The sequence below is a fragment of the Microtus oregoni genome, unplaced genomic scaffold (assembly GCF_018167655.1).
Source record: "Microtus oregoni isolate MIOR12 unplaced genomic scaffold, Mior012 000022F_ref0000154, whole genome shotgun sequence".
Taxonomy (NCBI): Eukaryota; Metazoa; Chordata; class Mammalia; order Rodentia; family Cricetidae; genus Microtus; species Microtus oregoni.
Genome location: NW_024543081.1, coordinates 458,395 through 602,573, shown reverse-complemented (window position 1 = coordinate 602,573; position 144,179 = coordinate 458,395). Strand labels below are relative to the sequence as shown.

General features: G+C 41.8%; 2 protein-coding genes across 4 annotated transcripts; both read right to left on the bottom strand.

The window, feature by feature from the left end:
- Positions 1-33,117: 33,117 nt before the first annotated feature.
- Gxylt1 (glucoside xylosyltransferase 1) lies at positions 33,118-72,801 on the bottom strand. 3 transcript variants are annotated; one of them, XM_041672175.1, is made up of 8 exons: positions 72,530-72,801; positions 61,146-61,238; positions 55,525-55,696; positions 52,295-52,420; positions 48,858-49,109; positions 41,867-41,990; positions 41,355-41,527; positions 33,118-38,429 (listed from the first exon to the last, which is right to left on the bottom strand). In XM_041672175.1, the coding sequence occupies exons 1-8, from the start codon at positions 72,736-72,738 to the stop codon at positions 38,268-38,270; spliced, it is 1,311 nt and encodes a 436-aa protein (XP_041528109.1). In that variant the 5' UTR covers positions 72,739-72,801; the 3' UTR covers positions 33,118-38,267. The 3 variants fall into 3 exon arrangements, with proteins under 3 accessions (XP_041528109.1, XP_041528110.1, XP_041528112.1); XM_041672176.1 differs by having other exon boundaries at positions 48,858-49,019; XM_041672178.1 differs by lacking the exon at positions 61,146-61,238.
- A 6,743-nt stretch (positions 72,802-79,544) lies between these two features.
- Positions 79,545-143,974, bottom strand: Yaf2 (YY1 associated factor 2). Its single transcript, XM_041672047.1, is given in 6 exon segments — positions 79,545-81,527; positions 82,529-82,681; positions 120,873-120,887; positions 120,889-120,942; positions 143,086-143,211; positions 143,489-143,974. Coding segments are annotated over 6 exon segments (612 nt in total). The 5' UTR covers positions 143,515-143,974; the 3' UTR covers positions 79,545-81,289.
- Between the last annotated feature and the right edge of the window lie 205 nt (positions 143,975-144,179).

Below are 144,179 nucleotides of genomic sequence, written 5' to 3'. Positions count from 1 at the left end.
TGAAAATACTACCTGGAACAAGGCTGCTTTGAAGGCAAGTCACCAGCAGGAATAGGCTGAATCTCTCTAGAAAACATTCCATGAAGGTCTCAGGCCTCAAACAACTCCTCCTGGGGATACAAGGGTATAGCCTGGAGCCTGAAACAAATGCTGGTCACCAAAACATAGACTCCTATTTGGATATCTCATACTATGGAACAAGACATCTCAAGAGTTAGAGACATACAGCAAATTAACTTTCTCCTAATTCGGTGGGCTGGTAGCAATCCCACAGGCTGGAATTCTCTGGATTTGGTTGAGCTGGAATATACAAGACACTGCTTTCGCATGACTGCCTGCTCTTGGCCCTTTGCAGGGAAGTTTACCTGAGTGAGACTTTGTCTCCATGCAAAGTCTTTGTGTAGACGGGGCTTTACACAGCAGCTGAACTGCAAAAGTTAGTCCCCAGAAATGAAGCATTTGAAGGGTCAAAGAATCAAGACGTCTTCTCAGGGCCTCCACTTTGAGACCATACAGTGTTATCCTATGGTACAGACCCCTCAAGAGGTCAGCCTGGGCCTCAAGGAGAAGGATGCAGACTCTGTGACTACTCCACGGGCGTGTTGCTGTTATGCCTGCGTTTCCCCTGTGTAACGGATAGAATGCAAACATACGGAAAGGCTAGGCGAACTTTAGCACATTTCACTCACTGTTTTTCCAATTATGTCATGAGAACACAGAAACCGGCTCACAAAATGATTCAGAGCTCAAGTTATGCTGCCAGACAAGTCTCCATCAGCATCCCTACACTGGCGGCATAAGCAAAAGAAAAGTCACTCATGCAAGGCTCCACCTTGAGACCCAACAGATGCAGACTGTCCATGTTCCTGAAAGGCTGAGCTGAGCTCCCAGCTCACACCTGGACTGGGACGGCAAAAGCTGTGTGCCAACACTGGACGCCCAGAAAGAGGCTGAGCTTGTCAGTGCTGTGGTGTCTGGAGGTATCTCTTCCCAAACAACCCTCTTTCCTCTTTCTCAACCCCTGAACCAATGATTCTCAACCCTTCTAATACTGGAACCCTTTATTTATTTATTTATTTATTTAACACAATTTCTTTACTGGATCTTTGGGAATTCCACATCATGAGCCCTACCTAATCCCACTCACCTCCCAGGGGAGGCATATCCTCCCCTCACCCCTGCAGTGCCCCCCAAAAGAAAATTTTCTAAAAAATCAAAACAAGCAAGAAAACAAACAATAATAAAAGAAAAAAGAACCTCTTTGCTCCTCCATTTTTTCCCCCGCCTCTCCAACACCTCTGCATTTGTCCTGGTGACACTGGAAGCCTCAGTGTGTCACACAGTATACCTTTTTGTCCCCTCAGCTTTATTTGCAAATGTTCATTGCAGTGAGCCACCGGTCTGGTTCAAGCCCTCTGACACACCATCAGTACCGGATCCTCACCTAAACTCGTCTCAGACATCCCGAAACCATCTGAGTCATGGAATCCTGCAGGTACTGTTCCTCAGGACTAGTCCCTTCACAAGCTCCAGCAGGTCCTAGATGGGGTACCTGCTAAGGTGGGCCAGTCCTAGCCTGGCTGTGGGCCTGAGTGGTAGCTGAATTGGTCAATCCAGGCCACTGGGGCTGCCCGTCTCAGGCAAAGGAAGGAGCCATCTCCCTTACATCCAAGCCATCAGTCAGTTCTCCTTCACCCATGGTGAGGAGCGGGACCATCAGTCCTGAGTGCATGGGGGGAAGAGGACAACACACACACACACACACATGCGCACACACACGCACACACGCACACACACACACACGCACGCGCACACACACGCACACACACACGCACACACACACGCACGCGCACACACACGCACACACGCACACACACACGCACGCGCACACACACGCACACACACGCACACACGCGCACACACGCGCATACACGCGCACACGTGCGCACACACGCACACACGCACGCACACACACGCTCACACACGCTCACACACGCGCGCACACACACATGCACACACACGTACAAACATGCACGCACACACATGCACACACACGTACAAACATGCACGCACACACATGTACACACACATCAGCTCTCTTGCTGCAGCGCCCAGGGAAGGCAGGGCCAAATATCCCAGGGTCAGCGAAGGACAGGGCAAGCTCAGCATGGCCCTCTGGTCTCATCATGCATACATAGTTCCTATGGCCGCCTGAGGTGACTCAGGTCACAGACATCAACACAAACACACCTGCAGCAGGACCACAGGCCCAGACATGGCCCTCAGCAGCAGTTTGGGCCCAAGTGACACCATGGCTCTGGGTGGAAGCACAGGCCACTCAGATCAAGATGTCTCTGATGGCACCAAGAAGGCCACAGGTTGCAGCCCTGACCCCAGGTTTCCATGTAACTTTTGGTGGCAACACGAGCCTCAGACTTCAACACATTTCCCAACAGCTGCAGTAGGGCCACGGACCCTGACATGGTCCTCAGCAAACACTGTGACCTTTTCATACAGTTCCTCATGTTGTGGTAACCCCGATCATAAAATTAGTTTTGTTGCTACTCTATAACTGTAATTTTGCTACTGTTAAGAATCATAACATAAATATCTGATATGCAACCCCTGGGAAAGAGTGTTTCGACCCCCAAAGGGCTCATGTCCCACAGGTTGATAGGCACTGCACTAAACCCTTTCCTTTCTTCAACTGATGTTCATTTAAAAGAGGTGGGATTACTTCAAAGCCCAGTACTGTTTTCTGGCTGGGAAGTGTTCATACCAAGAAACTCTCTGGAACAATAATGTTGCCACTTGTTTGTGAAAAAAAAATACAGCAAACCTAATTTAGAGGCTATGACACTGTCTTTCTTTGCTTTCTATTGCTGTGATAAAACACTGACCAAAACCAACTTGGAGAGGAAAGCGTTTATTTGGCTTACACTTCCCCATCACAGTGCATCACTGAAGGAGACAGGGCAGGAACCTGGAGGCAGGAACTGAAGCAGAAACCATGAAGCCAGGAACTGAAGCACAGATCATGGATGAATATTGCTTACTGGCTTTCTCCCAGACTCATGTTCAGCTAGTTTTCTTAAACCTCCCAGGACCAGCTGCAATGTGGTGGTGCACCCCTTTAATCCCAGCACTCAGGAGGCAGAGGCAGGAGGATCTCTGAGTTTGAGGCCAGCCTGGTCTACAGAATGATTTCCAGGATAACCAGGTCCGTATGGAGAAACCCTGTCTCAAACAAACAACAACAAAACAAAACCTCCCAGGACCACCAGCTTAGGGGGTGGCACCACCCACTGTGGGCTTGGCCCTCCCACTTCTATCAATAATCAAGAAACAGACATGCCTGCAAGCCAATCAAATAGAGACAATTCCTCAGCTGAGGTTCCCTCCTACCAGGTGATTGACAGAATGCAGCAGCTGCACAGATATTGATGAAAGAAGACAGAAAGCTGGAGAGAGTAGTTCCAACCCAAGCATCTTTTTTAGAGATTCTGAATACCCTATCACCTGGCACGGATATCAGATCCTGGCCTTGACATACTGACCACATCTGATGATGTCTTTCTGGCCCACCTATCGTATTTATTTGAACAAAACTGGCCCAGAAACAGAATTGGAAATCCCTGGAGCACTGGGGTTAGAAGTGGTGTCCCGGTGCACAGTGGGTAGATTAGGACACAGAAAAAGCAGATTTAAGGAACTGCAGCATAACACAAGAAATCAAAAGACCATAGCAGCCTGGGTGGTCAGGGAAGCCAGGGCAGGTGAAAGGAGTGGAGACAGGAGATCAAAGGGGTCATGAGGTCAAGTCTCAGGAGCAATAGAAGCTCACAAAGGGAACACAACAGGCCCTGGAACTATTCCTTCCATTGTTCCTAAACACCCCTTCCCATCTAGAGAGAAAAATGGTACCATGTGGTCTCTGGCCTCAACTTAGTCCCAAGTTTAACATCAAGAATATTATGATAAACTAAGAATCCAAAGAAAATTTTACATGGAAATTCACCAAGCTCAAATATTTATTTTATGAGAGAAATGACGACCTCTGACTCTGGATTACGTAAGTGGCTATCATGTAAGGTAGACTGTAAGTGATTTGTATGTAGGGTGAACTACAAAAGTGGCTACCCTAGAGGGCCAGCTGCAGGCGGCCGTCTTGTAGAGTGAACTAGCCCGAATGTGTCTAATACGTGAGGTTGAGGTTTCCCCTCCATCCTCCAGCGTCAACAAGAACCGTGCCTCTCACTTCAGAGAGCTCTTCCCCACTGGAGACAAGGGCATGTGTCGTGAGTGTAGTAAAATCATAACGAAGGTCACCTGTTGTTTTTTAAAATACAGCCGAGAGTCTCTGCCTGTCTCTGCGTGACTGTGGAAGGCCTTGCTACACATCGGACCCAGTGCACGGACACTCTCCGTCGCTGCATTTCTCTCCATCCTTGGCTTAAATTTGGAGATTTGCTGAGCTGCCTGCACTCCACTCTCTTACATTTGAGCTATGTGTTAATAACACTGAACAACGGATGTGTCCACACTGCATTAGACTCTGAGTCTGGACTCTCAAAGACTATGGTATCCTAGCATGGTGTATCTTATGCCATTAAGACCAACATTTAGATTCTAAGTTTTCCCTCACTAGTAAGCAGAGGGGAGACCTGGTGTTTCACATTCCTGGAGGGAAACTGATTGCAAGGACTTCCAGGTCCCTCTGGGAGTTTCTCCAGGGTGCTAATATAGAAAGCCCTCTAGCCTGATTCTAATGAATACTGTGTTTGTGGTTTTGCTGAAACCCAAGAGATTGTAGTTGATAACTTGGTTCTGCTAAATTGCATTCCTTGGGACCTCTCTTCCCTCCAGAGAGATGATTTTTCAAAAGTCCCCACTGGCTAGACTCCATTTCATTGCAAAGAAGGACCTCCCTGCTACAGGCCTGCGGAGATCCTCTAATGAAACTCAAAAGCTATCCCGCATGCTTAGGGGGCCATTTACTGCTTAAAAGCATCGTACCACAGGAAACATGGGTTCCACCCTCCAAACTACCTTCTGCTGGTTCTATCCTACCAACTACTTTCGTTTAAATGTGCACTTAATTGTGTAGGAGTTTAACTGGGCAAAGGTGGTAGACCTGTGGCCAGGGACCATATGGAACCAACTGAGACTCGTTAACGTTATCCTTAAGATAAAGACTTAAGTCTTCTCCATCTCTCTGCACACTAAAGTAAATAGGACTAAGATAGGGGAACTGAAGGAGATTTCCCAGCCAAGAACATTGACAGCTGAAATATAATCATACCATAAGATTTATAACGCTATTGACTTTTCTTTTGCGTCATAAATTTCACCGCTGAGTGTCTGCCTGGATTTTATTATAATATCATATTAGGGAGGGCAGCTTTGCTGGTGACAAATGAAAAATCACTGATATGAGAAAACTTCCCATTATCAGCTCATCACCTACCCGTATTAGCATCTCTGTACCCTATTATCAACTTTTTACATAAGATAACATTTCTTAAAGGCAGGCAATTCTCTAATGCTGTATGAGCGAGCCGTGCTGGCATCATTTGTAGACCCCATCATGCAGAGCCTACTTGAAAGCAGAATGTTTTTCTTTTCTAGGTAGACTTTGAAAACTGCGAACATCTTCTAGCAGTTCAGGCAAGAACACTGTTTGATGCCAAAAGCATTGGCTTGATGAGCGTCGAAGACCCCCTTTAAAGTTGCTCCCCACCTTCAGATCATCTCACAGTAACTATAAAATTTTGAAGACAGTTAAAGCAGAGAGGAAAGAAACAAACTGCTGACCCACCAAATGCAAAGCCGCGAATACATTTTTCCATGTCTTTTGTTATTGTTGCTGTAATTCTCAGAGTCAAAGCAGGTTAAGTTCAGTCAAGTTGTCTGTTACCTAAAACCGGGGTATAGCACACACCCCTCAGTGCCATTGATAAGAACTTCTGTCTTTAGCACTCCCCAACATTCTTCACATAGCAGGGAGTCGGCAGGGTAACACAAACTTAGTTTCTTAAATCTAATTTTTTTTTTTAGGATGTGATCGAGTCATTGGAGTTTGTGGTCATATCTGCAAGGAGCTGAGCCGGCCTATCGGCTCTGCAACTTCTGCAACTTCGTGTGACAAGCAGTCAATGCAGTGAGAAAATCCATTTTATCAGCTCAATGAGCTGAACGGTGGCCGCCTGTGAACGCAATGCAAATCACAGCCCTCTGTGGTTTGCACCACAGCAGGGCAGCCCTGTGTTCTTCCACTCTGAAGAATCTCCACAGCCTGGCCCTTTCCTGGACTTTTGAGTTCATCTTGGTATCTGATACCCAACAAGGATGCACCAACCTCAGCCTAGGACCAGGTAGTACATCCCTATGGCTCTTGATGAGCTCCTCGCTTACCCAGTTCAATCACTCCCGAATTTAGGGCTCATATCAATCTGTTCTAGAAGCACACTCCTCCCGCCTCAGAACTCACAGAACTCCTCCCCAAGACTGCTCTCAGGGAGTTTATTGTATGGCCTCCTGGTAGAACCGCAGACCTTCAGGGTCAATCGGGAGACTTCAGAATTCCTGGAGTGCAGCTGGGCTTCTCTGGCTTTTCCTATGTACCACAGCACAAATGCATGTCCTTCAAATGGAGGGACTGTCTTTGTATATGTGGCACTGGCAGCCCACAGGGCTTATTCCTCTCCTGGGTTGCACTTACTAATAAGGCAGTGGTACTCAAACTTCAGTTAGCATTTTAAAAAACCAAAAAGCTGAGGTACTTTTCGAGAATAAATTCTTGGGCTCAATGCCCTAATTTTCTGATTTAAGTCAGTCCTGCACTGAGGACAGGTAAATCTTTCAACGAGTCCAGCTGGCTGACAGTCGGCTTTCATTTAAATAGCAGTTGTCTTCGACCAATCTGACTCATCTCTTATTTGGAAAAAAAAAAAACAAAAAAAACAAAAAGCAAGAATGTAAATGTTTGATACAAACAAAATCTTGCTAGTTGACAAAATTCTGCCTAAGTGTTCATTTTCTGCCGCTACTCTGATGCATTGTTTATGTAAGCCTACCTAGGAAAGTGGCCAAATCAAACCCTACTCCAGAATGAGTTTCAGTGAAGATCGGGCAGAAGGAAGTTCCAGAGAAATCCGTGAAAACATTTACACACAGGATGCCTGGAACTTGAAATCTGTCTTCCTACACTTGACTTTCTCAGCTCCCGCATACTTCCTGCTGTTCACCTGCAGAGAATACAGCCCAGTTCCCCGCAGCTCCCAACATTAGTGAGAGGAGAGGGAGCTCAGAGAACCTATCGACACTGCCAGGCTAGACAACAGACAAAGGAGAAGCTGAGGTGTAGGCTTCCTGCCAACCGCTGGGCACCAGGGCAGTGAGGAGATTGAAGGTACCCTCCTCACTCAGCCCTGTACCCCACGGCGCTCCTGGTTCTGTGTGTGCCTGCATTACAGCGGTTTGCCCAGCAGAGGGTGCCCTGCAGCCTCTATCGGGCATCCAGTTCTTTTAAGGATAGAGCCAGTGACAGACGCTGCGAATCTGCTATGCACTGGCTGTGTAGGCAGGGCGACTACCTACACCTCCTCTTTCTCATCTACAAAGTGGGTTAACCACTTCTACTGAAGGATGGCTGTAGCGATTAAGTGAGATGATACTTATAAACCGCGGAGCCAAGTTGTGTCATCCGTGTTCAATTCTCTAGGTTCTCGCACGTCGCTTTTCAGTCCCGGTGTCTAGGTCAGCTTGTGATGAATGAAGTGGAAATATCTCGAGATAGCCATCTTGCCGCAGCTAGTCTCTTGCTTCAGCCAGTCAGCCAGCCCCCAGAGGAAGAGAGGTGACAGGAACAGTTGCTTTCCTACTGAGTACTCTAAGTGTCTGCAATCAGCTCTGCTAAGTCATGCACCAGTACCTAAATCTGGAGCTGGTGGCCCTTCCCGGGGGTCCACCGTCTTGTCTTCTCAGCTCTTATGATTCCATCGATCTCTGGAAAGACTATGTAAATAAAAGAACCGTCAGGTGGTGGTGGTGAGTGTCTTTAATCCCAGAACACAAGAGGCAGAGGCAGGTGGATCTCTGTGAGTTCAAGGCAGAGAGTTAGTTCTATGACAGGCAGGGCTACACAGAAACCTTGTGTCAGGGAGAGGGAGAGAGACAAGGCGGGGGAGGAGAGAGAGAGAGAGAGAGAGAGAGAGAGAGAGCGCAAGCAGGAGAAAGCCACCAAGGGCAAAACCTTCCCTAAGCCATACTCAGGGGCAGTGTGACCCCTGGCATAGTTGGCATGGGACACTGCTGTAGTATTTTTATTAACAGATCTTGCTCACTCTTGTCTCAGTTCAGGGGATAAGTTCTGAGGCACTGAAGGGCATGAATTCTTCCAGTTGGACCATACTGGCTGTAGCCACATCCTGTTGAATGACACAAACCTCAAAGACTAACAGCGAAGAAAAGCAGCCAGGGAGGGGGGGCGGGACCCCCGGAAACTGAGCAACTGCCCCAGCATCTAAAAGCTCTGTCCTGGAGCCCAGCTGTCCCTCGGAACTCCTTTGACGCAGGACCCCATCTAACTCTCTTTACCTCAAAATGGAAGGGTTCAGCGGAGGTGGTGAAGGGTCTCGGCCCAGCTCCAGATTGGGAACCCTGTCAGACAAGAGACTCAAAATAACTTCTCCTTTAGAGGAAGTCTTGCCATGGGCTTAAAAGCTAACTTGGTTTCCATGGTCACAGCGTTCTTGGATAAAGAACAGGAAACTAACAAGCACAATGGGATACAGCTCCTGTCAATCAACTGACACAGGCCTTTCTGTGCATATGACAACGCATCTAACTGTGACAGGGCACTGCAAACTTAGGATCTACACAGAAAGATCACGTGTTTGGTCAAATTCACGTAACGTATAAGTAGCGGCCGTGGATCCTGGATGCACGATGCATTTCCAATTCTCTGATTCTCTCTGACACAAAGAGTCCCATTATATTCAAGTTCATTTTAAGCCCAAGTTAGGAGGAAGAGGGAAAAATCAAAAGGGAAGAGATGAGGGTAAGGGGCCACTAAATAGTACAGGCAACAGCTCGGAGCCATGCTTTAGTGCAAACATGCCCTGGAACAGATAGTACATTCAGCTGAACCCTGTTCTCAGAACGGTGGCGTCTCACCCATCCAAATGTGCGTCTAAGACTTAAAGGAATGCATTTCAGGGTAACACACCCTAGAAATACAAATGAGAACAACTTGTTCAGTTAATTCTCAGTGCAAGGAAATGAGCGTATTGTAGCACAAATTCTAATTGATCTTAATAATAAAAACCCGGAGTCAGATATTAGATCAGAGAAGCAAAGAAGCAGAGAAGCCAGTCACTCTAGTTCTTACCTCTATGAAATCCTCAGACCGAATGAGCTATCCTGTCTCTGTAAGTCCTCAGACTGAATGTCATCTCTACGAAACCTCAGACTGAATGCCTTGAGCTTCTGTCTCCTCCCACCTTATATTCCTCTCTCTGCCCAGTCATATCCCTTTCTGTCTCCACCTGTCTAGTGCTGGGATTAAAGATGTGTGACTCCCGAGTACTGGGACTAAAGGTGTGACCCACCACCACCTGGCCTGGTTCTGTTTCTCTTTTAGGATCAATTTCACATAGCCCAGGATAGCCTTGAACTCCCAGGGATCCTTCTGCCTCTGTCTCCTAAGTGCTGTAATTAAAGGTGTGTGCCACCATCGCCTGGCCGCTATGGCTAACTAGTGGCTTAGCTCTGCACTCGGATCTTCAGGCAAGCTTTATTTGTTAGCTCACAGAGTAAGTACCACCACAGTGTATAATGCATCAGGAAGAAATTTCAGTGAACGACAATGTCCAGTGCCCACAGGGCACTTCACACAGAGCTTGACGTGCAGATCTCCCGCCCCGCGGCCTGTGTGTGGTGAAGCACTTCCACACACCTGGCTCACCCGACCATGACTGACCACATCCACCTGGGAGAGATGGAGAAGAGGCCGCTGTCCCCACCTGCATGTGGAACAGACTGGCTTTGTCTCTGTCTCTCTCTTGCTCACTCCTGCTCTCACTCTCTTGTGCTCCACTTAGGCCAACAGGGAAGGTAAGCATCAAGGCAGCAAAGACTCCATCATTGTCATATCAGGTCCATGAGTGCTGGACTTGCAGGGATGGGCAATGTCTGGACCTGACCCGAAGTCACAGGACTGCCTGCCTCGCAGATACCGACTTAGACAATGCACTGGTCAGCTGAGATTACACTGGACTGACAGAGGCTGGACCACCCTCAGCTGCGATCAACAGAGGCTGGACCACCCTCAGCTGCGATCAACAGAGGCTGGACCACCCTCAGCTGCGATCAACAGAGGCTGGACTACCCCCCCTATAAAGCAAATCCGACCCCTACACCCCAAGTTCTTGTACAACCCTTGTACAGCAAGGGAGACTGTCAGTGCATCTCTGGCTCCCTTGGAAACACCAGGGCTCATAGCCACATTTCTCTCGGCTTTACTCAAAATGAAGAAATACAAAATCTCCAGCAGATTTATTTTCTGACTGCCAACTTCTTCCCACTCTGTGTATGAGGAAACCTGAAACTGCCAGACACCCAGAAAACAATTTGAGATATAGGAAGTACACTTATTTGAAATGAGACATTAGGTACGTTGATGCTTATCTGTGGTCCGTCTTTTGTCCTCTATAAAAACCACGGTTGTCGAAAGGGAATTTGGGGAACCGCTCCCTTCACCAGGGGTAGCATGAGTTCTGTCCTAAGAATATAATGTCAAAACAGTTTATGTGGCACCTTAGAAGCCCCAAAAGTATGGATTGCCAGGGCAATGGTCTGCAAGCAGCTTTTTGTGTCGTGATGCCTGGACCATCCATCTAAATATAAGTTGTGGCTCAGTTGTATGAATGGGCTTCCTCCATACATGGCTCTCTGAATGGACGCATCCTTCTCGTTCGCACAGTTTAAAGGGTGTTCCTCTCTGCTGACACAGTCCCTCCTTTGATTGTCTTTGATGCAGCACATCTGTGGGCTCAGAGCCCAAGGACAGCCTTCCATGACACACAGCCTTGCTAGGTTCAGGGCTGTCTCCATGGGAAGCTCATCCATCCAGCCAGCCAACACATGCATTCATCTGCTCAGGAGATGTTGGCCACTACGAAGACGCAGAGAACATGGGCGTGAGTGAAGCAAACTGCTTCCTCCCGGTCACTTTAGTCTAGAGAAGAGACGAACTCGGGCACATTGGGACCACTGTCAAAGGTAGAATGAAGCAAACGGAAGGAGGGACAAACAGAACAGCGCCAGTGACTCTGGCAGGAAACCAGAGGGCTACTTGTATGGCTATGTAATGACAGCCAGCAGCCAAAATCCATAATCAGCAGGCCAGTGGAACAAACTAATCTTGACATTTATGACCAGGGTCTGTTTTAGAATAAACAGAGCATGGCGCCAAGTGTATTCTTATATTCAACACCTAGAAGCAGGGGGCAGAGCCTCCTCTGCATATGTGTGAGCCCAAGATCCCATCTAGCTGAAAACCCAGTCATTGTGCTTAACGTCGTTGCCCCCACTACAGAAGCATGTCTAGTGAATTTCTTTTAAAAGCTAACTATATCCGCTTGCCAAAGCCAATCCGTGCAAATTTAGCTAGAAGGGCAGACTCAGAATGAAAAAGTAAAGCAGAGAGATTGCAGTGCGCGTAGACACAGTCAACACCGTCTCGACAAGGCAAAAACAAAAGATTCGGTTGCATAGAGCCAGTGTGTGGAAAGTCATTCTGATTGAATACAGCCTGTTACCTTTGACCCCAGACTTCGAATTTTGTACAAAGTTTGACTCCTGGGTCATCAGAGCCCATGACAGAGCGCAAAGAAACTTTAATAAACGTGGGCATTTGAGGAGGAGAGAGGTTTTCATTTCTTGGTGTTTTCGCCCTTCCGGGGGTCCATTCTCCTGAGAGGCTGTCCAGGGCCTTTACGGAGATGAGCGACTTAACCAGGCAAAGTTCACGATTAAGGGCACCAACACCTGTTGAGATGAGGTAAAGAGTCTAAAGGTGCAGAATCTTCTTCCTTCCGTTGCTTACAAAGTTCTACAGTGGTCTTCCTCATCTTCAGCTCAGATCTGAGGAAGTTGTTTGTACCGCCCCTTACCAAGGCCTGAAAAAGGGAGGACACAGTGCCACCTGCTGTCCGCATGCGGGAAGAGTCATCCCTTAACGGAGCACCACTGGGTTCTAGGGAGTAACTGCATTTTCCTAAGCAAGTTTCTATGTTATTAAAGAATACGCAAGACTGATTTGTCACTGGAAGAATTTTAGGACATATTTTATTTTATTATTCCTGATTGTTCACACAAATGTCGTCTAATTTCAGGCAAAAGCAAATTTGAAATGTAAGTACCTGTTTATGAGGTTTTGATTTATTCATTTCATAGAGCCATAGCACTCATTTTGTGATAAAGTCTCTCACCCTAATTAGAATTCTCTCCTCTGTACTGCATTGAAGTTCCATGAAATTAACACCAACACAGATGTTGAGATAGTTACAAATACAAAGCGTACTGTTGAACAGGGAAACATACTCAAAGAATGTTCCAGAAGAAACAATACCTTTGAACTATTCTGGCAAAAAAAAAAAAAAAATGGAATAGATTTTTTCATATGGTACATCTGATTATGGTTTCCCCCAATCCTCCCAGATCCCCTACTTCCCCACACACTCAAATTCACAACCATTTTCTCCCATTAGAATATAAGAAGATATCAATAATAATAATAATAAATAAGGTAAACTAAAAACAAATAGAAAATCAAAAGAAACAAATTCAGACACACATGTTTGCATCCACAGAAATTCCATAAAAACAAAAAACCAGACAATGAGATACCATCATACATAAGCAAAGTACCTGACAGATAGAAAAACTGACAAAGCATTCTGAGACAAAGAACCTCCAAAAATGCCGCTGAGCTCATTTTGCATTGGTTACCTCCTGCTGGGCATTAAGCCTGCCCATGGTGTGGTTTGCTTGCCCCGTGCGACTCCTTTGGAGAAAACTGAGTTATCAGTTGGGGGATAGTTTCTGGGTTAGGGCGTCCACTTCCCCCTCAGTGCTGGAAGCCCATCCGGCTCAGACCTGTGCAGGCCCTGTGAATGCTGCTTCATTCAGCCTCTATGAGCTCATATGTGTGTTAGTCCTACTGTATTCAGGCCTTGTTTCCATGGTGTTCTCCATTCCCCTGGCTCTTACACTCTTTCTACCTCCTCTTCTGCAGGGTTCCCTGAGCCCCGAGGGGAGGGATTTGGAGATGTCCCATTTAGGTCACTTACTTTCACTCTCTGAACATCACCTGGCTGTGGGAACTAAAAGCAAGTGATGTGAGTGTACCCTTGCTTTCCTAAAACGGTTTGCACTGTCTGCTGATTTTCCTTCCTAGCTAAACTCAGTGTATAACCCTATTTTACTCATAGCAAACAGTGAGACACAAGTACTCTTCCAACTATGAATAAGAAGTGTTCTTTGTGTCTATACCCTGGCTTCCTAACCTGGCTGGTGCAGACATTGTACATTATGACCAGAGGAAAAAAAAAAAGCTCTTGACCATTGGTCAAGGTTTGCCCTAGCATGTCTCAGAATGTCTAGGTAACGTCAACCCTCAGATTTTGGATCACTTCTATGACAGGGACCTGTGCAGCAGTGCCCAGGGGTGCCTTCCTGGGGCCCCTTCCTCCCACCATCAGTTCCAGTTGGCATTTTATTAAGTTTCACTCTTGTCATTGAAGATGGAAGTGACAGCAAATGGTAACTGTGCCTTTTAAATTCCAAAATTTTCCCAAATATTCCAGCCCTTGGGGAACTAAAAAGTGCATACACGGGTGGGGTGCAGCCAGGGAGGACTGTGCCTTGTGAAAACCACTTTTAACTGCACAGAAGTGTGTTCATGACCGAGAAACTATGTTCAGGAGTGTCTTGTTTCATTTTTTTTTTATTGCTGGAAAACACCATGACCAGGGTAATTTATAAAAGAAAGCACTTAATTTGGGCATCACCATTCAGAGGGTTAGAGTCCAGGTCCATCCTGGTGGGGGGGGAAGGCTGCAGGCAGACATGGTGCTGGGGCAGTAGCTGAGGCTTTACATCTTGATTCACATCACAAGGCACAGAGAACTAACTGTCAATGATGTGGGTTTTTGAAACCTCAAAGCCCACCCCCAGTGGCACACCTCCTCCAACAAGGCCACACCTCCTAATCCTTCCCAAACAGTTCCACCAACTGGGAACCAAACATTCAAAGAAATGTAAACTATGGGGACATTCCTTTTTTTTTATGGACTATTTATTTATTAAATATAGTGTTCTGCCTGAATGTGTCCTTGCAGACCAGAAGAGGGCACTAAATCTCACTATGGATGGTTACAAGCCACCATGGGGTTGCTCAGAATTGAACTCAGGACCCCTAGAAAAAGCAGTCAGTACTCTTAACCTCTGAGCCATCTCTCCAGCCCCCTAAGTGTGGGTAGGGGGAGGATATTTTCAGTCAAACAAGCTGCATTTGTGAGAAGTTGGTTCAGACCAGTGTCTTAGCAACATGTAACAGACTGCGCCGGCCAGAACGAGCTTCCAGTAGAGGCTGTCAGTTCAGTTACCTTGCTGCTCAGCTCCCATCCCTGTAGCAAACACCTGAGAGGATCAACTTAAAAGGAGGAGAGCCTAATTTGACTTATGGTTTCAGAGGCTTCTGTCTAAAGCCATAGGGCCCAACCTCTGTGGGGCCATGATAGGCAGGACATCACAGCAGGAGAACATGGTACAGGGTGTCTGTTCACTTCACGGTGACCGGGAAGCAGAGGAAATGGGGACAGAATCAGGAAGATAGCCATCAAGAACACACACCCCCCCAAATGACCTCTCCTCCTTCTACCTTAACTCTTAACCCCCCAGAAGCCATCAACTGCCCATAACTCCTCAGTTAGGGATGGGGGCTTTGAACTGTATAGCACAACTCTTCATTCACTGCAGCCCATAACAGAATGCCAAGCAATCTCAATAAACCCAGAAATTATGAGGAGGAAGAGAGTTCATCTCTTGGTAGTGGTAATAGGTTTACCCCTGGGGCCTGTGAGCTCCCCAACCATTGGTTCTTAGCCAAATTTGCTGCATCAGGCAAGTGTTTTCTTCTGTGTGTAACTTAAATCAGACCAGAAAGCAGTTGTTTGTCTAGATAACATTCATGCCACCATTGCACCTACGGGTACTATCTTGTCATTAGCACAGCTCCTGGGGTTCACAGTTGTTTAAGAATGTTTGTGCTTCCTCCTTGAGCCAGCAGTCTGCATACTGTCTTACAGTACTATGAGAGCCAGCAAGGTAAGTACTGGCTTGATTTGTGTCTGCATACTGTCTTACAGTACTATGAGAGCCAGCAAGGTAAGTACCGGCTTGATTTGTTTTGTAGGGGCATAGTGAAGGCGTAAGTCACAAACAATCCCACACCAGTTTGGAATTATGATTAATAGAATGGTTATTTATTTAAGGGGGAAAAACTTATAGATCACCGTCCCAGACAGCAGACCTCTGCTCAACCAGGAAGGGAGCCTAGTCGCTGAAAGAGCCGGAAGCCAGAGAGCCAGCCGAGGGCAATGGCTGCTTTTTTAAAGAGAGAGATAGACCACGCCCCAATGGGCTGGTATCTCAGCGACTATTGGCTGAAGGAGCAGAAGGAGCTCCCGCAACAGCATAGGATCGTATCTTTACAATAAGCAGCCATGTCTGCAGCTGCAAAGACTGAAAGCTAAGCTTCAGTGTCGACATTGAAAAAGGACAACAAGAAGTCAGGCATGCTTTGTTCAGAACAGTAGAACAGCTTACCGTCATAAAAAAAGATCAACTGTGAATGAGACACTCGCAGAGTAGCCCCACAGAAATGGCATTATCTGACGATGAAGGAAGCAAAAGAAAAAGTCTAGAGCTTGCAGCACACACCCTAGCATCTCTTGGCCAGAGTTAGAGAACACAGTGTCAGCAGCTGCGGGGAACGACACATGGAAATACGTGTTGAACTTGTTCCTGCTGAGGTTCCACGCTCAACTCCCGGCACCCACATGTTGGTTCACAACCACCCATAACAGTTCTAGGGAATCTGATGACCTCTTCTGACTTCTGCAGGCACCAGGAATATGTGTGGTACACATATGCATGTGCATGCAAAACACATAAAGGAATAAAATAAAAATCTTTTCAAAGAAAATATGTGTGCCATTGTTAAAGATCCCACTGTTCCTGTTGTTGAAGTTGATACTTTTTAAATTTTTTATTTGTACATACATATTCATGGGATGCAGTGTGATACCCAACGCACAGTGATCAAATCAAGGTCCTCAATGTTTTGTCTCCTGAAGCAGGGCTGCTTCTTTGTGTTGGAAAACACTGAGCTTTTCTGTTCTGATTCTTTATTAATATATATATATATATTATATATTATATATATATATATTATATATATATATTATATATTATATATATATGGCCGTCGTAAGCTACAGCCACTCAACTGTCATAAGAAAAATCACATTCAGTCCTTCCTCTGACTCTACAACAGCACCTGTGAGCCAGCCCCCTCTACACCACTACCTGACCATTCCTAACCACTGATGTCCACTATTCCACTCTTTAAAAAAAAATATTTATTATGTATACTACAATATTCTGTCTGTGTGTATGCCTGCAAGCCAGAAGAGGGCACCAGACCCCATTACAGATAGTTGTGAGCCACCATGTGGTTGCCGGGAATTGAACTCAGGACCTTTGGAAGAGCAGGCAATGCTCTTAACCTCTGAGCCATCTCTCCAGCCCCACTATTCCACTCTTTATGTGCACAAAACCAGCTGCTCTAGCTTCCCCATACGAGTGAGGGCATGTGGTACTAGTCTCTGTGAGTGCTTAACACTGGACACTCCAGTTCCACCTACACTGCACCAATGACAATACATTGTTCTTTTCACGGATAAATAGTCTACTAGATAGATAGACAGACAGACAAGATAGATAGAGATGGTAGATAAATAGCCTTTTCTTTAACTATTCATCTGCCAAAGAACAGCTGGGCTGATTCCATACCTTGGCTACTAAAGATGCGTCTTCTTTGCTTTTTTATGTGTGTTGCCTGTATGTACGTCTGTGCAGCACATGCATGCAGCGCCCAAAGAGGCAGAAGAAAGCAGGGAATCCCGTGATGGCTAGTCTTGGCTGTCAACTTGACCCTATCTGGAATGAACTACAATTCAGAAGTGAAGGGCACCCCTGGGACAGATTTTATTCTTGGTTTGAATCTGCTTCTACTCTGAATACTACTTCACGTGGTAGGCAGGAAGGCACACCTTTCATCTGGGCCACACCCTCTGCTCGAAGCCTATATAAGGGCACGGAAGAAGGAAGGCTTTGCTTTTTGTCTGCTTGCCCTCGCCTTGCCTACACATCCATGCCTTTTCTGGCATTGGAGCCTGCTTCTTTGGGATGCCAGCACAGACAGAAGACCAGCTGAGACACTCAGCTTGTGGGGCTGACAAACCACTGGATTCTTGGACTTTCTGTTCACAGCCAGCCATTGTCGGATTGGTTGAATGGCAACCTGTATGTCATTCCAATAATATATATATATGTGTGTGTGTGTTATTATGTATATATTTATATAATAATTATATTATTTATATATTTATATGATATATTATATAAAGAGAGAGAGCCAAGCGATTACAACATGAGATTACCAGAAATTCCCCGCACAAAGCAGCCCTGCTCCCAGGCTTGTTTTAGCTCTCCACCATGTACGGGATTAGCTAAAATGAGGCCATGAGTGCAGCCTCCCATGATGGCGTCAGAGCTCCTCAAAGAAGAAACAGTGGTGATCACAGTGTCCAGACAGGGCAAGCAGGAAGCCAGGGAAGTGCTCCACCACCAAGGAATTGGTCTACACTGTGATCCAGGACTCCCCAGCCTCCACACCTGAAAGAAAAAGCGTTTCTGTCTGTGAATCTCCCAGGTGGCATTTCGTTATAGCCACCCAAACTGTCTTGGACAGAGCGAGGATAATTCCACCCCCTAACTGCATCATAAAATCTTCAAGGGACCACATTTTTGTCACTATAGTCTCAAATTTTAGCTACCATCGGACAAGCACGTGTTTATACAATGAACGAATGAATGAATGAATGAATGAATGATTTCCCCAGTCCTCGCCTAGAATGTGGATAGTCTGAGCTAGCTCTGACGCTACCTGAAAAGTACACAGAAAGGTAGGGATACATTGAACTCTAACCTTGCTTTTAGGATTAAATAGCTGCATGAATTTTATCTGCAAACGGCAATGTAAGCGCTACGTCTTCAATAATCATCTGTAACAGTCACAAAATATAAATATGAAGCCCACCTCTCAGCTGTCTCACCCACAAGGGCAGATGCCACTCCCACCCCACCCCCACAGCCCTCCCACAGCCTTCACTGCTGATCCACAGACCAACAGGGACTAAGGAGCCCTGCTAACCTCCTGTGGACGCCTGACTTCCCTCAGCAGGGCACCTCAATTCCCAGGACTGGTGCATGCTGGCTTTGGTAATGATTCAGCTGGTTCCACTGAGAGAGCTCCAGCCCATTCCTTGAGAATGGTGAAAATCAGGTTTTTCCTAAGCTGTAACTGTAACCGTTGCTGACAATGGAGGCCAAATGGGCCGGAGAAGCAGTTTGTAGATCTGAGGCTGGACTCACCAGAGCCAGTTTTTCCAACAGAGACCACCTCGGGTCTCTGAGAGAGCCTGCTTACTGCCAAGTAAACACATCGACAGCCCTCCTGTAATTGAGGAGAAGTCTCCTGGATCACAAATCCATCTCGTAATTAGCCTAGGATTCCACTGAGAAAGTGTCGACATAATTTCCTTTGTGTGTGATTTCCAAAAGGACATGTGTCCTACCCAGTGTTCTCTAAACGCTCCCCATTGATTGTCTCCATCTACAGTGTGTTGATTTTCCAGCCCAGAGTGTATAAGGTGAAGGAAACAATAACCGAATATAGAAAATATCGATCTGCAACCATTGATTCAAGGCCCTGTGGTGTGAAAAGATTAGTTACTTTTAAGAGAAATACTGAAGGTGACTTTCAACTACTTTTTATTGACTAACAGAGACCAGATAGACCTTTCTGTTCAAAGCCATGCACTCTTCAGAAACCACGGCGAACAACCCTTCTGTTTCCTTGGCTAACAGCAACACAGCACTCGGCTTAAAAATGAAAAACCCTGGAGTGTGTGTGATAGCAGGGCTCCAATCCGCAGCCTTGAAGACACCAGGGAAGTATCCTCTCGCTGAGCTACACACAGTCACCCCACTTTGCCAAAATATATAGCCTATACAATATATCTAATGACCTGTGGTATTTTGATTTAATGATACATCTAGTGTTTAAGTCTTTATTATGTCCTGGCAAGAGGCGTGCATGCGTGTGTGTGTATGTGTGTGTACAGATGGGTGTGCAGATATACGTCTCTATATGTGTGTGCACAGATATATATGTACACGTGTATATGTATGACCTTGGTTGACCCTCATTCATTCCCTGACTCCTGAACATCTTTTAAATCTATACACAATAAAGATATCCCGCCTTCCTGCGTGCCGAGAGTGCCGCCCTGTGCCCCTCTGCAACCTCCCTGTGATCTTAGTTAGGTCTCTCAGCAATCAATTAACGATAGTAAATTCAAACCCTATCAAAATCTTATATACGGTGCTAGTAAAAACCAGGGAGCTTCAGTTCTGCCCGGAGAAGGCCACCCTATGCTCTGGGTCTGTCTCTATTAATGCCTCTCTTCCACTCCACTGTCATACTTAAGTCTATATTAAAATGTCTTCATTCAACCTTAACTCTACTTCATAAGGATTGTTCCTGAAATGCTTTTCGTCACTGAAATAGTGAGTCTTGGTTTAGCTTTAGTTGAAGGCCCTAAACGCTAGGACTACTTCTCAGGTGACGGCTGGTAGCCTAGGGGCTAAGCCTCCTGCCTCTACCACATGCAACACTGACAGCTGGATTCCCTCATCCGTTCTCTAGAGAGGCAGCTTCCTCCTCGTCCCTGGGTTTTCTACTTTCTCAGCCCAGATGAGAGAAGCAGAACCAATATTGTCTCCCAACCCAGCCAGAGGCTGAGGGAAAGTGCCGCAGTATTATGACTCTCCTCTGCACATTCACCCCACAAACAGGAATTATTGCCTCACTACAGGTAAATCCAAAGGCTTAACAAAGTAGTTAGGAAGAATGTCTGTAACTCTCCAAAGATTGTTTTTGTACTCAGCAATCAATTACCTGTTTCTACTACGTACTGAGTAGACATTCAGTAAAATCTTGAGGGTGATTGAGGGGTCTAGGAGGACTTAGTGGGAGGAGTGGGATTGAATACGGTCAAACTACGCTGCATTTATGTATGAAATTCTCAAATTATTAATAAAAATGCTATGTCGGAAAAAAAACTCACAAGCTTGTTGAATGAAAAACAAATGGTTCCTAATTCCCTAATAATTACTGCTGTTTTTCCCAGGGCAATGCAGCTACTAGCAATAAGAAATGACTTCCGCCTTCTCACCCGTCACTTAGCCGAGTCTGGACAAGCTGAGCGTCTGGTTTGAGAGAAACCTAACCATAAAAAGGAGAACCCAGGGGCTGGAGAGAGGTCCTGAATTCAATTCCCAGCAACCACGGGGTGGCTCACAACCATCTGTAATGAGATCTGGAGCCCTATTCTGGCATGCGGGCATACATGGAGGCAGAATCTTGTATATATAAGAAATAAATTAATTAATTAATTTTTTAAAAAAAGAAAGAAAGAAAGAAAGAAAGAAAGAAAGAAAGAAAGAAAGGAGAGCCGGGGTCAGACCGAGCCTTGAACAGGAGCTAGAGCGTGGCTCCAGCTTCTTTGCCTCAAGGTCAGCCTGCACCGTTGACTGCAGCGGTGCTGTAACTCCGCAGCTTAGCCCACCTTCGCTTGATGCAGCAGCATGGTGCAGAGGTGGGAGCCAAACCCCGCTGCAGCCCAGCTAATTGGCGGCACCTGCAGCGAGGCACGATTAGCATCGTGCTATTAGGTTACTGTTTGCATTGCTGGGTAGCTGATTAGACCTGTCAGATTATGACAGGATGGGCTTCGCTTTTTAGTTTACATACAAATTTAAATGTCACCGTTTTAAAAGCCACAAAAAAAAAAAATCTTCAGACATGACAGTGGCTATTTTTGAAGTTTAGTTACAGATCCCATTTGGCAGTGACAGGATTACAGGTCAATCCCTAAGAAACTAGGCAGTGTATTCCTATGAACAGATACACCTTTTTCGTATTCACAACAGAGGTCCCCCTCTGCTTGGCCTCGAGGCTCCAATGACAAGTTCTAAAGCTGTTCACACATGATGGTTGGTCCTCATGCTTTATAATATCCACATACCCAGGTGCCCAAGACAGATATGCTGATTTCACAAAGCTCACCTTCTGCTCCCATGGAGATGACCCCAAGTCTCCAAGTTGTAGGTTTCCTCCATTAACTACCGGGGCCCTTCACTGTTCCAGACACGGGACACCTCACTGCAATCAGCCTTACGTGATAGTCCAACTTTTGGGCATGTACCTGCCGACCACGGCTAATATTTTGTACTATTATATTTGCCTTCAGATGTCTAAAGGGCACAAAGGATTATGTCTGGGAAGCCTTCAGAGAACAGACCTGGCATGAGGAAGTGTCTGTGTCTTTGTGAGTGTGTGTGTGTGTGTGTGTTTCTGCGAGTGTGTCTGTGTGTGTATCTGTGTCTGTGTGTTCATGTTTGTGTGACTCTGTGAGTGCATATGTGTCTGTGTCTCAGTGTCTGTGTGTTATGTGTTGTGTGTCTCTGTGAGTGTGTGTTTGTATCTGTATATATGTGTACGTTTATGTAACTGTGTGTGAGTGTGTGTGTGTGTGTGTGTGGCTGTGTATATGTGGAGAGCAGAAGACAACACAAAGAGCTGCTTCTCTTCTTCCACTATGTAGATTCCAGGGATCAGACTCGGGTTGTGACGGGTGGCAGCAAGTGCCTTTACCCACTGAGCCATCTTGTCCCCCTGAGAAGGGGACAACTTTTAACAGTCTTTGCAACTAGAATGGGAACTTCCCAAGATAAATGAATTCTCAGGAATATGACAAAACGTGGCACAAAGTATAACCTATAGGGCTTGGACACATTCTCATGTCATGCTGACTCTACAAAATTCTTAATTCTATGTAGCCATCTAATAGTATTAAAAGTAAACGCAATTGGAAGTTAATGATGTGAACATTATTATCACTTAATCAAACCACTTTTACAGTGCATTTATTCACCTTGGCTTCTCAGAAACTAATGAAAGAAACTGTGCCCCAATAATAAGGGACGGACGCTGACTGCCGACCTGGTCCTTTCTCACACGTCACTGGTGCCTCCATAACCCTGGATGAGTAATTTCCCTTCTCTGTTCCTGGATGTTCAGATGAAGATGGACACAATTTTACATACGCTGTGTTCATCAATATGGAAAAAAAAAGTGTATGGAGAGCTTGCTGGAGGTACAAGCAGTCCTGATTAAAATCTATGTCTCTCTCTCTCTCTGTGTCTCTCTCTCTCTCTCTCTCTCTCTCTCTCTCTCTCTCACACACACACACACACACACACACACACACACGAGGAGAGAACTAGTTTGGATGAAAAGGGGCCAATAAGAATGAAAAAGAAAGAAAGAGAAGGTGACAGGTTGGTGGTGAGCAAACACACTGTATACATGTGTGAAATTATGAAAGATAACAGGTTGGTGATGATCAAACATGCTACATACATGTGTAAAATTATGAAAGATAACAGGTTGGTGATGATTAAACACAATATACACATGTGTGAAATTATGAAAGGTGGCAGGTTGGTGATGAGCAAACACACTGTATACATGTGTGAAATTATGAAAAAACAAGTTAAATTTTCAATTAAGAACAAGATAGTCACAATCCCTGTTCATGAAGTCTGTGATATAGAAGAGCATGAAAACAAAGCAGAAAATGGATATTTGCACTATGCTGTCTGATTCACAGAAGATCCATGAGGGAAACGGCACACGGGTCCTGTGCACAGAGGGATCAGCACTGTAAGAGCGAAGACAACACAATGAGAACACAGACGAGAAGTATTTGACACAGAACAGTCAGTCAACAAAGCACCCAGTTCATTATCTCATTGCTCAGAATAAAACACAGAGAAAACTGTGTGGGAAAACTAGGTAAGAAAAGAAAAACAAATGTTTTCCAAATTTTTCTATAGATATGTAGATAAAATGAGGGGGAAATGCATGGTTAAAAGGAGGAAGAGGAGGAAGAAGGAAAATGAAGAAGGAGAAGAAGAAGAAGGAAGGAAAGAAGGAGGAAGGAAGGGAGGGAGGGAGGAAGGGAAAGATAAAAAGAAGGAAAAGAATAGTAAACCATGCAAGGATTTTCCCAGAGCCCTGGCTAAAACCTTCTCTGTGGTCTCAGTTTTACACACTGTCATAGTTAGGGATTTTATTGCTTCGAAGAGACACAATGACCACAGCAACTCTTTTTTTTTTTTTTAAGATTTATTTATTTATTATGTATACAGTGTTCTGTCTGCATGTCTGTCTGCAGACCAGAAGAGGGCGCCAGATTTCATTATGGATGATTGTGAGCAGCCATGTGTTTGCTGGGAGTTGAACTCAGGACCTCTAGAAAAGCAGACAGTGCTCTTAACTGCTGAGCCATCTCTCCAGCCCAACCACGGCAGCTCTTATAAAGGACAACATTTAATTGAAGTGGAGGCTTCCAGTTCAGAGATTCGGTCCATTGTCATCATGGTAGGGAGCATGGCAGCATGCAGGCAGACACGGTGCTGGCTACTTCTTGATCAGAAGGCAACAGGAAGTAGACTCGGGCACTGGGCCGTATCTCAAGTATAGGAAACCTCAGAATCCACCTTTACAGTGACATACAACCGCCAACAAGGCTGTAGCTGCTCCAACAAAGCCACACTTCCTGATAGTGCCACACCCTATGAGCTCATGGGGGCCAATTACATTCAAACTACAACAGGCACAAAAAAACGCAGTTGGCCTCAGCTCTCTGACTCCTTTATCTAAAGTCTTGGGAGTCAATGGGTCCTTGGGGATAATAAATAAGTCTGTGACCTTGTGTAAGGAAGGGACTCTGAATCTTAAAAGTTCTCACATTCAGTCCAGCAGAAGGTTGGAAAGGGACCGTCTCCTCGGCAACCAAGAGAGAGCAAGCGCATAAGCCCATACCTGTCCCAGGTGTGCTGTGCATCGAAATATAAAAGTATCTCATCTGGGTCTGTAGGCACCAGCAAGAAAGACACATTGAGCCTGGCCTGGGCTTTTGAAAACCTCAAAGCCCACCTCCACTGACACCCTTCTCCAATAAGGACAACATCTCCTATGCTTTTCAAATAATGTCACTCCCTGGAAACCACACCTGGTAATCTAGGAGGCTCTGGGGACACTCCCATTCAAACCCTGCATATGTTATTGTGATTAACACTTCCTCTCCAACATTCTAGAGCAAAGTGTTGACAGATAAATATCAAGCAAACAAGATCTCACAACCCCAGCCTGTAAAATATGATGGTCAACAGAACTGGGAGCAAAAGTCAGCAGAAATAAAAGCAGACCCTCAAGGACTTCACCTACTGGAAATGTCTGCTTAAAGAAGAAAAAGAATGCATAAAAGAAACACACACCATGAATTAGAAAGAACACAGAAGGGTATATAAGGAAGGTTTGGAGAGAGCAATGGGAAGAGGAAGATGACGCAATTATATTATAACTTCAAAAGTAATTAGGGTTAGGGTTAGGGTTTAGGGTTAGGGTTAGGGTAAAGAAAAAAAAGTAAAAAAGTATAAATTTATATTTATAAAGAGGAAATAGACAGTGGCTCCAAAGTCAAACATTTGGAAATGATAATGATTATACTGGTAATGGAGTAGAACACATATACACATGCATGCACACACATGCACGCACACTCATACATGCATACACACACATGCACGCACACTCATACATGCATACACACACGTACATACACACATACATACACACACGCAAGCACGTGCACACACACATCACTCTCACGCACGCACGCTCATACACACACACACACACACACACACACACGTACACCACTGAAAATAAAATTGAAACTGAAGTCACGAGCAAAGACAATGGACTTCTGAAATTAGTCATTTCCAAACTGGATCTTCCAGATCGAAATTTAGATGCTAAAAATTTTAGGAAAATTAAGGATTGGAAAGCAAACTGTTAGACTAGTCCTCCTCTAAATGAACTAAAGAATCTTTGCCCTTTAATACAACAGGCTAAGGTGTCCAAAATCTTGGGCCTTTTTGAGAAATACTTCATTAGCAATGAAACAGCTGCCGTTTTACAGCTGTCAATAAGATCACCTAGGTAGACACAAGGCCCTAAGAGCTGTTTATGCTTAGACAACATGGCACCAACTTAGGCATATCCTGTGGGAGTCAGATGAAACCTGACTGACTCTGGGGACCAGGGGGCTATGAATCAGCATGAAATTGCTGACACTGGGTGTCCAGGGATCCCCCAAGGTAAACAGTGATATAACTGTCCCTAGCAGAATGTCAGGTTTATGTGGGTTCTGTATAAATACGGCCTTGGGGCCAGAGACCTGAACCTTTGCCATCAGCAGTCTGCTTGTATGTCTATCTTTAGGGCTGTGTGCTTCTTCCTCCAGGCAGTCAGTGTGCCAGTTTGCTTATGTGCCTACACTTGCCTGTGTTTGGTTTTGTATCCCTGAGTGCCTGCCTGTGCCTGCCTGTCTTAGCTGCTATTGCCTGGAGTAAATAAGGAATGTCCCAGCCTCTGGTGACCCTCCCCCTTTCCCGACACTGGAGCAAGGACTTCACATACGTTCTGTAAAGAGTTTCTGTTATAGGAAAATTAGAGTGGCAGTCTAATTTCTGTCCTTAATGACATTGTACCACAGACGAGGTAAGTTGTCAAGAAAGACTAATTGGGCTCACAGTTGATTCAGCCTCAGGGAGCCCCATCTGGTAATGGGTATCTGTTGGCAGAGTCCCCGGCAGTGCCGGGGGTTCCCATGGCAAGTGGCAGGGAGTGTAGGAATGTGTAGAGCTGTCTGGTCTCTCTCCTGTCACAGGCCTTCTACGATTCAACCACAGGAGCCTGACAGTGACAATGTCACCCGACCACAGTCACTTCCCCCAAATTCCCTCTGAGAGTTATCTTTGGATAACTGGGTCAGCAGAGACTGGATCGTAACTTGAGTGTCACACAGGAGGGTATCCCTGAGGGGTTCTGTGCTGGCACATTTGGGTCTGTGTAACATGACTCGCTTGCATTCAGTGGAGTCACAGAAAGTGCCCCGCTTGCATCTTGACAGCTGCAGCCAGCGAGGATCTGGGTCAGGAAAAAAAACGGTCCTGCAACAAAACCCAGGCAGGGACTTCTGTGCTGAGGGCTGCAGAGCCAGGCAGCATGCGCCCTCTGGTGGAAGACTGTGTCAGCTTCACCCGAGAAAGCCAAGGGAAACTACAGTCTGGTCCAGAGAGGGCCTGAGGGCTCCTCTTTTTTTCTCATCCCTTTCCTGTGTTTGAGGAAGAAAATAGAACAGCAAACCTTACAAGCACTGAGGAAGAACTTTCATTAGGCATTAAAATGAAGTTTTTAACTGTTCTAGAGTGATTAATAATAATAGTAATAATAATAGAAAATGATGAAAGTTGCTCAGGGTATTGTTTGGAGGGCAGAAAATGGAATTTAAAATAGAATTATTAAACACCAGCTTATGCCTTCCACTTATTCTTCATCTCTATAGTGCAGTTACATGTTTGTGCAAACCAGAACTACACCATACTCTGGCATTAGCTACTAGGTGATCAACAGGCTTGCCCTGAAAAACCAACTCTATTTACAGACTGAAGTGTACAATCTAAGTCGGGAGTTGAGAAATTCCAGCTGACAATGGTCATGCAAAAACGCACCACATAGCAAAAGAGAGAATGCTGCGTGCACAGCACAGACTCCCACAGGAGCTGGGAAATGCTGGAGGCTGCCACACAGAGACTTTTCACTGTGCCTGGACAGACAGACACAGGAGCAGAGAGACAGCACAGAGTGAACCTCAAAGATGGAACGGATCGTGTAAGGAGGGTATAGGGGGTGACACCCACAGTGTTAAGGTCTACCTGACACTGAGGTATTCACGTATAGTAGCAAAAGGCATCTGCTTGGAAGAGTCAAAGGTCAGGGGTCAGAGGCTGTCACCTAGCAGCCAAAGAAACTTGGCTGAGCTCCCAAGGTCCAAATGAGGAGTAGAAGGAGGGAGAACATGAGCAAGGAAGTCAGGACCGCGAGGGGTGTGTCCACCCACGGAGACGGTGGAACTGATCTAATGGGAGCTCACCAAGGCCAGCTGGACTGGAACTGATGGAGCATGTGATCAAACCGGACTCTCTGAATGTGGCTGACGTGGAGGCTGACAGAGATGCCAAGGACAATGGCGCTGGGTTTTGATTCTACTGCATGAACGGGCTTTGTGGGAGCCTAGTCTGTTTGGATGCTCACCTTCCTGGACCTGGGGGGAGCGGGGAGGACCTTGGACTTCCCATAGGGTAGGGAACTCTGGCTGCTCCTTGGACTGAAGAGGGAGGGGGAGGGAGATTGGGGGGAGGGGGGAAGTGAGAGGAGGGGAGGAGGTGGAAATTTTCAATAAAAAAAATTTGAAAACCATGATAGAAAGAAAGAAACTTGGGCCACATTACAAAGATGGTAAGAAAACTAGGGTTTTCCAGTCGCTTTTGAGATGATTGTCAAAGGAAGGCTCAGAGAAAGACTCATTTAGAAAAGAAAAAAAAAAATCTTTTTCAAGAGAACAAGAGTATCATAGTTCAGAAGAACCAGCTAACCAAACACATAAAAAGGGCTTAAATCAAAAACCAACACACTTACCCACCCACATTACCAAGCTGGTGTCCGTCTGTCCAAAAGGGGAAGCAATCGCTTCCTTACACGGCTGAGATATTCAAGGGCTGAGGTACGCCTCCACAGTATGGCAGCTAGAAGGTGGGAGATGGTTCACAGAAAACAGTTTGGGTTCGCTAGAAGGGCCACCCCGGTCGGAGTGACCTGTTGTGTTTGTTTTCCTCTTGTCATATGTGATGTTCTGGGGCATACGAGGGCAAGCTAGGATGTCACTTCTGCTTCTCCATGATCAAAGCAGGATTGAGGCCAATACATCAGACACTGGCGGGGGGGGGGGGGGGGGGGGTCAGTGTGGGTCAACCAGCTGATCAAAGGCACGTCACACAGCCGCAAGGGTGTCGCACAGAGATGGTATCTGTCTTGCCAGCCCTTCTCAAGCTGATATTCCTCTTCTGATAACCGCCAGTTAATTAACTGTGGGTGTGCTCTGGAGTTACTATCAACAAGACAAATGATACAAGCTTCACGAGGAGGGTCTATAATTCAATTATTATTAATTAGGTAGTACTTATCTAGGGAAGGGTCCTCCTGCAAGATCCTTCACACACACACACACACACACACACACACACACACACACACAGGCACACACACACACGCACACACAGAGGCAATCTATGTCATGGTCAGTGCATCTGGCTTCTTTATTACAAATTCCAAAACACAGTTTATTCTTTATTTACTACATGTGGGGTTCCATCATGAACTCAGAATGCACAACTGGTACCCCATTATCATGTCCTTTACCTGGACCCAGAAAGAGAAAAGTGAAGCTGGAAATCTGTAAGTGGGTGTCACAGCGCCTCAGCCATCCAAGGCTTCCTGTTATTTCTGCCGTCTGGCTGCTCCTGCTCCACACTGATGGGAGGGAACGCTTTTAAAACTAGGGTCGTGTTTGGCCTTTACCCATTTTCCACACTACCTCAGATTTTCACCTAAGCTGATTGGATGCTAATTTATTTTTAAAGAGTCACATGGTGACATTGGGGCTGAAGGGAATCCCTCCTCCAACTGGATTCTGGAGTGGAGAGCTCAGAGTCAAGTACACGTAACAGAAGCTTTGTCTTCGCACCCTCTGTTTGCTCTTGGCGTTCTGGAGACAGGATCCTTAATACAGAGACCTGAGAGGTGGTTTCAGTGGTTGAGAGTGTTCACTTATGGGACTGGAGAGATGGCTCAGAGGTTAAGAGCACTGCCTGATCTTCCAAAGGTCCTGAGTTCAATTCCCAGCAACCACATGGTGGCTCACAACCATCTGTAATAGGGTCTGGTGCCCTCTTCTGGCCTTCAGGCATACACACAGACAGCATATTGTATACATAATAAATAAATATTTTTTAAAAAAAAGAGTGCTCACTTATTTACGCCTTTAATCACAGCACTCGGGAGACAGAGGCAGGTGGATCTCTGAGGCCAGTCTGGCCTACAGAGGGAGTCTCTCTCTCTCTCTCTCTCTCTCTCTCTCTCTCTCTCTCTCTCACACACACACACACACACACACACACACACACACACACACTGTGCATAATTCCAGGTAAGTATGATTCCTTTTCTCAAACAACCTTGGAGTTACTTTTGTCTCCTGTACTGACATCCTTCCCTCGTCCCATTATTGCTTCTTACTTCCTATCACTTCCAGCCTGCTAGTCCTCTCCCCGTGTTTGACCTCCTCTCCCCACCCTATATCTCTTATTTCCCTGGCCTCTGCAGTCACTCCACATTGTATACTCACATTCGAAAATGTGAAGATGGAAACCTCAGACGAGAGACACTTCTCTTCATCTCACTCAGTATGACTTTTTGTAGTTCCAGCCACTTAACCCCAAATTTCAAGCATTCCATTGTGTACCTGTACCACATTTTCTTCATCTGTTTATCTGTTGACATTTAGGCTTGCACTTCCTGGTTATTGTGAATAGGGCAGCAGATAAACACGGCTGAGTATGCATCCTGATGTTAAGTCTTTGGACTTAGGGGTGGTCTAGCCGGGTCACAGGGTAGAGGACTGAGTCTCTGCACAGATGTGCCCTCTGACCAACACTCTTCCTTCACAAGCTCACCACCATTTCTGGTCAGTTGTTTGGGTGGTCTTAGACATTTTGACTGGGGGAGATGAACTCTCGAAGTTGTTCTAACTTGCATTTCCCTAATTGCTAAGGATGATGAACACCTTTTGAGGTATTTCTAGGCCATTGTTATCTCTTCTGTTGAGAACTGTTTTATATCCCTAGCCCATTTTTTAATTGGGCCATTTGTTTTCTTGACTATTTTTTGAGTCATTTGTATGTTCTGGATACTAATCCTCTGTCATATACAAAACTGGCAAAAATTCTCTCCCATTCTGTGGATGCCTACTGCTTCTTTCTTCTCCTCCTCCTCCTTCCACTTTTCCTCTTTCTCCTCCTCCTCCTCTCCCTCCTCTTCTCAGAAGGAGGAGGAAGCAGTGGTAGTGGTGTGTGTGTGTGTGTGTGTGTGTGGTGTGTGTGTGTGGTGTGGGTGTGTGGGTGTGGTGTGTGGTGTGTGTGTGTGTTGTGTGTGTGTGGTGTGTGGTGTGTGTGTGTGTGTGGTGTGTGTGTGTGTGTGTGGTGTGTGTGTGGTGTGTGTGTGTGTGGTGTGTGTGTGTGGTGTGTGTGTGTATGTATGTGTGTGTGTGTGTTGTGTGGTGTGTGTGTGTATGTATGTGTGTGTGTGTGGTGTGTGTATGTGTATGTGTGTGTATGTGTGTGTGTGTGGTTTGTGTGTGTGGTGTGTGTGTGTGGTGTGTATGTGTGGTGTGTGTGTATGTGTGTGTGTGTGTAAGTGTAAAAAATGTTAAGAGAAAAAAGAAGGGTAAAAGAATATTGGAAGTAGCAGACAGGGTACTTTTACAAAATATGGTTACAGCAACTTATTAATACTTACCAAGTAAATTTCCCTTTAATTTAGAACAATATACCATTTACTCATGCACATGAAGCACACAATAGCTCTACTCACAAATCAATGTTCGCTAAACTAAACGAGCTCTCACTAGACGAGAAAACTGCATAGTTACTCCTTCCTCTACTAAGCTAAATCATTACCTAACACTGGTAGCCCACCAGTTCCTATACTTGTATTAAAGACACTATCTAGAAATAACAGAAAGCTATAAAAATGAGGAAAACCGAATGCCATGCAACATGTGAAAGACAATGTATGATGCACGGGGGTTGTCATGACCATGTCTACATTTCACATGTGAAAGACAATGTATGAATGCACGGGGGTTGTCATGACCATGTCTGCATTTCACATGTGAAAGACAAGGTATGAACGCACGGGGGTTATCATGACCATGTCTGCATTTCACATGTGAAAGACAAGGTATGAATGCACGGGGGTTGTCATGACCATGTCTACATTTCACATGTGAAAGACAAGGTATGAATGCACGGGGGTTGTCATGACCATGTCTACATCACACATGTACATAGCACAACCAAGAAACAAAGAAAAACAAACACACCTAGGAGGGTACACACCTAATGCTCTGGGTGTACATGAATAAAAGAGGGCTTTCAATTTTTTATATGAATTTACACCAATTTATTTTTCAATGTTTTTAGATTTTATGCTTGTTTGACTGCATGCATTGTTTGTGCACCATATGTATGCAATAACCATGGGGAACAGAAGAGGGTGTCAGATCTCCTGCGGCTGTTGTCACAAATGGTGAGCCACCATGTAGGTGCTGGAAATCAAAACCAGGTACTCTGGAAGAGCAATCATCTCTCCAGTCCCTTCTTCACCAATCTTAAGGAATGTTTCAAGTCTTCTCAGAACCCCTTACATCATGATACTCCAGGTAACAGCCAACTGACCTGTGCCGTATAAGAAATAAAATACAGAAAACTGGACGCTTGGCTCTTAACATTACAGACTTACTAAAACAAAACCAGTCCCTGGCACAGTCAGGGCACTCTGCCAGAGATCTAGCTTTTAGTCCTTAGAATTATAGCAAGTCCTCACCAGTAAAATAAAATATGGTGTGCGCCTGCTCAGTAGCTACACCCCAAACCCTAGCCTCCTTCGCTAGCAACTTCACTCAGAACCCATGTGCTGGTTGCTCTCAGCGGCCATTCCTTTTCAGAGGGAAGTCATTTTTAAATCCAGGGGCAAACCTTCGTCTGGTGATGGAGATGAGGTACGAGCTTCTTGATGGTTTGCATTTGCTGAATTAGCCCATCAAAAACTGATCCTTCAGAGATTACTTCATTACACAGCCCAACTAGATTCTAACTGCTGTTCTCATTTATCTTTTTTTTTAAAACTTTAAGATTTATTTTAAGTGAGTGTTCTCTGCATGTATGACTTTATGCCAGAAGAGGGCATCAGATCTCACTATAGATAGATAGTTGCAAGCCACCACATACATGGTTGCTGGGAATTGAACTCAGGACCTCTGGAAGAGCAGCCAGTGCTCTTAACCACTGAGCCATTTCTCCAGCCCCCTTCTTTCCTTTTGGTGCAGGGAATTGAATATCACATTTTCTTGATACTGTGTGTGTATTTGTGGGATATGTTTGGCACATCTGCAGACCAAAAGGTTCATGTTGAGTGCCTTCCTCTGTCATGGGGCACTGTTTGTTTTGAGACCAGGTCTCATTGTGTAGCTCTAGCTGGCCTGGAATTATAGACAGGTTGGCATCCAACTCACAGAGACCCACCTCCATCTCCCGTGTCCTGGAATTTTAAAGTTGTGTGCCACCATATCCAGGTTTTTAAGACAGGGTCCCCCTGAGCCAGAGTTCACTGGCTGGACTAGCTGGCCAGCAAGCTCCAGGATCTAGCTGTAACCCTCAGCAGCACTGGGGTTATAGGTGTGCATCAGCATGCCTGGCTCTTAGGTGCTGGGGATCCTAATTCAGGTCCTCTGCAAGAGCACTAAGTGCTCTTAACTGCTGAGTCATCTGCTCAGTCTGTAAAATGGTTTTGCGTGGCAAAATAATTAAGACAAGTGAGAAAATCCAGTATTTATTGAGTACATATTTAGTAACAGCAATACAGTTTTTCAAGAAAAACCTGAGCTGAATCCCTCCCAAAACAGAATAAGGCATCTTCCAATATTGGTAAGCTAGCCCCCAAATCTATAATTTTATACTCTTTTTTAAGAATTTTCAAGATATAAAAGTCAGATATTTCAAGATATTCACATTATTATAAAACCAAAATAGTTTAAGGTAAAAGCGGTTTCGAGACAGTAATGTCTACGCAGCACGGTTCATCATGATGCTGTCTACACAGCACGGTTCATCCCAGTGCCTTCCTGTAGTTTCAGACAACTCTACACAGCACACTAATAGACTCATGCAAAACACCTGGCGGAAGCAAACACCAGTTCTGAATTCCAGCTCACAGACTGATCCAGCACTACAAACATCTCCGATGCAGCTCTCAAACGTCAATGGTAATTACTTAATATGACGGCATATTCTGCTCAGTTCTGAACAGATAGCAGTCTACAGCAATGCTACAAGCTATGGATTATTTTGTAACATCTCAGTATTCCCTGAAGAGATTTTATATAAAAATTGAAAACAGCTATTATAGTTTTTTAAAAAAAGTCCATTTATAACAGTTCAAATAGAAGTCCCCTACTGAACTATCATAGTAAAAATCAACTGAGTTTTTAAATGGTGTACGGGTATCACATTCTCTTAACTTTTAGGAGCTGTCACGGTGTGCTGTGCGTGTGAATATGCTCTCATAGCTCAACGGCACACATAACCTACACAAGACGGAGGCTCCAATCAGTCCTCAAGTTTGGTAGTAAAATATCTGGTATTCACAGTATTATTGAGAGAAATTCCCTACAAAGCTCCCAATTGTTTGAAATAACAATTTATAGAAAAATCTAAGGAAATCCCAATAGATACTTGCAATTATTAGTTAGTATGAGGTGACAAGTTTTCAAAAGTAAACCTGTCACTGATATGTATCAGCTGTAGACTGCCCAGGCCAATATGCTATGATACGATTTCCCATAGGTCCTTAATTACTATAGAATTAAAAAAGCACATTTTTAGCTTTTTTTGTTTGTTTTTTTGTTTATGGTTTTTTTTTGTTTTTGTTTTTTTCTTTTTTTTTGCTTTTTGAGACAAAATCTCAGGAAAGGCCACATTGGCCTTGAATGTACCTCACTGTCCCAAGTACTGGGTCGTGTGCTACCATGCCCAGTTTTAATCCTTATAGCAGCTCTTAGACAGCTGTCTTAAATCTATGTATCTTAGTTTTAAAAATCTAGCTTTAAAGAACAACAAACTTCAGAGCAAGTCAGCCAGGCTTTAGAAGACAATAAGAGTTGCTTTGGCAACGTAGAAAAGATGATTCCTGCGGTACTGGTCATCTCTGTCCACCTCCATTAATATCAAAATGTAGTAAGGCAATCATTAGTTAAGACACTTGAAATCACACATAACAAATGGATAACTGGCCCCGTACTTGGCATTATTGCACTCTATTTTTCTTCTCTATTTATTCAAAGAAACCAAAAACATTTTTTGGAAAAAGACAGCTCAACCATCTTTCTAAAACATCTCAGAAGCTCTGACTGTACCTGTATTATTTGTTACAATGTAAGCAACTGAAAAGGAAAATGAGTATCTTGAATTGTTTAGATTATTTTATGTGTGTGTTGCCTGTGTGTATGTGTGCTCCACATGTGTGTGGTGTCCACAGAGGTCAGGAGAGGATGTTGGATGCCTTGGAGTCGGAGTTATAGACAGCTGTGGACCATGTGGATGCTGGGAACACATGCTCATAACCATCGGGCCAACTCTGTCCTGACAATGAATATTGTTCAAGGTTTTGCTCTTACTGCTGCTACCATAGTCTGTCCTCCTGAATCCTCTCACAACAGTTCAACTGAGAACAACCTCACTGAGAAGTGAACAGACTGACCACTGGTCCGGCCCCTCAAGGCTTACTATTACCAGGGGCTAGGGAAAACCGCCACACCACATTAGACACAATGAAGCAGTTCCCTTCACAGCCTTCCTCCTCTGGGAGATGCTGAAGGACACCAAACAGAGAGCATGTGTGTTTCCACAGGTCCTGGCTCACAAATGGGGGCCCTGGGAGAGAACAAAGAATGCTGGGAACTGCTACTAAAGGACCAGTGAATAAAGTGATCAAGAAACCTGTCTGGTATCAATAAATCAAACCAGGCTGGCTCTGCTGTCCCCACCCAGAGACTCTAGGCAAGCACCGACCTAGGCAGGGGACTCCATGTTTCCCGTTTCCTCCACTTCTACTTCTCCATTTCCACTGTCGCTCCATCTTTCTGCTCGCTCAGCCTTCCGTCATTCTTCTACCCTTCTTTCCTTTCCTTTTTCTTCATTATTCATTTGCAACATCCTTCTCGTCTCTACTTTCTCTTCCTTAAAACACGAACCTTCCACATACCATCAGCAAGTCTACACTGGAGGATAAGTCAAAAGGCATTCAGCCTCGGGAGTCAGCCCTTGGTAAGCCAGCCTCCACCAACACCGGTGTGGCTACAGAGCTACCAAATTTCCTGCCATCACCTTCCCAAGCCTCCCTTCTTAGGCACTGTGTACAACAGCATGCACCTCAAGCCCAAGAAAAGGGAATGCAGGCCAGTTCCCAACCTGTTCTCGTCACTATACTGGTATTTGACAGGAGGCAAGTAGGAGCCAGGAGCAAGCAGTGTCAAAGACAAACAGGAGAGCTCACGAGCTCTCTTCTTCATAAGCAAACTGCATTTTCTTACAATATATTTTCTAGAGGTTTTCCAAATTCTTTTTATACAAGTGAAGTTTGACTACATTTTAGGGTCCTTTATACCACCTCAACCAACCACACTGAAGCCCATGGGGTGAGATTGCCAGCTACTGAAAAAAAATAAAATCTTAAGGAACTTATTCATATAAATCCCTATCTTGCCAATAACCCCAACTGCTTCCTCTATCCAAAAATGACACAACTTAGCAATTGTACCAATAACTGTGACCCCAACTTCAACCTTAAAGATGGAGACTACTTTGCAGTAGTTCCTAACCTCCTGGGATCAGACCCTTCTGAGGACTCGTTAAAAACAGAATCATCATCTCATGTGCACATCTGAAACAAGGATTGACTATGAGATGAAACCAAAGGCCAGCTGCCACTTTTGCTAGCTATGATGTAGTTACTGTAGTTACTTGTAATTATTGAAACATTCACTGCAGGGACAAAAAATGATGCCTGAGACATTAATGTAAGAAAAAGGAATATATGAAGTAAACATGGTAAGATACTGATCGGTAACAGATTTGAACAGTGAGTACCACTGTATGAGACTCTCAATTCCTTGTCATTTACTTTTTTGTAGTGCTGGCCCTTGAGCACACTAAGCAAGCACTCTCACTACTGAGCTATAATAGCCCTAGTCCACCTTCACACAATTTTTAATTTCTTCATCTAAAAAATTTTACCTCTTTATCTTCATTTAAAATTAATCTCTTCAAATTAAAAAATTCTTGAGACTCCTAGTTACAGTATATGTAGGCCATTTGTGTTTAGCAAGCACCCTCAGAGTATAGCCAAACTTCAGAGGATAGGTTCTCATTTCCCTAAGAAGCTAAACGTTAACACAGCTCACAGGTTCTTACTTTACCACGGCATTCCGCCAAGGACTCATGGCTGCTGCCCTCTGAGTCCATCTGTTCTAGAGGACTGAGCTGGCTCACAATCCCTCTTCTGGGCACAAAGCCACAAATACCTTTACTGTGTTTTAAACCTTCTCTCAGTATGTCTCTGGTTGAACTGCAGAAGTTAGGAAAGCTATAATGATCACTGCTTTTGAATATTCCACTGCAAAGGATACAGGATCTTCATAAATGATATGTTTCCTTCATAATTTTCCATTCTCCATGTAAGTATTAAAACCCAAGAGAAAAAGACAATAATCCAGGAGCACTGGGTAAGATGAGTTATGTACCCCTACACGAAACATGCTACCCATTCAGAATCAACAGTTACATTAGGGGTCAAGACAAGAAGGACAAGGGTAATGGTCCCCATTTTAAAAGGCAACTGTCTTCAATGGTATTCAAAACAGGAAATAGGCACATTAACCAAATCAAAACGATTTTTTTCTATAGCTAGATATAAAAATCCTCTTCCTCAGAACTGTCTTCCGCAGTTGTCTAATCTAAAGTAAGGCTCTGCATTTGCCTCGTGGAAAGGATCCTGGATGCACTTGAGGTAGAAGGAAAGTCTAAATGGACCACTTAATCTTACAGGCTTATAGACTTGGTCCGTTGCATTTCCCGCTAGCGCTACAATTAAGGTTCTCACTTTATTATCAGCATAATACATATTTGCTTCCAGAATGCCCAGTAAAGCTGCAATTTTTCACTTAAAGTGATTTCAAAAATGTCCCCAAATATCTTAGAGCTTAGGTTTGGCAAGACAGTTTAAAACATACAAAATAAAAAAAACTTTTCTCAACAGGCCCACACGTGTGCGCACACACAAACACACACACACACACACACACACACACACCTCCCCAAGTTTTCACTATTTCTCCCTCCTCATACAGCTAATTTCTAAATGTGCAGCTTACATAAAAACCTACAGATAATTTCAAACATGATTGTCACAAGACATTGTAGAAGAGAGATGAAATGTATGCGGGCACATAGATTGTCAATGGTTACATTGGTTACATCACATTTCTTAAGAAACAGAACTCTTCTGCCCCTGTAAACTTTGTCTCACACTTTAAAGTGAGGTTAGTGCTGACATAAAGTTACTGCTACACTCACAGCTTGAATGTCTCCACTGTGCTCGAGGTACATCTTCTCCCCCCACCCCCACCACTGTTTTTATTTACTTGATTCAAGAGCCAACACAGCTCGACGGGCCACACTGTTCAGTTTTCCTTAACACTGGAATGACACCAAGTAATGTTACAAAATATCAGAGACCAAAACTCTCTTCTCACTGGAGCCCAAGAGTTTAACTTATTCTTCATGGTATTGAATATAATGCTCTTCTAACTTCTTCAAAAGACGGTTATTCTGGAGACAGAAATGCCTTCCAAATCCTCCTCCCATGATTCCTTCACTTCAGATGCTCTACTACTTCGCCCATGTCGGTCAGCAGTCATGAAGAGTCACCTTTCCTTTGGTGGTGTGTCATAACGGCTTCTTATGCTTTTTGTCAGCTGCTTGATAAATATTTTGTATGTTTTCCCACAATATGTGTGAACTGTCTTCTGTAATTCCAGTTCTAAAGGTTTTAATAAGGAACGGACGGCATCATCTTCAAAAGAACACTAGAAAAGAAATACAACAGCAACAAAATAAATAAAAGGTTAATTTTTTTCAAGTTAAGTTCTTCAATCAGTTAAGTATTAACTATTAACAACTTCTATTATTTTCACATGAAGTCCACGCTCAATCAATATTTTCAATGAATTAAACAAAACTATTAGAGAAAGAAAGAGTCTGTGATGATGAATCTCTGAAGACAGAGGCATCTGAATACTTCAGAAAGGGGCAATGGAAAGGCATCCCAAGCCAAGGGAAGAACACATTCAAGAGCAGAAAAGATGCAGAGAAACTGGTAGAAAATGGCTAAGCTTTGTTATGGCACCTGGAGAAACTAATAAAAGCTAGGCTCATTGAAAGAATGGGGCAGGCTTTCCGTGCACGCCGTTCCCGTTCCTGAAAGGAACTCAGTGACAGTGCCGACAGTGGCCTAGAGCCTGGACATGAACACGATGGCCACAGAGCAGCAAGAGTGAAACTGTCCGCCTCCCAAAGAAGTTCAGCACTTACTGTTGTTTGGCATGACTCCAGAAGATCCACATGTTGGATTGGACCTTAGATCATGGTGATACTGGGAGGTGGTGGTATATTTAGGAGGTATCTAGTGGCAGGAAGTTAAATCACTGGGGACATTCCTTAGAAGGGGACACAGGACTGTAAGCACTTAATTCCTTTTCTTGCTTCCTCTGCTCAGCTCCCACCGTGATGTAACATTTTACCACAGGTAATGGGATCAGAGGACTATGAACTGAACTTTCTGGAACAGTGAGGAAAATCTTGATGGAGGAAGGTCATTGGTTAAATAAAAAGAAACTGCTTGGCCCTCATTGGTTAGAAGATAGGTGGGAGGAGTAAACAGAACAGAACACTGGGAGGAAGAGGAAGTGAGCTCAGACTCCACAGCTCTCCTCTCTGGAGCAGATGCCTCAGAGAGACGCCATGCTCCCAGCTCCCAGGCAGACGCATGCGATGAAGCTCCGACCCAGGATGGACATAGGCTAGAATCTTCCTGGTAAGCGCACCTAGGGGTGCTACACAGATGATTAGAAATGGGCTAAATTAATATGTGAGAATTAGCCTAGAAGAGGCTGGATAGAAATGGGCCAAGCAGTGATTAAATGAATACAGTTTGTGTGTTGTTATTTCGGGCATAAGCTAGCCAGGCAGCCGGGGTGCTGGGGACGCAGCCCCGCCGCTCTTATTACTACAAAATCTAATCTCCCTACACAGACACTGACAAACTTCAGGCATGTCTTTCTATAACGGAAAGTTTGTTAACACACTGCACACAAGGACCCAAGGATAAACACACCTGAGAACTGCTAAATACCACCTATGTTCCCAGGAGCTCTTAATGCACAACACTGTCTATAACTAAACCAGGAAACATCAGCTACATGCTGATAGTCCTAATAATTTTATGACTTTAGGAAGATGACCAGCTTCCATCTATAATGTACAACATATAAATCTTCAAGTGACACAGTGAAACACATTGCAGAACTAAGTGGAAATAATATGCATAGCTATTATTTCTAATAATAGAAATAACTAAACATGATCTAGTGTTTTCAACTATTTTCTATTTAAAAGATGGATGAGTCTTGAAAATAGAACATTTTACATGAAAGTCTGAACTTAGTGAAAACAAAAATCATAAATTTAATTTAAAATCTGAGAGAAATAAACCAAGATTATCCCTGGGGGGTAATTTCACCTAGAGGAAGAAACCAAAGCTACAAATCAAGCTGGTACTGCACTGGAAGCTACTTCCCTGCTGACTCAGCTTCAGCAGTGATAGAAGGTGTTATGTAGACTGATGGAAGAGATGCTGCCAACTACTGACCTGCTAGGCAAGATGTGCTCACTGGGGCAATAGTGACATGACCATTATGGGGTAATCAACTGCTCTCTGAGAGGATCTAAGGTTCACGCCACAGGAGAGTACTAACACCTAGTTGTTTGAGTGGAAGCATCACCCCAGTCCCTGGCATCCATATATCCAAATGGTGTGGGACAATGGTTTTACCCTGTAAAGATTCGTTTCTTGTACTTGTTTAATAAAATGCTGATTGGCCAGTAGCCAGGCAGGAAGTATAGGTGGGGTGACCAGGTGTGAAGCAGAGGCAGGGCAATGAGAAGGGAAGAATTCTGGGAAGAGGAAAGACACAGTCTGCAGTCATCATTCAGACACAGACAAGAATTGTGGGCTAATATAAGTTTTAAGAGTTAATAAGAAGCCTGAGCTAATAGGCCAACCAGTTTATGAGTAATATAGACCTCTGTGTGTTTCTTTGGGACCGAATAGCTGCAGGACCACGCGGGACAGAAATCTCTGTCATCATCCAAAGAGTTTGGAATGCTTGGGTGGAAGTTCCATCCCAAGCCTATAGAGAATGCCTACAGAGCATCAGAGTGCTCCCGCTTTGACGTGGCTTTCCATTTTAAACACTATTTCTCTTGTTGGACAGCCGCTGTTTAACAGATGGGCACCACTGGAAGGGCTGACTGCAGCAGGCACAGCCTGCACCCACAGTTCAGAGACAGCTTGGTCCTCAGTCATGCTGTTTCCAGCAGTCCCTGGTTAGGCTCCTCTCAGAAACTTATATAAATACCCTTATGATTTTATAAAGCTACAACCTTACTGATAAGAAAAGATAAAATGCAAAGCAAGAGCATCTGTATAATGGCTAATAAAAAAATATCCATAGTCTTACTAAAAACATTGCAGATTTTAGGAGTCAAGAGGATATTATATACAATTTGTGTTCAGCAATGTGCAGAGAGAAAGAGAACCTATAACAAAACACAAAGCCAAATTTTGGAAGCTGATGACCTTACAACACAGGAAAAGGAAATCCTTCACATTGTATGTGCAATCTTCATAACACTGTAAATTTAAGTGACAACTTCAGGAGAGCAAACCTTACATTTCTTAGTGCTTCATACATAGCTCTGAATGCTGGCTGCTTGTCGTCATGGTAAACACCTCTGTTTCCATGAAGAATGAAGACTCCTTCCTCTTCTGCTTCTCGGCAGTTGCTTCCATATATACAGTGATCTGGTCGATAATTCCATTGACACGGAAAAACAAAAAGGCTTTCTACAATAAAGAAAAGCCCAATGATAGGAAAGCGATAAAGCACAAAATAATTTACAGAATTAACACTTGCAAACATTTTTGCTTAAAAATTATTCTTGATATTTAGATTTAATATTCAAGTCTAATTCTGCCTCAAATGAAAATACTGACAACTGTTAATAAGTGGAAAACTCAAACAAATTTGTTTCCTGTGGTAGCAAGGATTGACCTGAGGGCACTGTATTTGCTAAGCAAGCATCTCCCAGGGAGCTAGCCCCAGCCCACTGTTTCTTGCTTCCTGATTTTTAATCTGTGATTGTTTTTACAAATACAAAGAATTAAAGGAATTTAGATGATTACCTGGATTATGAAAAAACATGATATTTAACAGATCTTGATCACCCCACGTGATGTTTAGTTTGTACTTTTTAAGCAATGGCATAAGTATGTCGCCCCACTGCAGCCGTGCGGTTGTCATATCATTCTGTTGATAAAAGCATTGAACAGTCTCAGCATTCAGGGTTAAGTGGTAGCATGGCCGCTCCCATTCTTCCCTTAGCAACCATTACAAATCCACAAAGAGAAAGGAAAACTCCTCTGCTACAAAACTATGTGTCATTTATTACCCTAAAATGTGAGGAGGGCTGCCAGTATGAGACGGGAAGGCAGCACAGAAGGAAGAAACAGCAGGGACAGAACTGAGACCGACAAAAGACAGCAAGGAAAGGAAAGGAGGATGACAGCTCAACCACATCTTCATCTTAAGGGAAGGCCTATGAAAAGTGGTTTTTGTTCCGTTTTTTGGAACAAGGTTTTGCTATGTAGCCCAGGGCTAACCTCAAATTCATCATCTTCCTGCCTGTCTCTGGAATGCTAAGATATAAACTGCACCATCACACCACCTTGGAAAGTCCGTAGCTTGGTAAGGCAAGGATGCTGAGGACACACATCACTGGTGCCCTGTCTGGGGTTCATGCCTCCCCAGGGAAAAATTCCATAGCAACCCATCCTTCACTGAGGCATTCTGTGATAGTCTTGTAATGTATTCTCTTCAGATAGTGGGGGACTACTGTACCACAGTACACAAAATTCATTAAGTTTTCTTTCTTTGATCTTTATTTCCCACCCACTTCAATCTAATTTTTGTCAAGTTTATTGCTTTTTTTGAACACACAACCTTATGTGTTCCAGGCTGACCTCAAACTCATAGCCTCAAACCTCTTGCTTCTCTCTGCCTCCTAAATGCTGGGGAAGCAGTTTTTTAGTGTTAAAGCTTTATTTGTATTATTTGATTGATTAATTTTCAATGATTTCTTTAAACTAAATTATAAAAGAAACAGTAGTCCTGGTGCCAAAAAAAAAAAAAAAGTTCCAGCCAGACACTGGTAAGAGCACTTCTTACCACGTTCCATCAGGTTCAACCCCAACTGTAACACAACACATAGATACTACACCTGAGGCCATTTTAAGGACATAGTCTTCACTTCATCACAGAATGTACGCGTGTGTGTGTGTACATGTGCATGAATACACATACATGTGTGCACATACATAATACATGAATGTGTGTACATATAACTAATACATAAATATACAATTAAAGTAGATATTCACAACAGGACACAGAAATGACAATAAACTATATGAAAAGATTTTCAAGGAGCTGGGGAGATGGGTCAGCATCTAAGAGCACTTGCTGCTCAAGAATGAGAACTTTAGTTCAGATCCTCAGTATCAATGTAAAAAAGTTATGCCCAGGGCCCTGGTGGGTCAGGAAATGGGAAGATAACTTAGGTTTGCTGGCCATCACCCAAGCAAGCCAAGGACCAATGAGAGCCTGACTCTGGAGAGTGACAGGGCAGGATGCCTGCTGTCTGATGACTATCCTGTAAGCTTAAGAGCCTTAAGCTTCAGAACAGCTGTGGTCACATGCACAATCAGCCATGTCAACTGTCATATCCATCATAAAAATACATGAGGATAGTACGAGCACTTTAGCCGAGACTTCCTCTGCTCACCTCTGAGCCATTTATATATAATTAATTCTGCACCCAACCTTGAGGTCTCAGGAAGTCTTAGTGTATACAGGAGGTGGCAGGTTAACTAAACGGAATCCCACACGTGTAGCTAAGAGGAAGTTGTCATCTGTGCTGGGTGAGATTTTTCTGGTGGTACAATTGTTAGGAGTAATCCACTCTTTGGTAAAACAAACAAGCTCTATACCATGCTCTATAAGCAAGCCAAATAAAGTGTGGCTCCCCAAGTCTGATCTAGTGACATCATTGTGCTATGGTTTGTCATCAAAGTCATTTTAAGGAAGAGGTGGACATTTATCTTCCCAGGAAAAGTTCCTGAAACAACAAAAGATAAACCTTGCACTCATGAGGTAGAAATAAACAGATCAAAACACTTCCACAAGGCAACACATGGCACGGAACAGAATGCATACAAAGAAAGTATTTTCTGTTTCTCTAATAAATAAGAGATGTTAAGTAACATGCTCATCATTTTCTAAGAAAAAGGAAAGATCTGTGTGTGAGATGGTGCAAACCTGTAACCTCAGTACTTGAAATCTGAGACCACACCTAAACCACATAAGGTCATATAGAGACCCTGTCTCAAAAAAGAAAAAGGCTGGAGAGACAGTTTGGTCATTAAAAGGTCACAACCAAAAAGAGAAAGAACTGGGAAGATGGTTTAATGGGTAACTTGTCACACAAGTATGAAGATCAGATTGCACATCCCCAGGAGGTAGACAAAAGCAGGCACGTGTGGCAGCTACCTGTAATCCCAGTACTTGGGAGGCACAGAGGCTCCCTGGTGCAAGGAAGCCCAGGCATAACTGGTGAGCTCCCAGGGAGACATCAACTTTAGGCCGTTGCATGTACATATGTACGTACATACATACATGTAACATATATGTGTGTATGTATTTAACACACATGCATATACATGTAAAAAACAAAGACTCAACATTGCAAATATGATCAGGACACAAAATCTAAGTATATATTAATAGTTTAACCAATAGGGCATCACTGCTTACCAAGCAGGGATATAAAGAACAAAAATGAATTTTTATTGTTTTAATTTTTAAGTGTTACTATGTAGCAGACTGGAACTGCACAGTCATAATGCCAAGAACAGGTGTCAGCCATACAAACAGACAATTCAAATATGGTTTCCACTATAAACAAGTACTCTTCTGGTTGTATGGGACAATCTGGGAAGTGACTGCAAGTCAAACGGTAAAGAATGATTGATGATCTGTGCCCAAAGTTATTGAACAGGGGGAACCAAGGCAATATTTGCTACAGATAGAGATAGAAAAACTATGTAGAAAAATATCCACATTTAAAAACTTTTAATATATTTAAAATTTTTATTACTTATATGTATGGGTGTTTTGTTTGCATGTTTGTCCATGTACCATGTGTGTGCCTAGTGTCTATGGTGGCCAGAAGAGGGCATTGGATCCCCTAAGACTGGAGTGACAGACAGTTGTGAGCTGCCATGTGGGTGCTGGGAATTGAACCCAGGTCCTCTAGAGGAGTTGACAGTGCTCTTAACCATGGAGCCATCTCTCCAGCACCTTAATATTTTTATTATGTGTGTCTGTGTGTGTGAGTTCAGGTACCCGCATAGGCCAGAGGTGTGAGACCCCCCTGGAGTTAAAGCTGATTGTGGGATGCCTGAAGTGGGTGCTGGGAATTGAACTTGGGTCCTCTGGAAAAGCAATATGTGCTCTTAACTGCTGAGTCATCTCATCAGTCTGGGGATTTTTTTTAAAGGGTCTTGTTATATAGCTGAGGTTAGCCTTGAACTCTAGATCCTCTCATGTTCACTTCTTGAGTACTAAGGCCAGAGTCGTGCAACCACCATGTGCTTGGGTTAAGAAAATACTCAATTATGGTTTGTGGCTGAAGAGATCAAATTAGATGGAAGTATGTTGTTAATATTATTAAAATTTGCTTGCTATGAAAAAAGAAAGAAAAATATGCACGAGAAAATACATTTTAAAATTAAGTAAATTCTATAAGACCATCTGAGCAAGTTCATGCACAATACTGAAGAACAATGGGATTGTGTCCCTAAGTGTAAAGGAGCTGTGTGAACACTCGGACTGTGAATGTAGTCAATTCCATCCACATAGTTACACATGCTCAATCTACTCAGCTCTTTCTCTGTAAAGCCATTAGTGCACACAATAAAACATTTCATCAGGCTGGAGGGATGGCTCAGCAGATAAGAGCACTTGCTGCTCTTGAAAAGGACTGGAGATCAAGTCCCAGAAGCTTACAACTACCTATAACTCTAGCCCAAGGGGATCGGGAAGCCTTCTGGTTTATATAAACATGGTGCACACATAGTCAGAAGCAAACAGAAATAAAGATATAAATAAATCTTCTTAAAAGAAAAAAGATATAAAAGTTTAGAAATTATTTAAATTTCTATATCCTCACCTCTAGCTGGCTTAAGACATGCCAAAAGAAAAGGGGGAAGGGGGAGACAGGATCTACTCAGGTGGTTAAGAGTGAACGTCAAGGAAATAACAGATAAACTGAGAGCAGTCATGAACTTGAGCTACATAGCCCAATTAAAAATCAAAGTGTTAAATTATTTCCACAGTTGTTTTTTTTTAAAAAAATACTAAACTCATAATTCTACAAGGCTCAAATGCAGCTGGTGAGAAGCCCCATAATTCTTAGCAGATAATCTTACAGCACCATCTTCTGGCATGATATTACCAAGCACAGTTTGGCACATGGAATAGCAATCATCTGTTATGTTGGCTCCACAAAAAAAAAAAAAAAAAAAAAAAAAAAAAAAAGCTTTATGCTCCACAAATAGTAAATATTCAAAGCATAAGTGCAAACTAAACAAAATATTAATTACTAAGCAAGAGCAGATGCAACTGTGATGGTTATTCTTCGTGTCAATTTAACTACACCTGGAATTAACTAAAACCCAAGCACCTGTGAGGAATTTTTCTTAATTAAATCATTTGTAGTGGGAAGACCCACCTTTTAACTGGATCTCCTGAGGTAGGAAGATCCACCTTTTATCTGGTTCACACTTTCTGCTAGCAGCCTATAAAAGGACATGGAAGAAGGAAACTCTTGGCCCTCTGCTTGCTTGCCCTCACTCTCGACGGCAAGTCCATTCCTTCACTAGCATGAGAGTCTACTTCTTCAGCATTCCAAGGCACAATGAAGACCAGCTGACACATCCAGCCTTCTGTTGGTAGATAGCCACTGTTGGACTAGCAGGACCACATCCTGTAAGCCATTCCAGTAAGTCCCATATGTATATATATGTGCATACACACACACATGCACACACATATTGAAAATACATGTTTTCCCCCCATTCTATCAGTTCTGTTCCTCTAGAAAACTCGACTAATACATCAACAGAACACTGATTGCATTCATTCAGTTCTGGGAGACAAAGTAAATTTAAAAAAAAAATCCAGATCTTTGTAAAGACCCAGAAAATGGAACGCTAAAAAGAACAGTTTAAGTGATGGATAAGAGAATAGTGTGATACACACTACAGATTCTAAGATGGAAAGGCTGGCATACAGTGGTGACACCAACAAGCGGTACTTTGGCCATACTTAAGAAAAAACTGGCACAGACATGGGGGTACACAACTTTAACCCCAACATTTTGGAGGCAGAAGGAAGTGGGAAGATGCCTGGTCTACATAGCAAGTTGCAGAATAGCCAGGAGTACAGAGACACCCTGGCTCAAAACAAAACAACAAAAGAAAAAACTACATAACATAAAGATTTAAACAGATGTGTAGAAGGGAAAAATAATGCAATTTTGATCTGCCAGAAGCCACAGAAAAATATTTGAAAAAAATAATTGCGAAATATATATGACTCCTAAAACCCCTTAAATTAATTTAATCCTACCTAGATATAACAGAATAGGCACTGGAGGGAAGTCTGTGTTTTCTCAGAAGTTCTTCTTTTTAATTGGTTTCACCTAATATTTAAAAATTTGCCTAATTTTTAAGTTATGTGTATGTGCCCAAGGAATGTATGTGATGTGTTCTTTGTTGATGCAGTTACCTGTGAAGGACAAGGGAGGGCACAGGATCCCCTGGAGTTAGCTCCAAACCACCATTCAGATGACAAATACCCTGAGAGATTTAAAACTCACTCCAGGTCACTGAACTACTATGGTGCCAAAGTTAGAGTCAGATGGACAGGCTGCAGAATCTATGTTGATAACCAAAACTCTGCCTGAATGTCACTTCAGATTCAAGTTCTCTATGCTTACCACTATAAAATGATGACAGCTTCCTGCAATCAAAGTCTGCAAGATGGCAGTACTTGTTGGTACACTATTTTACTTCATCATAAGAAATACCATCTGATATGGCCTACTTGAATTTGCCACTAAATAACATTATGAACACATTTTTATCCAATTATCCTAAACAGCTTAGTATCTGTCCACCTCATACGTGTGTGTATACACGATTATATTGTGTGTGTGTGTGTGTGTGTACACATATATATATTTGGGGTTGACAGAGTGCCTTAACTATGTAGTTCTGGCTGGCAAAGAGATCTGCCTATCTCTTCCTCCTGAGTGCTAGAATTAAAGGTGTGTATCACCACATCTGGAGACACACCACACACACATATGCACGCACACGCAATATACTTATTTTTATTTTATGTGTTTTGCTTACAATCACCCATGTGACTGCCTGGTGCCCTTAGAGACCAGAAAAGGCATCAAATACCCTGGAATTAAGAGTTACAGTTGTGAGCTGCCTGCCACAGATGCTGGGGACAGAATTTGGGTCTCTGCGAGAACAGCAGATATACTTAACAACTGAGCCAACTATGTACGAGCCTTAAATCTATGTATTTTTTAAAACATCTGCTTCAGGCCGGGCGATGGTGGCGCACGCCTTTAATCCCAGCACTCGGGAGGCAGAGGCAGGTGGATCTCTGTGAGTTCGAGACCAGCCTGGTCTACAGAGCTAGTTCCAGGACAGGCTCCAAAGCCACAGAGAAACCCTGTCTCGAAAAATCATAAAAAAAAAAAAAAAAACATCTGCTTCATTTTTACTTATGTGTATGTGTATTTGTATGTGCCTGCAGAAGACAGAAGAGGGCCTCCGATCCCTGGAGCTGGAGTTACAGGCAGGCAATAGTGAGCTGCCTACTGTAGATCCTAAAACCTCATCACTGTCCATGTAGGAGCTCTTAATCACTGAGTATCTGTCTCTCCAGCCCCTACATTAGTTTTGGACTTAAGGAAAACAAATGGTTCCAGGAGAAAGGGAAGCTGTAATCAACCACCCTGCACGTGCACCGAGTTACCTTAAAGTACTTCCTCCGCATCCGTGTCATGTTCATCAGCATCACTCCAGAGTTCACCCCGGTCTTCCCGTAGTACGGGTGCCGAGCAAAGCGATTATACCATCCTATTCGAGGTTCCTCATGCTCGGGGGCCATCGCAGCGATTTGTGTGGAATTAAATTTCTTTAGTAATGACCAAATATCATCAACAGGTCGTAAAAAAAGGATATCAGTGTCAACATAGAGTAGTGAATCAATTTCTTTCAGGATTAGCTATGAGGAAAGATATTTGAATTAGTTATAAATATATCTTTTTAATAAAAGCATAGTAATAGAAATTACACCTAAGAAATAAGTCAGTTTACAATGTTTTAAGATAATTTTTTCTGAAATGTCATTTCTAATTAGTACATTGCTAATTTTTTCACCAATTTTTAGAAAAGCTAGAAAAACAATAAAAACCCTTTTGGGTTTCTGCCTGTTTGCGTTCACTCTTGTTAGCAAGTTTATCTATTCTGCTGTGGAGGCAAAACTCGACTGGTGTTAAAAACCCACTTCTTGAGGATTCCAATGCAGACTGAAGACCAGCTGAGGCATCCAACCTTCCTGACTGAACAGCTACTTGATTCTTGGTATTTCTAACAGTAGACAGCCGTTGTTGGACTTGCCAGATCACAGGCATACGTCACTCTAATAAATCTCTTTTTAATATACACAGATTTACTCTACCAGCTCTGTTCCTCTAGTTAACCCAGACTAATACACCTGGCCTCCAATATATAACCCAGGCTAGACTTGAGCTTCCTGGGCTCTTACTGCCTCAGCCTCCCAAGGAATGCTGAATCATAGACCCTGAACATTACACTAGCCCACGATTTGCTTTTTTATCAGTAGTCTGCTTCTGTGCGGAATGTACATCTGCTTACAGGTTAGCACTCTTAGAAGACTACAAAGACACCACTTAGAACTTCAAGTTCAAAACCAGGCCTGGTGGTATGGGCCCTACAGCCCATACCATGTATTCAAGAGGCTGATATAAGAGGATTCTGAGTTGAAGGCCAGTTTGGGTAATTTGGGAGAGATTCTATCAACATAAGTAAAAAGATTTTGAGTACAGTTCAGTGGTGGGGAGAATCTGTAAGAGAAAAGACTGTACACACTCAAAACAATTCTCCTTGAACTTTTATTTTCAGTAACATATACCTGTCTAATGTTCTCTCTCCAATCAAACAATAAGCTCCATGAAAACATGAAGCCTGTATCTTCACAGTTTATTCCTGTGCACCCAACACTTAAGCTGACTGGGAGAAACTATCCATACTTACATATTAAATAGCTGTGACATGACACTGGGAAAACTCAATGTAAGATTCATATTAAGCCAGGCAGGGTGCATACCTTCAATTCCAGCAATCAGGAGGTAGGGGCAGGTGGGTTCCTGAGTTCAAGACTAACCAGATCTACATATTGAGTTCCAGATCAACCAGGACTAAACATTGAGACCCTATCTAGAATAATAAACAAACAAGTAATGATGATAATAATAAGGTTCATATTAAAAGCTTAAAAAGTCTAAAACATCTTAGGATTTTCCTCATTTGTCTCTTAACAGCAGAAGCAAAAACTGAGAAAGATTCTAGGATCCAAATTTTTTAAGTATAGCCTCAGAGATCTCTGTGAAGCCAATGTGACTATCAGAATTCTAACATGAAAGCTGGCCTTGTGACCCAGCACATGGAAGGCTAAAGAAAGAGGATCACCTACAGTTTGAGACAAGCCTAAAGCAGGAGACATTTCAAAACAAACAAACAAACAAACAAAAAACTCAAACAGCCTGGCTGGAAAGATGACTCAGTAGTTAAGACTGCTTCCTGTTCTCACAGAGGGCTTCAATTCAGTTCCCAGATGTGGCAACTCACAACCACCTGCAACTCCAGCCCCAGAGAAGCTAATGTCCTTTTCTGGCCTCCAAAGGCACCTACATGTACACACACACACACACACACACACACACACACACACACACGCATGCACGCACACACGCACACCAAGAAAACAAAACAAAGCAAAACAATAAACATTAAAAAAATATTCAAATGAAAATAATCACAACTTAAATTTATAATTGATATGCTTGGGCATGATAAACTATAATCATAATTTACTCGGGTGGTTTTTGACCACTTTAACAAGCAACTGAAGATTTTTCCCTATAATTCATATATTTTCCAGGAACTTATGTCTTTTATTTTACTTTTTGGGAAATGAGGTCTATTATGTATCACTGACTGTCTGTATCTCTCTGTGTAAACCAGGCTGGCCTTGAAACCCCAAAGATCCCTCCTGCCCCTAACTCACATGCGGGGATTAAAGGTGTACACCACTCCTCCTGGCAAACTTACACTTTTAACATCAGCATTTGTATTACCATAAGCATTTCTTATTTATTTTTAAACTGAATATACCGTAAGAATTTTAAACATTAAGAGCTGGAAAAACTACTGTAGTTTTTAAATTTTAAGTGAAATCGACTCAAACTCCGGGTAACTTTAGCCTGGGGTTTATTACCAAAATCACCAAAGAAGAGCTCTAGTAAGCAAATGGCTCCCACTGTCTCTGAGCTCTCCTGCCTTATAGCTGGGTAACTGATTCAAGATCACTTAGGAAAGGGAAGCAAACTGGCCTAACACAGAAATGTCATCAGTGACAAGCTGTGGGTTCAGCAGGGGCCTGCAGGTCACATACCCTACCAAGACCTGGTAAGTATTTCTTCTCATGGCTAAAACAGCCCACAGCAACTATGTGTAAGAAACGCTGTTTCAATAGAAATTACCAAAAAAAAAAAAAAACAAACAAAAAACAAAACAAAACAAAAAAACCCTCTGTGTTTCTCGGTGTTGAGAATCAGCTCTACCACTGAGCTAAATCTAAAGCCCCAAACTTTTCACCCTTCTGGTCTTTATTATAGCCCTGACTTGTTCTACGGAAACTTTCTTCTCTTGTTTGACAGGCACCTTTGTTTACTTAAAGAGGTGTAAGTGTAATTATCCAGAAACTCTTCTATGGTAGTGTGAAATGAAATGCCCCTGTAGGCATGGATTTGAATGCTTGGTCACCAGGGAGTGCACTAGTTGGAGGTGTGGCCCTGGAGGAAAAAATGTCTCCTGAGGTGGGCTTTGAGTTCCAAATGTTCCAGTCAGGACCAGTGTCTCTCCTCCTGCTGCCTTCCTCTTCAGCACCAGGTCAGACTGTATGCCAGCGTGCTTTCCTTCATGACAACAAAGGATGAAACCTCTGAACCTGTCAGCTGGCCCCAATCACTGTTTTCCTTCATAAGAGCGGCCATGGACACATGTCTCTTCACAGCCATAGAACACTAACCAAGACATCATTGTATAAAACTAAGCTTCAAGTTTAAAATAGAAAGAAAGTACATACTGGGAGAGAAAACAACTCACCGGCAAGAACAGCCTCTGGGAAGCACAGGGCTTAAAGAGCTTCTTCCACTCCACGGCGCTGTCGCTCGGGAAGGTGATAGGGTACAAAGTATAGTTAAATCTTTGTAGAAATGACCAGCTATCAAGCTAAAAATACAATAAGGAAGTAAAGTTAAAATCATAAACCAATATAGATTTGTTTTACTTTCAACCTTCTCTGTAACATCGTAAACCAACAGCTACAAAACAAAAATGCTAAAACTTACAACCACATTTATGTTACACAGTTAAAAGATTCTTTTCCATTACTTCCTTCATTTCCGATTCAAATCTTAAAGTTCAATGATATGCTACAAACACTTTACTGTCTCATCTAAGGCAGTCTGTGTTCAAGGTCACTGAGATGGATCAGTCATACAGCACAGAGAAGCTGAGTTCAGGCCCCAGCACAATGCTGCAGAGGAGACAGAAGAACAACCAGGGCTTCCTCAGCAGCCAAACTGTCTAAAACAGTGAATTCCAGGCCAAGCAAGAAATCCTATCTCAAAAAGTGACTGAGCACTGCATTTACAGGTTGCTAAGCCTAACAGTCCAAATTTGACTGCCCTTCATTTCACCCATGTGAATTTTCTCAATCTTAAATTAAAATCAGAAAAATGAAACACTCAAATTTATTACTATAGTGTATATGATACAAAAATATTTATATTAGCCGGGCGGTGGTGGCACACGCCTTTAATTCCAGCACTTGGGAGGCAGAGGCAGGCGGATCTCTGTGAGTTCGAGACCAGCCTGGTCTACAAGAGCTAGTTCCAGGACAGGCTCCAATCCAAAACCACAGAGAAACCCTGTCTCGAAAGACCAAAAAAAAAAAAATTATATTAAGTGTCAAACTAATCTATCACCAGTTTAGTCCACTTCTGTAAAGTTTAAATGTGCCCTGGTATTCCTAATAAACTATTCTGGTAAATACTTACCCAGTGCCAATTTAAAAAAACCATTAGAGACCTAATATATATACATATATATATATATATATATAATATTTATTATGTATACAATATTCGGTCTGCATGTATGCCTGCAGGCCAGAAGAGGGCACCAGACCTCATTACGGATGGTTGTGAGCCACCATGTGGTTGCTGGGAATTGAACTCAGGACCTTTGGAAGAGCAGGCAATGCTGTTTAACTTCTGAGCCATCTCTCCAACCCTCAAAATACTTTAAAAAAAAAAAAACTATAACGAGTATTCCTCTTTAATGTCTTAAACTCACTTCAAAGTACTGCCTTGGTCCAGACTCAGTTACAAACTTAATTTACCACTGTTGCTCTAACAGCATATCATCCCGACAGGCTTAGCTATCGTAGCTATAAAACAAGGAGCAGTCACTCTCCAGAAGCAAGTCTCAAATCCCGGGCTCCTGCCTCAATCTCCTGATTAACTGGAATGATGAGCACAGGCCAACAGGCCCAGCTTTAGAATTGTTGGTTCAAATTACCCAAGAGCACACAGAAATGACCAGGAGGAGATGGGGTATAGCTTACACTAAGAGAAATGACTGGGGGGAGATGGGGTAGAGTCTACACCAACAGAAATGACCAGGGGGAGATGGGGTAGAGTCTACACCAACAGAAATGACCAGGGGGAGATGGGGTAGAGTTTATGCCTAACTGAAATCTCCCTTTGACGTACAACTATGTTCAAGTCCTTCAAAAAGCGTAAGTATCTTCCAACAAAGTTAAAGAGCACTTTTGTGACACCCTGCTTTGGTGTCCCTGTTAACTATTTTGAAAGAACAATAATTTCATTTTCCCTTTCAACTTACAGATCACTTAGAGATCTTTTCAACATTTACTTCAAAATGAAGTCTTTGACATTTTTCATTTAATATTGGAATATTTTACAATTTGGTCCATCATATATTCTTTCATCAAAATCAAAACCAAACGTTTAACTAGAAAAGGTTATAGAGCTGGGGCGGTCCTCAGGCCTATGTAATCCCTGAACTCATGAAACTGGGGCAGGGGGATCAACAGGAGTTCAAGGACAGCTTGGATCACACAGTCGAAAACCTGTCTCAAAACAACAAAACATAAACAAAAGCAAATTATACAGAAACAATCTGGATAAAGAGAATAAGATGATGAGTACAAAAGAGATGACTACAAGTACTTTAAAGTATAAGCACACACACTGCTTACACCTCGCAGAATTTAAAGTGTAAGCACACTACTTATACCACATAGAATTTAAAGCTCTTGGCCAAAAACTAAAAAGCTGCAAACAGCATTTTTTCTTCAACATGGAAATGAACTAATTTAACTTGGAAAACAAAGAATCTTTATACATAGTTAGATCAAACACAGACATCCACAGCAGCTTGAAAGCATGACTTAGCAGAGAGGTGAGTGGGGTGGGATGGAATAAGAGACACAAGTATCATCTCCACCCCTGGGAACACAAAGCTAGGAGGTGCAGGTCATCTTTCTTTGCGTACCCCCTAATTCCTCACGGGCAACTGTTGTTAGCAGGTCCAAGGCTGCCCTGAGTGGATAGTCTATTTTCAAATCTAACAGCCAGCTACAATCAAATGACTAAACTCATACCAAACAGAAAAAAGTCTCAACTATTAATGCAAAGTACACCCTTAAAGGAAAACAGCATTTTTCTTTCTTCCTCTTTCTTCTCCTTATACTGGATACAATATGGTTGTGGTGGCTGGAGTTTGAATGGCCATTTTAAACCATGAGGTAGAGTCTTATATTGAAAATGGCTTGACCACAGCCAGAAAAAAAAATAAGAGTCCTCCTTAAAGATGAAGAACTACGAAGCCGGGCGGTGGTGGCGCACGCCTTTAATCCCAGCACTCAGGAGGCAGAGGCAGGCGGATCTCTGTGAGTTCGAGACCAGCCTGGTCTACAAGAGCTAGTTCCAGGACAGGCTCCAAAGCCACAGAGAAACCCTGTCTCGAAAAACAAAAACAAACAAACAAAAAAAAACTAAACAAAAAAAAAAAAAACACATGCCTTCAAAGATGAAGAACTACCACGTAACATAAGCAAATAAAACCTTCAGACTTGTCAGGGGACTTAGGTTGCCTATTCTTGTTCAAAATCCAATCTTCCTCTACACTGTATCTGGACTCGAGAGCTCCCTCCCTAAGAGGGAAGGCTGCCGAGCAGACAGTTCTGGTACAGCAGACTATCTGATAGTAAAATCTCAAGTCCTTACTGTGTGTCAAGTACTTACTCTGTCTTTAAAGCTATCGTGTAGTTGGTCTTCAGCAAAAATATGCACCTGCAGCGGCTTGATGCTGAAAATGAGAGCTGACTTCAACATGGTCACAGTTTCCTCCAGCCTTTCACCACAGGCGACAACAGCAAGGTGCATTTTCTCAGTGGGCTGCGCTTTCAGACTATACCTAATAGCAAAGAGAGCATTTCCAACAGGTTAGCATGTAATTACTACCAAATGGTATTTTTACCATATTTAAAAACAGAAGTTTACAACTTCTTTTAAAAATGCAAAAGAAATATCAAGCTGCAAAATATTACAATATTGACTCCATCATCCAATTGTATGCCTTCCTCTCCACCAGTTTTCCACAAGCAACACACCTCATGAGGCAACTCTCCCAAGAACGTAGAATTGACTTCACTCATCTCCTGCACCAGGTGTCAAGAAAGGAAGCCTAAGTACTCTGAAGGCCCCCATTCAAGTATTTTAAAACTGTAGTTCCTCATTGAAACTTCTTCCAGTTCCCTTTAAAGCCCCTTCACATGCCTTCCACACCCCACAATCAGATCATTATGAAACAAGTCAGTCACAACTCATCCACAAATACTTCCACGTCACATCCCGTCATAAGCCAGGCTCATCACAGGAAATTTGCTCAGGTACTCACCAAGATAGGGAGAGATTTCTGAAAGGAACTCACACACACTGAAGTATCTTTCTGGAAGGAAAGATCTCCTCCGTTCCCCTTTCTGCCTAGGCAGGAACTCCCTTCTAACAGGGCAGTGGTATGCAGGCTGGAGAGCCCTTTCCTCCCTCTGGTGTGGGCATGAGCTCTACTGAAGGAACTGGACGGGAGTGGTGCCTTCTCCCCTATCTGTCCCCTTAATCCCTTCCCTCTTATCTGCCAACATTCCTAATAGGAACTGTATGAGTACCATTACACTCTGACAAGGAAACATGAATTTAGTTTATCTCAAAACAGCGAAGATATTCAAGGCACACAATTCTAGAGAATTCTATCCCATCTTCCTGTTAATTGTATTCAGATCCTATTGCTCACAATGGTTTTTAAAAAAGTCTTCATTAGAACATCAGCCTGTGGATGGGAAGATGGTTCCTGACCCCTCAACACCAAGGACAGAAAGGACAACTGCAGAAGATTAGAAGAAATCTTAAGCAAGCTTCTAGATGGCAGGAATTGGTGACTAAAGTTTCCTAAGCATTCATGTGGAAACAGCTATTCCAGTCATTCTGGCCCAAATGAATGAACGTTAAGATTCTTCATCACTGTTTGCTAAATTGTGCTTTATCTTAACTAAAATCCCTGCAGAGATAAAAAAGAAATCTTACCCCAAAAGAATTTTGAAATCACATCTACTTTCCCACCTGACAACAAGAAATCTTTAGATAATCCAAAGAACACCAGAGTGCTCTTATAATTCACTAAAGCATAACTTAAGTGGGAAGCACAGCGCTATCTGCTGTGAGGAGAGGGAAAGACACCTCTCAGAATGGCGTCAAGTGGGAGCTAGGCACACGGTCCTGATGCCCAGCAGGACCCCTCAGACACCCACAAAGAGAGGCAGCAGCTTAGTCACCCTGGACTTCAAAGGTATCAGACTGTGCTGCAGGCTCCCTCCGGCAGGCTTCCCACCCAGCTTGAGTTTTTATCAACGATCCTTCCAACTTCACCTCAAGTAATTCTAGGGACAGCTAAAATTACTGTGTTGTAAGCTACTGACTAGAAGGTTGTCTGAACTGTAATGGTTGATTTTGACTGTCAACTTGACAGGATATACCATGAAAAGGAAGAAAGTCTCAATGAGGAAAACTGTCTAGGGTAGGCTGCCTGGGGCATGCCCTGTGATAGTTTCTTACCTGGGTTTACTGACCTGGGAAGACCCACCCTAATATGGCAGCATACTAACTGGGCCCCGGGCTCAGTAAGAAGGTGAGAACAAGCCAAGCACTGGCATGAACACATTAATTCACCGCTGTCTATTCTTGACTGGGTGTGGGGCAGGTTCTCACATCCTGACCTCCCACAACAGATCATAACCTGGAATTTGGAAGCCAAATAAGCCCTTTCTCCTTTAAATTGTTTATGCGGGGACATTTTATCACAGCAACAGGAAATGACACTAAGACAGAGGGGAATCTGTAAACTCTGTGGGGAGGTTTAGGCAATTTGCCATCACTGTAGAGGCCTTCCCAAACTCAGTGCACTAGCGCCTCTTAAGGCCCTAAGCAAGGTCATGCCTTTCCTTGCTTGAGCAGTGGCTGAGGGTCTTCCACAGATCCTCTCTCATTTCCAATGCCCTCTTATACTCGAGGAGCCCGAGGCTCACAAAGAAAGGAAGAGCTGGAATGTACCTCAGTGCTAAAGCTCCTGCCCAGCTCACTCTGGTTCAGTCTCCAAAACCACCAACAAAAAATCAAAAACATATGACACTAATGATCAACATAATAAAAATCAAAAATTGAATCCATGAGTAAACCTAAATAAAAGGGGAAGGGGAAAAACTCTTCCAAATCTGCCAACAAATACAGAGTAAGAGAATCACCATGATGATTACTTTGCCAAAACCAGGGTATTTCCCACACCTATTTCAAAGTGGACACAGAGACTACTACAGAGCAGAAATGGAAGTCCAGGGCCTTAACCGTGTGATAAAACTTAGCCAACAATGCTGTTTATGGCACCAGCTGATCCCTTATGACACCATGAGCAAAAGCCAAAAGCGACACCAAATCCTTAATCCATTTATGAGGACCCAGGCAAATCAAACTAAGGATCATTCTGCAAAACCAAACTATCATGTCACAAAAGATGGGGGCCAGTAGAATGGATCAGTGGGTAAACATGCCTGAAGGCAAACCTGCTAAGCTGAGTTCAATCCCTGGAGGCCCTGTGCAAGGAGAGAGTCTTAGCCTCCTCTTGTGGAAGCAGACAGGAGAATCCAAGAATGTCTCCATTGTATACAGTAGAAAACCAGCAGAATCTGCATCAACAAGGCAAAAGATGAGGACCAACACCCGAGACTACTCTTTGACCTCACCATGACACAGCATAACACCCGAGACTACCCTCTGACCTCTACCACGGCAGAACACGTACACCTGCATGCAGAATCACGGAACACACACAAAACTAAAACAGGCATCTGTCACTTCTGCTGTCTGTCTGATAAAGGGTCACTGAAAGAGGGAGATTTAGTTCTACGTAAGAAAGTGAGTTTAAGGGCTGGAGAAATGGCTCAGCAGTTTGAAGCGTCTGCTCATTTTCATCACCCATATTAGATAGCTCATGACCACCCGTAACTCCAGTTCAAAGGGATCTGACACCCTATCATCTGGCCTTTGTGAGCATTAAGCACACTTGTATACATTAAAAAAAAAAAAAGGAAAAGAAAAAAGAAACTGAGTTTAAGATATATTACAGAATGATAATGATACATAATGCAAAATGGTTTTTATTTTTGTATTCACTTGGTATAAACAGATACAATATTACAAGCAGAAAGTGTAAAAGAGGAGTATGACTTAAAATCTCAAATTCAAAAGCCTAGTGTTACCACTGCAGACTCCAGCTACTTGAAAGGCTGAAACATGGAGACTACATGAGCCTATAAGCCAAATACAGCCTGGGACCAACACATGGATATCTGTCACACAGAGAGAAAACCTGATATCAACGTACCCTTGCCATTTGCTTCTAGGATGCATATTTGAGAATTTGATACTTTATGTATACTATTATAAATATTAAGAATGCAGCTTGTTGCCAGGAGGTGGTGGTGCACGCCTTTAATACCAGCACTCAGAAGGCAGAGGCAGGTGGATCTCTGTGAGATCAAGGCCAGTCTAGTCTACAGAGAGAGTTCCAGGACATCCAAAAGCTACAGAGAAATCCTGTCTCAAAAAAACAAAACAAAACAAAACAAAACAAAACAAAATTGCAGCTTGTATTTCAGGCAATAAAGAACTGCTGAAAGGGGAAGAATTAAGTCTTCCCCAGGGATGAGCCCTCTAGTTGGTTCTCCAGTACTAAGTAGTCATTTCTGAAAACATATGCATACAAGTTACTCAGTGGACTCAGTAGGGTGTATACATACATACATACATACATACGTGTGTATGTGTGTGCGTGTGTGTATGTGTGTGTAAAGAAAAAGAGGCCATAAATTTGAGGGGAGAGTGAGGGGCGGGCAGCTAGGAGGGGTGGTACAGAGCAGGAAATGATGCAATTATAATTTTTTTAATTGTTAAAAAAAAATGTGGTAATCGGCATGGTCACTGGCAAACAGACTTGAGAATTTAAATTAACCATAAAGATACTGCAAAAACATTTGAACTGTTTTTGCTCTTGAGAAAGGCACATTAGGTCATTCCCACATTCTCCACCACTACTGTCTCAGGAGAGCAACTGCCTACAACACTTGATTCTCTTCCTGAAGGCAAGAGCAGCACAGGCCCCAGTCCAAAATCTTCATCACACAGTGACTTTAAAAGGCAGTAAATAATGTCTTTTCTTTTACTCCTCCAGTAAGGATGTTCTTATCCTCTGCATCCCTACAAGCCTCTAGGCTAAAGCTAACATAGTCTTTCCTTGGCTGTCTCATCCCCTACAAAATGTGTTTTTAGTATACTAGCTTTTTGGTTTCAGGACATTTTGTTTAGGGCGGATATGCACACAGTATACACATGGAGGCCAAAGCATCATTGTACAATCTTCCTCTGGCAGGCTTGGCAGCAAGTGAACCATCCATCAGCCCCATCCAGCCCCATCCAGATGAACCATCCATCAGCCCCATCCAGATGAACCATCCATCAGCCCCAGGACTTAAACACTAGGCATTTAATACCCAGTATTAAAGCCCCTACCTTTAAATTTGGTAACTGACAAACATATGTGTGTAAACACACACATGAATGCATATGCACACATACATACAGAATGTGCATGTTATCTGTAAATGTCTAGGGGAAGCCTTGTATCATCTTATCTTAAGTAAGCCTGATTGTCAACTTAACACAGCTTAAGAGTTACCTGAGAGAAGAACCTCCTAGATCAGAATGGAACATAAGCATGTTTGGGAAGACTGTCTCCATGACTTAAGTGGTAGGACCCAGAACACTGTAGGCATGAGGTAGGTGGGCCTAGATTCTATAATGAAGGGAGCTGAGCAAGCAAGAACGCAAGCCAGCAAATAGCATCCCTCCATGGTTCCTCCTGACTTCCCACAGGAGTGGACTGTGACCTGAAAGTGTAAACCAAGCAACCCTTTCCTCCCAAGCTGTGTTTAGTCAGATTGCTTTATCATAGCAACAGAAAGCAAACTAATCATACCTACTTATCAATTTATTAGTAAAGGTCAATCATATATTCTCCTAAAACTTACAGCTTAATGACATTTAGAAAAAAATTTAGACCATTTTCATATAATATGTATTAAAATTAGTAATACTAGGAGATAAAAGAATAGAAAACCCAAGCAGTATATCAATTATTTAGTTATATGATACTAAATTATAGGAAAATAAACAGTTATGTTTTATTACAGTGAAAGGTTTGATCATCTCCTACCTAGTCTTACCTACTCTGATCTACCAATTAAATATTAAGGGCCTACCTAAAAGCCGCTTCCCAAAAGCAGTTCATTCCACAAACATCAGAGGGCAGCATCCAATAGTGATTCCAGTAACAGAGAGAGAGATCTTTACACCTGACGGTGAGAAGAAATAACAGTCCTGGGTGAGTATTCAGACTGCGCACTACCAAGGAGTTGACTGATTAACACATTAACTTCAAGTTCCAGTTTACAGCACGAAACTGCAAATCCAATTGCTATGGAAAATCAAAGCATTTTTAAAAAACTGATTTCTTTACTTAGGGCACACTGTTTGAAATAAAACCTTCAGACCACTGATTAGGTAGAATGTCCTACAACTATACATTTTTGTGGTCAGGAACTCTCTGGATACACTAAAACCTCTTCCACTCTGACATATGTAAGGCATTAATACATCTTATCTTTTTCTTCACAGACTGTGCATACTATCCTAGAAAATCATTTCACCCACATATTCTATTTACCACAAAAGTAGTATGTCACAAATACAGGTGTAATGGGAGGGAAAGATCATTAAATACATTCAAACTAATCAACCTGAACTACTTCTATGTGTTTCAAGCTGAAAAGCAGGCATTGTGAGGACAGTCACGGCTGCTTCAGCCTACACTCTGTTTCGATACACTACAAAAGCGAGATGTGGGCTTGCTTAAGGAAGGAGGTAAAAAATGGAAAAGTGTCACGTTGCAAAAATGTTTTTCACGGTCATTTCCTTCCAAAGCAACCATCTGACACCCGCTCACTACCCGAAGGCCTTCTGCACCACGTCACTGACTAGGACATCCCACTCAGCACCACAGAGCTTTGCCCTCCGTGGAGTCAACTCGAGGTTGCTACTCTAATATCAAAACTCTAGGAAATTTCAGACTTGCAAAACTCCTAGTCTGAATTTCCATAAATTTCTATGATCCGTGATGCAAAGCAGGAGCCCTCAGCCAGAAGGCGTCGTGCTCTCTCTTGAAGAATGCACACCAGACTAATGATGAAACAGACGATGGGACCAGGGTCTGACTGGTAAGTTTTTACATACTGCCTAGGAGATTCTCTATCTACTACATAAGCTACAGCACTGGGACTCTAAAGTCACTGGGCAAAGCTATGTTGTTATTTGCTTTTCCTTTGAGAGACACATCAATGCCTACAAAGTTGAGTGTTTTAATTTTTGAAAAGATTAGTCAGGAAAGTAAATGTGCACCCAACAGTAATGCTTATCTCTTGATTAGAAACTTTGTTTGTACCCTACTAGGGATAATTATTTGTGTTTAAAATATAACAGTTCTTATAGGCAGCCAAACTCAGAGGTATCCTAACAAAATACATATACGTCTTTCAAATTCAAGTGCTTGCACATCCAGTTAAGCCTAACAACAAACTTTTGGATAAAGACATTTTCAGTATCATTTTAACACAGCTTACTTACAATCAACACCTAGCATGTACCTTTGTTCTTGGCGGGGGGGGGGGGGGGGGCGGGGGGGACTAACCCTATTATTCTATTTCTCCTGCCAAACTACACAACAGGGTAAAAGAGAAATGAAAACGGAAATCTCAGTTGTTCAATAAATATTATTTTGTCAAGCTGGGTACAACAATACCATTTTCTGCTGCAGCTTTTACGCTATTTACACAACACACGATTGTGCGTTATTTCCTAAATCTGCTTAGTCCTAAGACCCCTTACTAGAAATGCAGACCAAGGATCCTGTCCTCTCTACCTGGTTAATCAAGCATCAGCAGAAGCCATGGTGGCTGGAAATGTAACCAGGCCTCAAAGCCAAATCTGAGTGAACATGGCATAGCAAGCAAGGACACAGGAGGAACGACGGTGTGGACGCACAAGTCTGGAATCCTTAGCACTCCAGAGGCTGAGGCAGGGACTCTTTAGTTCTAGGCCCCACAAAAGAATTTTTCATCAAAAGTACTACCACTGGGGCTAAAGAGATGGCTCAGATGTTAAGACTGCTCTTCCAGAGGTCCTGAGTTCAATTCTCAGCAACCATGTGGTGGCTCATAACCACCCATAATGAGATCTGGTGCCCTTTGGCCTTCAGGAAGACATACAGGCAGAACACTGTATGCATAATAAATATATATTTTGCAGCCGGGCAGTGGTGGCGCACGCCTTTAATCCCAGCACTTGGGAGGCAGAGGCAGGCGGATCTCTGTGAGTTCCAGACCAGCCTGGTCTACAAGAGCTAGTTCCAGGACAGGCTCCAAAACCACAGAGAAACCCTGTCTCGAAAAACTAAAAAAAAAAAGAAAAAAAAAAAAGGTAGTACCACTGGCTTGCCATATATGCATAAGGTATAGATATTGTTCCTTGCACCCATTCATCCCCACAAAAGTTACCAATAAAGTTGTTCATATAATAAATGCTGCTTATATACAGTAACAACTTAAAATCTTCTTTCCTTCCTTTCTTTTTCTTTCTTTCTTTTTGGAAACAGGGTCTCACTATGTAGTCCAAGATGGCCTAGACCTTGCTATTTCACACAGATGCACCTGCCTCTGCCTCCAGTGTGCTGAGATTAAAGGTGTGTGCTCACACCCAACACAATTTAGATTCTTAAGTTTGGATGTTTCAATGGATCCATGGTTACTAAGAACAATTTAAAACTTTTCAAAGCCTAACAAATCACTCATCACCGCTAATATTTGTATATCATCACTACCCATACTTTTAAGATATCTGCCTGCCAGGTAAAGGGGTGCATACCTCTTATCTCAGTACTTGGGAGGCAGAGTCAGGCAATCTCTGTGAGTTCGAGGGCAGCCAGAAAGCCATAGTTGAGATACAAAAAAAAAATTGACCACAAATATCTCAGTAGGAAAAGGTGACATACATGTTGACAAACCCAGAGAAGCTGCTGACACTGCTCAAGCCTGAGTAGCTTCAAGTAAACACCCATGTAAGCAGAAGGGGCTTCCTCAAACTGTCCACACACGCTAGCCACAAGAGTTTCTAAGTCAAGGGCCGCTCCTCAGTGTTACAGTTACAATAGCCTGCTACATCCCAAGGGATGACTTAAAGATGACAGAAGGCAGGGCCACAGACTTGAGAGTTGAATTCAAGACTGTTGTAGGCACTTGGCAGCCTAATTAAACTTAAATCTTCTAAATCTTTGAGATACACCAAGGTCTCTGGATTTTGCTGGTGCTGAACTGGAGAATCAAAGTTCAGTAGACTAAGGTCATAAATTCTAGGGCACTCCTACCATGAGGTAAGTAGAATTTATTTTACTTCACCCAAAAAGTAGGTCCATGTTTCTTGGACCGTTGAACTCAAGGATACGCACTGTAAGACACCCAAGGTGTTTGGAGAAATAACATGAGTGGGTGTAAGGCAGCAACCCAAGCTGGGCTTGCTGTCAGAAGCCAGCATTAAATGCCAGTTCTGTGAAAAGCTGACCTGCTGCAGCACTTGCATGGACCAGCAGCCTACTGGGTACTCTTCCAGTCAACATTGGCATCTGGGCCACCTTCCTCCTATCCACACCAAGTTCTTAATTCTCTCCCTGTTTATTCAATAAATTACCAACTGAATGATCAGATACACTGGCAAAACACTAGAAAAAAACACAGGGAGTAAAGCAGGCACAATCACACTTGTCTAGTAGGGAATGAGAAAGTATCACCTTGGATACTGCAATGTAGAATAGTTCCAATAGTTCCACAGTTCTCCAACACCACTAACTTGTACCCCAACTCCTCTGAGCTAAACCAGGAAATCCTGGCTGGACCTGGTCATCACTTGAAACTGACACTCTAAATGGCAATCCTCCTCTCCTGTCAGACAACCTCTAGGTGCACGCAGGCTCCCTCCTGTACTCATTTCCCTCCCTATTACTCTAGAGCACAGGGCCAATCCATTCTCTACTCTTACTCTATCCTTTGGCAATACCTTTCTAGTAAAATATCAAATTAAAGCCAGGTCATTTGTTCATAAGCTCGGATGACTACAAAGAAATGACATAAATACACCGACTCTGAACTGATTCAGCCTGTCCTTCACTAGGCCCTCTGTGGGATCGCGACACTATACGCACTTCACCTGCACTGTATTCTTAGACTTTTCTTGGGGGCCCTAAAAAGACCACCCCATATCAATTAGCCCTGCCGGGCCTTCTCCTGAATCAGAAGCATTAGGAAAACGACCTCAATGCTCATATTCACCCATCTCACACCCTGAACTAACGTAAGTGAGTCCTACTTGCCTCCATTAACTTTCCTCCCTCTAAAGGGAAGCTGTATTTCATTATTCATTGACTCTGGCCTGAAGTTACTTGCTTTGGCCAAAATAACATGTTGTAAGCGACTTATCCTAGGGCCTGGAGCATGATAGGCAAATATTCTACCACTGACTTCCAACCCCAGCTTTCTCACTCAACTTCTACAGGAGACTGAACATAAGGTAAGGACAGCTTCTTCACCTTAGTTTTAAAATGAGATGTCTAATGCAGAGTGACAGGCACAGACCTGCAGTGGTTAAGAAACTGTTACTGTTTATTGTTAATTTATAAACTGCAGAGAAGCTTGGAGATGTTAGAAAAAGCAATAAAGAGTGACAGAAGCCAAAATTCCCCTTTAAAGTATAAATTTAGAGACCAGCAAGATGGCTCTGCAGGCAGCTCAATCTCTGGAACCCACATGATGGAAAAAAAGAATTTGCTATAGGTTGTCCTGTCACCTCCACAGTCACTACAGTGCGCACGCACACACACACACACACACACACACGTTTGTTTTTTTTTTAAAAAAAAAGCTAATGTTTGAGCAACCACAGCCCACAACTTCCACCCCTAATACTCAACAGCACTAAAAACACCTATGTCCACAGGAAAGATGTATATGGCCAGGGAGTGTTGAGACAGAGGTCATCCTAGGCTATACAATAAACTTGAGGCCAGGCTTAGCTGTGACACTTTGTCCCCAAAACAACAACAAAAGTAAATATAAATAGATGTTCATAAATAGAACTATTATTCATAACAGCCAAACAGCAGAAAACTACCCAAATGCTTATCAATAAACAAATGTGTTAGATCCATTTAATAAAATACCAATAGTATACATGCTACAGATGAACCCTAAAAACACAACCTAAATGAAAGAGGCCAAACTCAAAGTTCACACTTGGTATGATTCATTTATGGAAAATACCAGGATAAGCGAACTTATGAAGACAACAGATCTGTGGAAGTCAAGGGTTACAGGACTAAGGAATGGAGTGACTCATGGGTATGGGATCTTTGTCGGGCAGTCATTAAACTCTAAAAACTAATGCATACATATCTGGATGGGAAGAGTCAGGCTCTTTCTTGATTGTAATGCCATGTTGGGAAACACAGTATACAGACAAGAGTTAAAATTCTTTACTGGGGGGCTAAGGAGACAGTTCATTCAGTAAAGTGCTTGAGAAACAAACAAGGACTAGGTTGAGATGCCCAGCACCTACATAAAAATCCAGTGTCACAGAACACCTGTGACCCCAGTGCTATGGGTAGAGACAGGATGACCCCTGGACTTGCTGTCCAGCCAGTCTAGCTCCAGGATCAGTGAGACTTGTCTCAGAAATACGGTGATTAAGAGAAGACAACCTCTGGTGTACACACACACACACACACACACACACACACACACTACAAAGACAAGGAAAAGAGGTTTGGCTGCTCTTGCAGAGGACAGAGTTTGGTTCTCAGCACCCATATCAGGCAGCTCAAACTGCCTAAAACTCCAGCTCCAGGGGATCTATTATCCTCTGACCTGCACACACATGCAAACACTCACACATATACACAGAAATGAAGACGAATCCAGAGAAAACAAAACACCAGAGATACACTGTGTCTTCATTTCAAATATCCACTCTCCCTCCCACTTGTGAAAAACAGCTTTTTAGGTCAGGGATAGTAGCAAACACCTGTAATCCCAGCATTCAAGAGGCTGAGGCAAGCATAAGCTATAGAGCAAAACCCTGTGGGAGGGAAGAAGGGAAATAAAAGTGTGTTTCTGAAGACTACAGTGTTATTAGATTCAATAAATAAAGGTACATGAGCAATCTGAAGACTGTCCTGCCCACACTCAGAATAAGATTCAAAATCTTGAAAAATAATGGGGGTTACCCAGTTTTTACTACTCAAAAAGGTACATAGATGTTCAACCCTCAAAGCAGCAACTCTAAACAACCAGCATATGGTGAGACTGCGAGGGAAGTAGCTATGTTATCAGTGACACAGGGACGTCCCTGAGTGTGCGTGTTGGGCCTTGTTACCAAGTTACCTAAGGTTTCATACACAAAGCTTTAGGTTCTGAATATAAGCAAACAAATCAAGGGGTGGCACAGGTCACAGGAATTTATATATGTAATTAAAATGCTCCAAACTACATAATCACACTGAGAGAGACAGAGACAGAGACAGAGAGAGAACTGTGCAAAACATGGTATCTGGATGAGTTCTTGGAGACTACAACGTCAACTTTCGGGCATTAATATTATCCTACACTGATTTATCTTCTGGATATAAAGAAACTCACTCTAATGTAAGATGTTACTACTAGGAGCTGGGTGAAAGATGCATAGGGTATCTCTAAACTTACCAAGAATTAGCATTTATTTCAGAACAAAAATTTTCTCACCAGGCAATGGTGGCACACGTCGTTAATCCTAGCACTTGGGAGGTAGAGGCAGGAGGATCTCTGTGAATTCAAGGCCAGCCTGGTCTACACAACTAGTTCCAGGACAGGCTCCAATGCTACAAAGAGAAACCCTATCTCAAATAAACAAAAAGAAAAAAAATTTTTCTTCTCAAAAGAAAACTAATTTAGAATAAGACACATTTCGGGGCTGGAGAGATGGTTCAGTAGTTAGAAGCACTAGCTGCTCTTCAGAGGTCTTCAGTTTGATTCCCAGCACCCACATGTTGGCTCACTGCCATCTATTGTGGGACCTGATGCCCTCTTCTGGCATAAAGGCATACATGCAGATAGAGCACTCATATGCATAAAATAAATTTTTTTTAAAAGACACCTTTTCAAAATTGTCAGTAATTACAAATTTTTCAAAAAGTATACTCTGGACTGCAGCACACACCTGCGATCCTAGCACTTGGAAAGCCGAGGGGAAAGACTAAGTTTAAGGCCAGCATAAGCTACAAAGAAACCCTGTCTCAAAAAAAAAAAAAAAAAATACAAGGCGCTGGAGAGATGACTCAATGGTTAAAAGCACAGGCTGCTCTTCCAAAGGACTGGGTCCATCTTAGCTAAATTTTCAGAGGATCTAACCCCCTTTCTGGCCTGAGAGCACCAGGCATACATGTGCTACACAAACACACACGCAGGCAAACCATTCACGCACATAAAATAAGAATAAATGCATCTTTAAAAAAATGTTTTATTTTTTAATTTAAAAAAGCATAAAGCCAGGATGGATGGCTGGCAGTGTGATTCTTTAATCCCAGCATTAAAAGGCAGAGGCAGTGGATCTCCCTGAGTTCCAGGACAGCGCCAGGGTTCAAAACAAAACAGTGTGGTACGAGCTACTTGGGAGGCTGAAACAGAGGGTGTGAGTCTAGGAGTTGAAGACCAGTGTGGGTTCTAGTGAGACCCTGCCAAAGACACAACCAACCAAAGCTCTCCACATCAACACCTCTCAAACTGGGAGCGGATTAAATCCAAGATGTCTCCCGAGTAGGCAGGCCCTGAGTGAAGATGAGCAGACACATCCTCAGTGCATGTGAATCATCCACAGGACACATCAAGGACCTGATGCCTCAGACCCATGGGACCCATGAAGCCTCTCCCCCTCAAGCCCCACCCCCGCTCCCATGAGGCTCCTTCCTCTGGCCCCAGTGTGATGACTTACAGTGTAGATGTACTGACCAGGATGTGCAAAAACTACCGACTGCAGCTTCTTCCTGACGTTTACAGCCTATGAATTCTCTACTCCAGACACGGCTCCCAGATAACTCCCCTGTGCTGTGGCAGCACTCCATCAGCCTTTCTGTCCACGTGGCCACATGCCTGCCCTTTCTTGGTTCCCTCACTGTGCCAGTCAGGTTTCCAGGACCAAGTCACGCAGGATATAACAGTCTTCTGTATTTTATTAAATTAAAAAAGGTGGGGTTTTATTTTTCATTTCACAATGTCCATAATAATCACAAGACTTCTGTAAAATCTGTATACAACATAAGTTTTTCTTTCTCTATAAAGAGTCAAGGAAAACTTCAAGCAATCCACTGTAAGAATGTGGAAGGCTGAGTGCGGGGCTACAAGGCAACAATACGATCTCAAGCCACGGGCGCCTGGGACATACAAGAGACCACAATTGGAGCATGTCAGAGGAGAGTATTCTCAGACTACGGGGAAATTAGCGGGATTTACATCTGCCTGGGCAACTCACTTGCAACTGCTGTGTGTCTAACTTCTAGCTCTCTACCAGATCTTCCCTGGGTCTTGGGTCTCTAATTTCATAATCACTCAGAAAGTGAGGAAAGGGTAGTGTCACAAGCAGATGGTACTGAAACAACTGCACAATCATCTCAAAGAGTGATCACAGAGCACTCTCTTCCCCTGACAAAAAACAAATCTAGATTATGGTGTTAAATGCTTTTCTAAAAAATGTGTGGGAGGAGGAACTCTGGAACAAAGTTCATAATAAAGATAAAAAAAGGAAAAGAAAAAAAAAGCTAACCTGAAAACAAAAAGCTTTAAATTCACGCAACATACATTTTCCAAACAAAACTGAAGTTATTATTCAGAGAAAAGAATTCCAACAGTCATGACATAGGTAACAGTATTTAATATTTAAAATAAAATCTCTAGGCCATTGGATACCTTTAATCCCAGCACTCAGATTGCAAGTTCTAGGACAGTCAAGGCTACAAAAAGAAACTCTACCTCAAAATACCAAAAAAGAAAAAAGAAAAAGAAAAACAAAAAATCTCTAAGCCAAAAGTATACTTCTTAGTCAAATGAGTATCTCCAAGGGTACATATTAATTACTACTTTTTATTAAATATTATGGATCAGGATTATGCTAAGTACGTGGACTGTTTTTGTATGCTCCCACCCCACCAAAAAATTCTGATCTTTGATGTGATAACGATCATTAATGTCGTGGGTACCCAGGCCTTTGGTAGGTGATTAGAACATAGACATTACTGTCCATGGAGAAGAGAGAGGCTCTGGACCTGCCTGGCTATGAGAGAACACAGCAAGAAGGTATAAAAAACAATGGACTCCTGTTGTTTCCAAGCAACACAGAAGTTTTGCTATAGCAGCCCAGACATCACTCAACAAAGATGTGACGTAGATGCCACTATGTTGTTCAATAAACTGGAATACAGTATGGCACTGGTGCTGGAGGCCTCATTAACGAGGCAGAGTAAGGGGCTTACCTAGGTATTTCAACTTTCTCCCGTGTTCAGTGCCCCAACTCCCCTCCTCTTCAAAATCAGATTCAGGGAAGAAGGACGAAACAGTATTGCAAAAATAATGATTAAATCTATCTCTCAACTGTATCAGGGGATCTCAGTATTTATTTGCATCTTAATAATACCCCATGTTTAAAACACAGATGTCTGGACTTCACTGTCAGGCATTCTAGTTTAGCAGGTTTCTTACTGGAGTCCAGGGAACAGAACTTTCCCCAAAGTAAAGAAAAAATTAGAAAGAAAGAAAGAAAGAAAGAGAAAATAAAGAAAAAAGGGGGAGCGGAGGACTTAACTTTTAAAATTAAAACATCAGCTACAGTGCCAGGTACCATACTATGCAATCTATGCAACTACTCATTCAGTTCTCACAAACAGTCCATATCTAATGAGGAAGTCCAGAGCCAGTGTGTGTCAAAGGTTAAGTCCATGACTCAAAAGCCCTCGCTCTCTCCAGTGTTTAATTCTCAGTCTATCCCACCAGGGTCTCCAGTACTCAGCAAAGGGAACTTGATGTCTCGCTAATATGAGGAGGAGGGAGGGAAATGACAATCATTTCTGAACGGGCATCCAAATATCCAGTTGCTAATATTCAATACACACAACTTTTATTTGTCAATTATATCCCAATGTAGCTGAAAATTTATTATCTACATTTTACAGTAAAGAAATTAATACACAATAAAGTAACAATGTGATCAAGGAAACCTGCACCGGTGAGAGCATGAGAACACAAGTTTGTATGACTAAAACTTATGCATTCTCTGTGTACTAAAACCCTGGAGGGAAGGAAGTCAGCACCTGGCCAGGCAAATCCTTCACCACTGGGGTACATAGCCAGCCCTGGGTCTGCTGAACCTGGATCTCACTATGTAGCTCAAGCTGGCCTGGAACTCATTATGAAAACCAGGCTGGCACTGAACTTGCCATCTTTGCCATCCTCCTGCCTTACCTCCTGAGTGCTGAGAATACAGGTGTAGGACACAAAACCTGGCTTGAAATAATTGTTTCAAACCGTATACACTAATTGAGAAAAGATTTCTCTGAAATACTAGTCTTACCATTCAATATGTTTTACTTTATGGAGTTGGAAAGATTTTTTCCCCCCAAGAAATTCCTGTTCTGTAATTCTGGGCAATTAATACTTTTTTAAAGATGTGGCGAATGGTATCTAAGGATATACCCAGATCCCACATTCCTCTGACTACGATCAAATCACAATCCCCATGCTGCTTTTCCTTTGTACCTCCCTTCTCTCTGGATGGCACACAAATGCTCAAAGAGGGTACTTTTTAATTTCCCTGTCTTCTACTCTTCAATACGTGCCCAAAAATACAGGTATCCTGAAGGCAGTGCGAAACACTCGGATTGTTAAGTACACTGCCACAACAGTTTTCCATTAAATTTCACAATTCGAACCCTGGCAGGGATTTATGCAAATCCACCAAATCATTATGGTGTGCTATAAATACCCAATTTTTAAAAAATGAAATCTTCATCCCACCCCTCCCATAAAATATGAGCAAATAAAGCATCGCTCTCAACTTCCTCCAAGTTTCCTGATAAGCCGAGTATTTCCAAAACAAAAATCATAGATCACTTTATGCCACGGCCAGATTTATCTAAACACTGCGACTGCTGATGAAAATGCTAAGATTTCTGATGAAAATTTAGACACCTGGGAGGTGGGGACTCAACAAGGGCGCCAGCCTGATTCTTAAATAGCTCAGCTTCAACTCCATGGAAACAGGAGGGAATTCCCTCTAGCCACAGTGTAACCGGGATTTTTGTGGGTCATCACTTACTCCCAACGAACCTTTTAGAAAGTGGCAAGTTAATTCAATTTCTAACTGCTCTAGACAGGGTCTAAGGCCAAACAGAAAGTTCTCGGTTCTAAAAGAGGCGCGTCCCGCCCGCGGACTCACAGATCCCAGCGCCACACACTGCGGCCCGTACCTGCCCGGCCGGTCAAAGCCCGCGCTGCCCGCGCCTCTCCCGGGGCCGCGTCCGCCGTCCGCCAGCCAGGAACCCATCGCCGCGGCCTGCGGCCTGCGACCTCCGGCCGCTCCTTCCTCCAAGGACACTGCGAGCTGGCTGAAGGCGTACAGCAGCGAGCAGAAGCCGCAGGCCAGGCACAGCCCTACAACCCGCAGGTAGCGCCGCATCCCGGCCCGCGCTACCGCCTCCGCCGCCGCCGCCGCCGTCACCGCCACCACCGCTGCCGCGCCCGCCCGGGCTAACTGCGAGGAGCCGCGCCGCGCAGCCGCAGCGTGACTAGCCGGGTTCCCGCCCCGCCCCGCCCCGCCTCCGAATCCCCGCCAGGTTCCACTCCGCCCCGCCCCTCCCAAGCTCTGCCCCTCCACCACGCCCCTTACCCTGTCGTACCACGCCCCTGGCCCGCCCACCTCCGCGCTAGCCCCACCTTCACGTCCCGCCACGCCCCTAGTCTGCCTTGTCCCTCCTCCGGGCCACGCTCCAACTCCCGCCCGGGCCCTGCGGCGCTTCCGGAAGCGGAGCTGCGCTCGGGAGCAGGCCGTCAACGGAGCAGAGCTGGACGCTGTGTAGAGGTCGCCCTGCTCTGAGCTGCGGAGAGGCGTAGCGAAAGGAGCGGGCTCTAGGCCCATGACCTAAATCTACGATTCTTCCACTGCGTCGTTTGTGACGCTGAACAGCTTGAATTCCAGGGTATCGCCGCGTGACTAAAAAGACAACGCGGTTTTCCGCAGTGGCTAGCTCTTCCTCGCCTCATCCTGCTCCCCACGGACGTGAGCCGCGGGTCTAGACTGTCGGCTTCGTGCAGCCTCCTAAAGCGGCGGTAGTTCTGGCTGCTCTGCCTGCCCCTCCACACATCAGGCTGGGAGGCAGGGGTCCTTCCTACCTTTGACGTTTTTAGACTTCGCTTACAACCTATTTGCATACCAAAAACAAAGCTGACCTTTTCCAGGCGGAGCCTCCCTTCCTCCCCCCCTCCTCCTACTTCCTTAGCCTCTTCCACCGCCTTGAGCTCGGCTCACACCGAAGCTTAGTGGGGACGTTGGTAGTGGCGAAGATATTTTAATTGAGTGCAGTTCGAGTATGCAGGCTGGTGCGGGAGATCTACGGTGACGATTTTACAAGGCAGAATGACTAGTTAAAACTTCGTGATTATCCTTAGATACCTTCAGTCCCTGAAAAAGGCATTCGTTGACCACGCGTGTCTGACTTAACATCCTTATGACTTAAAACCTTTAAAACAATCTCAGCGGACCACTGGTTTCCACCAGTCTGAAAGCTAAGGATGTCATCAGTTAAAGATCCAAAACCTCTGTTTTTCCTCAGTTTGCTGTAATCAGCCTGACGATCCAACCGGTGCCTGGAAAAATGCCTTAACTTCTTTCATACTGTGACTATGTAAGTGCTTCCATGTCGGAACATGTATTCCAGGCAACCCGAAACCATGTGTCCGGTCACCCATAATTGGCTCAAAATAAATTCACTTATTCCCTTTCAAAAAGGGCTGTTTCACACAGACAGGATAGCCATCTGTAAGGTGTGGACACGCCCAAAAGTGCAGTCAGTTGTGCCTTCCAGTATACATGAGAGTTCTTGGCGAGGGTGGCCCTAGTGAGCAATGAAACCTGCTCTTGTATTCAGGGGATTGAGAGAAGTGTGATGCCAGGATAAGAGAATGCAAGAGTGGACACACAAGTGCTAAGACTGCAGAAAGGTTAGCAATTACAGCAAACTCTTGGGAAGTTGAACTTGATCTGCGTGAAGGGCTTTTAAGGAAGGAAGTAACATGATCACACTTGCATTTTAGAGTGATTCTGGCTGCAGTGAAGGTTGGAACAGAGATTGAAGAAAGTGGGCCCAAAGCCAAAATTGATGCTTAAACACTTTAAAATGCACACAAAAATACATTAAACACACATGTAAAATGCACATAAACAATACATTCAAACACTTCAATATTTTTAAATGCACACTTAGAAATACACACTTAAAACACAAACATTTAAAAATGCACATATTTAAAAACATATAGACAAACACACTTAAAAGCATACACTTAAAATGCATGCATACTTAAAACAGGCTTCAAATGCACACACACACACGCTTCATAAGAAAACCCACACTACTGAATTGTTCAAGTTGCATCTGGGTCACGGAGAAGTCTATCCACAAAGGACAATGTGAGGAAAAGGGTGGGCGCAGCAGCTTTCACCCCTACACCAAGGGCTGGCTCTGCAACCATGGGAAGTCACTAGATGAACAGTGGGCTGTTTCCTCGCCTTAAGGATTAAACTTCTTGTCTTACCTAAAAAAATAAAAAAGAAACCCAGTGAACTATCAATGTGTGAAGAGAAAGAAAACATACATTGGTTCATTCAATAAATATTTATTGCATATTTACTACATGCCAGACAAGAGGCTCAGATATACAGTATTCAGAAATTAAAGGAGTGTCCTACCCTCAAAAACAAACAAAAATACTCATCTTTCTAATAATACACCTTACAATTTTTAGAGAAATAAAGATTAAAAAGTACAGAGAATTACAAAAGCACTAGCAAGAATGGAAAATGAGAGGATGTGACACTAGCTGAGTAGGAGCAAATACCCCGGCAAAGAATGTTCATTTCAGAGATGCTGAGCACACTTGACGACTGACTTACACATGTAATTCCTGCACTCTGGGGGCAGAGGTGCCGCCACAAGCCAAGTCCAAGGCCAGCCTAGTCAACATAGTGAGCAAACTGAGCTACAGAGCTTGGTCCTATTTTTAAAAAAAGGAAGGAGGGAGGGAGGGAGGAAGCAGTGGAGGGGGGGGATAAAGGAAAGTTACTAATAGTTTTTTCCCCCCGAAAAAGAAACTACATGTAGTGATCTCGAATCACAAATCGCTAAAGTTATGGAATAGTATAAAGGGAAGCCAGCCAACAATCTATAGCATACAGAATAATCATGTTCTTGACATGGGGTTTCAAGACCTTGTCATGTCATCACACAGCAAGTCCTGGTTACCTGGAAAGGTGAAGTCACTACACGTTGCATTTTTATATTCCAAAATTGACATTTGTTACTAAAAACAACTTCACCTATTTCAGCACCGAGCAGGTATTTCTTTCACTTACCAGATGTATGTATTCCAAGTCTATCTCTAAGTACAACACTAACTGTCCAGTGTCCAAATTCTCAACAGCAAAGTACAAACGTCAGTGAAGAGAATGAACTTTAAGGACAGGCATACTCGAGGCGGCAGGACTGCAGGCAAGGGTCGGAAAGGAGATTTCAAAGCGGTAATTTGTCAAGGTTTCCTTCCAAATACAAACGGTCTCTATGAGAAAAAAACAAACAAACCTGACTCTGGACTTACACTGAATTTTAAGAATCCTCTCTTTGAGAAGGTACGGTGTTAGAAAGATGCCTGCTCTTGTGGAGGACCGAGTCTGTCGCGGGCGCTGTGGGGCAGCTTACATCCACCTGTTAACTCCAGTTCCAGGGGATTTCATGCCTTCTTCTGGACTTCACGCACACTCAGACATACACACACGATTAAAAATAACAATGTTAAATGTTGGTGCTCTCTTCTCTCGTTCTTTCCGCCCATCCCTCTTAGGTCACTCAAACACGTATGGAGTCCTGTCCACTATTTCCTTCCCATTTGTACCTCTGAGTTTTTTATTAAAATGAAAAAGGAATTCTATGGGAGATATCCTCTTGCCCAGGCCTCCCTAGTGCTAGGATTAAAGGAGTATGCCACCACCGCCTGGCTTACATATCAGTATTTTAATAAAGAGAAAATGATACTTAGCTAGCTTTGGGAGTGTACACCTCTAATAATAACATTGGAGAAGCTAAGACGGGAGGTTTACAAGGTCTGGGCCAGCCTAGGCTATAAAACGAGACCCTGTCTCCAAACAAAATACAAAATGAAGAACTGGCTAGATGCGGTGGAGCATTTTAGTGCCAGCCATCAGAAGGCTGACGCAGGTGATCCCTGTGAATTCAAGGCCAGCCTGGTCTACATAGCGAGCTCCAGGACATCTACATAGAAACACAGTCTCAAAAACAAAAAGTGAAAGTGTCCCTCAGACTATCTCAGACTAACTGTGCTCTTTATTCTAGACTTCCGCCCCTCCCGCGCCTATTCTGGAAACTCAACCTGCTCCATGTGAAGACGTGTTTTCTGTCTTCCTAAGCGTCTCTCCTCCCAAGCTAGTTTCTTACTGTCCACATCTTCCCGTTTTTACTTAACTCCCCCACTCGACAGTAGGCACAGGGCCATCTCATTTTTGCTATAATTATGAAGCAAAGGGCATAATGAAAAGAACACACATGGGGAAACCTAAATCATTAAACCTTGGTCCTCAATTTAGTTTCTGAATTTTCCTATGAAAAGTTTACAGAAAGGTGACAACCAGAAGGGAGCTTTCTTCTACGAGTCTTTAAGTGAAAAATCAAGATACAACCTCAGGCCCTAGGAGGCACTCCTCAGAAACTGCAGGGAAGGCAGCAGAGGCACTAGATTCTTGCCCCAAATTTACTTTTGCCATATTCTCACACTTAGAATAAAACAGGAAGAAGGAGCTGGACAGACGGCTCAGTGACTGAGAGCCAGGTTTGAGTCTCAGCACCTAAATGGTGGTTGACAACTGTTTATAACTCTAGTTCCATAGGATCTAACATGATGGTACAGATGCATACATGCAGGCAAACACTCATACATATAAAATAAAACCAAACACAGGCACACACCTATAATACCAGCACTTAGGAAATAGAGGCAGGCAGATCTCTGTACTCCATGAGTTCAAAGCCAACCTGGTATACACAGTGAATTCCAGAAAAGTCAGGGAGACATAGAGAGACCCTGTCTCAAAAACACATTTTTAATTAAAATTTTAAAAGAAAAACAAAACATGGTGGATAGAGCCTGAATAATAACACTGGCAGCACCTGCACAAACATACTTTACACACATGTAACAGAAAATATAGGAAACATGTCTCAAAATACTGACACCTTCTGGAACTACTGATTTTTCCACTGAGTTATCTAGTATTTTTATAGCATTTCGAATGGTCAAAAATTGGCCAATCTCATAATGACCGGATGATCTACACAGACTACAGTCTCATTAGTACACTGAAGTAACATTTAAATGATCTGGGCTAGTAAGTATGTATGTTCAGAACAGTTTTTATATAAAGAAAACTTGTCTGCAGTAGCTCACAGTGCACTAACTTGATGAAAAGCAGTCTAAATTATTAAACACATCGCTGCCCTACTTAGCAGCTTGTGCTGAGGAAGCTGTTTATGATTAATTATGAGGATGACTAATCACTGCGTGTCACTAACATGCCCGAAAAGACGAGTCCAGAAGCCTGGCCACCCTGACACCCTTCCTACTGCCTCTTCCCTGCGATCTTCCTCCCTTTCTTACATGCCAACACTTCCTCACCTGCGCTTAGCAGAGCTTGTTCTCCTCACTCTCATGTCGAGCAAAGCCTTCCTTGCTTCCTGCTTCTGTGCTGCTCACTGTTTGCCTCTGGCTATTTCTGTCACTGGCTTTTCTGAACTTCAACTTTTTACATTCTTTGCTCCAGGCTTCTGCACATGTTGAGAAGGTAAACAGCACAAATTCAAAGCATTATCATTTTACTGCTATCTCGCTCCCCCATTCTCAACTGTAAAGTCACACAACAGATCCCTTTCTGTGACTAGCTCCTATACCAAATCCTCACAAAGATCCCCAAAGAGGTAAGCGCTAAGAAAGTATAATAAGAAACTCAAGCCATTTACCATTATGTATACAATATGGCAAAGTACATTCTTTTGGGCACTGAGGATTTATACCTTAAAGAAAGATGACAAACGCTGTCACCTTTAGTTGATTTTATTCCTCCTATAACTATACTTCATCTGGACTGTTGTCACTATAATCTTAGAAAAGCACTTAATAAAATCTTAATTAAACCTTAATTAAAAGCTTTAAGCCATTAGGTCATCAATCCCCACAAAAGGTTTTAAGAGTGTCTATTCTCGTGGGCTTCAAAGTTCACTTTCATTTCTGCTTATCTCTAAGGTAATAAACTGAAAAATACCCAAATTCTTTCAGGGTGGAATCCGGTTAAAAGAACCCACTGCTGATGGGGCTGGAGACACGGCTCAGTGGCTAAGAGCACCTGCTGCTCTTGCAGAGGACAAGAGTTTGATTACCAGCACCCACATAGGAGCACGCAATTGTCTATAACTCCAATTCCAAGAAATCCAAAACCTTCTTCCAAGCTTCGCAGGCACTAGGCATGCACATGGTGCACACACATGTATTCAAAGCAAAACACTCGTACACATACTCAAAAAACATAAAACAATCCACCGAATAAAACTACATTACAAATTTACAAAACAGCTACGAATATACCCTAAGCCCTGCTGAGTAGTCTTTTGCATATTTTAACATCAAGTGCATGTATAAATGGAATCTGCATGTCTTCCTGATATGAAGTATATCTGAGGTAGAGTGAAATAAAGGAAGATGAAAGGAAAACAAAATCCCACTAGACTGCACAGTTCATCTCTCCAGTCTCACGTGTTGAGTACTGGCTTCTCAGAGTGAGCAAACACTGACAATACTGCTCTCTTAGATTACCTAAGAAGCACTGAGATGATCTGGTTATAAAAATGTATTAATAGCATTTTACCTATACTGATAGAGTGTGCTAGAGAAATGTTAAGGATCTTAATGGGTTAACATTTACTCCTCCCTAGGACCACATGCATCAGATACAGCCATCACTCCCCCACTTTTCGGATGGGAAGGAAGCTAGAGAATGTACAGTATTCACTCTAGAGGAGGCTCGAGCAGCAACCAACAGTCTGCCTTCCACCAGCACATGGGTGAGTTCAACCTACTCAGGTAACACCTCACCTTTTCCCATGCTCTTCTTTCTTGCGGAGAAATTGAAAATATATTACGAAAATATATGATCACTATAAGATATATTGCCTTTACTTATTTTGTTTTAGGAACTAGAGTATTTCCCCATTATAAGTATTTAAAACTGGATACACTGGACATTAATACATGAAAAACAATGCAAAAATAACATGTTTGAAAAGAACATAGCCAGACAGTTGGTATTCCATTGAAGTATCTTAGAATAAAACAAGTTTTACATCTTCATTTAACAACACTGAAGAATGAGGTATTGAATGTTTTCATCACAGACGTTTACTGCATGAAATAAGCTGTATTCACACTAGCATGTTACAGGAGTACCACTGTGCCAATAGAAGGCACTGCAATTGAACAGAGTTACATTGCCATGAGAAACCAAATATCATAACTTTCAGAGTCCACAGTTTTATTTTTCCTTCAAATGTTATCATGGCATCTTTTATGTGATAGGTTATATTCAAGTTACGTATTGTCTTTAGGTTGATTTACATTTCAGAAGTCCTATAGGGACTTAATATCTATATATTAAGCAAATGGCTAGAGAAAACAGGAGAATTTAATAGAATTTAAGATGTAGCATGTGGTTTCTAAGATAGATTTTCAAATACAACATAACACACTTCATTTAGTTGTAAACAAAATGCAAAATCTGAAGTCATAAAAAATATTTTATTGGTAATCTTACATAAGTGAGTGGGGTTGTAAATACTTTTATTTCAAGATATTGATAAATGCATAAATTAAAGGCTGTATCTGGAAATAGAGTACTATGGTTTTCATATGAATTGTTCTATTTAATAAAAGGCCAATTAAACTGATCTAAGATCAACCTCCTGGTTCTATGCAATAGTCACCATGTTTATGTTAATTAGATTCACATGTCTATGACCGTGGATAGGTTTGGAACAAGGAAAACAGTGTTAAACTATCATTAAGTTAAAGACTTTCCAAGTATGGCAAGTTCTTTTCTGTTTCTGCCAGATGCTTATACTTCTTTATCTTTAATGTCTTAGAGAATACAGGAAAAACCAGTGTTCAATGACAACAGCACTAAACCTGAATTAGAAAGCTAAACGATCCATTTTTTATTGTTTACAATTCTGCTAGTAAACATTACAATAAATTGATGCTTTGAAAAAATAAGCAAACTAAACAAACATAAACTGTAAAATGGATAAAACATAATTCAGAAACAATAATTTAGTAAGAACATGTCAAACACATTGGCAAAGGTTCATACAAATTCTTTATTTAATAACAACTTTCCTATTTAACCACACCAAGTACCAGCAGGTGCATTAAGAGGATAACCATTAAGAAAATCCTGTTGCAGCCATAGTTGATTAAGTTGATCTCTGACTTGCATACATATAACTATTTGTTTCACAATTCTCAAATAATACATATTTAGGCAGCTTGCACTATGTAATAAAAAATTTAAACTCATTACATGCCGATAGTAGAGAATTCAATAATTATGTGTTAGAATTCACTAAACTATAAGTGAAAATAGACTTACCAATAACACTGCATAATGAATAATTCAACCACATTTTCATGGCATTTAACACCAGAGACCAAAATGATAAGTCTGGAAACATTTGGTAGCTTACACTGCAATAAAATCTAATAAGTCCTGGCAAATTCATATTTCATGTAAAACACAAATTCTAGGTTATGCACGAATGTGTCTGTCATGAAAATGTGGTAGTTCCTGGCATAATCTGTATTTCCATGGGAGGAGGCGTGACTAAGTGGAGCACGAACGCTTAGTGAGACTCTCCATTCAGGGGTGAGGCTTCTCCCCGAGGAGAGGAGGACCTGGACACACCCCGCTCAGTGTTGTCGGAGCTGCAGCTGCTCTGGCTGTGCTGATCCCCAGCAGCAGCACTGGATGCTGGCGCTGACTTTGCTTTCTCCTTAAAGTCTGTAATAATGACTGTTAGATCTCCAACAGTGACTTCCAAATGCTGAGCACTACTCCGATCCACATTTTTTAATCTTGGTCTAAACACACACACACACAAAAAAAAAAAAAAAACAACAACAATGAGTTTTTTAAGCAAGCTTTTCCCAGTATCAAATTTCTGAGAACATACTAAATACCAAGCAAAGTTATAAAATGAGTGAATCTCTGTTTAAAGCAATTCATGTGTAGTAAACCACAAACGTATCACAAAATATTTCAACACATTGACATTGACCAAACAAAATCATTCATCAACTTTTTCACGTTAAGATGACTGACAGCCCAGATATAATGGTTTAACCATGCTTTAACATCTTACTGAAGTTTGCAGGCAGCTTAAGAATTTTATTCCAATAGATGTCTTACGGCAACAAAGACACAACTGGACCCCAAAGACAGATGATAAAAGCTAAGACTGGGGACTGGAGAGACAGCTCAGTGGTTACGAGTACGGGCTATTCTTCAAGAGGACACAGGTTTGATTCCCTAGCATCTCCATGGCAGCTCATAATGCTCCTAACTCTAATCCAAGGGATGCGACATACTCCTCTGACCTTTGCAGGCACCAGACATAGACAGTGCACAGACATATATGTAGGCATAGCATTCACACACATAAAACAATGAATCTTTAAAATAACAAAATAAAAGTAAGGCTAGGCTAACCTCTCTCTCCATTGCTGTATACTGACTGTTACATGACCCACAACCATGATACTGGTCAAAAGTCATGCAAATATCCACTCATTGTTCTGAATAAGTTTCCTGAACTTCAAGTACCTCTTCTTTTTAATGAAAAAGACATAAATTTATGTCTTCTAAATATCTACTAAAAGAGAAAGCCTCTTCACATTTAAGATAATATTTTGACCTTTCCTGATTTCCAACATAACTTTCATGCTCAGAAAATGTTTATGATATTTTATATTGAGATAAAATAGCTTACTTTCACTCTGCTTATAAGGATAAGATCAAAGTTAAAAAAGAATAGTGAATGATTACTTTTATTCTTTGAAAAGTACACGAAACACTTTCTTACCTGGATTTTTTATGACAGTTCTTTTTGCTAGTTGCTTCCTTCTCACTTTTTTCTTTTTCTACTTTATCTTTCTTCTCTTTCTTTGACTGGGTAGGGGGCACAAACTGCTGAGTAACCTGCTGTGCGACCAGCTGGGAGACAGGTCGAGGTTTCCTGTATGCAGTAAAAAGAAAGGCTTTTATTATAACTTAAAGATACACATTCTTATAAAGAATAGCATGTTATGAGGATATATTTTTATGAAGATTTCAAGTATAAAAGTTCCTTGTCTGTGAAATATAGATTTTCATTCCTTTTCAACAAAATAGAACAAACTATCATAACAGTTCAAATTTTAAGTCCAAGATATATGGTCAAACTATTAGAATATAACTGTATATAATAAAGGAACATGTGACATTATTTAAGATGTATTATCTGAGAAAATAAGGCACGTATAATAATAAACATGAATTTTAGACATTTAACACAAAAGCTCATACTTTAGTTTCTGTTGCCATCACGGTTGAGACTAAAGGACAGGCCCTCACACATGCAACGTGTAAGCTAAGGCACACCCCAGCCCCAAGAAGGTGTTTCAGCCCATCCTTTCTCCTGAGAGAAAGACCTAAGGCTCTATGGTAACATCAATTTGTTCCCTCTCTAGAATCCTTAATTCATTAATTCATTCACTGATTATGTGTTTATTGTCAAATTCATTACTGAAATCATAGACTCCTGTCTCTGGCTACAATCTTCCTATGAGTTTCTGTTGCTGGAATACGGCAATTCTCTGAGGTTTTCTGACTTCCACATTTTAAAGGTACCTTCTAAAAAACTACTGCAGCACTTATTTCAGGGTACATATCTGGCTCTTCCTTTGGATGCAAGAATGAGGAAGGATCCTATCACTCCAGATCAAGGACCCCTCTAACTGTGACAGAGCTTGGGCAACTGAGGAAAGATTAAGAAAAAACAATCTCTTAAATTCCTAAAAAATAAAGAAAAATAAAGGAGGAGGACAACAAGGAATGGAGAAATATGGGCAAAACAAAAATATATTTAACACATGTTTTATAAATGATGGTAACTTTATTGCCTAGAAAATCCTATTCTAGAAAAGCATAAAACCCAAAGAAGCAACTTAGACTAGACAGTATTAATTAATATTACCCAACTGTGTATGTAGAGGAGCAGAAGGGAACACTTGAGAACACTAAACATTCTCCTGTGGCCTTAAAAAACCCCAAAAAACCCAACACACGTTTTCCTTCCTCGGTAGGTCCTAGCGCACAGTGTGTGTGCATATATGCGGGCAGAGTATAACATGTAGAAAGGAGAACAAGAAAGGGTCCACATAGTAGGTAATGAGGAAGCAGGGAACACAGGAAAGAGCATCTGAGTCGTGAAAGAAGACATAAAGCTAATTGTTATTCTTGTTTCAACTCTTGTCATGGTTATGCCTTGATACAGTGCAAGATCTAACATGAAGCTTCACAGCTTCAGAATGGCTATTCTAACTGTACAGAAATTCATTTAGATGTTCAGACGTTTGATCTACCTAATTTGGGAATGTACTTTTTTATTTGCAAGTTCTTTCTTCTTTTTGTTTTGTGCCAGGATTTGCACTATGTAGCCTGGGCCATTGTGGAACTCACTATATAGACCAAGCTAGCCTCAAACTCAGAGATCCGATTGCCTCTGCCTCCCAAATTTAATGGGATTAATATGCAAGTTTTTTACAGTAAAGTTTCAATTAAAAATTTATTTTTAATAAATGCTATCCTATATTGGACAGAGAATTATTTTAAATCTTCCATGTCTTTTTTAATTATAGCAGGACAAAAAATAGGGAATGAGAAAATATTGCATAATCAAACATTAAAAGTTTGAAGGTGAGCAGGGAATATATAAGAAGCATGAGTGTAAAACAAATTTCAGGAAATGGGTTGTGATCATTTAGAGCCTGGAAACATACCAAAGATAGTCTTACACTAATTTTAAAAATAGGTTTGAAAGAAATCAGGGTTCAATGTCTAGAATGAGTTCACACTGACAGTGCTTGAGGAGACGATTCCATGAGTCAGGTGCTGAGGAAATGGTTCCATGAGTCGGGTACTTGTTGTGTACCTGAGTTCAGATCACCAGCACTCAGGTAAAAGCTGGACATGCCTCCTGACACACCTGAAAAATCCAGTGCTGGTGATGAGAACAGATATGGATGACAGCTAAGGCTTGTTGGCATCAGCCTAGCAAGTTTCTAGGTTCAGTGAGAGAGCCTAATTCCAGGGACTAAGGTGAGGGTTGGGGGGATAAGAAGGCTAGAGGAGAACACTACACATCCCCATGGCCTCCAAGGACAGGCCTGTGTGCATCTTCACGTACATATACACATGCATAGACCACACATGCAAAACAGTTACACATATGAAAGTGGCTTAAAGGTAGTGTCTTTAATGGTTAGCTCTGTTAAGGGAAAGAACACAACAAGGGTTAAGAGAGTAGTTCATATATTAAAGCAATATCAGAATTTTCTGGAAGGCTTTTTGTCTTGCCAACTCCTTCCTTCATAATTTCTGATTCAGTAACTTCAGGGTGGAGACCAAGAATTTGCATTTCTGACTAGTTTTCAAGTAATGTTAACCTTACAGACATTGGGATGTTGTATGAGAAAATGCCTCCTGGACAGAGAACTCATGACAAAGTACAGACAACAGACACCACCAAAGTTCAATTTAGTGAACCAATGAATGAGCTTTATTGGGGTTGTGTACAGGAATATAGGTGAGGGTTACTTACAGGAGCAGAAATGACTCAAAGACAACTGCATCACCAAAGCCCACACCAGCATAGGTAACAGTTCACAAAGCTAGGACCTGGAGCACAGTACACAGCTTGCCGGCAGCTCAACAGGTTAGAGAGTGTCCTTTCAAGAAGCCTCAGTTGCTCTAAAACTCTACCAGGCAGCTGGGCTGGTTTCTCCTTCTTCCAGGAAGCTGATCCAGTCTCAGAGTCTTCTTTGCAGCTTTTCTCCTCTGAGTCAGAGAAGGAGTCATAAGACATGTAGAAAATCCTGGGACTGTTTCAGCAGAAAGTCCCAGACTGCTAAGAGCAGCAGTGGAATAAGAATGCTACACCGATAGCACCCGAAAGAAAGTTAAGGGGTATTAATTGGTCTTCAGAAACAGAGAGTCACTGGAGAAACTCAAACTTGACGAAGACTGAAGAATTTAGTCTAAAGCAAAAAGGTTCTACAAGACAAGAAAGTTGCTTGTTATCTCCTTTAGTAGACTAGGAAGAAAGGTATTCTTTTTTTAAATGCCATAGAAAAATAAACTGAGAAAGAGAAAATAAATAAATAAAAAGGTCTAATATAAAGAAGGAGCAATGGACATCAGACTCTCTGGAGACAAAAACCAAAAGTGTGTGGTAACTGATTAGCTGTGCCCTCATTACTTCTAATCAAGAGATACTCCTTAATCAAGAAATAAAAATTCTTGACTGCATGTAGCCAATATTCCACGGTTTAATACAATGATAGAAATATTAATGTCCCTGATGTGTGATTCTCCTCTGTACACTATAAATGTGTTTTATTACCATTTATTAATAAAGAAGCTGTTTCGGCCAATGGCTAAGCAGAGCAAAGCCAGGTGGGAAATCTGAACAGAGATATAGAGAGAGAGTAGGCAGAGTCAAGGAAACAACATGTAGCTGATGAAGAAGAAAGATCCCCGCCAAAACCTTACCAGTAGGTTAAAAGGGTTGTACCAGCTTGCATTCCCACCAGCAATGTAGAAGTGTTCCCTTTTCTCCACAACCTCCCCAGCATACATTGTCATCAGTGTTTTCGATCTTGGCCATTCTTATAGGTGTAAGATGGAATCTCAGAGTTGTTTTGATTTGCATTTCTCTGATGACTAAGGATGTTGAACATTTCCTTAAGTGTCTTTCAGACATTTTAGATTCCTCTGTTGAGAGTTCTCTGTTTAGGTCTGTACTCCATTTTTTTTATTGGATTATTTGTTCTTTTGATGACCAATTTCTTGAGTTCTTTGTATATTTTGGAGATGAGACCTCTGTCTGATGTGGGGTTAGTGAAGATCTTTTCCCATTCTGTAGGCTGTTGTTTTGTTTTGTTGACCATGTCCTTTGCTTTACAGAAGCGTCTCAGTTTCACAAACTCCCATTTATTAATTGTTTCTCTCAGTGTCTGTGCTGCTGGGGTTATATTTAGGAAGTGGTTCCCTGTGCCAATGCATTCAAGTGTACTTCCCACTTTCTCTTCTATAAGGTTCAGTGTGGCTGGCTTTATGTTGAGGTCTTTGATCCATCTGGACTTGCACACTCCCCACTTTTCATGCATGAATAAAACAACTGTGCAACTCACAAATCTTACAAGATAGTTGCTACTTTGTCTTTTTTATTCTTCTAAGTCTTATGTATGCTTGACAGATATCCTCTCTCTACAATAATTATTCCTTGTGGGGGCAGGCAGGGTTAACCACTGTAAAAGTAAGCATCTATTAGTACAATATAATTTACAACATAAATCCATAAAGTGGAATCAGATCCTTTATTTTAAATGAACTATCAATCTAGAATATTCCTAAAGTACTACACTCTCAATGTAAAGAACAAAATATTTGAGAATATTATAGTTCAGGAGGCAAAACCAATGGAGAACTAGTTGAATTTATCAGGGGAGAAATAGAATGTATCAGGCTATAAACAAATAATATTAGATCTCTACTATGGTCCAGTAAGCTAGAAATTAAGTAATGCACTCTTAATGTATACCTGGATATAAAGGGATAAGGAGCTGATAATCATGTAAGGAAAAGAAATAGTGGATCTATGAGAACAACAATGGCTTTCTCTAAATAATAGAACCAATAAACTTGATCTTGGGCATGCAAAATATTATGGCTGGAATGTAAAATGTCTCCCACTGACTCATCCTATGTTTGAACAACTGGTCTCCAGCTGGCAGTGTTGTTTTGGGAGACTATGGACACTTTTAAAACAGAAGTGGACTGAACCACTGGGGAAGGCTGTCAAAGTGACATTCATTTTTGGTTCTGGCAGGATGTGAAGAACAGCCCAAGCTATGTGCTCCCTCTGTGAATATGGACTGTACTATGAAGCCATGGGCCATTTAAACCTCTTCTCCATTAAGTTGCTCTGTCAGCTGTTTTATCACTGAGTTTGCAAGTTTTGTGAACTATGAGTGAAGCTGGCCATGGGGCAAGCAGAATTGTAGATAACTATCAGTTCTGTACCGTGTGCCTTTTCCTTTTAGACACCAGTGAACTTTCTATAGTATTCCTTGCAAGGCAGTGGTTGTACATGCCTTTAATCCCAGCACTTGAGAGGCAAAGACTCACTCTGTGAGCTCAAGGCCAGCCTGGTCTAGAGAGCAAGATCCAGGACAGGCTCCAAAACTACAGAGAAACCTTGTCTCCAGAAACAAAGCCAAAAAACAAACCAAAACAACAACAACAAAAAGCGATTCCTGAAAGAGACTCATGGCTTCTCAAGTGCTGAGAAAAAATGACAGCTGACCACTCAGTCTTAATCAGGACACTGATATCATCATCCGATGCAGGACTCAAGGAACACTACAGAAGAGGGAGCAGAAAGAGCGTAAGAGCCAGAAGACAAGGAGAGGACTAAGATTTACTATTTCTATGCATGATATGGCCATTGCAACTGCCCACAGCAGTTGTGGGAACCTACACTAGACCTGTACAAGAACAGGCCTCTTAACAGGCAGTCATGGATGGGAAAGGGGCCATCACTGCTGAACTACTGGTTACCAATGGCTCTTGTGGGATACAGAGTTAATTGCCTTCCTTTGTTTACCTATTAGCGAGCTCACCAAGTGCCAATACAGAGTTCCAAACCCAGAAGTGCCTGTTTAAACTCACTGTGTCACAAAACAAAACAAAACAAAACAAAAAAGTGTGGGAAAGGGATTTGTAGGGAGAAGTAGGGGCAAAACAGAGTAAGAGGGACATAAGAGAAGATACAGGGTTAGAGAATGCATTAATATGTACAAAACTGTCATATAATAATTTTGACAGTTACTGAGTAATTTTATCTTTCTTTTATCATAGGCTTTTCTGGATGTATATTATATAATACTTCATTGTTTTATTTCTGTTCTAATAGTAAGGATCACATTTCATTTGAAGACTGTAACTTTATCCCAAAATTCTAGGACTATTTAATCTGATTCAACTTTGAATGAAAAGGGGAGAACGTGGGGGAACAAACTGATTAAACAAAATGAATTTCTCTACTACTTTTTAGATGCTGAATGAGCTTCAAAAATCCTTCATTGTCATCAAGGGTGACACAGTTTCTGATCGTCCTTCAGGATGTCTAGAGAGGCACAACTCCACCATGCAGGCATTGTCTGCCCAGAGTGATTATGAGAAAGTGTGACTGACCTCCCTTCTACTTGATGAGAGCATTCTGCTGAATGACACAGTAGGCTCGTTAACTCAAAAAGTAAAAGGATGTCATCATGAAATAAATTTTTTTTCTTTTATTTGGAATGGGGCTCCATGTATTCCAGGATGGCCTCAAATTTACTATGTAGTTAAAGATGACCTAGAACATCTCATCCCCAAGAATGCTGGGATTATAGGCATCTACCACTATGCCAAATTTATGTAATACTGGAGATCAAACCAGGGCTTTGTGCATGCTACACACTTTACCATTTGAGCTATATCCCTAGCCTTTAAATACATTGTAAAAAATCTGTATGTTCATGTGTCTAACATGGAGCAGGTATACTGATTTACCATAATATACAAAAGGGAGTTGCAATGGTTAGTTTTTGTCAATATGAAACAAATTAAGAGTCATCTAAGAGGAGGGAACCTCAACTGGGGAAACAGCTTCCATCAGATTGGCATTTTCTCAGTTGCTAATTGAGGTAGGAGGGCCCAGCCCATTGTGGACAGTTCCATGTCTGGGCTGTATAAGGAAACTAGCTGAGCAAGCTAGGGCAACAAATAAGCAGCGCTCCTCCGCAGTCTATGCTTCAGGTTTCTGCCTGGAGCTTCTCTCCTGCTTTCTCTTGATGATGGACTACAGATTGTAACACTAAACTCTTTCCTTCCAAAGTTGCTTTTTGTCATAGTGTTCACCACAGAAATACAAAGTAAACTATGAGAGGAACTCACAAAAGAGATAGGTTGGGGATGCCAACAACCACAAGGAAGCCAGGTGTGTAATAAGCATCTATAAACAGCACCGGGACCAACATTTGGGAGGCTGTAACAGAAGGATCCTGAGTTCCAGGCCAGCCAGGGTTCTCCAAACAAAGAAATAAGAGTATTTTTTAGAGGAAAAATAAATTTCATTAAGCATTCAATGGGTATTTAAATTTTACATGTTATACATGTGAGAAAACAAAAGGATTATCAGAGAGAAGGGACAAAAAGAAGGCAGTAAAAGAGGATGTCAAGAAGAACAAAGGGTAATATAAATATAAGAAATTGTCATTAGGTAGCTCATCACCCTGATAACTTTAGATATTAATTCAGGGCTAGGGAGATAGCTTTAGCATATGAAGAGCATCTGCTGCAAAAGCATGTGGACTGGAGCTCAAGTCTTCAGCACCAACATTAAAAAAAAAGTCTAGTGCGGCCACCAGTAACCATAATATTGTGTGGCCGGAGACAAGATAATCACTGGGGCCTGCTGCAGGCAGCTCAGAGAGTGAGAGACCACGACTCAAGGGAATACGGTGGAGAATTATAGAGGATAGCACCCACTATCTCCTCTGGCCTCCAAATATATACACACACACTGACCCACAGCCCCAAAAAACTAATTTGAAAAAACTGGTTAACACTTAAAATGATGCTTTAATTAGAGAAAATATGAAAATATGTTATAAACAGATGAAATATCATTCCTTAATCATTACTGTGTCAAGAAAAAAACTTTATTAAGGCTTTTTTGAATAATATAAAATGTAATAAACCTATCTTATTCCATAATAGTTTTGAAGATATATGACTGTCCTTCTGTATTTACAGAGCACTGATTCTAAGACACATTGCATATACTGAAAGGCTATTAAAATCCATAGACATGGGAAGTCCTTTATATAAAATGGTATAATATCTACATACAATATGGATTTACCCTGTTGTATACTTTAGAAAATTACATATAACCTATGTTACCTTATAACATACAAACACTATGTGAATAATCATTATGCTATATTGTTTGGGAAATAACAGGGGAAATGTCTATACATGCTTGCAATACAAGCAATTTTTTCCCTCGAAAAGCGACTGTAATTGGTGTTTAATCCATGCATGTGAAAACTGACTGGAGGGAGTGGGTGAAATGGACCTGAAATCACTATTGATTTTATTTGTTTGTTTTCCTTAGTGGTGCGGGGGATCAAAGGTAGAGCTGGCTCATATATGTTAAACACATGCATCCCTACTTTGAAATCCTCCCCACCTCCTAGGAAATCACTCTACTGCTGAGCTCTATCACTGTCCCTCTTTGCACTTTTATTTTGAAACAGTCTCACAAAGTGTCCTAACCTGATCTTAAACTCATTCTGTGGCTCATATGGGCCTTGAACTTGTGGTTCCATAGGCAAAGCCTCCAGAGTAGCTAGGGTTACACACCTATGTAGTTAGGCGGGCTTTCTTTCTTTTTTCCTTTCTTTCTCCCTTTCTTTTTTAATATCTAACTAATTATAAATCTACAAGGAATATATTAATCTTGTAAAGGCTGTTTTTTATTTCAAATATACTTATTATAAATTTCTACCTGATCTTTACTTCCATTTCTTCCCATACATCTATCATTAAATACTTTACTTTCAAAACTCTTTTTCAATTTTAAAAACAGGACAGCCACTTTCTTTGCTCAAAAATAACCAAATGTTTTAATTGTTTGTTCTTCATTATTACTATAAATTTAACAATGCCAGAGTATAATTTTTAAATACTTTTTATTATTTTTTAAAAATTTAATACAGGTATACAATATATTTTGATCATATCCACTCCCTACTACTTCTCTCCAATTCTCATGGTCTCCCCCAAGCTCTTCCTTCCTACTTCAGACTTCCCTTCCCTCAACTGGGAGCTGCCCATATGCACGTGGATGTGCGAGCAGGAGCCACAAGCAATGGACACTGGAGGTGGGAAAGAGGAGAGAAAGCTATTTTTATCATTTTAACTCATTTTTTTTTGTTGTGGTAAGATTTGACAGTGAAAGTGTAAACCCACTGTGAAGTCCCAAAGCTTCAAAATGGCTACTTGAACTGCACAGTTATTTACTGAGATGCACATACTGGGTTTTTTTTTATTTGCAAGTTTTTATAATAAATTTTTAGTAAAATTTTAAAAAAGAAACACATTGCTCACTTAGGAATTCATGCGTTGGAGAAAAATAGTCTAGTATACTGTCACTTGAAGACTTGCAGTCCAATAGTTCCCTGCTGTTGTCTACTGCAGCACAATCATCACAGGTGTGGGTCTCAATCTCTGCATCAACCTTTGACTCATCTAATGACTGTGAAACACCTTCATTTGTCCATTTTCTTCTCTTTATCTCTATGGAAAGATAATGATCTGACTTTCATCATATTTAAGAACCCTAAAGGATAGAGAGAACAAAGACTACAAAAATGATGACTAGCCAGTCATGGTGCCACACGTCTCTATTCCCAGAGGCAGGCAGATCTCTGGGTTCAAGGCCTACCTGTTCTAAACAGTTCCAACATAGCTAGGCTAAATCGTCCTTGTCTTTTCCAAACCCTTGCAACAAAATAAAAAATAAAAAACCCTGCCCCCCCCCAAAAGATTAGCCTTCTTTACTCCCTTGAAATTGATATAATAGCACTGAGTTATTCTACAACCACATCTTCCTGTTTGGGTGATTGGATTGTCTTACTGTCTTTGTACTTTATTAATCACTTATAAGAATAAAGTTGGGGCTGAGCAGTGGCGGTACACATCTTTAATCCCAGCACTCAAGAGGCAGAGGCCAGTGGATCTCTGTAAGTTCCATGCCAGCCTAATCTACAGATTGAGTTCCAGGACAGTCAGTGCTATACAGAAAAACTTTGCCTCAAAAAAAAAAAAATCAACAAAAAGTTATAGTTGGAAAAATTGATATACAAAGATAAAATTATAATATATAAAATGTTATACATAACTAGACACTAATAGTCCAAAAAGATATACAGTGATATTTTTAAAATAAGTGTTCTTGCTTACAGACCATAAGGAAAGCATAAAATATAAAACAGTAGCCCTTAAATGGAACTGTTGGAAAAGACTCAAAACACAACTGGACCCAATTTAAGGACAAAACAATCATTAGTGGATCTGTTTGCTAGATCCACCACACTCATTCTAAGGAACGCCAGCATGTCAGGAGGATCACTTTTCCTTAGCTCAGTGGTGAAGACATAAATGGCAAAGAGCAGAAGTTTAATGAATACTTACTGGAAATTTCTAGCTTCCCTTCTTGTCTTCATCATTTTACATAGTAATTTAAGTTTTTCTGATATAAAAAAAAAGTTTCCAAGACAACCAAGAAAAGTATCTTGAATAAGAATTCATTTCTGGGAGCTAGGGATTTAGCTCAGTGTGAGAGCACTTGCTTAGAGCCAAGTGCAAGACCCTGGGTTCCACCTTCAGCACAACAGAGGGTATGGAGAATTCATTAAGGTACTTGATATTAAACAGGATAAAGATGGAGCCATGTGACCCACAGGGTACCAAATGAGAATTGACTCCCACAAGTGTCCTTTGACTTCCACATGCACACATTCATGCTGCTTACATATGCACACACAAACACACACACACACACACACACACACACACACACACAGAAATGTAAAAATTCATTCTCGACTGGTCTCTGGAAGCTCGGCTTAGCTGTGGATCTAGTCAAAGAGAAGGAGAAGCAGTAATATGAGCAAAGGGGTCAAGACCATGATGGGGATACCCCAGAAACAGCTGACCTAAGCTAGTGGAAGCTCACTGACTGCAAACTGATAGTGGAGGAACCTGCATAGGACTACACTAAGCCCTCTGAATGTGGGAGACAGTTGTGTGGCTTGGGCAGTTTGTGGGACCACTGCCAATAGGACCAGGATTTATCCCTAGTGCTTGAACTGGCTTTTTGGAACCCATTCTTTGTGGAGGGATACCTTGTTCAACCTAGATATGGGGGGAGGGCCTTGGTCCTGGGTCACAGTAATGTGTCAGACTTCGTTGACTCCCCATGGCAAGACATACCCTCTCTGAAGAGTAGATGGTGAATGAGGTGGGGGAAAGGAGGAGAGGGAGTGAGAACTGGAATAGGTATGTAAAATGAGAAAAGATTATTTTTCAAAATTAAATTAATTAATTAAAAAAAGAATTCATTTTCCTTTTCTCTATTATTTTTTTTCCTGAAAACTGAACCCAGGGCTTTGTACATGATAGGAAACACTGCACTGAGCTACATCCAGCCACTAATAAAATTGTTAACATTTCTGAGGCTATAAAGCAGTTATCTCTCTCACTGTAACTCTCAAATTTCAACTTTTATTTGCCTATTTGTTTATTGAGTTTAGCAGTCCCCAGGACTGAATCTACAGCTTGTGTACCCTTGCCAAACATTGGACTCCCAAAATACATTTCAGCTACTCTACTCTCAGGTAACTATAATATTTTAAACTTTACTTCTACCACATAAATTATACATACTAAAATTGTCAAACAAACCAAAAGCAAAGCACACCTTTCATCCTTTATTAGCTCTCTGTGAATTGAGACACTATAGTATCACAATTGTCCCTCATTGTCCATGGTTAAGTACAGGCAAAGCTCAAAATATTACTTAAAAACTCCAGAAACAAAGTATTTTGAGATCATATTCATATTACTTTTATTTCACCGTATAAAACTCATCTATTTTATTATTACTATTAATCTCTTATTTTGCCTAATTATAAATTAAACTTTATCAGAGTGGCACTCTCTCTGTGTGCACATACATATACATGTACACACACACACAAACACTGAACAGTGCATAGAGGGTTTGGTATTAACTAGGTATCAGGCATCCAGTGGGAGAGAATCTTGAGATTTATCTTTTATGGACAAAGAGTATGGCTGCAGTTATTAACTCGTTTACCATAACTACTAGACTCATATTCTTTCTTTGTTTTTATTGACCTATATATTTTCTCTACTTCCCTCCCTTCTCCACCCCCAACTTCTACCCTCTCCCATGATCCCTACGCTCCCAATTTACTCATATCTTGTCTTTTTCTATTTCCCATGTATATTAGAACCATGTATGTCTCTCTTAGGGTCCTCTTTGTTGTCTATGCTCTCTGGGATTGTGATTTGTAGGCTGGTTTTCTTTGCTTTTAATGTCTAAAAACCACTTACTTATGAGTGAGTACATGTGATAATTGTCTTTCTGGGTCTGGGTTACCTCACTCAATAAGATGTTTTCTAGATCCACCCCATTTGCCCACAAATTTCAAGATGTCATTTTTCCCCCACAGTGTAGTACTCCATTATGTAAATGTACAACATTTTCCTTATCCACTCTTTGGTTGAGGGGCATTTAGGTTGTTTCCAGGTTCTGGCTATGACAAATACTGCTGCTATGAACACAGTTGAGCACATGTCCTTGAAGACTCACATTCGTTTTTAAAGATATATTCATTTTACATTTATGTTTATGAATGCTTAGATTGTATGCATGAACATGGTTTAAGTACATGCCTGCTGGATTGCCTGGAAATAGGGTTATGGTTGGTTGTGAGCCACTATGTAGATACAGGGAATCGAACCTTGATATTCTGCAAATCTAACAAGTGCTCTTAAGCTATTTTTCCAGTCCCTGCCTCACATTTTTTTCTTCCTCCTACCTTCTCCAGTAAACAGTGTACTTATCTCTGTGTCTTTAACTTCTCCTTTCATGTAGACAAGTTCAAAGAGCAATTGCATGTATGTCTATAGCTTCAATTACCAATCAGAAACAAATATTACACAGTGATTCTACATCCTCTTTTTCTGACACTCTGGATGAATATATCTGTGTACCTGTCTACTAGGAGCATCTTCTCAAACTCTACTAGTTCATAACCTGATATCATATTGGACCTTACAATTTGCTATCCAGAAAAAGATCTCCATCGGTCCCAAAAACTCTTGGGCGGGGGCATGGGGCTAGCAATTTTATACTACTTTTGTTCTGTGATCAACTGCAGTTTAAGGTAATGTGGAATCTATTATCAGCCAAATGATCACTACATCATCAAACAGGACCCTCTTCTGGTTTGTTCTTTTGTTTGTTTGCAGTGCAGGGGATTAAATTCAGGATCTCTGCCTGCCAGACAAGTGCTCTACCACTGAGACATATCCCCAAAACAAGTTATCTTTCTGTAGGATCAAGCAACAGGAATAGGGCATTGCTGTCACTGAATTCTTTAATTACTTGGTATGACATACATCCTCTTTCAGATTCCTTTCTTGTAGTACACTTCTTATAAGCTACTAGTCATTCCTTAAAAGGTGTTTTATTTCAGTTTTGATAGCCTTTCCTATAGAAGTACTCGTTAGTAACAACTGCAACTTTATTCTATTCAGAATCACTCAGGAGACATGTCTAAACATATCTGAGGTTGTTTCCAAGAGGTTGAACAGAGATAGAAATCCCACCAATGGGATAAAATGAATAAAAGCAAGCAGGATAGAAAGCACACTGTGCACCAGAATTCATCTCTCTCTTTGGCTATAGATGCAGTGACCACACATCATGCTCCTACAATGACTAGAACCACACTCAACCACATTTTCTGCCTTCACAGGCACCTTCAAAGTAACTATTTTCTTCCTCAAGTTACTTCCTCAACTGTTTTGTTACAAAAAGAAAAGTAACATTTTAGTGGACTTGGTTATAAAATGAAATGTCACACACTTAAACCTCTGTTAAATTTTATAGTTGTGGCTATGAAAATCGAGACAGGTATGATGGCACCCGCCTGTAACCCGGGCACACCATGTGCTGAACTGAGCTACCCAGTGAGTCTGATGTTCATCTAGTTTACACAGGGAGATTCTGCCTCAACAGTGAGGACCTTGTTAAGTAAGTTCTATTGCTGTGAAAAGACACCATAACCAAGGTGAACATATTTAGCTGGGGGCTTGTTTACAGTTCCATAGGGTTAGCCCAACATCATGGTTGTAAGCATGGCACCCAGGCAATAGTTGAGAGTTGCCTCCTGGTGCAAAGGTGGCAAGATGGCGCACACAGAGGCAAAGGAGGAAGAGAGAATGAGTTTGACATAAGGTTTTGAAGCCTCAAAGTTCACTCCCAGCAACACACCTCCTCCACCAAGAATACACCTACTCCAACAAGAACACACCTACTCCAACAAGAACACACCTACTCCAACAAGGTCAAACCCCCTAATCCTTCTCAAATAGTGCCACTCCTGGTAACTAAACATTCAACTATATGAGCCTATATGGGTCATTCTTATTCAAATCATCACAATAAGTTTATACATGCCCACAAGCTCATTAAATTTTCAAAATAATGGTACTAAACTGAGAGACAAACAGGCACTTAATAAACCTGACAGATGAATGAAACGGTCCTTTAATTCTGAGTCTTCTGTTATTCCCTTTTCAAACAAAAACTGTTCTCTCAAAACAAGGTTATTTAACCCTATTATGTCGTGATAAGAAAGAATATTTGATATTTGTGTTGTTTCCAGCTTATATTCCACTTTAGGAAGGCTAAGCTACTCAGTTTCACCTGTTTTTCCTATAGAGAAAACTACTCTCCATCTCTTATTAAAATTTGGTCTAATATGTCTATCATTTTGTATCCAACAAAAACCAAAACATATTGCTTGGATAGGCACAGTTTTGTATGGCTAAACTCCAGTATGTGGGAGGCAGAGGCAGGAGGATCTAGAATTCAAGGACAGTCTGTACTTAGCAAGACTGTCTTTAAAAAAGAAAGGCTCCTACAGTGGTCAGGGCAGATATTCATTAGGTTGCTCCCAGGCGCCATCCCACTCAGAAGGAATCTTTCTCTCTAACATAAACCTGGGATCTGTTGTTTGCCAAGGTGTCACTGGGGGATGGGGGAAACTTAGAGGTTTCAAAAGACTCATGCCTTTCAAAATGTACTCTCTCTGCCACAGAGATCTCTGCTGGAACCGACCTAAATGCCTCCTTCTGGAACCTAAATGCCTCGTTCCTGAAGGTACCATACAAAAGCTTCCAAAGGAGGGAAGCAACCAACAGCCCTACCCAGTTACAACACCTATGACCCACAATGACCAGCATGCCACGATAACCCTAAATAACAGGGTCAAATAGTGGCATGCATACATTGGCAGTAACCAACAGCTCTCTACTTGGACTTACAAACCACGCAACAAGAGGTAGAATACCATAGCTGGTACTAGAAACCTAATTAACAACTCAGTGATAGGGGAAGTCTATAATCACCAATCCCAGGAAATCCAATGCCTCCTTCTGGCTGCCAAGGGCACCAGGCATTCAGGTGGTGCAAAGATATACATTCAGGCAATACACACATACAAACACAGAAACACACTCACAAACATACATATACATAATGTATGAGACTACAATAAAAAACACCCCTCAATTAGACATTACTCTTCATTTCTAGACCAATTTCAACCTAAATAACAAGGATTATCTGAAAAGTTTGTTACTGTTATCAATTCAGAAACCTATAGTTTTAATTAGACAACTCAGAAAATACAGTGCAGAAATTAGGAAAAGAAATATGCTAAATGAAGATACGATCTATAGTTCAAACTCATGAGCTGCTACAAGCCACAATATTGTACAGTAATTGCTCAAGCCATCTTTTCACGAGTGACTTATCAAAACCAAGGGATCTGCTAAATGCTAAACCAAAAGGCAAGGCTTTTGGTATGCCTGCTTTGTGAATAAGTGGCTGTCCTTTGCTGTAGATTTTTCGCTGTAGCTAACTCCCTTTCTGTTACATACTTGAAAATTAATTCCCACAGTTCAGAACTGCTAGTTGGCCAGGCCTTGTTCCTCTCTCCTAGGGAAGCACAGAGATCTGCCTTCCTGAAATTATCTTTATCAGCAGGCATTTGGTCAGAGTTTAGGGTTCAGGCAAACTGCATCCCATTTAAGATTTTCACAGATCTCCAAGGACATAGAATTACTACCTGCCCAAGCTGCTGCTGTTTTTATCCCACAACCAGAACAGCTGATAACAGTATAGGCCAGGACTAACAATTCAGAGGCCTGAATCCCTTCTTTGTTTCTACCATTTAGAGCAGTAAGTCTAACTCCAAACCCAGGCCCACGGAGATGCAGTGTCTGGTATATGTGCTACCTGATCAAGAGTCATCAGTTTCTCCCTGACTGTTTTTGTAGGCTGCTTGGTTACCTGATGCTATGCTTGCTGGGAGAAAAGCAGCAGCGCATTGATTTAAACAATCTATGCCCTATTCATAATTCTACTGAAAATAAACCTTTTATCTACTACCTAAAAATGTAGCATAGCATACTAACCTTCCCCTGCAGAGTTCCCTTATGACTTAATCCCTCTTCTTAACTTTCTCCATTAAGGAGTTCACTGGACGTGCACTAGCCACTCCCACATATGTGTGTGTGCGTGTGTGTGTGTGTGTGTGTGTGTGTGTGTGAGAGAGAGAGAGAGAGAGAGAGAGAGAGACAGAGAGAGAGACAGAGAGACAGACAGAGACAGAGAGAGACAGACAGAGAACCCTTATCTGATTTCCTATGGGGCAAAAGAATTCCAGTCCTGAAACCTTGCTAGGGCTGGAGAAATGCAGGTTTTAAGGGTATATATGACTGGGAACATTTGTAATGAGGAGGACAAGGAAGAACGATGTAGAACTAAGAACAATGTAGAACAAGGGAGAACAAGAAAGAACAATGAAAATGATGATTGGAGAGGAATAAAGAACTATGAATAGATGGAACCTGTTGTGAGTAGACTTCTTTACCCTCAGGTCTTCAGCCCTCCTTTAGCTATTTGTGGCATCTTTTATTGAACCCTGAAAGGGAGTCCTAAAGGCTACACCTTTTAAGGTTCTCTAAAATGAGCTCTACAAAGAACAGAATAAAAAGCAGCACTACTTCCCCAGACCTGGTTTCCTGTAATATTGACTTAAATGCATTTTTTTTTACTTTATCAGAATGTGAACATACTTCCATATCCAGTATGTTCCAAGGACACCAGAAGACTGAGATACCTGGGGTACAATAGTATAATGTCCAACAGTTGGACACCAAAGTGAGCTGCCTAGAATTTGCATGGTTTCTCTTATATGTGGATGTTAGCTTTTAAACTTTTTGTATGTGTATTATAATCCAAATAACCACAGAGGTTAGGTACACAGTAAGGGGCAGAGAGGAGAGGATTTTATAAGAAAGAGGAAATAGCACAGGGTTATTGTGAGACAAGGAAGAACTAGAACAGGAGGATTAAACGGGGGGGGGGGGGGGTTGAGAGAGCAGGGTAAAGGAGGGAACATGTGGAGGGACAACTAACACTAAAAACCTTTTGAAAACTGTGTATGTTCCTAAAATATATACGTATATGAAAGGATCCTAAATGTAGCCATCATACAATGGTGGAAACGGTCCCAACAAGACATCTTCTGCCACTACTAAAACCTCCAATGCCCAGGAGTATTTATTTGGTCAACACAGAATGAACTCCAGGGTTTCTTTGTTTTGTTGGGGAGGAGGTGCATGTTAAGTTAAGGAGAGGGGAAACATCATGAAAATATACTGTATGAAAAAATTAAATAAAAATTATGTGCAGCTTAAAAACATATATTTCATATGCTGTCTTACAACACACATTAACAAACATTAAAGAAACAATTGTTCTTGAATGTTACCCTGGGTTTTCAGGCAATCGAGTCCATGAAAAGCTTCAAAGAAAATGTGTGCAAGCAGTACCAAAAACTGACTGAGGTCCCAGGACCCCCAAGAGTACTTAGTCTCCTTCTCTTTGAACAACATGGCAATGTTATCTTCCGAAGTCCTGGTTAGAAAAAACACAAGAGCTCTTTGTCTTCTCCACCTTACTCTAACCTGGCTTCCCAGCTGCACAGTGGGTGTCAGGCAACTACTGCTTTCATTTCTCTGACTTCATTCCCTCTAAAACAGTGAGCTCACGCCTGATGCCATTCCCACCGTTGTATACCACCTCCACCTTAAAACAGCTCAAACTGTCAAATTACTAAAGACATGGTCAAGTGGGACTTGTAAGTCTGGGTTGCTTCTGTCTTATTCATCTGGATCACTTGCTCTTGAGAGCCAGCTGTCTCGAAAAACAAAATAAAACAAATCAATAAAAAAGCAATACTTCCTAATGTAGGAGAGGGAACACAACAGAAACAAAAAGCAGGGGGCTGGAGAGATGGCTCAATGGTTAAGGGTACTGACTACTCTCCAAGGGACCTGGGTTCAAATCTCAGCACCCACACAGCAGCTAACAACCATCTGTAACTTCAAGATCTGACACTCTCACACAGACTTACCTGCAGGCAACATATCAATGCACATAAAAGTAAATAATTTTTAAAAAGAAAGATAGAGCAATGGGAACACAGTTCTTCAGTGCACTTGGGTCACTCGCTCTGACATGTAGACGTTGGCAGAAGAAACCAAAGGCATTCAAAAACATTTTAGAGCCGGGCAGTGATGGCGCACGCCTTTAATCCCAGCACTCGGGAGGCAGAGGCAGGCAGATCTCTGTGAGTTCTAAATCATTTAACTTTTAATTCTGTCTTACTGTTTTGTGTGTGTTTGTGCACATGCCATGGTGCCTGTGAAGGTCACAGGACAACTTATGGGAGAAAGCTCTCTTCTTTTATCGTGTTGTTGGGCAATATTATTGTAAGGTGTGTTACTCTTGTTTATGCTGCATTTGCTTGACTCCGTGAAGCTGTGGTTCTTTGGCTGTCTAAGACACCTCATGGGCTAACAAAACGGCGAATGGCCAATAGCAAGGCAGGAGCAAGGATAAGCAGGGCTGGCAGGCAGAGAGGATAAATAGAAGGAGAAACAAGGACGAGAAGGAGCAAGAGAACAAGGAAAGGAGGACATCAGGCTTCAGTCACCCATCTGCACAACAAGCCACAGAGAAAGAAATAAAGAAAGCATACAGAAATAGAGAAAGATAAAAGTCCAGGGGCAGAAGATAGCTGGGATAGTTTAAGTTAAGAAAAGCTGGCAAGCCGGACGGTGGTGGCGCACGCCTTTAATCCCAGCACTCGGGAGGCAGAGGCAGGAGGATCTCTGTGAGTTCGAGACCAGCCTGGTCTATAAGAGCTAGTTCCAGGACAGACTCCAAAACCACAGAGAAACCCTGACTCGAAAAACCAAGAAAAAAAAAAGAAAAAGATAGAAAGAAAGAAAAGCTGGCAAGAAACAAGCCAAGCTAAGGCCAGGCATTCATAACTAAGAACAAACTTCTGTGTATGATTTATTTAGGAGCTGGGTGGTGGGCCCCCCAAAAAGCCAGAAGAGTATAACCTCTCACAACAGTATGGATCCTAGGGACCAACTATGGATTGTCAGGGCTTAGAAGTAAGACCCTACCTGCTGAGCTGTCTCATTGGCCCTATTAAATATTTAACATATTTTACTTTTAGAAATTAAAAGAATAGCACATGTATACTTTATTATGTTTTAGTCTATTTTTAAAAATGAGGTTCAACTGTTGAGATCACAATTCAATTTTAGGCTTCTAAATGCAAAATACTATGCTAAAATGAAGAGGGACTAATGAAGATGGTGTGGTTTCTAGCATCAGTGAGCATGATTTAGAAGAAACAGAAGAAATCCAGTAATGATTTCTAACATAGCATATGCCCAAGTATTTGCTGAATAAATATGAAAGGGAAAAAAACATAAATAACACCTCAACACCTAAAAGGCGAAGAAGAAATGTACCAAGAAAAGTGTTCCTGAAAAGAGGGTTTCCAAACTAGCCATGGGCAGAGTATCAACAGACAAAGCTGAAAAGCAGGGCAGTTAAATCAGAGGAAGCTACCATGTGCAAAAGGTATGTGGAGTGTCTAAAGCGCTTTCAGGAAAGTCTGTGAGCAGCTAGCTAAGGAAATAGGCTGCAGGAAAGGCTGGGGAGTCAAGCTGTGGTAAGCTGCACCTGACTGAGTAAGAGGTCTGGAGCCTGGATTGGATTCGGAGGACAGGATACTATTTTTCACAAATTAATCTATATTAAGATGTTTAATTATTCTATTTTACATATAATTTGAAATGTTTTATAATGAATAATTAGAAGACAGTCCACTTAAAATCCTCACTACTGTCAACGCAACGGTACTGGGAATAGGATGGAAACAAGAACTTTTATGGTGCCTGACCCCTGCTTTTCTATAGCAATAACGTCCCAGCTTGGCTGTGGGGCTAGACATGCATATACATGTCCGTATGTTCAAAAAAGTGCTCACAACTACGATGTGAAGTGTGAATAATAAAAACCCAGAGACAGATATTGGGGTTCAACCTGAAGAACAGAACAGCAGAGCAGTGCAAACACTAGAGAGCTTTTTCCAAAGGTCAGACAAATAAAAGCGACCCTCAATGCTCTCCACCAACCTGACTCCACACTCCACTGTCTCTTCCCCTTTATATTCCTCTCTCTGCCCAGCCATACTGCTCCTGTCTCCACCTCCCTAGTGCTGGGAGTAAAGGTGTGGGATCCCAAGTACTAGGATCACCTTTGTGTGAGTTCTGTTTCTCTTTTAGACAGATTCAGTCTTGTGTAGCCCAGGGTGACCTTGAATTCAGAGAGATTCGTCTGCCTCTGTCTTTGAGTCCTAGGAGTAAAGGTGTGTGCCATCACTCCCTGGCCTGTATGACTGACTAGTATGGCTGTTTTGTCCTCTGATCTTCAGGCAAGCTTTATTTATTAAAACACAAATAGTATACCAAATACAATGCAGTTGCAGAAGATAAACCCACAACATGTCAAAAAACTATTAAGTCAAGCCATTATAAGGTGAGGTCTATCTGTTAATATGCATCTACATATAACTTAAACATGGTGCCATATAAAGTATTACATAACAAAAAATTATATGTAACATTTTTACATCAGATGGAAAAGCTTTGGGGTTTTTTTAGATTTATTTTTATTTACATGTGTGTGTGTGTGTGTGTGTGTGTGTGTGTGTGTGTGTGTATGTCTGTGTATGCCCAGTTCAAACAAGTCTGGGCTTCTTTTTCCAAAGCCAGTGAAGAACCACCAGGGCTTTTGTCAAGTTAAGCTACTCCAACATTGGATGATGAAAAAGAAGTTGTGGTTTTAAGCAAATTTCTTGCATCCTATCTATAATCTTCTGCTAAACAAAACTTATTTTAGCAAAGAGCACTAAAATATAAATGTTTGGTTTAAGCTAACAAATGCATAAATATGGAACAGCAATGAATTAACCAGCCAGCGGGCATGAGTAACTTGAGACCTTTGACAGATTCAAAGTAAATTAGACTACCTGGAATATATTAGGAAATTGGAGATAAATTTAAATTTGACACTTCACTATCTTACACAAAGCAGCTATCACTATGTACAGATGCAAGGGGAACATATGAGGATATTTTTGCATGTAAGGACTATACACTTGATAGTACATTATCTAATTACATACAGTGTGCTTTTACTAACAATCAGAAGTTAAATGTAACTGAAGTCATAAATGTATAGATGACAGAAAAAGAGGTAGCAAAGCTGTCAGGAAAAACAAGACTGGTGGGGGTGACAGAAGTGAGAAGGGGAAGGGAAAGAAGAAAATGGCAGAACAGGAAGGGGAATATACTTCAAATCTACTCTTTATCAGCAAGGTTGACCTGATGTAACTCTATAAATGAATTTTTAATTAATACAGAATAAGATTTCAGTTAGAGATAAATGAAACATTTAGATAAAACTGATTCTCTATTCGACTAAATATCATTTTGCTTCACAGGCTTAATTACATAAATGCTATTAATTTTAAGGATACCTTAAGGCAATCTTCCTAATGCTGTGACCCTTTAACACCACACTCATGCTGTGGTGACCCCCAACCATAAAATAATTTTACTGCTACTTCATAACTATAATTTTGCTACTGTTATGAATTGTAATATTCAATATGTGAACCTAAAGGGTGGTGACCCACAGGTTGAGAACCACTACCTTAAGTGAGAGATGCAACAGATTATATGAAGTTTTTTACCTTTATTTAGCCACTGACTTTTAAATTCTGTTGTGTGTGAAGAAACCTATTATGATCACTTTCCAAGTCTCAATAAACTCCAGGTCTGCCAAATTCTAAAGCTCATCCTTCTACACCCATAATGCCATGGGCTTCTGATGACTCACAACCACTGTTTGGAACCTCACACAAGTCTCTCTGGACTCATGAAGATACTCTTGGCCATCTGCCCAGACTTAAAATAGCACTTTCAGAAGGCTGTGTCATTCCAGCTGATGGTTCTGTCGCCTGCCTTGTCAGTCACCACTTCTCAGTATATCTGCCTCTGGCAACTTTAGTCACCCATCAACCACTTAAACCCTTCAAGCTACTTATAACTTTATGTCTACCATAATCTGGAAGGACTAATGAGCTGGGATACATGCTCAGTGAGTAAACTACTTGCCATGAAAACGTAAGGACCACAATTTGGATACCCAGAACCCACACAAAAGCCAGACAGGTGTGGCAGGTGCCTGCAATCCTAGCACTTGGGAGGGAGAGAATGGGGATGGATGCCCAGGACAAGCTGGATGGCTAGATTAGTCAAAGTCAGAGAAAGCTCCAGGATCAGAGAGGGGGATTCTGCCCCCTCCCCCCAAAATAGAGAACAAAAAGGAAAACAGTAACAACTTCAATAATAACCTCCATACACATGCATCACATTTCCACGCACAACCATACATGTATAACTTAGACATACAAATACATATACACACATACAAGCATTCCGTATGTATGTGTATATATAAAATATATGAAAGAACAAGCAAAAAAAAAAAGAAAGGAAAAGTGCCAAAAACAAAGAAAATCCCACCACATTGATGCCAGGTTGGCTTGGTTATTTCTTTGTATGCTTGTTTTGTTGTTCATTTTTGGTCTTTCAAGGCAGGGTAGCCCTGGCCATCCTGGAACTTGTTCTGTAGACCAATTTTGCTATCACATCATTAAGTTGGCCTCAAACTCACAGACATCCTCCTGTTTCTGCCTCCCAAATGCCAGCAGTGCCTGTTATCTTATGAAGCAATTCTTGTATGCTAGTGCTATCAACTGTGACAGGGAAAACTGGATAGCAAAGGACAGTGGCTTAAAAAGCTGCCTGGAGCTTTCTGACTGGGGGAAGGAAAGGAAGGTGCAGTGTCCAAGAAGCTCCCTAGCCCCTTACAACCACAACAGCTGTGTCTTGGCTCCCCTATTAGACTAACTGAAGAGGACTATGACACCACCAGATGGGAGTTACCATACTGGGTATGACTTCAACAGGCAAGTTATTCTTAAACACGAGTTACTGAATGTCCCACCAGAGCCCTAGACGTTATATCAAAGTGTCAGACTTTCTTCTGTATCACACTTCTTTGGTTTCTGCGACTTCAGCATATTCATCATAGTTAAAATAATAGGATAAGAGCATTTCCTTCATTTAATCTCTACTATATGCCAATGAATTCATTCTTGACTGTATTCATGTAGTTTTTTAATTTTGTTAACACATTATTAAGCTGGCTTTCCTCCCCCCAGAATCAATGTCCAACTTAACTAAATCATTTCAATACCTGTAATCTTTACTTACTAATATACAAATTGTATTTAAAATATATTACTTTATGCTGGCAGTCCTAGAATATTCTGTTAGACACAGCACAGCTTAAATGTTCTATGTGTACTGTGTCTGCTCTATTGCTGTTATTTCTGTGGCACTAATATTTATTGAGTTCTTTCTGGATCCCAGGCATATTCTAAGTAGTATAGTAATATTAACTTGTTTAGTCTCCAAGGCAACTTTAACATAGGATATTAAAATGTTAGAAAACCAATAGGAAATTTCAACTTTGTCTTTCTTCCCAGTCAGATTATTTACCAAATATTGCTGTGAAAAAATTAACTTTTTATTGATTCTTTGTGGATTTCACATCATGCATCCAGATCCACTCATCCTCCCCCGCCCCCATCCCCTTGATTCTGCCCTCTGCCCTTGCAACCTCCCACACACAAAAAAAAATAAAAGTAAAAACAAAACAAACAAACAATCTTGGCATGGAAGCTGTAGTTAACCCAGTGAATCACACAGTCTACCCTTTAGTCCATACATCTTTATTTGTAAGTGTCCATTTAAATGAGTCATTGGTCTGGTTCGAGGCCTCGGGCTTTTGCTACACTATCAATACTGGGCCTTCACTGGGATGCCTCTTGGGTATCCTGTATCATGGAGATTCTGTTGCTTTGGATCTGCAGGTTTGGCCCCTTCACATGCTCATTCACAGATGAGGTGGGTTACCTTGTAGTTCTGTTTCTGGGCCTGAGTGGTAGTTGGGTTGGTCAGCCTGCCAGCATTCCCTCACCATCACCACCTGGGTGAGCTCACCAGCACTGCCACACTAGCTCACCCAATGCAGCAGACAGCAAGGAACAGAGCCAGTTCTCCAGCTCTCACACCCCCAGGGCCAGCTCTACTCTTCTGCCCAGGCAGGGTTCAGGATCGGTTCTCCCAGTCTCCTGAACCTGGAGACCAGCATTTCTGCCCTGCAATATGGGGTGAGGGGTGAGGGGAGTATCTCTCCCTCACCCATGCCACTGCAAGACAGGCTGTGGGGCTCTCTCCCACTCTCCGGCTCACTCACACCCCCCACCAGCAGGGACAGCTCTACGTTCTGAAAAAATTTTAAAGAGGTTGCTCACAAAACTATCTGGGCCTGACAGGTTGAGGGTTTCGGTCTTTTGTAGGGTAATTTTGAGTAATTCATATTTACACACACACACACACCCATTCTCCTTGCCTCCCATCCTTCTGGGAGACAGAGTATTCTTATATGACTCAGGCGGGCCTTGAATTCACAATCTTTCCTAATCTAGCCTCCTGAGTACTGGGATTTAGATATGTGCCATCACACTGAACTTATATTTTCTAATTTACTAGCTATGCCAACTATTCCCTGATAAACATTATCATCATCATCCACATTGATGCTACTTTCTTTTTGTAGCCCTGATTCTGCTTATAGCACCTTCAAACTATAGCTAAGAAAACTTGTCTGGTCTTATGTGTACACAAGGAGGTGTGTACATGCGCATATGTGTACTGGGTGCATGTGTGTGCATGTGGAGAACAGAAGGCAATCTAGGTGTTGCTCCTCAGGAGCTGCAAACCTCGACTTTCAGATATAGGCAACCTGGAACTCACCAGTTAGGGTAGACTGGCTAGCCAGCAAGTCCTAGAGCAGTGGTTCTCAATGTGAAGGTCACAACCTTTTGGGGTCAAATGACCCTTTTACAGGGGTCACCTAAGACTACTGGAAAACACAGATATTTACACTATGACTTGTAACAGCAACAAATTAGTTATGAATTAGCAATGAAAATAACTTTATGATTGAGGTCACCACAACATGAGGAACATAAAGGCTCACAGCATTAGGAAGGTGGGAAACCCACAGCCCTAGAGATTTAGTTGTCTGTCTTTCCACAATGGGATTCCAAGTATGCACTACAGTGCCTGGTTTTTATGTGATGCTAGTAACTGAACTCAGGCCCTCCTATTTTTTTTTTATTTATTTATTTTGGTTTTTCGAGATAGGGTTTCTCTGTGTAGCCCCGAACTCACTATGTAGACCAGGGTGGCCTGGAACTCAGAGATCCTCCTGCCTCTGCCTCCTGTGTGCTGGGATTAAAGGTGTGCACTACCACTGCTTGGCTTATAGTCCTCGTATTTTTGTGGCAAGCACTTTACTGACTGAGCCATCTCCCCAGCACCACATAATTTTTTCTAGTGAAAAAAAAAGGCTTTAGCATTATTTAATTACACTTTCATTACTTCTTCTGTATCTTCTTAGGTTTCTCCTGTCATTCTATACCCTGTAAGTTACTTACATATTTAATTTTATTGGATTTTTTTTAGGGTTTCTTGTTTCATCTGAGCTTTTATTTTCTAATTTACTAGCTATGCAACTGTCCCCGAAGAAACATGGCCTGCTAGGTAGCAGATGACGACCTTGGATTTACAATCCTCCTGTGTTTTGGAATTGTACTCATATATGTCTACACCTAGTTTCCATGATGCTGGAGATCTAATCCAGAACTGTACAACCCAGGCAAGCATTCTACCAGCTTAACTACTTCCCCAGCCTAGGAAAATGCTTTTACATTTCTTTGTTAAATTTTTTAAAAACATTTTTATCCTTACTGTGTGGCGGGAGGAGTGTGTGCACATCATGTGTGTACTTAAGTACAGATGTGCATGGGTTATTTGTGTGTTGAGGTTAGAGAACTCCTTTCCACAGTGGGATCATCCAGGGACCAAACTCAGGTGGGTCAGGCCTGCCTGTGCAGCAAGCACCTTTACCCACTGAATCATCTTACGGACCCACATTTCTTAATTCCAGAAACAGATTTCAGTTTTAAGGTTTGCTTTTTAGCTCTTGCATTTGTTATTAACTGAAAATCTCATCGTATATAGTTCATAACATACCAACTTAAAAACTGTTTCAGGGATCAGGAGGCAGGTCAACAAGTAGCACATCAACCTGTGTTCCATCCCATGTGAAAGTGCCAGGCATAGCAAAAAACACTCATAATCTCAGTATTGGGTGTCAGACACAGGGAAATCTCCAGGGCTTGTTGGACAGTTCTCTTAGCCTATCTAAGATACAAAGAGTAGGTAGACAATGCCCAAAGAATGAGATACCTAAAGTTGTCCTCTTACAGATGCATGCATGGGAACAAGCTTGTGTGTGCACACACACACGCGTGCACGCACGTACACCCAAATCTTTTATAGCTTTCTTTATAATAACAATGTGTTGTCCATATTTGAAAATATTCTATGGGAAACTGAAATGACATCACATTTTCTCTTTACTGTAGCATACTATATTGTGGAATATTTAACTAACTATGCAAAGATGTATTATATTTGTTTATGCTGTGGAATAGTACTTTAACTGTGTAAAGGTGTGTTACATTTGTTTAAGCTATATCTGTTTAATGATGTAAGGATGTCTCTTTAATTATGTTAAGATATGTGGCATTTGTTTCACCTTGCCTGCCTAAGGCACTTCTTTGCCCTAATAAAAAGGTGAACGGACAAAGAGTTAGGCAGGAGAGGGACAGGCAGGGCTAGCAGGCAGACAGAATAAATAGGAGAAATCTAGGCTCGAGTAGAAGAAAGAATGAGAGAAAATAAGAAAGAGAATGAGCAAGGCACTGGGGCTAGAAGCCAGGCAGCTACTGCCAGTCAGCCAAACACAGAGGCAGCAGGGAAGTAAGATATGCAGAAAGAAAAGATAAAAAGCCCTGAAGCAAAAGGTGCATAAGCATTAACAGGTTAAGTTAAAAGGGCTAGCCAGAAATGACAAGTCTAAGCTAAGCTGAGCATTCAAAACTAATAAGTTTCTGTGTCATGATTTGGAAACTGGTTGGTGCCCCCCCCCCCAAAAAAAAGCCTGGTACACTACTATATTTATCAGTCCTGCTATTTTGTGATTCAGATTCTCCAAATATTTACTATTTATGCATTTGATATGCCATGGACTAAAAATGTCTTTCATTACTGCTTATATTTAAAGCCCTCCATAACTGTATCTGTTTTTCCTCAATTTCTATAGTTTACACACTGTATATTTTCATGCTCAATCTTTTTCCAAAATTTACATTTTTACATTTATTTATTGATGGTGTGTGTACATGTATGCCATGGCACATGTACAGTGGCTAGAGGAAAACTTGGGGCAGCTGGTCCTTTTCTTCCACCATGGCAAGTGTGTACACTGAAACAATAGCCTACGTTTCACCTTTTAAAAATAAAGATTTGGGGCTAGGGAAGACTGACTCAGTAGTTAAGAGTACTACTGTTCTTCCAAAGGACCTAAGTTTGATGCCCAGCATCCATATGGTGGCTCTTAACTATCCAATTAGAGATAGTCTGATACCTTCTTCTGACATCCAGAGATACCAGTCATGAATTGCGTACAGACATAGGCAAAAAAAACTGATAACATCTAAACAATAGAATAAACAGCTAGAAGTGAAGATTGTGTTTGCCAGGTGTAATGATGTGCCTATAATGCTGCACTGGAGGCTCAGCAGAGGAGCAACACAAGGCACAAGTTTGAACCTTGGCTAATAGTTAAGCTCACATGGTGGACATTGATAGTTTTAATGAGTACATTAGGTCTGGATTTTGTTTTCTTTAATTTTTCCTTTTCACAATTTTTCCCCTTTTGATGCTTCTACTGTGGCACAATTTAATTTATAGATCAAGTTTATTATTTATGTAATACCCACTGCTTGTTAAATAAATATGCTTAGGGGAATATACTGGTAAACAAAGCATTAGCAACATGCACATAAAGATGCCGCTCATTTCCCATCTCATCAACACTAAGAGAGACTTAGGTAGGGTAACAGTGAACAAAGATTTTGCATAAAATATGACATACTAAAATTTAAACATGCCAGATGTCATGGCACATGTCTTAATTTCCAGCACAGGAGGCAAAGGCAGGCAGATCTCTGTGAGTTTAAGGTCAGTCCTGTCTACTATAGCAGTTCCAGGTCAGCTGGGGCTACATAGAAAAACCCTGTCTCAAAAGTAAATAAATTAATCAATTAAATATTACCAAAAAATCATCCCAATGAAACAATGGGAAAAAGACTACTTCAAAGAGAAATGGAGCACTACACCTACCAACCAAAGAGGAGAGTATGTTCCAGACCTAGGGAAATCAGCAGGGGGGACAGGGTGAAGGAGAACTGCAGGAGACTTGAGAAGGGGAAGAAAATGGTAGTTTTCTGAAGAGACAGCAAGGAGCCAGATTACATAATGTCTTTCCATCAGACACACAAAGAACTTACAATTTTATTCAAATGCGAATAAGAAATTAAGAAGTTCAAACCAGGAAAATAACTGGATGTGATAGTATTAAAATAAAAATTTCCTGGCTCCAAAGAAGGAAGAGGAGCAGAGTAAGACCAGAGAAATCACTGGGGATGCTCACCGCTTACCCTGGAATGTTAACAGCAGAGGGAGTAACAATAAATAGACTATCCAGAGAGTAGGAGGGCGTGGGGTTGGGAATCTATGTGGAATTGTGAACATGTTAGGTGTGAGACAGTTACAAGTAGAATCCTAAATAAAGGTCCAGCAGCTCACAGGCAAACAACTGTTCATGCCTCGCTTGTCACAACACTATTTTACAGTCCCACTTTAAGTAGGTGTTCTGACTAGCAAGACCTTCTAACAATGACATTAGCGCAAAGCATGCAAAGCAGTACTTTTAAGGCGACAGACGAGGTTTGGGCCTTTACACTTTACTATGAAAAGCATAAAAACTACACAAGCAATTAAATATAAGTTCTTAGGGCTGGAGAGATGTCTCCGTGGCTAAGAGCACATACTCTTCTTTCTGAGGACCTGAGTTTGAGCCCCAGCTCCCACATTAGGCGACTTATACCTCCAGGGCAATCAGACACTCCAACCTCTGTGGGCACTTGCATTGATATGCATATTTCCCCCCCACACACAAATATACACATAATTAAAATAAATGCTAAAAAATAAAATAGATGCTCTTAAGTCCTACTATAAGTGAAATCAAAAATGAAAGAACTCAGGCACAGAATAACAACTTGTAGCTAGATAGAGTTCTAAGTTAATGAAGAAGAATAACCAGGTAAGCAGAGGTTTGATCCAAGAATATGAAAGAAATCATTTGAAGAAATTATCTTAGCTAGTAATATGTAATTAAACAAAGTGTAGGCTACTGACAAACTTTAATGCCTTGTGAATGAAACTGTACCATTATATGTAGCTTTCATTTAAAGAAACACACACAAAGCAATGCCAGGTGCTAAAATGAGAAGTCTCTAAAGCCTGGCAATAGCACTTAAAGAAGTGAAAGGTGAATGACACATGTGTGTGTGTGTTAGAATTAGTCCCCAAGCATGGAGGGAAAGGCACAAGAGCCCCCTACCTCTAACTAAGCAGCTCTTGCTCTTGGCAGCTGACAGTTAGCAGAAGAAGGAGAATCAGTTTGTGTTAGGTCCCTGCCAGGCTGCCCACCCTCCAGAGGATAGCCCCATATTGGGTTATCAGATAGACAGACAGAAAGAAAAGATATGAAGGAGGAGTTGGAGGAGAGAGGAGGTGGTGACAATGGTCATAATATACTGTATGCATATATGAACTACTCAAAGAATAAACTTTGCAAAATGCACTGACCACATTCCAGTATTATGTTCAATTCAAAGGATAGAGGAAAATAGGCATGAATCCAAAGGCCAATGGGACAGAAGTATTTACCATCACCTGAACTTGAATGCATGGCAAACCACTTAGGAGTGTTACCTATGGATAGTTTACCATAGCTGGTCCATTAATGTCATATTCTTTCCTGTTCAGTGTAGGAATTAAGCTATAAACTCTTGATAAAATAAGAACCTTAAAACCCCTATGCTCTAATATAACGTGAAGATTTCGTTGCCTCTTAGGAGCAAGATTAATGCCTGTGGCCCTTATCTTTTACTATTTTTAATGGGATATTTTAAAATTAAAAACTTGGGACATATCCATATTTATTACTGCTCTGGATGAGATCAAGGGCTTCTATAGATTTTTAATTTGTCATAAAGATAACTTTTTAATTAGAATTTGCAATTCTCTTAAAAAAAACTAATAATAGCCGGGCGGTGGTGGCGCACGCCTTTAATCCCAGCACTCGGGAGGCAGAGGCAGGTGGATCTCTGTGAGTTCGAGACCAGCCTGGTCTACAAGAGCTAGTTCCAGGACAGACTCCAAAGCCACAGAGAAACCCTGTCTCGAAAAACCAAAAAAAAAACCAAACCAATAATAGAGCTGGGGAGATGGTGCAGTCAGTAAAGTGGGGCCTCGTAAGCAGGAGAACCTGGATTTGATCCCTAGACCTACTGTGAAAAGCCTGGAGCAGAAGCGCACACCAGTAACCCAGCACCTGGAATGTGGACAGGAGAAACCTGGGTCTTGCGGGCCAGCTGGCCCAATAAGCTGGTTCAGTGAGATCCTTGAAAAACCAAGGTGGAGAGTGACTGAAGAAGGCACTCAATGTGAGCTGCTGGCTTCCTGCACACACTGAGGTACATTAACAACAGGAATAAATAAGCACTATGTACACAGGGACAGAGCTGCTAAGTTTAACTACATCTATTTAACTATAGCTACCTAGTATCACTCTATGCTTTATTTGAAAGTTAAAGGTTATACTTCACAAAATGAGATAAACAGTATTCACTAAGATTTATTCAATTTACCCTCCCCCCAGCTTTTAACTTTTAGGTAACTTTTATTCTTTTGAGGATTTTATATCTTTTAGCTCTCGTTTACCACCCATACATCTTTAATCCCAGCACCTGAGAGGCAGAGGCAGGCAGTTGTTATGGAATTCCCCTCTGCATGCTAAGATTACCATAGATTAATTAAAAAAAAAAAACTTCTTTAGGCCTACAGCAGGGCAGAACAGAGCTAGGCGGGGAAAACTAAATTGAATTCTGGGAGAAAGACGGCAGAGTTAAGGAGAAGTCATGTAGCCCTACCAGAGACAGACACAAGAACTTTGCTGGTAAGCCATAGTGATGTGGCGATGATGTCCACAGACAAATGGAGATGGGTTAAATTAAGATGTAAGAGTTAGCCAATAAGAAGCTAGGGCAAATATGCCAAGCAGTGATTTAACTAATACAGTTTCTGAGTTTGGTTATTTCATGGTCTAGGCAGCCAGGAATGAACAATCAGCCTCTTATAACAGGCAGTGAGTTCAAGGCCACACTGGTCTACCGAATAAGTTCTGTTATACAGAACCCCCCCCACACTGGAAAAAAACAAAACAAAACAAAATAAACAAAAAAATATACTCTGCTATCTATAAGAACAGGAAATAATAGCATTATTTTTATAAGACACAATGATAGATTTGAAAGGCATTTCTCTCTCATACTATAATCCTTACTATCATCTAGAAATAGTTCATGGTTCATTTGACAACTTGAAAAGAATGTGGCCTATAGAAACCAATTTCACAGCTAGGCGGTGATGGCGCACACCTTTAATTCCAGCATTCGGAAGGGAAGGCAGAGGCAGGTGGATCTCTGTGCTTCGAGGCCAGCATGGTCTACAGAGCGAGTTCCAGGACTGGCTCCAAAGCTACAGAGAAACCCTGTCTCTAAAAACAAAAAAAGAAAAAGAAAATAAATTAATTTCACTATCAAAATATATGATACAGGCAGTTTTACAACATAGCACTAGTTCAAAGGCAGTGGACTCATAACAAAGGAACAATTCCACTATCCCAAAATTGTCTAATAATTTTTAAAAATGAGTTCAGCTGGATATAGTGGTAAATGCTTTTAATACCAGCACTTGGAAGGAAGAGGCAGGCAGATTTCTGTAAGTTTATGACCAGTCTGGTCTACATAGTGAGTTCCAGGACAGTCAGAACTATGTAGGGAGAACCTTTCCTCAAAAATTAAATGATAGATAGACAGACAGACAGATTCAACTCAGAAAAGGTGAAAATGAAATGAATTTTTGAAAACCAGAAATTCTTATAAACTGAAATATTACGCGTCAGTGTTTTGGCAAAAACTAAGTCAGGAATTCATATAAAACTCAGTAAAACTACATTAGTCTCAGTCACCAAAAGAAGAAAGGGAACCAACAGAAAATGTCCCAAAAGGCTTAAAGAGAACTTTGGCTATGAGGTGCTAGTTAATTTCAGGGTGAAGCATGAAACTGTACCAGTTCAAACATCTAAGACTCTAGTAGGCACATATACCATGCCAGTGACAGTAGCATACATTTGTAATCAATGCCCTCAAGATGATGAAACAAGAGGATCCCAAAGTAGAGGTTAGTTTAGACTACACAGTGAGAATATATCTTACATATTAAAAATATATAATAGTTTTGGAGATACTATGGCAAATAAAGTACAATCTCTTGTCACTACAGAATTTATTCTTGTTGTTTTGTAAAAGACTAGGAAGTAAAATCACTGTTGATATGTTATTGCCTGCTTAAACCTCAAATCATGACATCGACTACTACTCTTCAGAGAATGAGTGAGTTACTGCTATAGTTTATATTTGGAAGGAAAGAGGCAAGGATAGAGAAACAGGAAGGAGAAAGGTAGATCTACATATGGAAAAGGAAGTGAATCTCCTGCCCCATCTTCCTCTCTGTAAAACTCTGAAGCATTTAAAGAGAGGCTGAACCAACTCAGCTCTTTTCTGGGGCTTCAAGTGCCTGCCTGCTGCTGTCTCAAAACTAGGCTAATCTACAATGATATAGCAGGATGTTGCTTTATTTTTCTACCATAGACCAATATGGAAGATAAACGAAAATTAGAACTAAAAAGTGCAATCCTTATAGTGTTTCTTTTTCAAAAATAAACTATAAACTTTTAGAGGGGAAAACATGCTGTCTACAAAGCTAGTTTCTCTTTCTGCCCTATTCCAAGATCTCCCTCACTTCTCAAATCCATCCATAAGTGTTCATTACAAGTTTGCTGTGTGGGCTGGAGAGATGGCTCAGAGGTTAAGAGTACTGGCTGCTCTTCCAGAGGTCCTGAGTTCAATTCCCAGAAACCACATGGTGGCTCACAACCATCTGTACTGAGATCTGGCGCCCTGCTCTGGCGTGCAGGCATACATCGAGGCAGAATGTTGTATACATAATAAATAAATATTTAAAAAAAAACAAGTTTGCTGTGGTGGATGACACCAGTATATACTTCATTCTTCCACTCCCTTTTTCTTGCATTCCTAGCCTTTTCCATATGCTAAGCACTGAAAGCACAGGGCAGAATGAACCTTGGGCCCGGACTACTGAGATTTAAGTATCAGTTCTGAATCTCATCTCTGCTGTCTGCTAGCTGTAGAATGAGTGTGTAAATGTTGTAGTTGGGATATGGCTTCAGAGTGTCAGCAGAAGCTGATGGTAATGCTAACACTTGAGAAGTCAAGGGTAGAGGATCAAAATGCATTCATCTTCAACTACAAAGAATGAGGCCAAACTAGGCATGATGGCACACAACTTTAATCTCAGCACTCATGAAACAGAGGTAAGCAGATGAATGTTGAGTTCACAGGCAGCCTGGCCAACACAGAACTCAATTAGAGACCCTGTATCAAAAAATTTATGACTAAAAATAAAAGTTTAAGGTCAGTATGTATAGCTCTAGCTAGGTGGGAAACTGCCAATGTAGACCAGGCTAACCTAAAACTCAGAAATCCACCTGCCTATTCCTCCACAGTTCTGGGGTTACAAGTGTGCTAGCCCGCAACGTGAACTGCTGGAGGTGTGTGCTGACTTGATCAGAGGAGCAAAGGAAAAGAATCAGGACACTGAGAATCACTACAAGAAAAACACCTTGTGGTTAAGGTTCCAAGACATGGGATTGTTTTCAAATGAGAATCCACAAGCAACTCATTGACTTAGACAGTCCTTCCGAGCTTGTTAAACAGATTACTTCCATCGGTACTGAGCCAGGAGTGGAGGCTGAAGTCACTATTGCAGATGCTGAAGTCAAGTATTTTAATAAACTGACTTAATCAGTTGTTCTTTTTTTTTATAAAAAAAAAAAGTGTGCTGCCATGCCTGATTACCCCCCCCCCGCTCTCTCTACCCCTCCCTATTTTGCAGCATAACTGTTTTGAGAGAGGGGACAAAGTGTGATGGGTCCTTCTTAGCAGGAACTTTCCTCTTGGTTGCCAATAGTTCCTAAGCATCTCCTGTTTCCTCTTGGCAACAGTGTGCAAAGTCCATCAGACTTATGTGCTCACTTATCCTTGGATACTTTTAGTAGTTCCTTGGTGCACACTTCCTAGGGGCTTTGCATCCTCTGGATCATGTCCCACACAAATTTAGCCTGTTTGATGAGGTGTCTACCATGCCACCTGGGCCTCAACTTGTGTTCTTCATGACCTGTGTGGCCATAGTTAAGACCCAGTCATGAAGTAGTGCAGAACCATGGCCTGATGCTATTCAATAATGTCACAAGAGGCCACATTCTCACTCTGACTGTGTGTGTGTGCGTGTGTGTGTGTGTGTGTGTGTGTGTGTGTGTGTGTGTTGGTTTTTGTTTTTCAGCATGGGGTTACTTTGTGTAGTCCTGGCTGTCCTGGAACTAACACTGTAGACCAGGCTGGCCTCGAACTCACAGAGATCCACCTGCCTCTGCCTTCCAAGTGCTGGGATTAAAGGCATGTGCCACCACTGACTAGCCACATACTCTTTTTCTAATGTGCCACAGAAGTTAATATTATACTGGCTAGAATTTCAATGTAACAGGTTAAAAAAAATGTTTTCCAGAGAAAAATATAGGTCACATAGAACTTATCCAGCTAATAAATAAACGTTTCATCCACAAAAAAGTGGTAAATAAATTCACACATTTATGTAGAAAATAAATTTTTTCAATGGGTATTTTTATTAGTTATTGATTTTAGGAATCACATGAGATTATGGTAAAATTTTATCCTTGATCTCAAAAACCATACAACAAACTTTTAAGTATTTAAAAAGGTATTTTATGTGACAGCACACAGCTGTGATCCCAGCATTTAGGAGGCTGAAGCAGGAATTTTGTGGTTTCAAGGTCAGCCTAGGCTACACAGAAGCATAATAATCACCAGCAGTGTTAAAATTTAAGGGCTAAGCAATGTGACACAGGTAACTAAAACCACAGAAATGATTCAACTCAATCTATAGTCTAACATTAGCTACTGGAGTGCTACTATGTGCTCCTGGCCCTCTGTCAAACACATTCCATAAATTAATACAATTCACCAAATTTCCACTCTGTCACAGAGAAAGCAGAGGTAAAACAGATGCTACCAGGAACTGGGGAGACAGCTCAGTTGGTAAAGTGCTTGCCACAAAAGCATGGGGCCCTGAGTTCATCCCCAGCACCCACACAAAAAGCCAGGCAGAGGGCTGGAGAGATGGCTCAGAGGTTAAGAGCACTGCCTGCTCTTCCAAAGGTCCTGAGTTCAATTCCCAGCAACCACATGGTGGCTCACAACCATCTATAATGGGGTCTGGTGCCCTCTTCTGGCCTGCGGTCATACACACAGACAGAATATTGCATACATAATAAATAAATAAATAAATAAATAAATAAATAAATAAATAAATATTTTAAAAAAAAAAAGCCAGGCAGAGCAGCCCACACTTGTCAGGCTATTACTGGGAAGACAGACAGGAAGAGCCCTGGGGCACACCAGTCATGCTAACCTAATCAGTGTGCCCCAAGACCCTGTGAGAGACATGGTCTCTCAATGTCAAGGTATATTAACTTTGAGAAATGACTGACAGAGATTGCCCTCTGGCCTCCACAGACCACCCACTCATGTACAACAGCACAAATGTAAACTGGTAAGGGGTAGAAGTGCTTCAGCTTTCAATCACAGAAAGAAGAATGGAAAAGTACTGACCAAAACCTTAAACTATCCAAGTGAAAACAATGAGCAAAGTTCCAAACTGAAGAAATTAAGACTGCATGAAGAGAATGAAATGGAATTAGAACATGTCTTTAAATACCCAGAAATAAATGAAAATTTATAAAACAGCTATAGAAGTATATTACTCAGACTCAATGTGCTAAAAATGTCCTTAGAGGATAGTGCAAAACAAAAGAAAAACCAAAAATAAGACCGGAATCGTAGGTGACATAATTCAGTAGTAGAGTACTTCCCTAGCATGCCTCGGGTTTGGAATGGACCCCCCCAACGTGTGTGTGTGTGTGTGTGTGTGTGTGTGTGTGTGTGTGTCTGTCTGTTTGTGTGTAGACATAGAATTCTGAATTGGAACCCATGTGTGTGGTGTGTGTTTGTGTGTGTGTATAGACATAGAATTCTGGATTGGACCTCATGTGTGTGGGGTGTGTGTGTGTGTGTGAGCGTAGACAGAGAATTCTAACCCATAACTTAGTGGAATCAGAGTGCTTCATACCAGCAGGGGTCTTAATTACAGAGAAGGACACAGAAAGGTCATCTTCAGGTGCACCTTGAAACCAAAAGGCCCACTGAAAACTGTCATTTGATATGCACTGGCAGCCAGACATGGTGGGACACTTCTGTAATCCTCACACTCCAGGGGTGGAAGCAGAAGAACCAAAAAGTTCAAGGTTAGCTTCAGCTACTCAGGGAGTTTGAAGCCAGTCTAGTCTATCTAAGAGCCAGTTTCCACAACAAAGAATAAAGATAAAAATCTCTTTTTTAAAGGTGGTAGTAGGATTGGAGATGTGGCTTGATGGTTCAGAGTATACTTGGTGTATAAAAAGCTAAGAAAGAAAAAGAGTAAGTGCTATTGACTAAAACTTAATGCCAGTCATGGTGGCACAGACTTTTAATCTCAGCACTTGAGAGACAGAGAGGTAGATCTCTGTGAGTTCCAAGTCAGCCTAGTCTATACACTGAGCACCTGTCTCAAACAAAAAAAAAAAATCTGTTCTTACTGTTCAGAAATATTGTGCCAAAACAATCTGACCAAATTTGTATGTGTAAAAGTTTACAGTTCAAGTATTTCACTAAAAGCAATAATGTAAATGAATTCTTAAAACAATTCAACATGTAGCTTTCCTGAAAATTACTTTATACTATTTACCTCAAACATATACTTTTTAGAAAGCTATATAAATAACACTTTAGAACCACTGTTATACTTATACATATATCTATTAATAGTTTGATATATTATCCATAAAGCCTTCATAACATACAAAAAATGTCATCTAAAACAACTTCCTTTCTATTAACCTCTTAAAGAGAAGAAATTTGAGAGAAAAAAAATCTCAAGTTTGTGAAAACCAGATTACTTACCAGTAACTTGAGCTATCCTATTGGGTCTTTTCCCTCACAGATCCACCCCTTCCTTCTGTCCATCTCGAGGATCCTCGTGAAGCGCATCCACGGGAACTGAGGGCATGCAGCACAGATGCATACGTGAGAAAGCTGGGGTGGGCTTAGGAGGCTAGAGACATGCTGCAGGCACTCACTTACCTTCCTGAAATGGGATTGCAACGGTCCCTTGGTCCTCGAGCCACTCACAATAGCTTCAAAGAATGTGGATCTGTGGAGATTACCCAATAGGAGAACTCCAGTTACTGGTAAGTGATCCAGTTTTTTCTTCTCTATCAGAATAAGAAGATTTTTAAATTTTATTTGAGATTATTAACTCATGTAGTGCTATAGGAGGAACAGATGTAAACATACTACAGAGCTAAACATGTACTCACCAAAGGAAAAAATGGATTAAAAGCAGTATTTGGCTGTTCAGCAAAATCAGAAATACTAGGAAAATACAGATATTTGAATGATTTAATTTTTAAATGTCCACTATAATAGCAGCTGTATTTTTAAAAACAGAAAAAATCAGCTATGGAGCTTGCATTTCATTGAACCACCATCATCATTTTGTAATACTAGTAAAACAATACACAGTTGATCAAAATCTGTCACTTCTTAGGATCATCAGGCCACCATGGTTGCTTTTATACTAAAATTTACACAGCTGTCATGGTTGGAGACTTCAGATTAGAATTACTATGGGTTCCTATTAGCAAGCATAAAAGTACTATAGTCATTGAAAAATAACAAACTCTTGTTTTCTGTTAGTAGTGGTGGTTTTTGTTTTGTTTTTTATCTTTTGGTCCTTAAGTACTTATACAAACATGTCTGTCATTTAAAGAAAAATTCTAATCAAAAGGAAGAAGAAAGGCCTGGGGAGATGGCTTAGCTGTTAGCATGCTTGCCTTACAAATATGAAGGCCTGGTTTCAAACTGCATAACCCATGTAAAAAAAAAAAAAGCTAACTGTTGCTGTAGGGTGGTGCAAACCTTTAATCCCAGCACTTGGAGGCAGTGTCAGGTGGATCTCTGAGTTCAAGACCAGCTTGGTTTACACAGTCAGTTCCGAGGACACCAGGAATATAGTGAGAACCTGTCTCAACCTTTAAAAAGCTGGCTGTGGTGGTGTGCTCTTGGAGTCCTGGTGGCCAAGGAGGCAGAGACAGATGGATTCTTGGGGTTGATGGCTCGCTACCCAAGCTTACTTGGAAAGTGCCCAGACAGTGAGAGATCCTGCCTCAGAAAGAAAAAGACTGGGGCTGGGGATTAAGCTCAGTGCTAGAATGTTTGCCTTGAGTTAGTCCTCAGCTCGAGGGAAGGAGGGAAGGAGGGAGGGAAGGAGGGAGGGAGGGAGGGAGGGAGGGAAAATGACACCTAAGGTCGTGTGCAAACACAAAGGAAAGAGACCCCCAGGCAGAATTTTATCTCATCCTCAAATGTTAGTAAGGGTGTCCTACTGCCTTTAACTCCACACATTCATTCTGTATCTTGCTATAGCGGTGATAGACTCAAGCCCTATACTATACTAGTAGCACTAGATACAGATGTATGTCAGTACTTTTGCCATTGTACTATTGAACATCCATTCCCTACCTTCCAGATCCTTCTAATATTCCGTTTTGAAATAAGGATTCATATAGCCCAGGTTAGGCTTGAACTTCTGATATGCCTGCCTTCACCTCCAAAATGTGAGAATTATAGCTATGTACCGTGACTCCTAGTTTATGTCATGCTGAAGACTTAACCCAGGACTTCATGAATGCTTGGCAATCACTCTATCAACTGAGCTACCTATACCATTAGTCCACCTTCTAGATTCTTGCGGCTTCATCATTCTTCATTCCATGGAAATAAACTAAAGAAACTGTATAGGTTTCTCCTGTTTCACTATAAGATTAAATAGGACTGATTAATGTAAAATAATTTCTCCACAGAAACAAATTTGGAATATAAAGATCTTACATTTCAATACTGTTATGCAGTATTTAGTACAGGGTACAAATATCAAAGTCTGATAGTACTTTGCTAAGGTTTTTACTAGATTCACATTTAATTTTAACATGCACATTTCTCTGGGTAAATTATATCATTTTCTATAAATCTAAGCCTAAAGTACAATAATTGCAAATTATTTCATTTTTAAATGACTAATCCATTCAAATTGGGTACTACAACCATGGGATATACTATATTGCCTGTTGGGATATAACCTGAGTGTCTCCCCAACCGTCTATCTTTTTCAAGCAACACCTTCATGTATTTTGTTATTGACTCAAACAGCAGGCTCCATTTTAATTTATAATATAAAGACTAGGTTTTGTTTGTTTTCAAGACAGGGGTTTCTCTGTGGAGCCCTGGCTGTCCTGGAACTCTGTAGACCAGGCTGGCCTCAAACTCAGAGATGCTCTTGTCTTTGCCTCCCAAGTGCTGGGATTAAAGGCGTGTGCCATCATGCTAAATTCAGGTGAGTATTTTTAAAGGTCACCCATATCAACATTTTTATATACCTGGACTCTCCCTTACCGTCAAGTCACTTTGTACAGCATACAGCACACAGAGTTTGCATGTATTCATCTAGATTACAGGAGCAATTATGTAATGTTTTCTTAATAGAATGAGCTAGAATACATCATTCCAAATCAAATAATATCCAATTTTTATTTAAAGAAAATACTGTCTCTGTTTAGACTTAAGTCATATAAACTTAAATAATCAAATACATTTTAAAAATAAGAGGATTAAGGCATATTCAAAGCATTTTGATATAACCAGAGGGTGTCTTGCACATTGGCTGAGAAAGCACATCTTCCTGTGTTGCTGTTACATCGTGTGTGGCGATGGGACTTGAATCCAGGACCTCACACATTAGGCAAGTGTTTTACCACTGAGCTCTATGCCTTCAAGCAGATTTTATTTTTAATTCTAGAGATTAGGATGCACTACTCAAAATTAGTCTGTTGGAACTCTTGTAATTATAACATGCATCAACCGAAAGTTACTCCTTAGTATTCAAAACAGAGCCAAACATTTTATCAGTAAAAGTTACCTCACAGAATTAGACTGAACTTAAAAAAAAAAAAAGGCTAGATTAGAATGTAGTAGCTAAAATTTAGTGGTACATGCCTTTAATCTCAGCACTCAAAGGCAGAGGCAGGCCAATCCTCGTGAGTTCAAGGCCAGCCTGGTCTACACAATGAGTCCCAGGACAGACCCAGCTATGTAGAGAGACTCTGCCTCAAAACAAAACAAATACACAAAAAGAATGTAGTAGCTAGTGGGACATGTAATCCCAATAATCCAGGGGCAGAGGCAGGAGGATCCTGAGTTTGAGCTCATCTGGGCTAAACAAACAGAATGTCTCAAGTAATATAAAGCCCAGGCATGGTGGTTTACACCTGCAATCCAGAGCTCTTAAACAAGGTAGAGTGGGCACCATTAGTTTGAGCCACCCTGAACTCTACAATAAGTCTAAAGTCTTTCCGAGCTGCACAGTAGGAAGCTATCTGGAAAGGAACTTTGCGGGGAGGTATATGTAGTTCAGTTGTAGAGTACTTGCCTAAAATGCACAAACTCCTAGGTTCAATGCCCAGCATTCAGAACAAGAGGCTGGATAAGGTAAGGGTAGCAGGCTATAGCTCAATGTTGGAATACTTGCCTACTATACGTGAGGCCTTAAATTCCATCTCCAGCACTGTCTCTCTGTCTCTGTCTCTCTCATACATGTACACAAACACTGAATTATAACTACATAAATCACTATCAATACCATTCCAATACATAACTACAAGGCATTATATTACATTTACCTTAGTAATGGAAGCTATTCAGACATTAAAACTTTGTTGCAAGCTGTTTCCAAACCCTAATGCCTTATTTATAAGACAGAATTTGTAAGAGCAGTTGTCAACGAATTCTGAGTGAAAATATAAAGGTCAGTCTATGTCCACTTTCTTGAGTGATATTTCCCAGTTACTAATGTGCAAATTGTTGTCAAAAGTGCAGTTAAGCCCTAGTCCCTGGTTCTGCTCCACCCCCGACAACTGCCTTTTCCTATGTACACTCTGGTTTCCCTAATGAGCTTCCCCCTCAAAGACAATCCTGCCAACAATAAAAAGTTTTAACTGTAAACTATGGTGGGCCCTGAAATGATTGCAACTCTAGCTGACAACTTAATTACAGCCTTGTGACAAGAAAGAGGAAAATTTTAACAGTTGCAATATTAAAATTATTCTGACCAGATCTTATAGTCATGCAACACTTTTCAAATAAATTCTTTTTTAATGATTTGTTTTATTTTTATTTTATATGTACTGATACTTTGCCTACATGCACATAAATACACTGCGTGTATGCCTGGTACCTGTGTCAGTCAAAAAAAGGGGGCTTAGTCCTTGAAACTGGAGTTATAAATGAGTGTAAGGTGTCAGTGAGTGCTGGGACTCAAACCCTGGTGCTACGGACCGCAGAATTATGCAGTAAGAGCTCACCTAGACTTCAGGGGTCAGCCCATCAGAGATGCCTATCTCATGGAGACAGACCTTATGTCGCAAGGCAATGAGGATGCTGTCACCAGAGATGCACATCTGATGAAGACACCTTATCTAGCAGAACAATAACCTGTCACCTGTCTTCACTGCAGATTTCTTGTGTTAAGAGCTCTTTCCCTCACATTACAGCTTGAAGAGCTTTCCGACAGCACTACAGTGTGTTAATCAATTACTGGGCACAATATCCCTTATGCATTAGTATATTGGATGACTGTTCCCAGCAATACGTGATTCTGGCAAGAAAGTAATCACAGTCAATGCCCTTGCTCTCTCAACCAGGTCTTTGTATAAACTTAGAAGTCTGCCCTCCTGCAATTATCTTCCTTGGCAGACAGTTGGTCAGTGTTAGAATCCAGGCAAAGAGACCTCTATTAAGACATTCACAGATGCCCAAGGACAAGAATTACAGCATGTCTGAACTTGTCTCTGAGCCATAGCTCTCAGAGCAAGAATGTGTACTGGATTCACTCTACCAGCAAATAGGAAAGTGCTGTCCCAAGCTAACCTCACATTAACCTTAAAGCATGTCAGTTCTTCACTTGCCAGTTACTATTATAGATCTGTGTCTCCAAGTTGTTACTGGGCGCTGTGCTCCCCCTTGTCTGGTTGAGGTTTTGCTCCTATGGCCTTGGGAACTTATGTTGCCATGGCAAAGGCTCTGCCCTTATAGCTTAGCCTAGGAATGTACTTCGGACCAATGAGAGCTACTCTTGTAAATACTTCTTTGGCTTCAAGCCTCCAGAGAAGAGGTAGTAGCTGGAGGGAGAAGCTGGTAGAAATTAGGAGAAATGTAAATGGATAAGAATGTAGGAAAAATAAGAATGTAGGAAAATGAAGAAAAGGAAAAAGAATGAAACAGAATTGGAACTGAAATTAAAGAATTGAGACAAAATTAAAGCTAAGAAATTACAGACAATTAGGACAGAAGAATTAAATTAGAGGCAGAAGAAAAAAAGACAATAATAAAAACATGTCTCTTGGAATGTTTATGAAGTTACTATAGAGATTTTTCAACCCCTCCTTCGCTCCTGACTGGCACTTCATCTTCGGGACCCTGGGTAGGGGCTAGAGCCGGTCTCTTAGCCCTTACACCCTAGTCTAAGAGCAACAAGTACTCTCAACCACCGATAAATCTCACAAGCCCCTCAAATGAATTAATGACAACCTCTAAAAAATAGAGCATATTTTCTGTATAAAACTGACTTTATAAAACAGTGGCAAATTTTTCTAATGTGAATTCAACATAATCTTAAGTTAACAGTACTAGTTCATGACAACTGAATGGTGGTTCTGAGCACCTCCTTTTCCTTCTTTTTTTTATTTTTTTTAATTTTTTTATATTTATTTATTATGTATACAATATTCTGTCTGTGTGTATGTCTGCAGGCCAGAAGAGGGCACCAGACCTCATTCCAGATGGTTGTGAGCCACCATGTGGTTGCTGGGAATTGAACTCAGGACCTTTGGAAGAGCAGGCAATGCTCTTAACCACTGAGCCATCTCTCCAGCCCCCTCCTTTTCCTTCTTTTGAAAGGGAAGTTATTCCTTCTTTATTACCAATGAGCGAGGTTTAAGTAAAAATTCCTCTTTTACATTTTACCAGGTGCAATTCTGATCATTCACGTTTACAGTAATCCCACCTCACTTTAAAAGTGCATGTTAAGCCAGGCGGTGTTGGCACACACCTTTAATCCCAGCACTCGGGAGGCAGAGACAGGCAGATCTCTGTGAGTTCGAGGCCAGCCTGGCCTACAAGAGCTAGTTCCAGGACAGGTTCTAAAGCTACAGAGAAACCCTGTCTCGAAAAACCAAAAACTAAATTTAATAAATAACTAACTAAATAAATAAATAAATAAAATAAATTGCATGTTAAGACTACAGAGATGGCACAATACGGACATCTGCCGCTAAGTCTGATTATCTGAATTTCATCCCCAGACCCCACCTAATAAAAGAAGAAAACCAACTCCTCAAAGCTGTCCTCTAAACCCCACGCGCAGAGACAAACACACAAACACAGTAAAGTGACACACAGACTGAGAATGTAATTCATCTGCAGAGAATCTGACTGTATGGTTCAATATCAGCACTGAAAAAACTTTAAAAAGTCACCTCCACAAGAGAAGCTTCCTCCCCTTGTCTTTGTGTTTCCCATATTGTCCCTGTGATCACATATCTTATCTGGATTATTTTAGCTTAGATCCACGGGGGTAAGCGTATACCTGACTCCCTGTTCCAGCTCTGCTACCTCATCGGGCACCAGTCTCACAACTGCATTTCAAAACTCACCATCAGATCTAGAGCCTCAGCTAGTCTCTGGAGTGCTTATGCTTTAAATAACTTAGCACTCACAGAACCGGGATCAAGCCCAATGTCCTCAGTGCGCTGATCAGCAGAATGCTGTGAGTCTCCCTCCTAAACAGAGACAACAGACAGAGGAGCTTCCCCTAGCCACACACGCTCCCTCACAAAGATCTATGTAACTGTCCATACATTTCAAAGCTACCGGATTTAAAAAATTTTTGACACCTAAAACAACCCAAATTTGGGGAGACATTATTTACATTACATTCTGTAACTACAAGTAAGACCTACATTTAAAAATATAGCTTTTCCCCTTCTCCAAAAAAGTATGGTTTTAAAAATAGATATTACTAAATAATTATGCCAATCTTCTTTGGGCATCAAAGCTAGTTAACAGCATAATTTTATTCATCTTCCTACCTACTAATATTAATCTCTTTTATTTAACTTATAGATGCAATTCAAAACTGTTGAAGAGCCGAAGACAAGCAAAATGCAGTATTATCATCCCTTACAAACTAAAGTATACACAAAAATTCTCTACCCGTGAAAACAAATGTTAAACTGGATTCGGTAAATGCATGTCATGTATTTATCTATTATACAGAACTTCATGGGGGAAAGCAATCTATCCTGCTTCTGCAACACTCCATTCTCCAGGGCTTCTTCTTCTACTGTTCTCTCCTCCGATTCTTTTGTGCTCATCTTCTACCACTGGAGGGAGCGGACTGGGGACATTTCTCCAAGGTCTCCCTAAGTCTCTTTTCTCATTTACACAGTCTACTCTCTCTATTATACTTTTCCTCATCCACTTCCTTGGCTTCTACCTAGTCATGCTTGCCAATACATATTAATAGATATGCATTGATAGCTTCTCTTTCCTAAGCTCTTCTCCACATGTCTAACTGCACTGGATCTACCCTTTCAGACTTCCTCTAGGCACCTAAGACTTCACAAAGATAAAAGTAAACTACTGCCTTCATGACACTTATTGACTCGAAAGTCTACTTATGCAATGGTGTAAGTCAGCCAGACTGCATCTGAGATTCCTTCTTCCACATAACCCAGTCTTCTACTCCTATAACCATACCCAATTAACAATCAAGTCCCATAAATTTTCCCCTAAATATATTTAAAATTCATTCACTTCCCTCTGCACTAGAATTGTCTTTTTCATACCATACTAACCCTTGCCTAGATTGCTGCAATTTTTTCTCCTAAATGATCCGCTGAAGTTTGGAGTCAAGAAGCAAGTGTGATGAAATAAGAATAAAACACTACTGGCTGTGGTTCTAATCACACACTGCAGTGATGGTGAAAGAAAACTGATTTTAAAATGCTTAAAAATAAAATCTCAGAAATTTAAGTTCTTTTATCCAGTAAAATGGGGGAAATAAAATGTACCCCATGTAACTCAAAATGAAATGAAATAAATGTTCCTTAGAAAACAAGTGGAAACAAGTTTAAGGCAATACCATAATGAGATAATTAACAAAGGTCTCTATAGTTCCTATGTAAGATGCAGACAGGCAGGGAGAATTTCAATTAACACTCTACAATCATTAGTGACCGACACATATTAAATACGCTACACTGCACCCTTTACCACTTTTACTCATCACCAAAATCTCTTAGGAAATAAATGGCAAGGTGAGGATGTAGACCAAAATGTGACTCTTGAACAAATGGTTCCCTTAAGAAGAAAACATTCTAGGAAGGAAGGGTGAAACAAAACCAACATTCCTCCAGAACACAACCATCATTTTAGCAGAGAATGCTTTCGCGTTTGCTGCTTAACACTTCAGCATACTCTGCTCTTCACACACACTACTGGGGTGCTGCTCAGAGAGTAAATGTTAAACTTACTGTTCTGGTCACGATGTCATATGATAATCGACATCGCGAGACTAGAAAGTCCATTTATTCCTACTCTCACCCCTCCTGACACACACAAGCAGGAGGAAAGGGAAGAGGAGGTGTAAGGACAGGAGGAAGGTAGGTAGATTAAAAACATGTCGCTGAAGCAATCTGTGAGAAATGACTCTTACGTTCTGACAGCGTGGGTTAGCACACTGGGACCCACGTGTTTTGTACTCAGGACTACTGCTGTACCAGCACTGGCACACCTGACTGCTTTAGCTAACACTTTTAAGAATAGGGCCTGTGCTAAGAACTTTATGGTCACTACTTTCATTTAAAACTGAAGAAAGTATTTTATAATCTCCATTTTTAAAAATGAGAAAAACTGATAATAAAAAGTCAGAAAATGGTAAAATAAAAACAAATTTAAAAAGCTTACAAGAGGAGAAAACAAAATAAAAAAAATACTCAAATCTAAGAGTGGAACTCCAGCATCTACAACTTAAACACCATGCTGCTAACTGCAGGGAACTCTTACAATTTAGATTCTTTCAATGTTTGCTTGCTGTTCATTATGACATTAGAGACATGTAAGAATTAAAAACAAGTACACATGCTACCACAAGTCTAGGTGGACTGTGAAGAGCAGGACATTTCCCACCTTGGCCAGAGCAGTAACACTCCCCTGCTGATTCAGAAGACTTGCTAAAACTTCTGCTAAGAGACAAGTATTTCCTAAGTGAGTCAAGTATGGAGCCACAAGCCTTTAGTCCCAGCAGAGGCAGGCAATCTCTGAGTTCCAGACCAGCTTGGTCTACAGAGCAAGTTCCAGGACAGTCCGGCTACACAGATAAACCTTGTTTTGAAAAACCAAAAGCATTGTGTCTGTCAGGTACTGAAATAGCCCAAACAAGTGGTCATGCTTTATCTAAATTAAATGGCTGTGATTGGTCCAAGCAATCCTCCCTCAGCTTCCCACAAGTTGGTATTACAGATATAAGCCTGCTCTTTGGTTCCTATTTATAGGAAATATGTTTTATGTTAGAAGTTACCAATAAATATCTAGGTATGAGCATAATTACAAGAAGAAACCCTTAAGATGCTTGTTAGGGAGTTTACATTTTACCTTAGTTAAAGACCCTAGACCTCCAGATACTTTAATCACAAATTAACTAGCTATTGGCCTGGCCTGTCTCCACACAGTCACCTCCATCACCAACATATTAGACTACAGCCTTAAGTCCAAACACAACACAAATAAAAGAAAAACACAGTGAAGACCTCATTCTATCAGATTCCCAGCACTACCAATTGGTTCTCTAGGACAATACTACCAATATCTTCCAAATGCAGCTGAAAATCCCAAAAGGAGTCTGTACCCAACAGTGCCCTGAACTCATTTAAGAACCTGAACACCAAACTCCTACCACAAATCTCTGAGTCTTTCCTCTGAAGACTGCCTGAGACCTCCTGGAGATCAAGCAATCAAAACTAGCATGTCCCAGGAAATGAGAATGCATTCAAGGCTCCTGAAAGATCCCTGCCAACCCTAAAATCATAGTTCTACAATTTTCTAAAATAAACAGTATTATCAAATGTCTACAGAATCTTTTAAAGTAGATGATTGTCAATGATAGAACAACTTATGTAACAATAGGAAGACTAGAAATCTTAAGAATCAAAACACTAGAAGTTCAACAAATATTTGGTTAAATGAATACTTTCTTTAAAAATCATAAGAACATAATTTTATTACAAACTTTAAATGGAATAATTTAAGGAAAATATGAGTTTTAAACCAAAGGTTTCATTAAAGGATTTAGAAGAAACTTTTGGTTTAAAATCTTTGAATGAGCAGGGTAGTGGTGATGCACACCTTTAATTCCAGCACTGGGGAGGCAAAGGCAGGTGAATTTCCGTGAGTTTGAAGCCAGCCTGGTCTACAGAGCTAGTTCCAGGACAGCAAGGGCTATACAGAGAAACCCTGTCTCAAAAAACGAAACAAAACAAAACAAAAAGGCCTAGAATGACAGCTGACACCCCAATGTTGCATTCCCACTAAGTGACTAAGTGTAATAGCACTCTAGGTAACCCTGAGACACAGTAAAGTGACGTTTCAACTAGTTTTATAAACTCTCTACCAAAGAAGAAAGAATAAAGAGACCAAGCAGCGGCCAGAAAACCTGCTGAATATCTATCTGGCTCTGGTACCGTGCTGTGACTAGATACTCCTCCTTCCCAACCACAGAGACTAGATTAAGGCAAATGGAAGGCTACCTAGGAAGGGAATGTGACCAAAGTGAACCAAAAATAGTAGGAAAAATGGTCATTCAAACTAACCTGGCAACAAGAAGCTGTTGACATGTCTTCCAGAACAGTGAAAGCCACCACTTACTACTTAATGCTATTTGTTTTGACTGCATGTATGTATTTGCACCACATAAAGGCTTAGTGCCAAGAAGGTCAGAAAAGGACACCAGATTCCCTAGAACTTGAATTACGGATGGTGTGAGTGCCAGGAACGGAATCCAGTTCTTCTGCAAGAGCAACAAATGCTCTTAACCACTGCCACCTCTCCAGTTCCCCATGGACATCCTCACACCCCCCCCCCCCCCGCCCAATGAACAAATACCTTAAATTGAAGAAGTCACTCAGGAACTTAAAATTTAGTCAAGGAACATAATACATTTCAAAAAAATGTCATAATTTTACTGTTGTCATTTTTAGTCTACATAATTTTTTGTTTGGTTGTTAGGTTTGGGTTTTGTTTGTTGTTGTTGTTTGAGAGAGTCTCTCCTCATATCTCTGGCTGTTCTGGAACATGCTATATAAATTAGGCCAGCCTCAAACTTACAGAGAGCCTTCTGCCTCTGCCTTCCAAGTGCTAGGATTAAAGACATGTGGCACCATACCTAGATCCAGACTATATAATTTTCAGAAACTGAATAATAAGACCCCAAATATTGCAAATGAGATCATAAATAATAGTAACTTTCCAAACTACCCTTTAAAATACTAAGGGAGAACCTACAGGATAGCTTAGCAAGTACAGGTCACTGTTGGGCAAGCCTGATGCCTGAGTTATCAACAGATAAGAAAAGAACCAATTCTCAATGGTTCTCTTCTAACCTCCATGTGGACACACACACCAATAAGTCAGAGAATTTTTTAAACATTAAGGTTTTCTATACAATATCATCCTTATTATGAAGACAATAGAAACTTATGAACTAAATAATCTGATAAAAACCTTTTAAACGTGATCTTAAAAATGTTTGGAAAACTCATTAGTCATAGAGAAACAAGAAAAATTAAAGAAATGTTAATTGGAAACATTTAAATATGTAGAATGCTCCAGGTGCTTTCCTAGTTTGGGAGGACCGAAATGAATAAAACATTATCTGCCCTAGAGAGCAGATAAACATCTCAATAATTTTACTGCATTTTGATGATTCACTAGGAATAATTACACAGCACAACCACACTCTCACAAATTTCAGTGTGGGAAAGGGTAAAGTGTTCTTCAGCAGTACCAGCTGAGAATACTTCAGTGACACCTCACAGAACTGATTAAGATATTTGTGCTGCCTCGACAATTTTACACAAGCTAGAATCACTGGAGAGAAGGGAGCCTCAGTTGAGAGATGCTACCATTAGATCGGGCTATAGGCAAACTTGTAGGGCATTTTCTTAATTAGGGATTGATGTGGGAGGGCCCAGCTTATTGTAATGGACCTACCTCTGGACACGTGGGTCCTGGGTTCTATAAGAAAACAGGCTGAAGCCGGGCAGTGGTGGCATATGCTTTAAATCCTTGCACACGGGAGGCAAAGACAGGCGGATCTCTGTGAGTTCAAGGCTCGCCAGATCTACAGAGCAAGTTCCAGGACAGGCCCCAAAGCTACAGAGAAACCCTGTCTCAAAGAAACAAAGAAAAAGAGCACGCACAAGCAAGCGAGCAAGCAGACTGAGCAACCCGTGGAGAACAAGCCAGTAAGAAGCACTCTTCCATGGCCTCTGTATCAGCTCCTACCTCCAGATTCCTCCCAGTTTGAGTTCCTGTTCTGACTTCCTTCAATGATAGATAATGATGTCGAAGAGCAAGCCAAATAAACCCTTTCCTCCCCGACTTGCTTTGGTCATCGCGTTTCATCACAGCAATAGTGATCCTAACTGAGACATATACACGGCAGGAAGTGAGGCTAGGAAAATAATTTAGGAATGACTTACTACGGATTTGATGTTATAGAACTCTGTTGTCCACACCTGAAATGGCCATTGCCATCTTTGAAATCACAGAAGTTGTGACTGTCGACTGAGATCTTCCTAGGACTGGGCTCACTAAGTTTGGCCCCATGCCAAAGCCTCAGTGCCTGTTGAGCTCCTTAGTGAGATGGTCTCTACCAGGTACATGAACACTGAGAGAATCTAAGTGACCTAAATCAGCATAAAAATCAGGCTCCAAAGGTGGTGAAGATAGTGCTGGAATGATAGCTTAGCAGTTAAGAGCACTGGTTACTCTTCCAGGGGACCCAGGTTCAATTTCCACATGGAAACTTCTATAGCTCTAGTCCCAGAGAATCTGACACTCTCTTCAGGCCTCTGAAAGTACTGCACACATGTGATACATGCAGACACGACAGACACCCATACACATAAAATACATTTGTAAATGAAAGAAAAAATTAAAAGTGCTAAAGCAGTCAAGAAGGCCTGTCATGATGGCCACTCAAAGACATGTGTGATAGGCTAGTTTCTAGGAGAAATGCTAATAACCAAATTGAGTACTTGTGAGCCTCTGGGAAGCTTCAGTAAAGGTACAAAGGGTTAAAAAAGAGTAAACTTGTTCCAGGGGTGGGCAATTGTTCCCAGAGTATTCTATGTACTCAACCACCCTGGGAAGTACAAACTGCTCTCCCAGTTTGGGATCTTTCAACACTCAGGTGTAGCCAATGAGAAAGCAGCAGCTAGCAGTAGTACTGCCTGCTTAGAGCCTGTGGAGTAAGCAAAAGCACACCTCCTGAGGCACTAGATCTAGCCCTACCTCGCCCCTGGGGAATGGGAGGTGTCAGTTAGCCTCAGTAGCCCACCTGATACACACCTGAGAGGAGAGACCTCAATTAAAGAATTGCCTGTATCAGACTGGCTGTGGGCATGTCTGTGAGGCATTTTCTTAGTTGCTAATTGGCATCAGAGGGCCCAATCCACTGTGAGCAGTGCCATCCCTGGGCAGAGGTCCTAGGTTATAAGCTAAGTAGTGGAGCAAGTCACCGGGAGCCAACAAGCAAGCAGTTTTCTTCCAGGTTCCTACCTCCAGTTCCCTCAATGATAGACTATACTATGTAAGACATAATAATCCTTTTTGTCCCAAGCTGCTTTTGGTCAGTGTTTTATCTCAGCAACAGAAAAGCAAACCTGGACAGGGACAAGGAGTGGGGATGCACAAGACACAGGGAGTTCATCCATGACCATGGGTTAGAGGAAAATAAGTAATATTACCTATGGAGCTGCTCTATCCAAAACTACTCTTGAGAAAACTGATGCAAGTGATGGGATCTTTCATGCTGTTCTGGACCCTGCTGCCCATGTTTTCTTCCTATTAGCAGCTGAAGACCCACTGGCACTTGCCTCGCTTCAATTACATAAAGTCTGAATGTCACACAGATTTAGAAAAGAATCTTGAAAACATGGAAGAGCAACTAAAAGAGCACAAATGAGAAAATCAATTCACATAAGGCACATGGGCCATGGACACTACAAAATTCTTGAGTTTATGGCTGAATCAGGTGCCAGTAATAAGGAAACTGAAAAATATCCACAACTGTCTATGCCTACAAACTTTAAAACCATGGTTAAGAATTTTCATGAAGGTACCCTGCATGGATGAAAAAAAAGCACTTGTGGAAGTCACAAGGTTACTGGATAAAAATTCTAGTGCCAGGCTAGGAGGATCACTGAAGCTACACAAATCAAAAAGGCTGGTGCTGTAAGTTGTATGCTAAACTAGATGTTAAGACTCTACTACTGAAAACATCAAGAACTTTGGTTGCAGGACATGGGGAATCAGGATAGGCTGAGTCCAAAGCATACTCCCGACTAGCTATGATTTGTAGTACAGACAGGTACTACAAAGGCTGCTAAAGAATTGTTGCCCAAGGTCTTACTCAGCAATGTATCCTGCATGCTAGCACCATCACTATGCCAGGCAAGCTGTGCCCACAGATGCAGAAGTGTCATGACTGATAAGAGAACACTCAACCACCTTCCAAGGCCTGCTCCAGTGAAGAAACTTAGGTTTGGAACTATAAGTCAGGATAGGGACCCATGGCTGAGAGGTCATAAAACCTATGGAGAAGCTACTGCTGTGGTTTTGCTAAATGGATATGATGTGCCCCCATCAACCTGCCTTTTATGTTTACGACCATGGATTATGACTGCTGTTGGCCCTGGTCAAAAAACCATCTTTTTGTAGGGTCAGATTTCTGCAGAGACTCATCAGCAGTCAAAGTGCTGAGGATAAGTGACACTTACCATGAATAATAGCTCAATGCTCCACCCTAAATAAGAGAAAATGACATCAAGGCTCAGGGATCATGTGGAAAGGGGAGCACAAGGAATGAGATCTAAGAGACAGAGGACAAAGTAGAATGTTGAGGAACTCTGTTCTCCAGCCACTGCCATCCTGAAATCAGTGCGGCTGCACAAGACTTTCCTAACTGAAGGGGCGACAGTCCAGGAATCAAAGATTCGCAAGCCACCCTTCTCCTGTGTGAAAATATACAAACACCTGGTAGAGGGGGGTCTCTTCTTGGGGGTGCATGCTCCTCTACTGGTTTGCCCAGCTAGCTGTAGAATCGTGTCTTTGGTCAGTTATTGCCTCTCTCCCCGAGGCGAACAGAATCAGGACTGCTGAGAACAGCACGGATAGCTGAGCGCCATGCTTTGGCACTCATCGTTTATTTAGTTGCCAATTTTTTTAAACATACAAGGACCAGCATCAGTGTAGGTTTTGTAAAAGATGTGTGCAGCATTTTGAGAAAGAGATCAATTAGTCTAATATCACATTATCTCATGGAAAAAATGGCATAGGATTCTGAACTGTAATAACAGAAATGAGAGACAAGCCATGGAAGATTGTACATGAAAAATAAAAGTAAGTTTGAGACAAGGTTAAGACAATGATTGTTTCTAGCTTAGGTCCTAGAAAATGTTTATGACACATACAAGGTAAAGAATATAGAAAAGTCAAATATGACTAGGTTAAAAATTAATTTCAGAGACTTTCTAGGAATAAAGGAGTGTTGGTGATATCAAAGAAATATTTTAATTCAAAAACAAAAGCCACCAACACGCAAGACCAAGAAGGTGACACTTCAAAGAAGACTAAAGTAAAGTCAACAAGTTTTAGCAGTTAAGGCAGACCATCATTTATTAGACTAAACAGGAAGTACAACGAATATCTGCTCAAGTCAGCCTCCTATGCAGGAAACACAGGCCTGTAAAGCTATGGGCCAGCAGTTCAGTTTTTGGTCTCAGGATTTTGTCACACTCTCAAAAGCTACATTTACATGGACTTTGTAAATATTCATTTATTTTTATTTTATGAGTGTTTGACTGCATACATGTATATGCTCCACATGCAGAAGAGGTCACCGGATCCCTTATTAGCAGCCATGTAGGTGCTGGGAATCCAATCTTGATTCTCTGGAAGAGCAGCAGAGCACTCTTAAGTTCTGGGCCATCTTTCAGCCCTGTTTATGTGTTCTCTTCTATGTATATTGTTTGGAAATAAAAACAGACCAAGCTCAGTGACAGAGCACTTGCTTTACCACTGACGAGACCTTGCATTCTATGTCCAGATGCTAGTTTATGTTTAAACACATCGCATTTTAATTAAATGATATATTCTTTATAAGGAGAAAGAACCTCTGCATTTTCCAAAATAAAGATAAGTTTGTGTATAGTGATTTTTTTTTTGGCACGCTTCCCACATCCGCTTAACCAAAGTGTGTTCTGTCATACCTGTCCATGCATTTAATTTCTTGCACTACATTATCTTGGTCTAAGAACATGAAATATATTTAGGCTCCAAAACATATGTAAAAGAAGAAGTTGTTTTTTCTTTAAAAAAAAAAAAAGAAGAAGAAGAAGAAGACGACAGTGTCTTACTTCATAGCCCAGGCTGACCTCAAACTTGCAATGTCCCCTGGCTACTTCCAAAGCACTAGACCAGAAAGCATGTGCCACCACACTCAGTCTCAACTCTGCTTCTTCAAGGAATTATAAATCTTCTGTTTACCAAGTAGTTATTTCTTTTTCTTTTTATTGTATGCATTTGTGTTTTTCCTACATGTATGTAGGTGCAAAAATGCTGGCTTCCCCTGCAATGAAGTTAGACACTTGTGCTGGGAGTTGGACCTGGATCCTCTAGAACAGCCAGTGCTCTTAACTGCTGAGCCATCTCTTCAGCCCCAGTAGTTGTTTCTTAAAGTTAGTTGCAATGGAAAACCTAAAAGCACCATCAACTAAGTTTTCAAGATATTTCCTCAAAAATCTGTCTATTTTGTACTTTGATTATCCACGTATGGCTCTTTAACACCATATTGCATTGATTATCAGGGAAAAAAAGTTCACCAAGTTATACTGATCTTCCAAATATGGAGACAGTTCAAGAAAATACCAGAAATTACATTCACTGATATCATTACTTATCTTACCAGACAAAAAAATATGGAGAAAAGCAAAACGTAAAAGGGCTGTATACAAAAACTTTTGAATATTCAGAAGTACCAAAGCTCATTATTTTGATTATGGGTTTTCACTTGGCTTATATCACTAATAAAAAAAACACCATCAAATTTTCTCTTGACAGAGACAAACTCACTGCGCTTACTTTCAGAAAATACCTGTGAAAGACTCACATCTGAATAATTATGATCGTCCAGGTTGCCTTTAAAGTGAAAGCAGCCCTTCACGTAAGTGAAAACAGCAAGTTGGACTTGCACCAGAGGCAGCACAAGCATCTTCCTTTGTCTCCAGCAGAAGAGCTACACATGTGCTTCCCGTTTTGTCAGACTACCCGTTACCTGCTTCTTGGGTGGGTTTTCAGCAGAGGGTGGGGAAGGGCACACTGACTACAATGGCATGCGGTTCTGCTTTGACTCACACTGAAACGAACATTTTCACATTTCACCACACAGTTAACAGTGAGAATGATGAACAACAGCTCAGTGCTGTTAGGAAAACAGCTTGGACATCACAGATTAACTATTATAAAATAAGAAGGTTCCTCCTTCCGCATTCTGAAAATTATTACTAGATACAATCCAAACACTTAATCCCCTTCACAATTTCCCTACTAAACAACGAATTTGTATGAGTTCTTTAACCTAAGATAAACAGAGGATAAGCCCTTGAGAATAAGTACCTAAATAACAAGTGAAAGTGTTCTTCAAGTAGTGGAGGATAAGAAACTGTGTGTTTCAACAGAAAACCCAGACCATTAGATGGCCCTTGTTTTGCTTCTTTTATTTCTATACCAAGTGTCTATAAAAAACTGGTACCAAACCTCAAACTAACAAACAGAAAGCCACTGTGACAGATAATAGCTACACTGTAAACACTTTCACCTGATACAGGTGGTTGCTATAGAATTTCTTCAGATGTGTACTTTATAGTTTATTCCTACTTTATAGAAGCTGAAATAACCTTTTACCAAGAGTCAACTCCTAACCATAATACTGTGTTAGCTATAAAGTATACATATTTTAATAGGTAATTTTATCTCTTCCATCACACTAAAAATATAATACCTCACATAAAGAATTTATTTTTTATTTATTTTCTGAGTGTTTTGCCTGCATTTATATCTATATATCGTGTATGTGCCTGTTACTAACAGAGACCAGACGAGGCCATCAGAGCCTCTAAGACTGGAGTTACAGAAGGTTATGAGCTGCCAAATGAGTTCTGGGAATGGAACCTAGGTCCTCTGGAAAAGCACCTGTGCTCTTAATTGATAAACCACCTTTCTAGCCCCTTACTACAAAATTATATAAAGCCCAAAGTGTTTCTCACCCACAAAACACTAACAAAAGCAAAGAAACTACAATTTCCTCACTACAGGGAGTACCTATCTCAGATCTGTACAATCAAAGACACTAGAGAAACTTGGTGCAAAGCTCAAATGAGACATGGAGTTATCAGACTCCTGCCCACCATAAAAACCAGCACTTTTCTACTGTGACATCTTCATATCTCCCCAAAATGAGACCAAGAAGACACCTACCCTGAAAAATTACATTACCAGGCATGCCTGAATGCCTGTAGGACTAGGATGACTTACGAACTAGCATTAAGACAACAGTTCATACCAAAGTAAATGACTTTGTCACTTTTACTTCTAACTATCTGCTATCCAAATTAAGCAAGAAATTGTCCATTCCTACATGAAGATATTCATCTTAATTCAATCATCCAGCAGTTAATACCTTCCAAGGTAATACTTAAACACTTTCCTTTCTATTACCTTTCTTAATACTTCCTTACTACTGAACAGTTCATTTCCTGAAGTCTCCAAGTTTTTATTATAATACTTACTTTAAAACAGCCAGCTATATAGGAGACTAGGCAGCACCTCTGACAACGTAGTGCCTGTTTTTTGGGATTTGGTTTTATTTATTTGTTTCCTTTTAAAATACTCCCTGTCTGAGGGGGCTCATGCCGGTATTCCTAGCACTCAAGAGGCTAAGACAAGAGGAATGCTGTGAGTTCAAGGTTAGCCTGAACTTCAGGGCAAAGCCAACTCAAAGGAAAACTGTCTTTTTGATCTCTATCACTGTTAACATAAAAGCATAATATAGAAATTTAAGATCCTTGAACTATCTTCTTATGCATATTCTAGATTTTTTAAAGAACTACACAAATTTAAACTAGTTATAAAATACAAAATGAAATTCAATAATAGAAATGACATGTTATGTCCAATCACATTTTATTCTGACATACTTGATAAGTATATAACCACAATCAGCAGAATGATATAACCTACTGAAGATGAGTCAAAGGAAACAGCCATCTGTTCTAATATAAAGCATCTCAATCAGTTGCTTAAAAAAAAATTACACATGATCCAGGTCAAGGTGGCACATGCCTGTAATCCCAGCACTCTGGAGGCAGAGGCAGGTGGATCTCTGAGTTCAAGTCCAACCTAGTCTATAGCGCAAGTTCCAGGACAGCCAGGGATACACAGAAAACCCTGTCTCCAAAAAAAGAAAATTACAGATATATGTATACATATATAAATACATATCTATTCCAGTACAATCTTGAAAGAAACACCATGAACCCACCTTCTGTAGTGACCTGACATTTCAGATGGTTTAGGCTTAACCCCACACTTGGCAAATAAGACAAATTCGGTTCAGAGGCCTTTCTGACCCAAGGGATCCAAATACGGGTAATGGTCATACAAACAAGGCTTTGGCAAGCTGCATCCCTAGGCTCTGCAGCTACCCACTCCTGCTGTGGTCCTTGCCAGCTTTATTCTTTAAATCCTCTAACTGCTAATAAAGATGTCAACTGCGGGGAATCATTTCTCCCAACCACCAAAACTTTGGTTTTTCATCTGTGTTCTGCGCCCTTTAATTGTTTTCCTATTGTCCTGACAAGGACATACTCGGCACGTAATCATATCTACTTATTAACAATGACGTGTTCTGCTGCTCTGTCTGAACGTGGATTCCACTCTCAATTTCAGAAACAGCAGAAGGACAGGTAACAGAAAGCAGAGAAATGAGAGCTCTTATAGTCAATTTATGGCCAAAGTCAAAAGAGAAGAGATAATGCAGAGAGAGGAAGGAGAAAGCCGAGAGGGTCACAGTGCAGAACACTTACTTTTAGGAACAGAGTGTCCCTTAGACTTCTGGTGAGTTGCCCAGAGCCTCTTCAGTTTCAATCCAAATGACAATGCTTCTCTGAGTCCTCAAGTAATGTTTCCACCACTAAAAATTGGATCTACAAGAGCTCAGATATACTGGTGAAAAAAAAGGTGTCAGGGGCCCCCAGGTAGGCCTCTGAGCCAACTCCCTTGTGTACTATACTCTCCATCCAGATGCCAGGTATTCAGCCTGTTGCTTCTCTTCCCAGTGGCACCACCTACTCTATTTCTCGGGGCACCTCTAACCCCAAGACTGACTGTAGAGTAGGATACCAGCTCCCCCCCCTTCCATGCTGTCCCTGCAAATAAACAAACAGGCCCTTCTAATTCCAGCATTTTTCTAATAGTGACAAAGGAATACGGGGGACAAAAAAAAAGCAGCAATATAGCAGCAGAGATTAGGATTATAGTAACTGTCTCTATTTCAAAATGCCTGCCTCCCAAAAAAGTCAAATGTTCTACATATTGCTTATTTATAAATACATAGATATACAATTATATATGCTAACCCATTCCCAGCCTTACAGACTTATAAAGATACATCCTGCTTTTCAAAACATTTAAAACAGGAGTTCAAAAATAGCAAATAGTTTCTCTTTTTAGAACCTTTCCTTTAACTTACAAAGTATTTTAAAACTTGCTTTTTTATGAACATGAAACGCTGAAAATGTTATCTAATGTAAATAAGAATTTACTGTAAAAGCCTATTGAGATTTACAAGACAGGTGTGTTAAAAAGCAACTAGGATTGTAGAAACAATAAAATCCTGACACGTCTCTACACTTAAATTTTTAATAAAATTCTATGAATTGCATTCAAAACCAAGATAAGTCATTTTTAGAAATAACTTGGACTACTTAGAATATGTCAAAATTATATAGGGACTCTTTTTCAAGCAACAAGAAACTTCCCAATGTTCTTACTGTGCTAAAGTGTATTTTAATAGGCTTCATAGGCATCAAAATAAACACTTTATCTAAATATTGCTACAAATCACAAAGATTCTAGGAAGTGAATTCAAAGGCTCCAAGTGCAGACAGATGGAGAATGTCACTAATTCTGAATTTCCTAGACTTAATCTTTGTGTTTATCTTTTAAAGACAATTATGACACACAACAAATTTAAGGCTCAAAACAGGCAAAGATCACGTTAACAAAAAAAAAAAAAAAGATCGTTCGTCTCAAGAGATTCATATATTCGGAGTAAAAAACGTGTTCCTGAGTTCGCTTCTCTACTACTTCACTGCAAAATATTACAGAAATAGAACAAAAACAAGACGCAAAACCTTGGCCTGACCCTTCCGGACGTCCGTCACTAAGAAACTTTAACCTATTCCGATCCTACAACGAGACACTTTTTTCCCCCCGAGGGTCGAATGACACCGCGGCCTTTCCTCCACCCTCTGCCCCCACCCCCCTGCACACTAACAACAATGTGGCCGACGTCTCCGTGCCAGGCTGGGGAGGGGGCACCGCACCGGCCGCGCACAAGAATCGCAGCCGTCAGCGACCCCCTAGCACCATTCATACTCCGCAGCGGTCGTTGCGAGCGCTACGGCCTCCGACCCCTTCGCCGCCGCGAGCCACGGCGGAGCTGGGTCGCGCCCCACCGCGGCCGCCGCCTGGCTGGCCGCCCCGCCGTCCCCGCGTCACGCGGGGTTGAGGGCGCTGGGAGTGGGGTGGGGGAGGACGCCGGCCGCGGGCGCGCGGGACTCACCGGGTGGAGGTGCCCTTCCGCACATCGCACATCATGCACTTGAAGGCCTCGGCGCTGTTCCGGAAGGTGCAGACGCTGCAGTCCCAGTAGCCCTCATCCGAGGCGGGCTTCGGCTGCCGCTTCGGCCTGCAGGACACAACCGGACACGACGCCGCAGCGCGGGGTCAGCGGCAGGCCGCGCCCGGCCCCCGTGCCCCGCCCCGCCCGGCCCGCGACCCCCGCCCCGCCCCCCTCCCCTCCCCCGGCGCCGCGCAGGGGGGGGGGGGAGCGCGGCCGCTGACCCAGGCCGCCATCGAGGCCCATTGTGGGCAGCAGCCGCGCGCCGCGCCCCCCCCCACCTCCCACCCCGTGCCGCGCCACCGGCCTCGCGGACCGCGGCCGCCGGCGGGCCGCCGTACCCTACCTGGTGGGGCTCTTCTTGTCGCCCATGCTCGCTGCCGACGCGCGCCTCGGAGCCGCGGCCGGTCTGTCAGCCGCCCGGGGGAGAGGGGTCGGCGGAAGCTCCGAGGCGAGGGGGCGGGGAAGGCCGCGCCGCGAGCTGCCGCCGCCGCCGCCGCCGCCGCCGCCGGATCCCACGCAGCCTCCAGCTGTCGGGGAAACTCCTGCCCGCGCGCACGTGACCCGCGCCGCCCAACCAGCGGCCGCGCCGGAGACTTCAAACGCGGGGAGCGCGGCCCAGCACCCGGGGCGAGTTCGCGGCGCCTCCTCCCCGCCTCCCGCCCGGAGCTTCCCAGGCCCCGGAATCCCGGAGGGGCGCGCGATGGCAGGCGCTGGCAGAGGCCGGTGCGCTTGGGCATGCGGCTCCCCTCGCCCCCGCGCGCGGCGGGGACTGTCACCCTTCGTTTGGGGAAGCGAGACGGAAGCTCAAGGAAAGGTTCGGTGCCCTGCTCTTAGCTTACATAATTCAAACATGACGAAACCACAGGGTCTGATCGGGTTTTCATTCCAGAAGCGTTCTCTCGGCCTCACGGGGCTCTGCAGTGGCTTGTTATAAAACGGTGCTTCTCATGACAAACGAGCTTGCTGGTGCCCTGAACACCCACGCCCCATACATACACACACACACACACACACACACACACACCGATCACTTA

Excerpts from the sequence above, each read along its gene's own strand:
- Gxylt1 (XM_041672175.1), bottom strand. The coding sequence starts at position 72,738 with ATGCGGCGCTACCTGCGGGTTGTAGGGCTGTGCCTGGCCTGCGGCTTC. Across the intron at positions 52,421-55,524 it reads ACGATAGCTTTAAAGACAGA|CTTGATAGCTGGTCATTTCT; the intron begins GTAAGTACTTGA and ends TTGTATTTTTAG. Across the intron at positions 49,110-52,294 it reads CCCAGAGGCTGTTCTTGCCG|CTAATCCTGAAAGAAATTGA; the intron begins GTGAGTTGTTTT and ends CTTTCCTCATAG.